General features: G+C 41.7%; 3 protein-coding genes across 5 annotated transcripts; 2 read left to right on the plus strand and 1 right to left on the minus strand.

The window, feature by feature from the left end:
* The first annotated feature begins 20,438 nt into the window (after positions 1-20,438).
* Positions 20,439-28,883, plus strand: SFRP2 (secreted frizzled related protein 2). The gene is made up of 3 exons (XM_004420932.3): positions 20,439-21,186; positions 23,551-23,631; positions 27,711-28,883. Exons 1-3 carry the CDS (start codon positions 20,688-20,690, stop codon positions 28,013-28,015), a joined length of 885 nt encoding a protein of 294 aa, XP_004420989.1. The 5' UTR covers positions 20,439-20,687; the 3' UTR covers positions 28,016-28,883.
* Positions 28,884-49,769: 20,886 nt separating this feature from the next.
* Positions 49,770-97,105, plus strand: RNF175 (ring finger protein 175). The gene is made up of 10 exons (XM_014780225.2): positions 49,770-50,019; positions 52,608-52,738; positions 60,858-60,895; positions 63,986-64,127; positions 79,331-79,485; positions 83,977-84,084; positions 86,666-86,786; positions 91,200-91,333; positions 94,341-94,442; positions 96,742-97,105. The coding sequence occupies exons 1-10, from the start codon at positions 49,770-49,772 to the stop codon at positions 96,860-96,862; spliced, it is 1,302 nt and encodes a 433-aa protein (XP_014635711.2). The 3' UTR covers positions 96,863-97,105.
* A 3,194-nt stretch (positions 97,106-100,299) lies between these two features.
* Positions 100,300-111,170, minus strand: TLR2 (toll like receptor 2). 3 transcript variants are annotated; one of them, XM_004420930.3, is made up of 3 exons: positions 111,037-111,170; positions 104,284-104,375; positions 100,300-103,500 (listed from the first exon to the last, which is right to left on the minus strand). In XM_004420930.3, exon 3 carries the CDS (start codon positions 103,482-103,484, stop codon positions 101,130-101,132), a length of 2,355 nt encoding a protein of 784 aa, XP_004420987.1. In that variant the 5' UTR covers positions 103,485-103,500; positions 104,284-104,375; positions 111,037-111,170; the 3' UTR covers positions 100,300-101,129. The 3 variants fall into 3 exon arrangements, with proteins under 3 accessions (XP_004420987.1, XP_087293632.1, XP_087293633.1); XM_087437506.1 differs by lacking the exon at positions 111,037-111,170 and adding an exon at positions 104,471-107,290; XM_087437507.1 differs by lacking the exon at positions 104,284-104,375.
* Between the last annotated feature and the right edge of the window lie 29,570 nt (positions 111,171-140,740).

The raw sequence follows: 140,740 nt of genomic DNA on the forward strand, positions 1-140,740 counted from the left end.
GTGCCCAAGCTGCCACAATGAATCCCAGATGCTTATAAAAGATCATATGATGAAAACTTGGGACCAAATGTTGGCACATGAGATACATCATAATCAATCCTTAGTCATGTCTTATTTCTTCTACTAGAAATTAAACTCTGATTACACAACGAACATGTGCCATCTTCTCCTTTCCCTCCCTCTGTTCAATCCTCCCTCACTTCACTGACACACATCCATTACTGTAAATGTTTTCAGTGATAACCAATATTGAATGAATCAATGAATGAGGTAACAAAGCTGTATCAGGTAGGCATGTGTTTGGCTATAAATGTATTTTAAAAATAAAAACTTTCACTACAAGGCTTTACACAGATATGGGTTTATTTTGTATCTGGCCACAAGAAGTCTAAGGGTAGAAACACAAGGCTGAGAGTAGCTCAGAATGCCATAAGACTCTATCCTTAGGATTACAAGATGGCCACTGTACTTCCAGAGCCCATGTCAATTTCCAGGAAGCCCGAAGGTGAGAGGGCTAAAGGCCTTAACCCCAGGCAGCTCTGTCTTTTTCCATGGGAAAGAATGTTGTGCTCTTGCCTTACTGGCCAGAGCTGAGCCACACAGCCACCCCAGGTAGACAGTGTCTAAGAAAAGTGAGTGTTTATAATTTCAGCCTCTTTAAAGGGGAAGGCAAGGGAAAAGCCAGCTGGGAATGGGGTTGAGTGAGCCAGGTCCTGGTGCCATCTGCAGATAGTTCTTTTCTCAAGAATAAATGATTTTCACATACCTTGCTCCTCACTGATATTGTTTTGTTCAATTATTCAGTCCAGGTTCTTGGGGTTAGTGTTATTAAGGATCCCCTTCATTTCATTCCAGTATTTCTAGAGTCCAGTGGAAAGCCTTATATTCCAGCCCTTCAACCATACGAAATTGATGTGCACAGCTCATATTTATATCCCAAACTTCTGTCCAATTATATTCATTTCAATACCAACTTTTTCAAATTGATTCATTATGTTAACATTCTTTTCACTCTACTTCGTTTATAAGTGAGAGGGTTTGAATTTAAACTCAATCAGATCTGTATTTATGATCTTTTAGCTGCTTCTGTTTGCCATAGAGAGGACTTCCATAGTTTTTGCTTACTGAAGTCTGTATTAACTTGCCTGGCATGTGATAAATACACCAAAATAAAATATAAAAAGAATTATTTATGGACTTAGAGAGTTGGCTATCCCTTTGGAAAAAAATATTACAATCCCATCTCAGACCATACACAAAAATCAATTCCAGCCCAATTAAAGACTTAAATACGAAACATAAAATTTCTACAAAGAATGTAAGAACACTCTCTTTATGAAATATATTAGGAAAGGATTTCTTAAACAAGTCATAGAAAATATAAACCATAAACAGAAAGAATCATAATTTTGCCTAAATTAAAATGATTTCTGAATGAAATGAGACAATAATAAAAGTTTAAAAAACAAGACCCAGAGGAAGTGAAAATATTTGCAATTCATTTCATTGATTTTTTAAACATGACATCCAGAATACCTAAAGAAGATCTATAAGTCAATAAAGCAAGAGAAAAGACAAAAAATAGAAAATAGGGAAAACAAGCAATTTGCTCAAGAAGAAATCTGAATGGCCCATAAATACACAAAAAATATTTTGAACCTTATTTATAATTGGGAAACCGAAAAAAAATTAATATGATACTCATTCACGCCCATCAAACTGGTAAAAATGTATGTCTGTCAATACTAGGTGTAAGAGTGTGAGAAAATAAGAGCCCTCCAACATTGCTAGTGGAAGTTTCAATCAGCACAGACACTTGAAGAGCAATGCGGACTATCTCAGTTCATACCCCATGACTCAGCAATCCTACTCCCCAGTATGTATCCTGGAAAAAGTCTCTCTAGGGTCCACAAGAAAACATATGCAAAGATGTTCATAGTAGCTTTGTTTGTGACAATAAAAATTTGGAAGCGATCTAATCGTCCATCAGTAGGAGAATGGGTAAATACATATTTATCCAATGGAATACTATAAAAACATTAAAATGAATGAGATAGAGCTCATGTGCCAAGATGAATAAATTTCCAAAACATGGTGGGGTGAAATAGTACCACTCTTAATCAAGCTCTGTGCCCTGCCTTCCTTTTCCAATCCTCCATCTGTTTAACTCACCAACATTCTTTTTTTTAATCTTGGATAATTTGATAGGAAAAACAAAATCTTACTTCAATGCACATTTACGGATTACTCCTGAGGTTGGAATTTTTTCATATGCCAATTATTTATTTGCATTTCTTCCATCTTATTTACAGCGTCCTTGACAGCATTTTGCACATGGTTCCTAGCACATATTGAAAACAGAAAACCAATCTTGAACCGAATTAAAAGCTAGAAATTCGAAGTGAATCAACAAAACACTCAGACCAAAAAAAAATTACTCCAACATAAGTCATGTACTAAAATATGAAAACATATCACTAATACTACAAACTTGCTGGTTAAAGCCCTTTCTTAATTAGGTGAATGGAACACATATCTTATTGCTTACACGATGCTGGGCATAGGAAGCTTCCATCCTCTAAGGCTTAAGTAGCTTCTGCTGGTTTGAGGAAACACCACCATTCAATGCAGACAGAAATAATACAGAAGCCAAGAGAGTATGTGCCAGGAGCCAGTGTTCCCCACAAAGGCTCTAATGTGAGACAGATACCCTTCCCAATAAATCTTGAATTCTGCAAATTTATGACCTAATTCCCTAAGTTTAATGTATGTCTGTCTCTTTGGAAAGGTTCTTATTAACCTCATGACTTCTGAGGTTTACAGCTAATAAGCAGAATTTTAATCGGAATGATTACATAAACACAGAGAGTCACCTTTCCTTCAGAAAATGCAAGCTATTTTTGCCCGGCAGTTCACATGGCATTTAGCAGTCCCTGGGTTTTCTATTATTTCTTTGTAGGATTCTAGAGATCCCAAGGATCATTTCCAGACTGCATAGTTTTTGCTAACAGCTTCCAGTAACTTATTCTGCCATTCAAACTCAGAGGTTCAAGTTGGGAATCAAATGTTCAATATAAAAAAGATCTGTGGCTAAAAGAACAGCTATAGAACTGGAATTACCCAGATCATAGCCAGTGACCATCACTGCAATAGTTTCCTCTCTTTTCATTTGTGAGTAATTTATCACTCTGTCTGGATTTTGACATGTAGCATCAGCCAATCCAGATTTTAAAGGAGCGCTTGGCTCCCAGAGTGCTGACCAGACAGAATCTCTTCCTTTGAGGGTAATCAGGACACGAGGGTAAAGCTCCTTAGAAGATTAACTCCAGAATACTACTTACTCAGAACCCAACTGAACCAGTATCAGGTTTTATGGTTGTCATAGGACACAAGAACAACCAGAAAGGACAAGTCTGTCGTATTTCCATTACTTTATCCCCTTATGGGTATATACTATAAGCAGGTAAAAACATTATTCATTTGAAAAGCAAAACCAAGCAAAATAATGAAGGTAGCATTTCCCAGAAATATTATGCTTCCTCTGAATATTCTACCAGCTTCTAAACTACATTTTCATAGATATAACTTTAAATAGGATTTGATCTATATGTTATAAGGTGTTCAAGAAATGTTTCTGCTTTTTGTTCGTTTGGGTTTTTTTGTTTTTGTTTTTAGTGTCATTCAAAATAAATAAGACTTTATACTAAATCTGTAACTATCATGAGTAAATACATTTCACGAAGTTAAAAAAAAAATCAACCTAAATCAGACTTTGGTTTATATTAAAAAGTTCCTTAGGGAAGTGGGCTTTACATTTGAGCCCTGATTTAGCTAAAAGATTTATAAGGCCACATGTAGAAATACAGGTCCCTACAGGGTGATGAACCAGGGCTGAGACATAATTATGATTCTCTCTGCTCTCCATTCCATTGGAAACTGCTCCCAGGAGCCTAGAGGTGAGTTGGTCGTCAAAGAACATAAATGTTCTACGCAGTATGACCGCCTTGGTCCCCTTCCCAATCTCCAACACCAATCTAAAGAATATTAGAAGATGACACACAAATCTTTTCAAAAATTAAATTAATGGGAATATTTGCTTCCCTTGGAAAACTAATGTCAGTGGTATGTTTTGTAGACCTTGAAGCCAAATTTGGTTGGATCTATTTGTGCATTATCATTCCAGGCTTTTTCTCGGTTCAGCCTGTCATAAGTGCAGTGGCGGCACTCGTAAGCCTAAGCAAAAAATGATGTCACCAAGTAACACGTGTAAAACAGTCCAGGAATGCAAAATTGAAATTTTTCTTGTAAAAATATAAAATTGCTTAGTAACTTGCTGAAATTTCTCAAGAGTGAGGTAGTAACTCACTGGGAGGCCTGATCTTGGTGCCTTATCCCCTTTGAAAATATCGCCAGATCATCACCTATGGGACAGAGTTGGGGAACCTATTCATCAGTCCATTAGGTGGTACCACAAGTATATTACCAGCCTCACGGGGTTGCAGTGTTGTTGCTGTCATTTAACTATCGCAGCAAAGAACCCAGCCACCCAGAAAACTCCTCACAGGAGCCTGGTAATCAACAGCCAGAGTCTCAAGAACACAAGGGTTGAATGTCGGTATTCAGTTAGATAACAAAAGCAAAATTTAACAAGATTATAGGAAAAAAAAGTGTCTATTCTTTCTCTTGATAACACCCTCTCCCTCTCCCACCAGCCCTCACCTCTGCTAACAGCTAAATGCAACAGGATCCCAATCTTGCAAAACTTTGATAACCACCCTTCTCATATGAAAACTATGATGTTGTCAGTTCTCACTAAGAGAAATATACGCATTTTTTACACATATTTTTTACAGTAGGTAAAGGTATAAAAAGTCAGAAAGTACAAATCTAAAAAAATTAGCAAGGTATTATTCAGAGTATTTTCTGAAAGTCTGACAGTCAAGTAAGTTCCATATAGAGAAACAATTTTAAATTATTTTAATCCTATTTAGTTCTGTTGAATAAAACATTGGTCATCCTTAATTGTTTATTCTTGAAAGTAAGATTACTTACATACGTTTCTAATCTTTCTATTGAGGATTTCCTATTCCTTTGACAAAAGGGCTTCATTGTTGTAGATTTACCAGCTTGCAACTATTTTTATTTTTCATAATTATTTTATTTTCACATCCAATGTAAGATTTCTCTTATTTTTTAATCTCATAAAATGTTTAAGAAAATTAATGTCATTTTGATAGCCCCAACATCAAGCTTTCTCTACATTAGAATAAGTTTCATCTGCTAATTTGTGCAAGGATCTGCCCATCAACAAATGGTCTCTTTGCCTGTGGGCCTTTAGCTTTGGAAATGGACAGTGGATTCACAGATGTCCCTTGTGATTCCAGGGATTAGGCAGTCTGATCATGAACCATAAGCCACACAAGATATAATACTGAAACAGTCCTATAACTACTGCATAAATAACAGGTGAAGTTTTCCCGTGACTTCCAGCCTTTCTCTTGATCATTAACGTAACTTCCTATGGCTTAAAGCAATAACGCAGTGTGTGAGTGTATTTATGCCTTATTCTCAGTTCTAGAGGACTACTTCCTTATCCTTGAGTGTGTGATATTCAAAGGCCAAGGAGAGTAATCACCACTATATTTTGCCCAATAAGGACAACGTTTATCCTCCATATTCACCTAAATAGATCTGAAGGAAAAAATATGGTAGTGAACGTGAAAATAATATATGCATTGAAATATTTACTCTATGGAGGTAGAGGTATTTTTAACAATTGACCTTTCAAAATTAACAGCAACATGAAAAAGTAGGAAGGAACATCAGAATAGAAGAAGAGCAAATAGAGAAAATGAAAGTGCCCACCACATAAGGACATCTGTGCCATTAGAAAGAAGTGTACAGGGCCTTCCCCGTGGCTTAGCGGTTAAGTGCACACGCTCCGCTACTGGCGGCCTGGGTTCCTATCCGGGTGCGCACAGATGCATCGCTTCTCCAGCCATGCTGAGGCCCCGTCCCACATACAGCAACTAGAAGGATGTGTAACTATGACATACAACTATCTACTGGGGCTTTGGGGAAAAAAAAAGGAGAAGGATTGGCAATAGATGTTAGCTCAGGGCTGATCTTCCTCACAAAAAAAAAAAAAAAAGAAGAAGAAGTTTACATAGGAGAAACAGGGAAGCCAGATGCAGGTTCCACCAACTGAGCAATCAATGACAGGTGAAACTGAGTGCTGCATCATTAGTCAAAGCAGGATGAATCTTCTGCCGCTAAATGAGAACCTATTACACCTAAGAGTTGTAAATATCATTAAATTATAAGGGCAAAGAAATAATAATAATAATAAAAGAGTATGCTTCATTGAATATAAGTAACCTGGAATATAATAACCTGCCCAAAGATCATAAATAAACAACAGTAACATTTGTCTACTCAGAATAGAAAGAGCAGTTCATTGAACCATGTAGTGCAAACCTGTTGGCTTTATCAAATATCTGCTATTATCTGCCCCTAGTTGTCTGGAAATGAGAAATCATCACAGTCCAGTCAGCACCTGTTTCCAATATGAATGCCCTTCAATTGCAAGGAAAATTCATTGTGTTACTGAGAAGTATGAAATCTCAAAAGACAGTCACACGCTTAAGACCTACCTGATGGGATCAGGTGCTCAACCACATGGAAAATCATCTCAATTTCAAAGTAGCAAAAGTACTAATGTGCCCAGGTGGCATCATGAGGCTGTTCTCTCATGTTTCTCCAAACTTTTTGATCCAATCTTGCTTTGGCTTCCAACAGGAGAGCCCAATGAATAAAGAGATGCATTTCAGTCCATTTCATTGCAGTTCATTTGAGTAATAAGTGCTTACTATGTGCTAAGGTAGCAGGCTAGACTCTGGCAGCCCAAGATGAAGAAGCAGGATTCCTGTCCTTCAGGAGCTCCTAGTCTAATATAGTCTTTAAAGAGGTGGTTAAATAAAATGAAGCCATTAGGGTGGGGCTCTAATCCAATATGACTGGTGTTATAAGAAGAGGAAGAGACACCCTGTGCTTGCACAGAGGGACAACCATGTGAAGAGGCAGTAAAAGAGCAGCCACCTGCAAGCCAAGGAGAGAGGTCTTGAGAAACCAACCCTGCTGCCATCTTGATCTTGGACTTCTAGACTCCAGAACTGTGAGAAAATAAATTTCTGTTGCTTAAGCCACCCAGTCTGTGGCATTTTGTTATGGCAGCCCTAGTAAACTAATACAGCATCCTTCCCTATATCAAGGTTGCTTGATGAATGCAGGAGACAGTGAAGGCAGTTAGATGATCTTGAAAAAGAGCTCATGAGGATGCTCCTCATCCCTGTGTGGGTTCAAGGAGAAATTGGATGAATCCCTGTCAGGGACATCACACTGGATGGAAGAATAGACCAGCTGGTCTCAAACATCTTCTCCAACACTTCGATTCTATCATTTTTCTCTACAAACTTCAGTTTCTCTGTGGAAGAGAATTATCACTTCCATCATCAAATATACTTTGGGGTCTCCTATCTAGAAATTAAAACTAAAAGGACATTTAAATACTTTCACTTGGGGGCTGGCCCGGTGGCACAAGTGGTTAAGTGCGCGTGCTCCACTGTGGCGGCCCACGGATAGCCAGTTCAGATGCTGGCTCAGGGCCAATCTTCCTCACCAAAAAATAAATAAATGAACTACTTTCACTTGACTCTCCCTGGCCCCTCCTTCATTTGGCTCCTTAATTTCTCAAACACATGGTCTTTTACTGCTGCCATCATCTTTTTCCCCCTTTTTGGTGATGAGTATTTGAAATTGAATTTGAAGGACCAATAGGATCTTACCTAATGAAAGGAAAAGGATTGGGAGTTGTCTTTCTAGATGAGAAAAAGGAGGGTGATGTCCCCCTGTCTCTACTGTCAGGGTCACAGAAAGATGAGATGGTCTCTGAACAGCTGCAGTTACCACAAGAAAGCAGAATTCTAGAATCTTCCGCCAGGCTCAAGAGTCAGCAGATCCACATGTACTCTTGCTGATTGTAAAGAGTCAACTCAGCATAGGGAACTGTGATCCACAATAAGTTATTAGCCAGTCTAACCAATTCTGTTGAAAGAAAAGAATAGCAAGAATAATGACTATTGCTAATACAACATTTTCATTTTGGTCAATAAATTCTATTTCCTACACCACCAAATCATTTTACAAAGCTGCTGCTGAGAGAACCCATTAAATCCCTGCTTTTCTGTACCACCCTTTGGTAAAAGTGCTAATGAACCATACACTCCCCAAAATGTGAATAGCACTTTGATTAAGAAGTTAACACATGTACTTAGGCCACTGAACTGCATGCTTAAAAATGGGTAAAATGGTAAATTTTATGTTATATATATTTTACCACAATTTTTAAAAAGCAATACAGAGTTGTAATCACAGAATAAAAATAACACCTCGAACTATGTTAGCCTTCTAACAGAGTAGGTAACCGATTAATAGAACCATGTTGGTCAGCATGGCAGGATGCAGATAGGAATGGAGAGTTGAGAATTATATCATCTGTACCCAAAGAGATTTAAATGTCTTTATGCTGAGAATAATACTCAGTATGAACTTACCTGAAAAACACGGGTCATATTGCCCTAATGGATTTTACAAAGTGACACTCTTTTGCTGTTTGAATCGTTTTTCTATGAGCATTCTCTCTCTACTGGTTTTTGTTTTGTTGTGTTGTGTTTTTTTTTGGTGAGGAAGATTGACCCAGAGCTAACATCTGTTGCCAATCGTCCACTTTTTGCTTGAGGAAGATTGTCCCTGAGCTAGCATCCATGCAATCTCCCTCTATTTTGTATGTGGGATGCTGCCACAGCATGGCTTGACCAGCATCGTGTAGGTCTGCGCCAGGGATCCAAACCCACGAACCCCGGGACGCCAAAGCAGAGTACGCCAACTTAACCACTATGCCACTAGGTCAGCCCCTGTCTACTGGTTTTGAAGGAGAAGATCAAGGCCCAGGGTAGAGGGCCAGACTGCAGATGTTATGGCTCACCCCGTCAGAACCAAATTTACTCTTTCCATTTGGAACGTCTCTCAACCATGGCACGTGATTGGAAAAGAGAATGGCTCCATTCCAGGAAATCCTTCTGTTCTATGTTTGCCTTAAGTGTATGATTCTACGTTCAGCTCTCACTGCAGAGTAGTAACAAACTACATTGATTATACACTTGCTGTATGCAAAACATACCACAGTCTTGGAGCTGTGGCAGTACAAAAAAATACACTCCTGCCATCACCAGGCTTAGAATTTGGATGGGTTGACAAAACATGTTTCTAATTAGTAACGGTTACCCTGAGGAGATTACCCGGGAAGATTAATTACAAGGGTTTTTATTGGAGTGCCAAAACTGTTTCCCTCAGTTAATGTTTCAACTACTTGCCATCTATTTTGTAATACAATTTTGACTTAAGATTCAAATTCCAACAACAGTAACAACATTTTAAAAATAATTAGATCTCTTTCCAATTTAGTGAGCCTGATTTTCTTTTTAATGTGCAAAAGTGTAAGTCAGATTTGTTTTCCCCTTACTGGGATGATGGTGTGGAGTTCATTCCCGGCCCAGTCCTTCACAGCTGAGTGGCACTCCAAGTCTCCTGGGGCTTTATTTGTGACCTGGGCAAGTCTCTTAACACTTCATTACATCCACATGGTAAGTTCCCAGAGGAAGCCTCCGTGGGTGGAGTTGGCTGACATGATGCACTAATGACTACATGGTGGAATAAAATAATAAACAGCACTTACAGGAAGTACTTACTCTGTACTTCTAAGTGCTTTACTCCTTGAACCTTCCCTAGGTGCATTAGCATCCCATTTGACTGATGAAGAAACTGAGGCACAGAGAATTTAGGTAACTGGTCCAGGATCTCACAACTAGAAAGTAGTGAAGTCAGATTTGAACCCAGTCTTGAGTTTTTACCATCAGCCTGCCCCAGATATTAGCCTAGGAGAAGCTGGTCTCTCCCAGGACCAAATATATATCTCAAATTAAACCACAAGATTTGCTTTCTTGGATTGCAACCATGCTGAGAAGAGAATCAAAAAAACATCTGCAATCTTCATTTCCCCCTCGGCGACTGAAAAGATTCTGACTCCCCTCCCCTGGGGAGTCTTGAAGCATGTTTTTCCTCTTTTTGGCATCCCTTCTTCCATGGAAAACAAGAGCATCAAAATAGCTTGGAAGGTTCCTTTATCTTCCTTCCCTCAATCTACTGTCTTTATCTAATTTCCTGGCAATTTACATTTCATTGAACATATTTTCATAACTGGATCACCTTAAAACACCAAAAAAAAAAAAGAAATCGAATCCATGAAGACCAGTAATGCATATTATACAAAATATATCATAAATATGTATTCCCAGCTATAGAACCAACACATTTCAGTTTGCTCAAGGATTTTATTTTATTAAAAGAAATTAATTCAGAAAGTCATTTTCTCTCTCAAAAAAAGTTTTTTCTCTCCTAGGTTACATTCTTGTAAGCACTCTCTTTCTCAGCTACATAATGTAAACACATTTTAAAAGCATATTTCCACTGGTATGTCCTTTCGGTCATGCTCTTATTTCCTATAGGCGTTCCTAAGGGAAACACCCATAGGAGTCCATTAAAATTGCCAATTAGAAATGTAGAAGAACTTTTATAGGACCCGTCAGCTCAAGCCTTTCAGTTCCAAGGAGCAGCTTTATATTTCTCTAGCCCTCGTAACTGTCACCTATTTTTATTTCTTCATGTTAGTTAACAATGCCAGTTACAAATGCAGTGGAACCAGATCATAACCCAGCTTACTGTCCTATAGATTCCACTCTGATATAAATCAAAGCATAACCATAGAAAAAGTTTCATGGAATATTTTCCAGTTGTCAGTTTTTTCACTAACCCCAAATTTCTAGTATATCAATCTACAAACCTTACCAGTATTAACATTTATTGATCCACAATAGATTAAGTAGCTTAAGCACTACACAAAGCATGGAATTAGATAGGAAATGTGTGTATATATATATATATATGTGGTAGGCATTACTACTGTTCCCTAATATCCAGTTCTTCTCCACTTTTAGCAACAGGGCAGGACTGCACATTCCACCCCTCCAAAGTTAGGAGTAGTCTTCTTACTGATTTGGGCCAATGGAATGTAAGTGAAAGTGATGTGTATCACTTCCCAATGGAAGTATTTAACTTCTAGTAATGGATTCACCAGCCCTCTCTGCCTGTTAAGTGATTATGGTAGCACATCTTGATATGGAAGTGCCATAAAATAAAGCAGCTAGAAATGCAGAGCTGGGAAAACAGCTGCCCTGGAAGGTCCCCCGATCTACAGCAAACTTTGCATCAGTGAGAAATAACTTCTGTCATTTGGTGATGATTGTCAAGCAGTATAATTTAGCCCAGCCTAACTGACACAATACTGTATGTGACCCATGATTTGAATCATGCTGAAGCCCAGGACCATATGTGTATTCCTGAGTAAACTAGTCAACTTGCTCTGTGAAGAGGCAAACCTCATTTTAACCCTACAGTCTTGAAAATGAGGACCAATGTGCGGTTACAAGGAGAACTGGGAAAGAATTTTCATAAATCAGTGCACATTCTCTTTGCTTTATAAAAGCAAGTGATGGCACACACCTTAATGATCAATATTCAATAGGACCATCTTTGTACATAAAGGACAGCCACTATATCTTGTAAATCAAAAGCCTATTTTAGCTAAATTAATTCTGGAAGTAGAATATAGATAGACGCAATATATAAAACAATTTCCAGCTGGTTCATGCCAGTGTGAAGATCCTTATTAGAGGTCTTGTGGGTACACACTATGTGAACAAAAGGAGCACCACTCATGTCAGTGTGTCATATCTATTCTGACACCGTCCCCTTTCAAAACTACACACCTGAGAGTGAACACTTTCCTCTCCAAGACAACAGAAACTCATGGAGCGATAATCCTCAACTATGACTCAACCTTCCCCCACCTTCCCTGTCAATCATCCTTGTGGTAGGCAGAATTGAGCCTTCCAAGTATGTTCTCCAAGAACCAGAAAGTTCTGGTTCCAAAAGTACATTCTTCTCTGCACAAAGGGATACTTGAAATACATGAATGGGAAAAATGGCTCAGAAAAATAAGAGCTAACCCGTCTCAAATTCTAACCACGCCATTTTTGAGGTTAAGAGAAAAGCTTAACAGGCTTTTTTTTTTACTGTAAATCTAAAATTCCTCTTTTCAACAAAGTTGATATGGGAAATATCATATTGAGAAATATTAAAAAAACAGTTTCTGAATTGGCCAACCTGTCCAAATGTCAGAAGATATTACGATCAAACTTCTATACTGCGAGAAATCTGGACAATAAGGCGCTTACTCAGACCCATCTTAATCATGATATGTATAATTCAGCCACTACAAAAGCAGTGTCACTTATGAACTGGTAAGAAACTGGAGCAGAAACATCAATACAGGGGAATCCACTCATGGAATTGAATATGGTTCAAACACTATATTCAAAGGTAATTTATTATGACATAGATCTCCATCTGTTGGCATATGGAAAATTGATACAAATAGTAGTATTGTTTGATTGCATTTTTATAAAGTTTTCTGTACACTCCTTTTCTCCTAAATTAGAAGAATATACCTATATTTTACTTTTTTTGTAGATCTGGGCAGTGAAATTAAAGAGATTTCCACTTTCCTCTTTATAATTTTCTGTGTTGCCTGAATTTTTTACATATATTACTTTTATAAACAACAAACAAGCATTTGGGGGGCAAAATCAATTCATGAGTGAAAATGAAAGTTTCATATTAACTTGATTTAATTTTCAATCCATTCTCTTCAGTCTTCTACCCAATTGTCTGCTATTGATTTGGGAAATGCAACTGTGCAGGATACATCATTTATCTAGTAGTTAATGAGAATTTCCCATGTATCTACTACAGTTCAGGGTTTTTAAGACACTGAACAGTCTTCTCTGAAAGTAAAGTTATAAACTGAACAGAATGTAATCTCCCTTTGTTAGTTTAAGCTGGTCTTATGTGAGGGCAAGGAACAGACCTCTCAAGATCTTTTACAGGAGGTTTTTCTGATTGTCTGCTTTCTAATAAGGCTTATGAATGTAAAAGACTATTCTATCACAAGTCAGAAAGCAATCAAAGTTCTCAAACATGACCTGCAAATGGATCATTAGCCTTGGCCTTGTCATTCCTTTCCCCATCAACACATATTTTGCTCTAAGAGGATCTCTGTAGCCCTTTATCCAAGTGTAGTGGGAAAAAGTCTTTTTCCTCAGAAATATATGCCATGTCCACCTTTAAGCTAAATGCAGAGAAGTAGAAATTTTACTTTTATCTACAAATACTAAACAATAAACCCCTTAAAAGCAGAGACTTTTTGATTACCCCCAAAGTACATGGTAGAGGCCCAATAATCTTTTGATTGGATGGATGGAGTTAAACCTCAAGGAACTTGAGGAATCCCTTCTGTAAGGCTGCTAATTATATCATCTATAGTTAAAGAGAAGAGTAGGGCAGAATATTTGTCCTGCCCTGTCACATGGTAACATTCCATGGAAATCATTCCAGTGACTACCTGTCCAAGTCTTTCACATACCTTGAGAATATCCTAGGAAATAATACACCCTTTCACAAAAAGAAGTTCCAAAATGAAAGAATTCTGGTTTGAGGCTGGGTGCAAGCAAGATGGACCCCCCTCATCTCCCTCTCCCACCCCCACCACACCCAACAACTCTGAATGGAAGGAAAACAGCATAACAAGTAAAAAGTTTCAATTTAATAATACCAAACAGAAGGGAATTAAAGACGTGTTTTCAGTATTTATTCCAGGAAAGAACTGATCATAGAAAATCTCAGATAATCTTGCTCATTTTGAAGCTCTAATCCAGACAAACTTGGACATGGAAAATGGTTTCTGAACCAGTACAAATAATAATAAATTAATTGTACTCACAAAAGCACTCTTTTCTTCCTTATTTTTTCCAAGGCAGAACTTGCAGTGAATTTCTTTAATTAATTAAGATTTCAAGGAAACTAAATGAAAACAGCAAAGCTCTGGAAAACACGGCCAAGATGATCACTAGATACTTCACAGACTGGCCATCTACCAGAAACCCAATTTAACATTTGGAAATGTTCTTTCTATGTAATATTTCACTCCCCATTGTATCACTGGAGATTTACAAACTATTAAGAAATATTAGGCTTACTAATGAAACTTTATTAACATTTAGTGCCAATGAATTCGATCAGAGTGCTGAGCCTGTGTATGCTGAATACTACAGTTTGAAATTACAGGTTACACTATTAGCCCTAAATCAACCAAAAACAAACGCTTTGTCTAATTTAAAGAGTTCTTGTTTGCTGTGAATACCTGTGACTTACTGAAGCTGAGTGGGTCATAAAAGGATGAATCACTTTAATGAATCTGACAAAAGTCTTGGTGTGGGCAGCATAAAAATCTACCATTATAGAGAAAGACTCAAACAGACAAACAAACACAGAGTATGGAAAAGTGTCTCCAAGAGTCAGTTCAGTAAGAATGACAAAGGACTTTTTATTCTGGGATTTGTCTCTGGAAAGATAGTACATGTGTGCAGGAACTCAGATTCCATCTGTTGCTTTAGAGCCAACAGGCTTTATTGTTTTGACTTTGTGCTCTTATCTGATGGCAATAAATTTCCACAAGAGTGAAACACCAGCTTAGCCAGTGACCCCTGCTGTTCAAAGCCGACAATGGAGCAGGTCTTTCTTCCCAGAGACACTCTGTGGCTTCTGAACTGCCCTCTATGAATGGTCTTGGGATTTTGCTGTTTCCATTCAGGATTTCCTAATGTGAGCAATTAGGAGACGCTTCATTTCAAGAGTCTCATCAGCAGTTGCAACACATCAGTGAGCCATAAACTACTGGAACCCCAGAAAGGGACAGGGAAATTGGGAAGAAAGGGGCAGGGGAGAGAAAAAAGAAAGTACCCAGCAGAGCTCCTTGCGTATAAGACGTGCTCAATAAATCTTTCTTTAATTAAGAGTGCAAAATGGACTAAGTGTACACAGTTGACACGAATTTCAAATTTTTGAACCCCAAAGACCAAGGAATTACTGCTGGTCCAGCAAATTTGAGACCTTATGCTGTAAACAAATGGCTGCTGGGGAGGATATGTCTACTAATCAGAAACGGAATTCCCTTCCCAGAGTACACCACACTGAACTGCCCCCAGGTGTTTTTGTTTGTTTGGTTGGGTTTTTTTTAATTTTGTTTTGGTTTTTGTTTTTTTGAAGCAGAAGCAGCACAGGGATGCAAGTAGGACATGCCAGGCCCTATCCCAAAACGTCTAGGGCCATTTTCTCATTAAGGGAATAATAGAAGAAAAGGAAATTGCTCTCTCCCAAGGCATCGACACCAAGAGCCTCCACGCTGTGCCTCTAGCTGTTCCTGAGAGACGCTTACTATAAAACAGCTTTCTCGGTCCGTGCTAAGTCAGCTGTTGACTAAAACACTCGTGTGGCTGGAGAAGAGCAAGAAAATGTCCTGTTGCGGTAGTAGATTATCGTTGTAGGTGTAACTGTTTTTTGTGGGGTTTTTTTTAATCATTTTGGAGAGACTATTTTTAGTCATTCTACCGAGCTCCAAAAGTATCCATCCATTGCCTTTAGGCGTTTCTCAAAGAGCCCGTTCGCTGTACTTGGTACAAAGAGGCCTCGGGCACTTGAGGGATTCTCACTGGCTTTGGACCCACAAACCAGAGAGCTCTCACCGACTCGCGCAATTGCAGCCCTCCCCGGGCAGGCTCCTTCTCGGCCAGGTGGCCCGCGGGTAGGGCCCGGGGATGGCTCCCGCTTCGCCCCCGGGGAACCGTCGCCTCGCGCCCTGCGCCAGGGCGCCGGCTGATCGCCGACCGAAGTCTTGGTCTCCGCCGCCCCTCCCCTCTCGCGCCCTTCCTCGGCCAGCTCGCCTCTCCTGGCGAAAAGGGGGCGCAGAGCCCCCCGTCGGCCTCGGCAGGGACGGGGACAGCGGGCACGGCCAGGGCCGGGCCTCCCTCGCGGCCACCGCACCCACCGAGTCAAAGCCTCCCTGGACCCTTCGTTTGCTTTTCGAGCTCGGATCTGGAAAAGCCGGCCCCTTGAAATCTTGGATACGCGCAAGAGCTCGAGTTTGGTAAACTGTTCGCCCTCAGACTTGACTCTTCTTAAAACGCGAGGCAAGGCTCTCCGGTCGCAGGCCCAGACCTCGATATCGGAAATCCGCGTCTGAATCCCTGGGGTCCGAGGGCCCCGAAGGGAGCACACAGTGCGCCGCCTGGGAGGGCTGACACCTGCCCCGCGCGCGTTTGCGCCGGGAAGCTTCCATCCAGCGGCAGTCCGCGTCCTCGCTGCGGCGCGCGGGTGGAGGGGGGGCCAAAGGCGAAAGAATGAGGTAACACACACACACAAAGCCAGCCTCTTGCCCAAGATGTAAAAATATAAAAGATGTCTGAGCCTCAACAGCGTAAAGGAAGCTGACTTGCACCCCTAGAGGGACCATCTGTTTTGGGAAATGGCGTCCCCAGATGGCTACCGCGAATCCCACGGAAGGATGCTCGGGCTGGCGCGCAGCTCCGCCGGGCTAGGCGCACTGAAGGCCGGGATCCACTGATCCAGGAGGAGAAGGTGACGTCACTCACCCGGCCGGCCTGTGCGTGGAAGAAAGCCAAGCGACGACGCTGTTGGAGACACCCAACAGATCAGGACGCGTCCCCGAAGCCAGCCCAGGAACTTCCCCCAGCCCAGGCACGTGTAACACCAGCGGCTGTACCATTCACTGTGCGACTCGGTTCCACTTACTAAACCCCTCTATGCCTTAGTTTCCTCCTGACTACTTATTCGCAAAATGATAATCACACTCACTTGCCGGGTGGCAGTGAGGATTTCAGGAGACAAGGGGGCCCTCGGTCGGTCTGTGAGTGCAGCCTCTTAGAGTCGGCGCGGGTCGTCCTTCCCTGTGCTTCCCCATGGCGCTCGGGCCTGCCCGATGTAACCGCCTTCATCCCCAGCCAGGAGTTGCTGTAGAGGCTTAAAGCCTCCCAAGGAGGCCGTGCTTTTTAATAAGGAGCATCGAAACGCAACCTTTACAATAGAAAGGAAGAGCAGGTCAGTGGTGTGGACATTTGGGGGCTAAGAAGTTGATTTCCAATTCGAGGCTGCCCCTGAGCCGGTGCTGGATTTCGGGCATTAAGAAACCGGCGTATTACTCGTGTCCCTTCTCCCCTTTCTTGCTTGCACTTCCTCTCAGACATAAGAGTCCTTCCGCCTTAACTTGATTATTCGGGAGTGGTGGTGGGAGATTCCATTTCCCCGGGTCTCCAGGAGGCAGCGCAGACGCCGGGGTCCCCGAGCATGGAGACCCTTCTCACGGGACAGAAGCTCTGAGCATGAGAGTGAGGGTCCTGTCCACCCAAAAACTCTGTAGCTCTAGCACAGCTGAATTAATCCGACGAGAGTGACGGGAACTTCCTTTATGTCTCAAGATTCTTCAGTGCTTCAACAACAGGAAACACTCAAGCAGAGAAGCGGGGCCAGATCCAGAGCACGGAGAGTCGAGGCTCTTCTTCAGGCCTGCAGCATTTGGGTGGGATATGGTTCACTGTGTGTGTGGCGGGGGCGGGGTGGGGTGGGGGCGGGGAGGACCAAACCCATCACCCGGACCCACGGGCATCGCCCTTTAAGCAGGTTGCCCGACTCGGTACTTTAGTCCTCAGAAGAGTGGGCACCCACTACAACTTACTCTTGGTTTGGGTGAATAGAGTTTCCGTTCCTAAAACGGGCAAGTACTAAATGGACCCCGGGCGCGGAGGTAAGCATTGACTCTCCGTTGGTAAAAGCAAAAGCCTTTGGCGGTTTTTCATAAGTAGCAAGGATCTGAGCAGACCCGTAGGCCGGAGGGCCAACCAGGAGCGCAGAGGAGTCCGGGTTAAGGAAGGCGCCAACCCGGGGGTGCACCACGTGCGCGCATCTCTCTGCGCCCGCACAGACCCGGCTGGGGAGGCGCGCCGAGACCGCCACCAAGCCTGTCACGCGGGCATGCGCTTGGCCAGGCGCCAACGAGCGGTGGAAGGGAAAAGGAGTGGGGCACGACCGCGGTGGGGAAGGAAGACGCAGCCTGTGCAGGGTGAGATCGAGGCCGGGTGGCGCGGGTGCGAGGAGGGCCCGCGGGGCGAGAAACCAGGACGGCCAGAGTGGGACACTGGCGCGGCGCGATGAAGACTCCAGCGCGGCTCCCGGCGCCCCCTGGCGGCGAGCGGGGCCGCGCGGGCTCCTGAAACAATGCCTCGGGCCGCGCCGGCCCGCGGGGTGACTGGGTCCCGGCCGCTCCCGGGTATGCCGCCGTGCCCCGCCTCAAACAAGCCGGACCAGCTTCGGGCTCCGTGAGCCCCGCGCTAGGGGGTCTGGGAGGCCGAGGCGCCGCCAGGGGAGGGCGTTGGGGTTGGAGGTGTTGGAGGCGGGAGGGCCCTAATCCCACCCCGGGGCCCAAGTCCTAGCATCTCTCAGGGTTCAGACTCCGATTAGCTGTTTGATTCAGTGTGCTTCCGTTTCATTTGGGATTTATTTTCAAAATAGCTTGTGTTGGGGAGCGGGGCTTTAGTTAAAAACGAAAAGGCCCAGGAACAATTCGGCGGAAGAGCGGCCTTTTGCTGCCTCCCCGGCCCTTCCGCGGCAGAGAGCGCGAGTCAAAGGAGAAAAGATGGAAGCTGAACTTTTAGGGACCCAGATTCCTGGAGTCCAGAAGATGCTCTCTCTCCAGATGACGATTTTCCTGGTGTGTTTACGGCCAGGAAAGGGCAGGAGAAAACACTGACTGGGCTTTCGCCACCCACACATTAACCCCCTCCTCTAAGCAATGGGACCACAAACCGAGCGGGGCGACTTGGAGCTGGGGGACCGCAAGGCCATGCATCTTTCCGGAAGGAGGGAAATAGGGAAGCTGCGGACGGAGCCTGTGGATGGCTCTAAGTGGCCGGGAAGTAATAACAATGCGCCCACCTTACATATGAAAGACCCTAGGCGGCCTCGCTCTCCGGGGATTATCTTTTTGGCTCTGCACCGCCACCCCGCTAGGGAGGCTGAGCGGGCGGAGACGACCTGCCCCTAAGAGAGACTTGGGGCGATTAGGGGAAAGGAGCCCCCCACATACACACACACATACACCTTCCCTCTGCTGGCACCCTAGTGCCGGTTTACAGCTGTGAACTTACTGTTTGCAGTCCTCGAGGGCACTAGAGCCCCAGCTCCGGTTCACCTCGGCACACTCGGCGCCCAGCACGGTGCCCGTTGGCATGGGTAGGATGAACGAACCGACTCTGCCAAGGCCACGACTAGCGCTCGTGGATCTCCAGGCAGGGCTCCTTCCTCTGCCTCCCACACCCTCCCAGTCTGCCCACCCCTCTGGCGCGTTTTCTGCCAGTCCCTTGTGCCCGGCACTACCTTTCCAAACCGGGCGCTGGAGGCCGACACTGGTCCTCCTGTGTGCGCCCCGCTGCAGGGGCCTGTGTGTGTTTGGGCCCGAAATGCCTTCGAGCATTGAGTCATCCCATTCATTGAAGGAGGGAGGGCTGGTCTCTTCTCCAAAACCGGGAAATGGTGGACAGTCGTGTGTGATTCTGACCAGACCCTGTAGAGTCGTTTCCACAACGGCAAAATCTAGACTTATCCCAACAAAATCACCCCAACGTTTTATTTACCTTTCCATGTAAAAAGTTTTGCTCATACGCCTCTATTTATAATTCTGGTTTTTAAAGGGCAGGGAGGAGCACACCGTATGGGATGGGCCAGGCTGGGAACTGTGGCTAGAGATTCGAGAGGAAACCAAGCTCGCCGAGGCAGCCTCGGGCGGCCAGGTCCCGGGCGCGAGCGGCGGGCACAAAGAGCCCGAGGGCTGCCGGCTCGGGGCTCCCAGGCAAGCAGTTCCGCCGCGCAGCCCCCGGGCCGGAGCAGAAACTTCAGGCTGGGGTCAAACTAACTCTGGCCCCGACCTCGCGGGGGGCGGAGCGCGTTCCCGCCAGTACCCATCGCGTCCCCCGCGCCCCTGGCTCCCGCAGCCCGCGCCCCGCACGCTCACTGTTGGGGCACAGCTGCCAGGCTTGTCTGTTTGCTTGCTCTTTAAAGTAATCCTAGAGCGCGCGCTCAGCAGCATCTGAAGCGGAGGTGGGGGCGGGGGCAGGCGAGGGGGCTGCAGCCTGAATTCCCCTCCAGGGAGCGCGTGAGGGGCAGTCTCAACGGAAAACCAGACCAAGAGAGTAGTGACCGAGCCTCCTCGGATTACTCCCCATTGGCTCCTCCCTTGCTCCCCCCACCTCTAGATTTGCATAAAAAAGGCCAAGAAAACTGTGGCAGGGCCCCAGCAGAGGTTCAGTCAGCTCCCCCGGGTAGGAGTCCCCGGAGCTGCGCGCGGGCTTGCAGCGCGAAGCAGAGCGGAGAGCGCCTCACCCGCGCAGTCCTCCCCGCGCCCGGCGTCTCGGCGCTCCCGCCGCCCGCTTTCCAAGCCCCCGAGCCACGCCGAGCGTAGCCAGCCGGCCCAGGACGAGTTCCGGCCCCGGCCGCCTCGCGCTTCCTCGGCTCCGCTCCCTCCGCCCCCCGGGGGTCGCGCGCCCACGATGCCGCAGAGCCCTGGCTCGCTGCTGCTGCTCGTCATCGCCTCGCACTGCTGCTTGGGCTCGGCGCGCGGACTCTTCTTCGGCCAGCCCGACTTCTCCTACAAGCGCAGCAACTGCAAGCCCATCCCGGCCAACCTGCAGCTGTGCCACGGCATAGAGTACCAGAACATGCGGCTGCCCAACCTGCTGGGCCACGAGACCATGAAGGAGGTGCTAGAGCAGGCGGGCGCCTGGATCCCGCTGGTCATGAAGCAGTGCCACCCGGACACCAAAAAGTTCCTGTGCTCGCTCTTTGCCCCCGTCTGCCTCGATGACCTGGACGAAACCATCCAGCCGTGCCACTCGCTCTGCGTGCAGGTGAAAGACCGCTGCGCTCCCGTCATGTCCGCCTTCGGCTTCCCCTGGCCCGACATGCTCGAGTGCGACCGTTTCCCCCAGGACAACGACCTCTGCATCCCTCTCGCTAGCAGCGACCACCTCCTGCCGGCCACCGAGGAAGGTAAGCCTTCCCCCTTATCCTCCACCCCGACCCCCCCCCCCCCAGCTCCGCTAAGGCTTTCCGTGCGGGATCCCGCGGCCCTCGCCCCACATCCCGATCTGTCCCCGCCGGGGGTGCCAGGCGCTCTCCTTGCCCTGGTGTGTCATCGTGACAAATTTGAGACAACCCCCCCCACACACACACACACCCAAGTCTCTCATTCGCTTCCCGAGTTATACCAGTTGCTATTTCTTAGGGACAGTTTTTTAAAAAGAAAGGAAAGAAAACGAAGAACTGAAAGGCATCTTTTCCTTATAGATGTACAATTATTTTTTAAAATGCTAGCACGGGAGCCACTATTGTGAGAGCGTTGGAAGAAGTCCTGTGTGGAGGAGCTGGTGGTGAGCACCCTGGCCAGAGGCTCCTCGCTCAGCCCCATGCAGCACGTTCTTCCCACTGGGCAGGATTCTAGACACAGGAACATTCCCGTACAGGCAGGAGAGCCAAAATGCACAAATAGTCTTTTAAGGTACTTTTTGTTCATTGCCAATTCAGGTTTTGGAAATAATAGCAGGACTGGCTCGGATCGTGTTGAAAATTGAGCATTGGCTGTAACTGCTCAGGTGTCTAAGGAAGAGGGCATAAAGGGAATCTCCAGGAATTATTTTTCTATCACTAATCAGCTTTTATCTTTGGAGTGGTTTTAATTAACTGGAGAAAATCATGCAAAAGAGAGTTTCCCAAGTTTTTAGAAAACTGAGGGGGAGTTCCTGTTCAAAAACCATCAAAGCAATGAAAACTTCATGGGCTCTTGATATTCTTCCTGCAAGGAAAACATACAATGTGTCTCAGCTGATTCAGGTCCCCCAGGGATGGAAAGGGGGCATCCTGATTCCTCTCAGGGCTCCAACAGTATCTCCCTTTCAACCTCTAATTGTTTTCCTACAGCCATCATTAGTTAAAGAAAATGCAAAGTTGCTTAGCAATCTTTCCTGGCAGGCACCCTCAGTTTGCAATCATCTTATTGGTTAGATTTCTAATTTATTGCAAATGTTTGGCATATTTCAAACATTTGTCCAACATATACCACAGACCAACCAACACAGGTTAGTAACATTTTATATACATTCCTAGAGCTCCTAATTGGAAATGTTTCATTTTGTTTGAGTGAGGGGAGTTAAGGGCAGTTTTATGTGTGTTCTTTTGTTTTTTTTTTCCCCACTATCAGCTCCAACATCATATACACTGCATTTCTCCAAAAAATCATTTCCCCCTTCAAAATAAAAGTTTATGTTCTTCAAAATCTGCTCTGTTCTTTTCCTAATTTGATAAATAACTCTTCTATCATGAGTCACATAAAGTTTTTTCTGTGAAAATTCAGTTTCATATTAATGAAAATCTAATTTTGCCTAAATTTAAAGATTGCATTAGCACATTTATAAATAGGAGAAAAGGAATATGTTTTCTTTTTTCCTGTTCCCAAGAAATCAGACTCCTTTAGAAGAGCCTTTAGTAGGCTCTCTGATGATTGTGCTAGTGCACATTCCTAGGTCTGATCAGACCCCAGAGACAGTTTGCTCCAACTTTGATTAGCTTCAGGAAAAGCTTTGGGATTTTTTGGTTGGTTGGTTGGATCGTTGGGTTTTTTGTTTGTTTTTGAGAGTTTGAAATGGGCAAAGAGGGACAAGAATCTGCACCAGGGACAGAGATAACAACGAAATAAATGCTGCTTAACTCAAGCACACACTTGGCAGAAAGCACGAGGTGATACAGGACCAATTAGAGCAGGCTGTTGCAGTTAGCGAGGTGTGTTTCCAAGGTGGAAAGAGCCCATATGTGATCCTCACAACGCTAGCCACCTCTCCCTGTCCAGACTTGAAAATAGCTTGAAATGACTCCGATGCTGAAGAGACCAGGCTGCACTGGTGTCCTGCAGCTGAGAAAGACAATCTTTTGGCCATAGTTTGTGGTTACTAGTTTTCTAAAATCCCTCGAGGGTCTTCTGGTGCTTTCTCCTCAGAGAGGCTTGGGGAACAACTTTCTCAGAGACTGAGTTTGTCCCAGGGGTGGGAGGAGGAGCTAAAAAGCCACAACTTGTTCCAGTTAACTGTAGCCACACCTGCACACTCGGCCCACAATGCCCTTTGGGATTCATCATTTATTAAACACAGCATATGGGCATTTTTGCCCATCAAAAAATGGGAGGCACGGGAGAGCTTCTTAGGAATGAGTGATCCTCATAAAGGATCTTCCTCCAAAAAGGAGGCAGAGCTGGGGTCTTACAGGACAATGGCTACTGTTGCCTGGATAAGCCCCTGTGAGTTGTTTACAAAAGCCATCTGCTGTTCCCATTTAAGCAAACTTACTAATTTTTCACGTTTCTAGCTCCAAAGGTATGTGAAGCCTGCAAAAATAAAAACGAGGATGACAACGACATAATGGAAACTCTTTGTAAAAATGATTTTGGTAAGTAATGCACCACCACCAACAAAAGATTTCACATTCAAAAGTTTTGTTTGCCAGTAAAACTTAAAGGTACAAATCATTACGATGTTACTCGATAGAGGTTGGGTAAAATACCATCCCAGCTCATCTTTCCTAAATCATCTAACTTGCTCTATCCTCATTTCCTCCCTATGTAACTATCTTGTATTGACTCCTATCTTTTCAGGTGAGATTCATGGTTCTGTTAAGCAATAATCAAATAATGAGAATTATTCAAGTTATGAATTTTCAATCGCACATTTTTCATTTCACTTTGGCTTTTTCTCACCAACAATCCTGGGCCATGTTCTCTTTCAGTCACTTGACATGTGCACTAGGGATGGAAACATGTAAATATTAGCCCCAGCAAAACAGATTCAAGGCATTACGTTGGCCAAAAATAAAAATTTACTCCAGCACCAAACAGAAATATTTTTACTTTATTCATAACCCATAATGCTTTGTTCCTCTGTGTTCCACCATTAGTGAATATATCCAAGATAGTGGTCAATAATTTGGGAGGGAGAGGTTCCTTAAATTTAAAAAGAAGAAAAAATAAAACTCAGGAATTTACTTTGGCACGATACATGAAAAGTGCCACGATGACGTGGTACCTGAGGACAATAAAGAATGTGTGTGATATGTTACCCAAGTTCCATAGAGTGTAAGTCACTACCCTTAAGAGAGTGTTGTAAGAGGAAGGAGGGTTGAGACTGTCCACACAGAGCCCCATCGGCACCTTATCCGCCATCCTCAGGCCTCCCGAGTGAGGGGAGAAGCCCAGCTAGACACAGGATTCAGAGTTGGGAGTGGCCAAGAACTTCACCCGGACCCCTGAGACATTCTTGTTTTCTTCCCATTCCAAGAGCAGGCACCTTTTGGTGTGTCTGAGAGGTTGATACCCTTTAAAAGTATTTATTCAGGCAGAAGGTTGAACTTACTGGTAAACAGATATGGTCCCTGTTCATACAGTGTTTGAAAATGAAAATCTAATTTCACCCAAATTTTAACAGTTAGGTTAAATAGATCTGTATTAACATTTCTACATCCTCAACAAAGTCCTTGAGACTGAAAGAAATCACTCCAGCTCCCACTGTTGAGGAAGGCCCTCCCGCTCTCTCCTTACCATTTACCATCCCAGAAATCTCAGACCTGGTCAGGTCCCTAAAATTCTGGAAACAATCCAGTCACTGCTCCTTACAATCCAGGTCTCTTCCAGGGAGCATCCTGGGTCTAACCTTAGCTGGTCCTGGAACAACCACAGGTGCCGAGGAAGGGAAAAAGAAAGGAGGCAACTCTAAGTCCTAACCAAGGCTTCTCCTCAGCAAGAGCCGCAGATGGGCTGACAGGGTTTCATATGTCTATATTCAAATATACACAACTCTCAAAGTAGTAGAGGGCCAGGCATGTTGGCAGCAGCAATCCCAAATCTCCAGAGCCAGACCAAAACACAGTTCTTAGCTTCCATGCTACAAGATTTGATTAAGGGCAAAATAGAAAAATATAATCTTAATAAAATTTATATAAAAATGTATATAAAATATCATTTTCTTCTGGCAGCTTATGGCCTTGGCACTAGATTTAATACAGATCTCTCTCCTTACTGCCATGAAAAAGTTGGTTATATCTTGGGGCTACAAAACAGTTGAAATTAGGGCACACACGCACACAGACACACACACACAGACAAACATTACTACTCGCTTTGTGACTTACCTTACAGAAGACCCCCTTCCTGAGGATGCTCTATCATGATCTGGACCAAAACAACGGGTGTGTGTGTGAGTGTGTGTCCTAATGTTCTCTCTCCTTAGAGAAGAAAGCCTTTCAAAACAACGTGGAAGAAATTACATTTAAGGCATCACATACAGATACCTCACAGGCTTTGTTTTCTATTTCCCCACATTCATTTTGTCCCAAAAGGGATAATGAACCTGAATTGTAGGAAGTACAGTATTCCATGTTGCCTCTGTACTTTGGGGAAGTAATGGAAGGGTAGAAGGAACAAGGGTAGAAATCTGATTTTTTTTAACTTGAATGATCCACGAAAGCATCACACTCTTTCCCCACTGCGCTTCTGAAGTACGGGGAAAATGTAGAACACCTCCTATGTCAATGGTGAAAGCATTGGTAAAGAAAGACTGGCCCAGAACTGCCTGCCTGTGTATACAATCTATTGTTGGCTCAGACGGTATCATCACCTCTGCCTCCTACCACATCCTCCATCCCCATTCACATCTTCCAGGGCAGGAAAAGTTATCTGGGGGCTTTGGTTCCCTATATTTGGTCCCAGCTGACAATCCAGGGAGGAAATGCCTGATGTTTTCCCATGGTAAGCGTTTGCAAAGTTGGTTATTTTATAGCTAGAGCAAGATGAGTAATAAATCTTCCCCCTGGTTAAAAGTGATTATTTTTCTGATGTTTTGAGCTCAAGAATGTTTAATTTGACCAGATGAAATCTCACACATGCTCTACCTGTGCTATAGACAAGGCTTCCAGGTAACATATAATCATTTCTCCCACCATTTATCTTCCCCACCCCCACACCTTATGCAGAGGCCACAGGAACATGTGACATTTCCACATGACTTATTCCATGACTTAAGTCTCATAAACCCTGAGAAGTCAGTACTATGGTTCAGATGCATATCAAACAAAATCTTGGTTGGCCAAGTCATAGCATCCTTGACTTACCTGGTTGAGCTTCGGTTATTTCCTGGTTGACTGGAAAAGCCATGCTTAGTCAAATTCTCTTTCTGAGACAGAAGGAAAGAAAGAGAGAATGAGAGAGAGAGAGACAAATCCCCAAAGCAGCTATACACACACAAAAAACTCTTCCTCTATTACTAATTTAAACAATGCATTTAAGTCCATCAAAGTCAAGAAGTCACACTTGCACATCATCCATACGGAACAATTGTCAATGTCACCAAGGGTCTTGGGACACATTACAGTTGGGCATGTTAATGCTCCAACCAGGACAGAAAATTTGACATTGCTGTAAGAGACCACAGTGATGTTACAGGAGGAGGTTTGGGGACCGCAGTTCTGAGAACTAGACTCAGCCAGGACACAGCCTAAATGGGTGACCTCATGTAAGTCACTAAACTTCTCTGGATTTCAGATTCTTCATGTACCAACGAGAGATTTCAACTGGATGATCCCTTCTAACCTTAAAATTCTATCCTTTCCCTGCCTTCATGGAGTCTTGAAATTTAATTCCAGCATGTATGTTTGTAGGGCTTTCTTTCCCAAAGCATACTGTTCATGACTATAAAATGTGTCTTTTATAGTAAACCACTTACTTTTGGTCTTAGCATTCTAATGAGTCTACATATCCATTTTGGAAACAGTACATATATAATCTGTAAACGCCTTGGCCTTAGACAGGCAAATGATAGCATATGAGGATGAGGTCTTCAGGAAAACACTTTTACGGCTAAACATGTTGTACTCTTAAAAAGAGTCTTGGATATTTTTCTCCTAGTTACTTTACAAATCGAATGCAGCTGTAAGATCAATTCTCCCTCCCTGTAGTCTGTTCTGTAGAAAACAATGATTGTGTGATATAATTTCCTTACAGGTTTGTCCAAAAACCTCTCCGACGTAATAAATTGAGTTTAAAGTTTACAACCACAGAAGGATCACGTTTCACCTAAGAGTCAGGCATCTCTTTTCATGCTGAAATTTCCAATAAGGGAAGTCATTTGTTGAGGAGAGCACAAACCACATGCAACCTATGTACAAACACAAGAACGCAAGGGTGAGGAAGAAAAGTTAATTGAGCCCCACAAAGAGAGTTCTGAAAGGATGGCTGATTTGAAACCAAGTGCCTGGCAAATCCTTGGAGGCTTTAGAAATGGAGCTACCTGCTGCCCTCAGCTCCCAACCCCCCACCTGCAGCCCCTGACAGTCTCATTAGCTCTAGGAAACTCTTCTTCTCTCCCCCAGGCCAAGTCACACAAATACACAGTGGAATGGGGTGAGGAAAGCTCCCAATCTATACTCTCTCCCCTCATTATAACTGGTGTGATTCTTTCTGCCCCCTCTTGTCTTCATAGCACTGAAAATAAAAGTGAAGGAGATAACCTATATCAACAGAGACACCAAAATCATCCTGGAGACCAAGAGCAAGACCATTTACAAGCTAAACGGTGTATCGGAAAGGGATCTGAAGAAATCAGTGCTGTGGCTCAAAGACAGCTTGCAGTGCACCTGCGAGGAGATGAACGACATCAACGCCCCCTATCTGGTCATGGGACAGAAAGTGGGTGGGGAGCTGGTGATCACCTCGGTGAAGCGGTGGCAGAAGGGGCAGAGAGAGTTCAAACGCATCTCCCGCAGCATCCGCAAGCTGCAGTGCTAGTTCCGGCGCCCGGGTGGCCCCGACAGGCCAGCTCCACGGCTTGGCTGACCATTTCCGCTCCGGGACCTCAGCGCTCTCTCCCAAGCACAGTCCCCCAGCCTGGAGCAGCTTCCCCTGCCTTTTGCACGTTTGCACCCCCAGCATTTCCTGAGTTATAAGGCCGTAGGAGTCCTCAGGAATGGATAGCTGTTTTCACATAAAAGAAAAACCCACCCAAATCTTGTAGAAATGTTCAAACTAATAAAATCATGACTATTTTTATGAAGTTTTAAAATAGCTCACTTTAAAACTAGTTTTGAATAGGTGCAACTGTGACTTGGGTCTGATTTTTTTTTTTTTTTTCCTGTTTGGTTTGGGTCAACTGGTTTTCACTTTTCGCTGAGGTTGCCACAACGTGCAAATAACTTAACTTCATTTTTCTACGTGGCCCAAACTGTTTTGAGTCACAAACTTGGTTGAGATAAAGCTGGCTGTTATCTCAACATCTCTCAGCTCCAGCCTGAGACTCAGCGCCTAAGTCTTAGAACAATTCTCTTGTCATTTTACACCCTCGTTGGGAACTTACAACTGTAGCATTTATTGCATTTCCAGGTAGAGTACTTCCATTTATTAAAAGCACATTAACCATCATAGCATGATTCTTCGAATAAAGGGCAAAACAGACAAATTTTATAATTGACCTGAGTACTTTAAGCTTTGTTTAAAACATTTTTTACTTAATTTTGCAAATTAAACCATTGTAGCTTACCTGTAATATACATAGTAGTTGACCTTAAAAAGTTGTAAAAATATTGCTTTAACCAACACTGTAAATATTTCAGATAAACATTATATTCTTGTATATAAACTTTACATCCTGTTTTACCTACTCCTTGTCTTCTGTCTTGTCTTCTTAGTGGAAGGAGTTGCGAAGGGAGCTGTACAAGAGTGTCACCTCCTTTCTCCTGAGGCCCAGCCCTACCGCAGTTTGCAATGTCTGTTTCTTAAGTGACTCAGAAAGTGTCTCCCCACTACACCACCTGGCTCCTGCCTTGTACATCACATGTCATATGGATTTTACCACTGTGGACCCTGCAGGGAAGCAGAGATCTGCAGGCCTCTGCAAAGGATCTTTCTGCTTTTGTCCCTTCTCAGGAGTTCCATGGCAGCTATGTGGCAACATGACTCTAAAGCTAAGGTTCATGAGCTTTACAGTTGTGCTTTTCATTTCCAGATATTTTTATAATGAAAAAGAATAACCACTGCAAAAATGTTAGTTCCTCCCATTTAAACTCTAACCCTCAGATAAAGAGAGCCATGATTTGAAGAGTGTCCACTGGAAGGCAGGGGGTAGGGAGGGGATGGTGAAAAAACATCATTAAGGTGAGAAGAAGACAGACAGACAGACATCCATAAAACGTCCATCCAAAGGCTTCATTATTTTACTTGGGAGCCTCCAGATAAATTCTATTAAACACATGAGGAAACGAAGGCTCAGAGGCGTTACGCAGCACGGCTCATAAGAGGCAGAACCAGAGCTGAAACTCAGGCCTTTCAGATGATGAATTCTGTCTTCTGTTCAACCTGGGAGTGGATTATAGAAACATGGTGGCACTCATCTATTCAACAAATATTTATTGGGCATCTGCTACACGCCTGGCCCTGTTCTAGGAGCTTGGGAAACATACATACATTAGTCCTTATTCCTATGGGGCTTACACGAGGAAGTGAAAGAAAATAAATAACCACAATTACAATTATATGTTGATAACTGATAAGTGATATGAAGTATAAGTACAGGTAATATGTGAGAGCAATAGAGTGCTCTCAGTAAATCTGAAATTTTTAGTACTGTTCACATGAAGTCTTTATCTCATGGCATTTTATTGATTTTAGTTTAAAAGTTTCCCGAACATACATCCATGACCTCTCTACAGCACTTCAACTCTGGCACCAAAAGTCAATACTGCCCACAACCTGGGCTGCACGATTTCAGCAGTCTCCTTCATTTCCTCTGGGATGCCACTTCACTCTGCTTCTCATCTGATGCTACAAACTCAGGACACAACCCTCTTCCTACAAGGCACCCATGGACTAGACTAGAAGGGGGACACTCATGGATCAAGGCCAACACTCATTTTAAACATTTGGAACAGGAGACTAGGGACCCTGCAAAAGGCAAAAAAAAAAATGGAGGAAGAGAAGACAAAAGACAAAAGAAAGGAAACAGTAAACCAAGGATTTAGGGATTAGAAGGGGGAAATATGTACAATGCATCAAAAACTAATGGAAAGAAACAATTTGGAAGAAACTGACCTGTCTGAATGCTCTCTCCAATCAACGCAAAAGCTACTAGCTCATATAAATGAGATTACTTCAGCTCTGGATAGTAATTTAATACCAGACACGGTCTCTTTCAGTCATGTTTTGAGGAGATCAGGCAGCTCAGGAATCACCCCCATGTCTGCCTCCTGCCATAAATGCCTCCCTATGGACTTGCCAAACTCATCTTTGATGAGGCCAGGAACCAATGAGACATGTTTGGGCAGAGCAGGTAGGTTTTTATTAAAGTGTTTATTTTGTTTTATTGTTTTGTTTTGCATGATGATTCAAATATGGCTCATTTATTCTTGAAATAATCATGATTATATTCTTAATTACTTTTCAACTATCAGATTTCTCTTGCAGGCAGATGAAAACATCAATGTCCATCCATCATTGGAAGAAGAAAGCAAGTAATCAGAGGACATTGGATTTCTGAGTTTCCTAAGATGATTCATGACCTGTTCATAAACTGCTAAAATGCCCCAAATAGGAGATCCGCCTAAATGGAAAAGTTAAAAGATATGAAAACTACTTATCTACTATGCATGTAATTCCTCTTCCCTTTCCTAAATAACTTGAGAAATGAGTTGCTGTACAAGAACACATTTATAAGAGTTTTGGGGACAGCATTTCCTAAGTGCACAAAGGCTGGGTCTACGCGCACAAATCAGTATACTGAAATTCATAGGGTTAAAAAGGATCCATTTTATCTACTAGCACCCTCCATTCCCATTCCTCGTTCTCTATTGTCTCATCAGATGATAATCTGCCTGGATTTTTTACCTTTTAACTCTTGTTAACTATCAAGTTTTCAATGTGCTTCATGGAGGGAGGGGGTCACCTTGAAAAGCAAATCGAGGTATATGTATCCCTCGTGCAGTCACTGCACCTCGATTATAGAATGATGTGATTTTTGCCTGTGAAACACATTGCACAAATACAAATTAATTCATTAACCCAGCAATGATTTATTGAGCGCCAACTATCACCATTAATTTTTTCATTCAATCGTATGTGTTGAGTGCTGACACACATACCAGGTACTGTTCTAGGCGGTGGATACACAGTGATCCTGCCCTCCTTCAGCTTATATTCTAGAGTTAGAATTGTGTTAGAGATGGATCCTGCACAAAAGGAACTCACAATTCAACAAGAGAGTGAGGCATGCAAATAAATAATTCCAACACTCTGTCTTAAGAGGGAGGTGTGTACACGCCCAGAGATGGCACAGAGGAGAGAGTGGTTAACTCAGGTAGAAAACAGAATGTTTGACTCAGCTTGAACTTAGGATCAGGGTGAAGGTGCTTACAAGGAGAGAACTTCCAATCAATTCTACCAGAATATCTTCTATTAGGACAGGGCCTTAGAAATTAAGTATTCATCATCAATTTTACATATTGACCAATCCACAATGGTACTGTACAATTATCATGCTGAAGGTATTGTTCTAGACACTACAGATAAAACTAACACAAGGCCCCTTGCTTTTATAATCAATAAAATTCCAAAATTCTCAAATTACAAAAAAGTGAATTAACATTTAGCTAAGAAATAACTAGCAATTCAACATAATAAAACAAAATATTTTTAAAGCAGTCATGATTGTCCAGAGAGTGATGCAGATAAGTAGGTGCTAAAAAAAGTTCTATTAATAAAGATAGCAGTTAATACAGATAGTGTTAGAAGAACAAATCAAATAATTTAACTGCTGCGAGATGTCCCAGTACAGAGTAATAATAATCATTAATGTAATAACCCAGATATTCTGTTATGCTATGAAATGAGCAAAGCACTAGAACTTAGTGTCAGTAAATGGGTCCCCAGTAGACATACACCTAAAAACCTATGTATTTACTCATGTGCATGTGCTCTCATGTGCACCCACACACAAATGTAGCTCTGGCAGAAAATCTTCTAAAATTGTATAATCTAAGGGATATCAAAACAAACTACTTAGCAGACTAGAAACTGCAGTACAAGTGGAAAGCACCTGGGTGTGGCTTTTGAAATGCAGAAAGACCTAGGCAAGTCAATAATTTCTGCAAGCCTGAGACTACTCATCTATAAACAATTAAGAATTATTACTCTACAAGTTATGCCTAAGCTCAATACATTCTCATCTCCTGTCCACCCTCTACTTTGAAGTGTAATTCTCAGAGCTTGTTTCTGTGTGAGGAGGCACCCACAGCAGGAAGGAGCACGAGTCGGCAGCCAGGCCTAGTCCTACCCCCACATACCCCTCTGCCCACCAGCTCCCCATGCTCTTCAGGTTCTTGAACATATTCGGTTGCTCTAAGTGGTGTGGCTGATAAGGGCCTGATTGGTAGCAGCTTAGGCAGATAAGAGGAAAAAAATGGAACCATAAATACTATCTACTCCTCCCTTCTTCCAAAGAGATTTTTCCACCCCCAAAAGAGGACTCGGGTACCTCCATGCTGCCCTCTCTTCATCAGGCTTCTCTAACAGCATAAGGCTTCCAGTCTGCAGCAGTCAGAGTGCTGAGAGTCAATTCGATTGTTCAGCAATCTTACATTGAACACCTACTGTGTGCCCAGTGCTATCCTAGGTGCTGAGGTCCCAACAATGACCAACATACAATGGCTACTGTCAAGAAGATCACAGTCTAATGTAACACACATGTGACAGACAATAGTAAATGAGACCCAAATTTCTCCAGACCCTCCTGGACACAGTCTTCCTGGGCCCCATTTGTTCTTATGGGTAAAAATATTTTCACATTAAAACAATACTAAGAATCAAAATCTTCAGGCCCAGAAAGTGTCACTGGAGAATTTTACCAAACATTTAAAGAATAATTGAAACCAGTGTTGCACAATCTCTTCCAGAAAATAGAAGAAGAGAAGATGCTTCCCAACTCATTTTATGAGGCTACTATTGCCCTAATACCAAAACCAATGACAGCACAAAAAAAGAACACTATAGACCAATTCTCTCATGAACTTAGACACAAAAATCCTCAACAAAATATTAGCAAATCAAACTCAGCAATGTGTAAAAAGAATAATACACTACAACCACACTGGTTGTTTCAATATTCAAAATTTAATCAATATAATCCACCATATCAACAGGTTAAAGAAGAAAAGTCATATGCTCATGCCAATTGATGCACAAAAAAAGCATCTGACAAAATTCAACACCTATTCATGACAAAATCTATTGGCAAACTAGGAATGGATGGAAACTACCCTCAAAGAGCAGATACCAAAAAACCTACAGCTTACATCATAATTAATGGTAAATGAATAAGTGCTTCAAGAGCAAGGCAAAGATGTCCATTTTCTCATTCTTACTCAACATAATATTCAAGTTATAGCCAGTGAAATAAGGCAAGAAACAGAAATGAATGGCATACATTGGATAGGAAAAAATAAAACATTGTCTATTTACAGACAACATGATTATCTACATAGAAAATCCCAAGGAATCTACATATACAAATATAAGTTGTTGTTACTATTATAAATATTAATTTGTGACAATTCAGAACGGGCTTTATCAGGAGACATAGAGTCTTATACTCTGGTTGAGGAGAAAGTCTTGGTCATATGTGACTCAAGTGGCTTCTGTCACATGCCTCACATGGTAGGTAGATAAGAAGACCTTGCAGTGCCCCTTAACAACCTTGTAGTCTGTAATTAGAAAATTACATTTGGATCCACATAGTTAACCCAAGAAAGGTATGGACCTAGAAAAGTCATCTCTACAAAAATAGCACTGCCCTTCCATTTTCAGTATTCTGAGACTGAGAAAGTTTAAGTTCAATGACAAAAATTAGAAGAGAGTAAAAGAATATAAAAGCATGGTAAAAATATTTTTTTCATATTTTACATATGTATGTATAAACACACACATATATAAATATTAAGTCTAGAATCTGCTCTAAAGATCTAAAGAGTTATTGCTGTTTTTAAAAATAAGAACAAAAAGGAAATGTGAAAACTTTTCAATTAAATTCCAACATTTTCAAACAAGTGCTGCCTGTGGGTCACACAAACCATCCAAAGCTTCAATTGAATGTATGTTGGCAAGAGCATCTTCATATCTAAAGAGAGAAAGGAAGGAAGAAGGAAAGAAGGAAGGAAGAGAGGAAGGAAAGAAGGAAAGAAAACCCCAAGGAACCTACGAAAAAATATGCTAAGGACTAATAAATGAGTTCAGTAAGGTCACAGGATACAAGACTGACACACAAAATCAATTGTATTTATATATACAAACAACAAACAAGTAGAAATCAAAATAAAAAACACAATACCATTTACAGTTGCTCCAAAGAAAATAAAATACTTAGGTATAAATCTAACAAAGCATGTATAGGTTCTCTATGCTGAAAAGTACAAATGCTGATGAAAGAAAACCTGAATAATTGGAGAGACACATCATGTTCATAGATTGGAAGACTCAGCATGATAAAGATGTCTCTTCTCCTGAAATTGATTTATAGGTTTAACGAAATGCCTTTCAAAATCTCAGCAAGCATTTTTGTAAACATAGACACGTTATTCTAAAATTTATATTGAATGGGAAAGGCCCTAGGAGAGTCAGAATAATTATGAAAAAGAATAAAGCAGGAGAAATAACTCTTCCCAATGTTAAGGCTTACTATGTAGCTACAGTAATCCAGACAGTGTGGTACTGATGGAGGGAGAGACGCTTAGATCAATGGAACAGAATAAAGAACCCAGAAATGAACCCACACAAATATGCCCAATTAATTTTTTACAAAGATGTAAAAGCAATTCAATGGAGTAGGGATAGCCTTTTCAACAGATGGTGCTGGAGCAATTGGATATTCCATAGGAAAACAGAATCTAAACTTCACACTGTATGCAAAAATTAACTCAAAATGGATCATGAACTTAAACGTACAAAGTAAAACTATAAAAGTCTTAGAAAAAACAGAAGATAAATTTATTTTTTCAAGACCTAGAATTTGGCAAAGAGTTCTCGGATTTGACATCAAAAGTGCAATCCATAAAAGCAAAAATTGATAAATTGGACCTCTTCAAAATTTAAAACTTCTGTTATCCAAAAACCCTATTAAATGTATATCAAATAATCACGTTGTGCACTTTCGATATCTTACAATTTTATTTGTTGATTATACCTCAGTAAAGCTGTAGAGGGGTGGTGGTGGGAAGACCCTGTTAAGAGAATGAAAAGACAAATTACAGATTAGAGAAAATACTTGTAAACCACATATTTGACAAAGAACTTGTATCTAGAATACATAAAAAACTCTCAAAACTCAACGGTAAAAAAATCAAACAATGCACTTAGAAAATGGCTAAAAGACATGAACAGACATTTGGTAGAAGAGGAGATACATCTGACCTTGATGGTGTCTGCCATAGGAGGAAGGAGTAGGAGCCTTGCCCACACCCTTGTGGGCACCTTGACACCCAGGTCCCATGGGGCAAAGGAGACTTTCTTGTCGTGCTTAATCCTATGATGGGCAAAACACTGTGTTTAGGGTACCAATAAAGCAGGGGTTCCAAAAACAGGAAAAAAGGAGAAAGACATTCGATTTTTGATTTTTTTAAAAAGCATCAAAATAGTCTTCATAAGGGAAAACCAAATCATTGTATACTTACTTATACTTTTTAAAATAAGTTAGTGGTTTTTTGGTTTTCAGAATGAAAATATGGGGGTGGTGTGGGGAGATCATAATAATCTTTCTAATGTTTTGGACTTCTAATAATCTTAATTAACACTCACTGCTGAAACTGAAAGGGGAGAAGTTCTGAGAGTAGCATGGACCCCTCACGTTTCCTGGCTCAGCTCCAGTGAGCTCCTGTCCTATAGAGGATTAGAATGTACACACCGGCCTGAGATGTGAGGCTAGAAAAGAAAAATTAAACTAAAAACCACCCAAACCAGTAACGTTACCCCCTGCCCAGCAGAGCCAGACCACCAACATGAATCCTGAATTACTTTTTATGGGATGAGAAGGAGTTACCTGGGCAAAGGAGAATGTGGGAGAGATGTGCAGAGAGGGGACAAAGTAGATAGATGATTCAACAATAATAGTTAGAGACTTCAACATCCCACTTTCAATAATGGATTGAACAATTAGGCAGAAGATCAACAAGGAAATAGAAGAATTGAACAACACTATAAGCCAACTAGACCTAACACATCTACAGAGCATTCCACCAAACAGCCGAATACACATTTTTCTCAAATTGTTATATAAATGGGCCAAAGATAGCCCCTGTATATTGGCTCTTACATTGTTTATTTTTTCACAGCAGGTTGGTGCCATTAGCTCAAAGCCAAACTCAAATTCTTACATATCCAATTGTTTTAAATATATCCAAAATAAGCATATTTTTAGCCATTTAGAGCCTGCCTGCTTTGCATATTTTGCAAAACTGCACCCAATATCTGCTAGGCATAGATAAGACAAAGCCTATGGCTATAAAAGACCTCACACTGCTGCTGCCCTTCAGAGCTCTCCGACCCAGAGATTCCCACCTTGCTGCTGAGTGACATCACCTTGACACATAAGCCGCCTCTCCATTCCCCTCTTCCCTTGGGGTTCCCTTACGCTCTTCCCCTTTTAGGTGGTAGCCTCTGTCTCTGGAAGGTCTCCTGCTGTGAGGGACTTCCCCTTTCACACAACTCTGTCCAAATACTGTCCAATTGTGCAATACTGCCATCTCATGTTCCTGTCTTTCTTTGATCAGCCCCAAAAACCTTGAACTCACCACACAAGTGCACATGGAACATTCTCCAGGTCAGACCATATGTTAGGCCATATAACAAGTGTCAATACATTTAAAAGGGCCAAAATCATGCAAAGTATGTTCTCCAGCCACAATGGAATGAAATTAGAAATAAACAACAGAAAAGAATTTGGGAAATTCACAAATATACGAAAATTAAACAACACATTCCTAAATGTGTTTGAAATTTAGGTGAATGAAAACAAAGACTGAATATACCAAAATGTAGAGGATGCAGTTAAAACAGTGCTGAGAGAAATAGCTATAAATGCCTATATTGAAAAAGAAGAAGGATTTCAAATCACTTTCCACCTCACAAAACAAGTAAAGAATCGGGGCTGGCCTGGTGGCGCAGCGGTTAAGTGCGCACGCTCTGCTTCGGCGGCCCGGCGTTCGCAGGTTCGGATCCCAGGCACACACCGACTCACCACTTGTCAAGCCATGCTGTGGTGGCATCCTATATAAAAGTATGAAGATGGGCAAAGATGTTAGCCCAGGGCCAATCTTGCTCAGCAGAAAAACAGGAGGATTGGCATTTGATGTTAGCTCAGGATTGATCTTCCTCACCAAAAAAAAAAAAAAAAACAAGTAAAGAAGAGCAAACTAAGCCCAAAGCAAGCAGAAGAAAGCAATTACACAGATTAGAGCAGAAATAGATAAAATTGAGAATAGAAAAACAATAGGGAAAATAGGTGAAAATAAAAGTTGATTATTTAAAAAGATCAACAAAATTGACAAAACTTTAGCTAGACTGACGGAAATAAAGAGACGGGATCCAAATTATTAAAAGCAGGAATGAAAGAGGGATATTACTACCAATCTTGCAGAAGTAAAAAGGATTGTAAGGGAATACTATGAACAATTTTATGACAACAAATTAGATAACCTAGACAAAACTGACAAATTCTTAGAAAGACACAAAATACCAAAACTGACTCAAGAGCAAATAGAAAATCTAAATAAATCTGTAAAAGTAAAGAGATTGAATTATTAATAAAAAATTTTCTGGGCCAGCCCCGGTGGCCTAGTGGTTAAGTTCAGCATGCCCCTCTTCAGCAGCCTGGGTTTGGTTCATGGGCACGGACCTACAGCACTCATCTGTCAGTGACCATGCCATGGCAGTGGCTCACATACAACAAGAGGAAGATTCGCAGCAGATGTTGGCTCAGGGTGAATCTTCCTCAGCAAAAAAAAAAAAAAATTCCCACAAAGGAAGCTCAGGCCCAGATGGCCTCACTGGTGAATTCTAACACACATCTAAAGAAGAACTAACATCAGTCATTCACAAATTCATCAAAAAATAGAAGAGGAGGGAACACTTCCCAATTCATACTATGATCAAACAAAGAAATCCCAAGGAAAGAAGACTACAGGCCAATATTGCTTATGAATATAAATGCAAAAAGCCTCAGCAATCCAGCAGCATATTAAAAGAATTATACACCATGACCAAGTGGAACTCATCCCAGGAATGCTAGCTTGGTTTAACATATGAAAATCAATCAATGTAATACACCATGTTAATAGAATAAAGGACAAAACCACATGATCATATCAATAGATGCAGAAAAGTCCTTAGAAAATCCAACACTCTTTCTGGAAAAAAAAACACTCAATTAACTAGGAATAGAAAGAAATTTCCTCAACCTGAAAAAGCCATCTACGTAAACTCCACAGTTAACATCATACTTAATAGTGAAAACTGAATGCTTGCCCTTTAAGATCAGGAAAAAACAAAGAATATCTCCTTCTATTCAACATATTACTGGAAGTTCTAGTCACCACAAAAAGGCAAAAAAGAAAAAAAAGGGAAGAAAGAAGAGAGGGAGGGAGGAAAGGAAGAAAGGAAGGAGGGAGGGAGGGAAGAAGGAAGGAAGGAAGGAGAAAAAGAAGAGGAGAGGAGAGCACAAGAATCCAGATCGGAAGGGAGGAAGTAAAACACCTACCTCTGTTTGCAGATGACATGATCTTGTATCTAGAAAATCCTAAGGAATCCACCAAAAAACTGTCAGAATAAATGAGCATGACAAAACTATAGGATACAAGATCAACATACAAAAATCTATTGTATTTCTATACTCTAGCATTGAACAATCCAAAAATGAAACTCAGAAAACAATTCCGTTTACCACAGAATTAAAAAGAATAAAATATTTAGAAATAAATTTAACAAATGAAGTGCAAGATTTGTACAGTGAAAGTTACAAAGCATCATTGAAAAAAATTAAAGAGCTAAATAAATGAAAAGATGGCCTATGTTCATGAATTGGAAGACTTAATATTGCTAAAATGGCAATATTCCCCCAAATTGGTCTAGAGATTCAATAGAATCCCTATCAATATTCCAGCTATCTTTTTTTGCAGAAATTGACAAGCTGATACTAAAATTTTCATGAAAATGTAAGGGACCAGGAATAGCAAAGAAAATCTTGGAAAAAAAGAACAAAGTTGGAGGACTCACACTTCCCAACTTCGAACCTTAATACAAAGCTACAGTAATTAAGATAGTGTGGTACTGGCATAAGGATAGACACATAGATCAAAAGAACAGAATTTAGAGTCCAGAAATAAACTGTTATATTTATGGTCAACACATTTTCGAGAAGTGTGCCAAGACAATAATTCAACGGGGAGAAAATAGTCTTTTCAACAAATGGTGCCAGAACAAGTGGATATCGCATGCAAAATAATGACGTTGGACCTCTACCTCACACTACATACAAAAGTTAACTCAGAATGGATCAAAGACCTAAATATAAGAACTAAAACTACAATACTCTTAGAAGAAAACATAGGAGTAAATCTTCACAACCTAACATTAGGCAATGATTTCTTAGATATGACACCAAAAGCACCTGTAGAAAAGAAAAAATAGATAAATTTAAACTTACATGCCTCAAAAGCATACTACCAAAAAAATTAAAAGACAATCCACAAAATGGAAGAAAATATTTGCAAATCACATATCTGATAAAGGACTCACATCCAGAACATATAAAGAACTCTTAAAACTCAACAATAAAAAGACTAATGACCCAATTTAAAAATGGGTAAAGGATCTAGACATTTCTCCAAAGAAGATATACAAATGGTCAATAATCACATGAAAAGATATTTGACATTACCAGTCATTAGGGAAATACAAATCAAAATCACAATGAGATACCACTTCACGCCCACCAGAATGGATAGAATCAGAGAGTCAGATAACGACAACTGTTGGTAAGGATGTGGAGAAATTGGAACCCTGATACATTGCTAGTGGGATTGGAAAATGGTACAGCTAACTTGGAAAACAGTTTGGCAGTTCCTCAAAATCTTAAACATAGAGTCACCATATGGTCAAGCAATTGTACTATTAGATGTATATACTCAGGAGAATTGAGAACATATAGCCACAAAAACGCTTGTATCCAAATTTTCAGAGCAGCATTATTCATAATAGCCAAAAAGTGGAAACAACCCAAAAATCCATCAATTGATGGGTGGTTAGACAAAACGTGGCACAGACCACGTATATGATGGTGGTCCCATAAGATTAGTACCATGTAGTCTAGTTGTATAGTAGGCTATACCATCTAGGTTTGTGTAAGTACACTCTATGTTGGTCGCATGACAAAATCACCTAACAACACATTTCTCAGAATGTATCCCCTTCGTTAAATGACACATGACTGTATAACTATATAATGGAATATTATTTGGCCATAAAAAGGAATGAAGTACTCATACATGCTACAACATGGATGAACCTTGAAAACATTATGCTAAGTGAAAGAAGCCAGACACAAAGGCCATATATTGTATACTTCCATTTACATAAAACATCCAGAACAGACAAATCTATATAAACACAAAGTAGATTAGTGGTTGCCAGGGGATGGAGGAAGGGAGCAATGGGGAGTGACTGCTAATGAATATGGTTTCTTTCTGGGTTGATGCAAATATTCTGGAATTACATAGTGGTGATGGTTACATTGTTTTGTGAACATGCTAAAAACCACTGCATCACGCACTTTGATTTAGGGTGAATTGTATGGTATGTGAATTATATCTCAAATCTGTTATTGAAAAAAAAGTCAGATGTCCCAAGCTTAAGGTCACACAATGTGTTATAATCGAGACTTGAAGCTAAATTTGTTTGATTTTTAAATCTCATTGTCTTAACTATCAACTATACTCCTGGACCACCTCCTTTTTACAAAAGTCTGGACAATGTTATTCATGCCTATAGAGTTCGCCACTGTCAAACACCAAATCTCTATCTCTATCCCTAACTTTTCTCCTGAGCTTCGATTTGTCTCTAACTGTGGACAACTCTGCCTTCCTGGCCTAGAGATGCCTCAAAATCAACACGCACTAAACCAAATTGAACTTCACTTTCCACAACCTTATCTTCCTTTTATGAATAGCTCTATGGGTAGTTATTCCTCATTGGCTGGTGTCCTTTCCATTTCTCAGGCCATTTAGAAAGCAAAGATTATTAACCTCCTCCAAGTCCAGTAAATGATCAAGTTCTTCACACTCAGGTTACCAGCTCTGCCCATGCTCTTTGGTGATTCTTCACTCAGGTGACATATTATCAAAAGTTTTTCATTCTCATTTCACTATACTAATGCCTTAAATATATACTTAGCGTATGGACACAATAGCAACTAACAGGAAAAAATAAAGAGGCTCTCTCCCAAAATCTCTAGAGAACAGTAGAAGCAGGACCCTGACTCAAGTCTTGCTGTGCACTGAGACCCCACAATGTCCTCTTCCATAGTTGTAACAGGATAAACCTTCCTTCGAGTCTTCCTCAAAACTGTGGCCATTTTGATGGATATCCATAAGATCTTCAGGAAAATCTTAAACTAGTAAAGTCTATTATTCCCGAAGTTATCCACTAACTATCGTATCCAGGACAACCTCTAAAATTTCCCTTCTTTTGGGACCCAGAAAAATGTATTTACCATAAAAATTAAATACGCATAAGTAATTTTATGCCAAGACACTAAATTTTAAAAATAGTTATAATTAGACAACACGCCCAGCACAAAATTTTTGTTTATAACCATTTAGTAACTTGGACTAATTGAAATCCTTCCCAAAGAAAGGGTGAAACCAACAACAAACAACCAAAAATGTTGATATTCCATTTCTCTGATATTCCAAAATAATGTAAATTTGTGTTTCATTTCCATGTGTACACTATTCCAACTATTATATGATGTGCTAGGATTACTGCCTTTATAGAATAAATTAGAAAAGCAGCTATATCTCCAACACTCATGTGTGCCACATGTTTTCAGCAGTTATGTGGCTAAACACCAAAATTTATGTTCATTTGATACAAGGATAAGATAACAGGGAGAATGGAACAGACCCAAGATTACCCTTCACCTGCTCTTCTTCTCCCAACCACATCTCAGCATCTCTAAGTGATGGCCAAAATATGTCCCCATCCTGACGAACAATGCTGTAAAATAAGAAGTAGTATATGCACATTCTGAACTGCTTGGAATTATTTAAGGGCACAATTTAGTCCTCTTATTTTAAGTCCGTATGGATGTGCAGAGTTCTCAACGGTCCTGTAATGGGTAGATGGTGAAAGGCTGTGGCCATAGTGACAACAGCCCCCTCTTCTTCCTGGAGGAAATTTTGCAGGCGACAGGCTAAGGGAAACCACCTGTCCTGGAAATGTGACCACATCACCAATTCAATGTGGCTCCAGGCCACACATTGTGCTAGATGCAGTGGTGGAATAAAGATGATTAGAATAGGGTCTCCACTCTCCAGAGGTTTGCAATTGGTGGCCGACAGAGACACAGGTACCAGCACCTTGAATACAAAGCAGTTTGGAATAGAGGCCAATGCAAAAAGCTGTGGGAGCAAAGAGTTGAGAGAAACGTATTCCCACTGGGGTTCTGGGAGAGCCCGGTGAAAGAACAGAGTTGGTCAGGCCCTTGGATGAGGGGTGGGACTTCCGCAGATTAAAACGAGAAAACGAAAGGACGTTATAAGCAGAGGGGATGGCCCAGAGGTCCTTATTTGTAAAATGAGGATAATAATAGTACACCTATCTGAAGGATGGTTTTGAGGATTAAATATACATCAAGGACCTGGCATTAGTAGGCACTATAAAAAGCTTTATTTATCATGGGTAGGGAGTATAATAAGTAAGGCAGAGGCGCACACTGGAAGGATTTGTACTCCAGGGGAAAATAACTGTGTCCTCTTGTCATTGTTTCCATAACTGAATATTAGGAATACTAGTATTTGTCTTCCATGAGAATGTGACTTTTGCAGAACAAAGGTGCAATGTGATCTTGGCAATTAACCCGAGGTGAAAGAATTATGATGGCAAGTCCTTGGTTTTAACTAGAAATGACAAATACAACTTCCACCCCAGGACGGGGTTTCCTGGGAAACCCCCAGTGAAGCAGTGGGCCTCCCACAGAACCCAGGGATTAGGGAGTTAGAAGAGCAGCAGTTGCTGCTATACATTCTCAGATAAAGCAATTAACCTTTTCTAACTTAAATGTCTTCATCTGTAAAATGTGGATGGCGATACCTGTCTCTGGGGGTCATTTTAAGGATTAAATGATATCAGACAAATAATGTGTTTCACCCAGTGCCTGACACACAAACACAGGTGTATGATAGATATGAACTCTTTTTATAGTTAGGACAGTGGAGACTGGCTTGCCTGGGACAGGCTGTCTGGCTTCTAACTTAGGAAAGACGAGACTTAGAGGAGGCACAGGGAAAGAAAACAAGGAGAGGGGAGGGGAAGGAGCCCCATCAAGGATTTAAATGTGGTTTTCTCCTCTGCTGAGAGGGCCCCTGCACTCAATAAACTGGAATGACCCGAACTTCCAGGCTTGAAAGTATTGTTGGTTTCTAAAAGGTGTTCTTTTTCAAGACCAATTCTTCAACGGAACTGAAAAGCTTGCCCTAGGAAGAGGCTCAGTCCTAAAACCTGCAGAGTAAACCATGAAAAGCAGGAATGTGCCTTCTCCCCATAGAGAGCGAGAAGCCACATACATGCCGTTGTCTGATGGCTGTGACTCTGCTGCCTCCCTATTCCAAATTAACCAGAAACCCGAACCTGAAAGCTGAGCTCCAGCTAACGTTATGTAAATGAACTGGCTGTTACATGAACCTTAAACCACATGTCATTTCGTTGTGGGGCTGCCCTGGGCCAAGAGACATTAATACAGAGGGTTCCTAGCTCACAAACGGATTGCGTTCCAAACGTGCATTTGGAGGCTGCGGTTTGAAAGGCAGAACACACTTTCCCAAAGAAGCCATGTTATAAATGGTGATTAGGGCCACACACCAGCTCACAAAACTCCATGTCACCATATAAGAGCTAAACACTGCACATTTTAGCCAAAAAAGAGTAGTAGCCAATAATGTTACAACACTCATAATTACAGAATGAGATGAACAATAAAGTTGAGTATCTCTCACTTGTCTTGAGTACTAGTGCTTAAGCAAAAGCAGATTTAATTAAAGGAGGATGAAAAGGTCTATCCAGTGAGGCTGAGGGGCATGGAAAACTGGGCCTGTAGTCAGGACCCCTGGCAGTTGGGAATCAGACCAGCATGCACGATTTCTGCCAATTCTAAGAGGCTAGTGTCTGCACCTGAAGGCCAACCCGGCACCCAGAGGGGGATGGGAGGGTGTGGAGTGGAGGGCTGGGTGATGACTGAAAGGGAGGTAGCCTAATTATCTCTGTGCAACCATTTCCTCACCCAAGGTGGGACCTGGCTTCAGTGTCCCTCTACTTTTAGGAATGATTAGCCCCGTTAATGATCCAGTCTACCCCGACCCCAAGAAACACTGAAGTGCAAAACTTTTGGTGTCTCTTTCATACTGATTTCTTTTTTCTTTTTTTAATTTTAAAGCTTATTTATTTTTTTATTGGGGTAACATGGGTTTATAACTTATATAAATTTCAGCCGTATATCATATTTTGATTTCTGTGTAGACTACATCATATTCACCACCCAAAGTCTAATTACCATCCATCACCATACACACGTGCCCTTTCACTCCTTTCACCCTCCCCCTTACCTCTACTCCTCTGGTAACCACCAATCTATTCTCTGTATCTATATGTTTGTTTGCTGTTGTTGTTGTTTTTATCTTCCACATATGAATGAAATCTTACAGTATTTGGCTTTCTCCATCTGACTTATTTCACTCAGCATAATACCCTCAAGGTCCATCCACGTTGTCACAAATGGTAAGATTTCATCTTTTTTATGGCTGAGTAGTATTCCATTGTATATACATATACCACACCTTCTTTATCCATTCATCCAGTGGTGGGCACTTAGGTTGCTTCCAAGTCTTGGTTATTGTGAATAATGCCCCAATGAACATAAGAGTGCGAATATCTTTTTGAATTAGGGTTTTCATGTTCTTTGGATAAATATCCAGAAGTGGAATAGCTGGATCATATGGTATTTCTATTCTTAATTTTTTGAGGACTCTCCATACTGGTTTCCATAGCGTCTGCACCAGTTTGCATTCCCACCAGCAGTGTATGAGGGTTCCCTTTTCTCCACATCCTCTCCAACACTTGTTATCATACTGATTTCTGAGATCAGACAAGCTCTTGGATACTCACGTGGCCTGGATGGTTTTGAATTTGAACCTCCCACCCCCATGCAGGCTGAACCTGCTATTGCCATCCCTTTCACAGAGGACAGGCCCCACCAGTTGTCTAGACTCTCCCTCCACCACCCTACTCCACGTGCCCAGCACTGCACCTGGTTGGAGACATTCTGAATCACCCATTTTAGTTGTAATGCTAAGGATCAAATACAGATTTTATCTACAAAGATGAAAGAGACATGAGAAAAGAGGAAAGCAAATTGAAAAAGAAAGTTACTTGAAAAAAGATCATTTGTAAAGCCATATAGTGGACTTCTGCAAGATCTAATCATTAGGTGGCACCATCCACCTGAGGCAGTTTGGTTGTCCTCAGAAGGACAGTAGAGAAAGGGGAAAAATTACTGAGTGGTCAGAGAGTGGGTAGGAAGGCGAAGGGAGCCACTTTGCGATAAGTAATTTAACATCTACAAGGCATTCCTGTGAAGCATGCACTCTAGGTTAACACACATATACATAAATGCAATAATTAATTCCCTTAGAATTACCAAAAAAAGTCTCAAAATTTTATTTCTTCAAATTGGTTTACATCCCTTGCCCATTTTCTATTGATTTACACTCTTTTAAAATTAATTTCTAACAGTTCTGTCTTTTCTGAGCACTAATCCTTGACAGCTGGATAAATGCAAATATATTCTCTTGGTCTATGGCTTGCTTCTTTTTAATGGCAACTTTCTGTTGCACAGAAATTTTAAATTTTAACATACACTAATTTATTAATCTTTTCCCTTATGATTTGTTCTTTTTGAGTCTTGTTTAATATATTTTTTTACTATCTTGAAATGGTAAAGATTCTTTTAAATCATCTTCTTAAAGTTTTGCTTTTTAAACCAGCTGGTATTTTTGTCCCAGTATGGCATAATTTTTTTTCAGATGGATAAGCTAATTACTAAATAGTCCATCCTTTCTCTGCTGATTTGCCATTCTTCTCATAAAACTAGTTTCCTGTAAATGCATGTGTCCATTTGGGGGCTATTTTGTTCTATGGATCTATTTCTCTATTCCTGCACCAAATACCATACTTAACTGTCTAGCTATTCTTTTTTTTTTTTTTTCCTCAATAATTGCTGTGATTTCAAGCCTACGGCCTTAGCACAGAGCCTCTTCTGACCACCAGACTGTGCTAGTGATTCTTTTTTTTTTTTTGAGGAAGATTGGCCCTGAGCTAACATCTGTTGCCAATCTTCCTCTTTTTCTTTTTTTCTCCCCAAAGCCCCACTACATAGTTGTATATCCTAGTTGTAGGTCCTTCTAGTTCTTCTATGTGGGATGCTGCCTCAGCATGGCTTGATGAGCGGTGAGTATGTCCGCACCCAGGATCAGAACCAGCGAACCCCAGGCCGCTGAAGCGGAGTGCACAAACTTAACTGCTACGCCACCGGCCGTATTCTTGACTCCATTTTTTTCTTCAAACACCTTTAGGACATTAGCTCATTTCTTTTTTTTTTTTTTTTTTTTTTAATTTTTTGTTTATTGCAGTAACATTGGTTTATAACATTGTAAATTTCTTCCATTACATCATTACAATCACCTCAGGGCTCTAGACAGGAGGATGCATCGACTACGGCTAATATGCTGAAGAGATTAGAGCTAAGCAACAGGAATACATTTCATCTATTACAGGATTAATGACAGACTCAGCTGTCAATCATTTCATTTGGGAAACAAAGTTGCAAATTAATTAACTTTGGTTGGGTGAACTACTCCAGAAAGCAATGGTTAACTTATTGAGAAGCAAGATATTGGTTCCAGCCACCTGGAATTAGGTTACAAAAGGAATCGGGTATGAGAGGAGACTAGATGAGAACAACTCCATCACTTGGGGTGAGGGAGAAATGGACTTTAAGAGTTTTATTCTGATATGATTGTTGAGCTGAAGCCAGAAGGAAGAGGACTACCTTTGTGTTTACTTGTGTCTCCAGTGAAATACGTGGACGTTTCTGGAGTCAATCAACCAGGGAAGAGGTTGTCACATCTGGGAGCCAGAACTTATATAATGATAATGGGCCAGAATTTTATAGGACAGGGAAATGCTACTTCCATTTAGATCTTTCTTTTTTGGGGAGATGGTGCTGACTTGGAAAAATCCAGATGAATTTGAGGACATCCTGAACTGGAGAGAAAAAGTGGCCACATGAAGACAGGCCAGAAGCTAGGTAGGGAGGCAACATGTCCAAATGAACTCATTATCTTTATTTCTCCAAAATCTGCTGCTCTTTCAATATTCCCATTCTCAGGGATGGCAGCACCGTCTGCCCAAATGCCAAGCTGCTCAAGCCACAGGTCTGAGCACCATCCTAGAGGATCAGTTAAGTCTTACGGATTCTATCACCTAAATTGCTCCGCTCCATCCACACCTCTCCACCACCCCTCCACCCCATTCCTGCACATACTCACATACACCACCAAGGCCACTGCCGTTTGTAGCTGGAACTACAGCAATAGGTTTCCAACTGGTCTTTGTCTTGAGTGATAGTCAAGCTCTCCTCCCCACTCTTGAAGCCAAAAGGCAAGTCTAGTAATGTCACTTTCTTGCTTACCACTCTGTAATGACTCCCATCCTCCCTAGGCTACAATCAAACTGTTTAATATGATTTACACAGACCTTCTTGATCCGGCCCCCACTGACCTTTGCAGCCACTTTCTTGAGTGGTTAAGAGGCCAGATCACCAAGTCAGTCTTCTCTGGGTTCAAAGTCTCACTGCACCACCTACTAGCTTTGAAACTTGGACAAAATTCTGCACCTCTCTGTGCTTCAGTGTTCTCGTGTGTAAAGTGGCAATAACACCACCACCTACCTCATGGAATTGTTGTGAGGACTGAATGAGTTAATGCAGTAAAGTGCTGGGAACAGGGTCCAGCACGTAGTAAGCATTCTAGCAGTGCCAGCTGTTACTTTCATTTCAGTTTCTCCAATTCACTGTGTTCTCCAACCGTTAGGCCCTTGCATCCCCTGTTGCCTCCATCTGGAACACTCTCTCCAACATCCTGCTACAAGGCAGTCTGTGGATGCAGGAGGCAGCATCACCTGGAAACTTGTCAAAAAGGTAAGTTCTCAGGCTCCAGCCCAGACCTATTCCATCAGAAACTGGGGGTCTGGCCCAGCAATCTGAGTTTCAACAATCCCTCCATGGGATTCTGAAGTGCCCTATGGCTGGGAAACCAAAGCTTGCACTTACCACCATGACAAAGTGTACCGGATGTGTATTTGTCTCTAACCTCTGCTAGGTTTTAAGTTCCACAATGGCAAGGACACGTCCATCCTGTTGGTCAGTCTCCAGTGGTAGCTCCTTGTAGGTGTTGAAAAAGATGAGCTGTCACAAACTGGAATGGAGTAAGCCATATTTGTAAGTCAAACCATCTACTTGTGTGTTTCCTCTTTGTCTATTACCCTAAGTTCACACGCAAGTATTCCTACAGGCTTGCATAAACGTTCCAGCTTGTTCCCAGCCATGAGTCCAGACTTGAGACTAAGGCTAAGGGGAAGGAGAGTGCCCCTTGAAGGTGCAGGGGACAAAGGCAAGTTGTGGGTGATTTCCCCGGGGGGGGGGGGGGGGGGGGGGGGGGGAACCCGTGACCCCGAACAGCACAGGGGCCAAGAGGGCCTGGGTTCTCTCCCACAGTGGAGTTTCTCTCCTTTGTCATCAGTGGAGGAACCAAGTGTGACTCTACCAGGGAACTGTCCCACATTATTAAAACTGCAGATAACTGAGGGAAGAAGGGTCAGTGGGCCCAGGGAAAGAAACATGACTGGGGATGCAACAGAGGTTCAATCTCTGTTCCTCTCTCTCCCTCGCTCCCTCTCTCATCTCTATTGCTCCCTCTCTCATCTCTATTTCTCACTCTCCGTACTCCCCATATCTATGCCCACATACCTCTGAGCCATCCTCCAGCCCCGTCCCCTGGCAACAAAACCACTGGTTCCTGCTCTGCGCACAGGGCAGGGCGCAGGATGTTTTATTAGCGATGGTGGCTGACAACTGCTTCACTACAGAGGGCCCGAGACCCTAAGGCTCTCATCAGTGGTGACGGTGATGGTGATCAGGAGCTCCCCTCCTCCGCAGGAGGCCAGAGCGCCGGCGAGGGGCGGAGGGGCGGGCGCGCCGGGAGGCTCCCTGAGCCCGCTACCGCACAGCCCGGGGCGGGGCCGCCGCAGGCTCACCTCCCACCGCGGCGCGTGGTCGGAGCGGCGCCCCCTGTGCGGACGCCCGGAGACCTCCCCAGCCGGCTCTGCGCCGCGGAGGCATGGCGCTGGGGGCGGCGGCGCCCCCTCAGCAGGAGCAGGTACCGGGCGCGGGCGCAGGCCGGGGGACGCCGGGCCGGGGTCTCGAGGCTCACGCTGGGGCTGGGCGGGCCGCACAGATAGGTCTCCAAGACCCTCGCCCCTACCGGGTGTGAACCCGCTGGGGACGGAGGGGCGGGTAACCTTCTGGAAGATGCTCCTAGCTTCTCACCCTGTCCCACTGCAGGGGAGCCGAACTCCTGTCCATTTCTTTCTCCCTTATTCATCTCCCTCTTCTGCTCCTCCTCTTACCCTCTCCCTCCTCCTTTCTCCTCCCTCCTTTCCTTTCTCGCTCCCCACCCACTATGTCTCTTTCTGGATGCGGCTTATCCGACTCATCCCCGTCCATTCCTTGCCCCCCATACTGGCTGCCCCTCTCCGCCTCGCTGGAGGGCCCGGGTGAAGGCCTGGGCATTGGAGGAGGACCGCTGAGGAACATGGATATACATCAGGCTTGACCCTCTGGTTCTCAAACTGGAGTGTGCTTCAGAATCATTCGGAAGGGGTGGCTTAGCGGTTAAGTGCGCTGCTCCGCTGCTGGTGGCCCGGGTTCGGATCCCGGGCGCGCACCGACCCACCGCTTCTCCAGCGGTGCTGAGGCCGCGTCCCACATACAGCAACTAGAAGGATGTGCAGCTATGACATACAACTATCTACTGGGGCTTTGGGGGAAAAAATAAATGAATAAATAAAATTATTTAAAAAAATCATTTGGAGGGCTAGTTAAAACGCAGATGGATGGGCTCTGCCTGCAGGGTTTCTAATTCCTCACCTCTGGGATGGGGCCTGATCGTTTGCAAGTCTAACTAGATCCCAGGAGATGCTGATGCTCCAGCTTTGAGAAGCACTGGGCTAACACTTTCTTCCTCCTGCTGGTGGTGATTTCGAATCCTGTCGTTACTTTATTTTTCATTCATAGGACAATTCTTGGGCCCTGACCAGGTACCAGGAGCTGTGCTACACATTGGGGCGGGAGGGGGCCGTTTGCAACTAGAGGTGGACCTTTCCTCTAGGAGCTCACATCCTGGAAGGAAAGGACAAAAATAACTCATAGAGGATAATAAGAGATTACTGTTGCAAAAATAGATTCAGGTGAAGTTTTGTAGGATTTCTAAGAAGCTAGGGATTGCTCCTGGCAGGGGGGATGGGCAAGGCTGATGGCAAGTGTGGCATTTGAGCTGGGCCTTGGAGGACAAATGAAGAGATCTGGCCATGTGGTGATGAGGGGCAAGGAGAATTCTATATGGAGGGAACAACAATACCAAATTGCTTGAAGGTGAACAAAATTGTTGGGTGTAGGAGGGGTGACCATGGGGAAGGCAGAGAGAAGAGCATATTCACTAGGACTCTGGCAGAAATCTGCGGTTCATGAAGGCTTGAAATGAAAGATAAGGACGAGCTAGGCTGTGGATGGCCTTGGGTACCAGACTGTGCATTTGGGATTTATTCTCTAAAATGGGGGAAGCTGTAAGGAAACTCCATGGCTTCCTTGCTGAGTTCAAACCCAGATCATCCAAAAGGGCTATGGATGGAGAGCTCTGCATGCTGGGAGGGGCAGAAGTGTCACTTGTGCTGCTGATGTTTGCTCTCCCTTAAGGCTGATGTCACTGCCTTGCCCACTGCCCTCAGGAGGCATGGCCCCTCTGTTAGCTCTGCCCTGGGAGAGACTCATAGCTTTTCCCTTAAACCCTCTAACAAGGCTATGTGGCGCAGGGACCAGCAGCCAAGGTGTCACCTGGGACCCCGTTAGAAATGCAAAGTCTCAGGCCCCACCCTAGACTTACTGAGTTAAAATCTGCATTTTAACCAGATCCCTGAGTGATTGTCTGCACATCAAAGTTTGACAAGTGCTGGTTTAACCCAGACTTTACAAGAGATGGGGATAATAAAAGAAAAATAGATATGGTTACTGACCACCTCATAAAAAGTGACTGACCCCCCTATATATTATAGCACCCCCTCACTGTAAACTTCACCCTATTTTATTTTCCTTCATCACCCTTATTGCCACCTGAAGCATATCTATTTGTCTATTTGTGTATCGCCTTGGATGGAGCTCCACGAGAGCAGGCATTTGACCTGCCTTGCAGCTACTATATTTCCAGCACCTAGAACAGAGTCTGGCAAATGTCAGGCCCTTAGTAAATGTTTATTGAATGAATAGATGAGTGAATGAATGAGCGTACAACCTCATGATCTGGGACACGAGTCTGCCCAGCTCCCTGTGTACCTCTTTGTAGCAGATCCCATCTCCCTATTCCCCATGCTCCCCTCTCCCCAGCTGCACACCCTGGGGTCTACTGAGCCGGCTAGCCCTGTGTACCTGAGACTCCTCCAAGTTGGGGTACAAGAGAGCAGAGAGCATGGATTCACCAGTTCCCTCTTCTGCTTGTCTGAAGCCTGCTTTGCAGGCTCTGATTTCCCCCGAGAGGACCCACCTCTGCCCAAAAACTGCTCTCTGCCTTGGGGTAGGCCATACACAGCCCCTCTCCACCCCTCCATCCATGGGAGATTTGTCCTCGCCCTGTGACATGAATTCTGTATCACTGAACACAGAACTCCCAACCTTGCATCCTTACCTCCTGCTCAGGTATGTCGCAGCGACAGCAGTGGTTTACAGTTCTGGTTTTGCTGCTCGTTTTAGCAATATTTTTCCAGCAGCTGGATTTTTGTGAGGGAAGAGTTGAAAGTCGGGAAATCAGTTTGGAGTCAGCAGTGCAGGTGAGAAATGATGAGGGCCGGAACTAGGATGCTGGCCTTTTTCAAATATGTTGATTGAGTGTGTGATGTACCAGATAGGGGGGATTCAGTGGTGGGGTAAGGCCCAGCCCTGCCCTCGTACAGATTCAGACAAGTAAATAAACCATCAGTGACCGCGCAGTGTGGTAACAGTGTTCAGGGGACAGTGGGCCTACCAGAGGGCCCTAACCCAAAGGGCTTCCTGGAGGAAGAGGAGTTGAAGGCAACCCCAGAGGGGGGCTGCAGTTGGAGGAAAAGCATTCAGGGGACAGGAAAGTTCTGCTTGGCTTCAAAGGGGCAGTGGAGAGAAACGAGGCTGAAAAGGGATACAGGGCCTTAAGAGCCATGTCAACGACAAGGGCAGCCACTTGGATTTCAAGCAGGGGGATGATAATATGATCAATTTGCTTTTAGTAAGATAACCTTCACTGTTCGAAGGGAGAAAAAGAGTGAAGGCAACAGCCCCAGGGAGGAGTGGAACACTCTGAGGTCCTGGCTCCGTCTCTCCTCAGGCTTGGAGAGGCCTTCCCTTGACACCCCATCTAAAGAGTCAGCCCCTCCCCTGCCAGTTATTCTTTATCACACGTTCTGTTTAGTGTCGTCATAGAATTTACCACATTAGGTAATTGTTTTCTTTACTTTTTTATTGTCCATACTTTCTCAAGAGCACAAGGCTCAACTCATGAGAATAGGAACCTTGTCTGTCTTACTCAACTTTATGGTATGCGAGCTCCTACTCCAGTGCCTGGCACCCAGGAGGCAGTCCATAAACATTTGTTGAATGAATAAAAAAATGGATGGCATAGAGGTCATCGAGGTAGAAAGAAGTGGTTTGCGAGGAGGGTAAAGGATTGGAGGTGGAGGGTTAGGGCCAAGAATGGTACCCCAGATTTCTACTTTGAGCATTGGATGGATGGGATGTGGGGCTCTTGAGTAAGATGAGGGACATCAAAAGGGGAACACCTTGAGGGAAAATTAATATGTTCAGTTTGAGGCAGGTTGAGTTCATGTGTCTGAGAGACATCCAAGTTGAGGTACCTAGGAGGCACCTAGATAGAAGAATCGAGCTCAAAAGTGAGACTTGGCCAGCTAAAAGGAGAGGAGAGGTAAATAGGAATGTTGATGCAGAGATAGGAAAAAAAGGACTTAGCAACTGAGAGACAAGGAGAAGGAGAAAGGAGAGGGCAGAGTAAAAATGACTTCTTAATTTCTCCTAAGTGACATATGTTCATGTACAATATATTCAATATAGACAAGTATAAAAAAGAAGTAAATATCCTAAGATACATCACACCCATGGATCATTCATGTTAACATTTGGTAACCATTTGGATATCTGTCTCTTTGGATGTTTCTTTGTTCTTTATTCTGTATAATTATACATTTACATTAATAGGCTCATATTATACACAACTGTTTTTGGAGCATGCTTTTTCTATTAACAATATGTCATGGAAATATTTCTACATCAATAAATACGGATCTGCATGATCATTTTAAAGAGCCACATAGGCTTAGCGGTTAAGTGCTCGCACTCTGCTACTGGCGGCCCGGGTTCGGACCCCGGGCGCGCACCGATGCACCGCTTGTCCAGCCATGCTGAGGCCGCGTCCCATGTACAGCAACTAAAAGGATGTGCAACTATGACATACAACTATCTACTGGGGCTTTGGGGGGAAAAAAAAAGGAGGAGGATTGGCAACAGATGTTAGCTCAGAGCTGGTCTTCCTCAGCAAAAAGAGGAGGATTAGCATGGATGTTAGCTCAGGGCTGATCTTCCTCACCCAAAAAAAAAATAAAATAAAGAGCCACATAGATTTTATTTGTGTAGATATATCATAACTTATTAACCAATTGCCCACGGGTTGACAGGTAAATTGTTGACAATTTCTCAATATTATAAGTAGAACTATGTGAATACTTGTGTCATCCTTCCTTGTGTATCTGTCTCTTCATTTCCTGAGAGAATATTCCTAGAATATTCTACACTAGAATAGACAAACACTTAAAATTTTGACATGCCTTGCCATTTTCTCTCCAGAGAAACTGTCTTAATGTACACCCGCACCTAAAGGGCACAAGAAGGGCATTTTTCCTCATCAGCACTGGCTACTAAACATTTTTCCCCTTATCATCCTTTTAGGTGAAAATTATACCTCATTGTTATGGAAATTTTTTTTAATGTTAATTTTTATTAAAATTATGTACATCCAAAATTTAAAGAGTCAAGTAGTTCTATAAGATGTAAAACAGAAAAACAGCAGCCCCACTCCCACTCCACTCTTGCCCATTCCTGACTTCCATTCTCCAGAGGCAATGCCTTTCAACTCCTTGAGCCGTGTTTTCTAGTATATGCTCCATATTTCAAATAATACAATTGTGCAATATTTCTTGATTTTTTAGTCGGTGATATTACGTATTGATTCTCTACTATGGAAGATGAGAACTAAACTCTCTCACACCACTCTGTCCACTCCATCCTAGTCCCACTGCTGCCCTTTCTTCCGTCCTCTCAATTTAGTTATATCACAAGTTGTGGCTAAGCCTTTATTCACTGCTTACATTATTGTATCTATGTGAGTATTTTAGTTTCCTTAGTTTTCCATGTGCCACTCATCTGTTCATCCCCACACCCTCTGCCGGAATTGTACATATCTTCTCGGTACGTTGGAACACATTGACCGATCTCTTAGCTTCATCTTTTTCTCTGAGATGCACTTGGTGAAACCGCCTGTGCCGCTGGTCCAGCCAGGCTGGCTGCATCTACAGTCTGCTGCACAGACATCCATCCTGGATGCCCCTCCACCATCCTCCTGGGGAATCCTTTCACCTGGAAGGGGCTGTCCTGGTTGCGCTCCTCTTTCCTGGATCTCCTGTTTCTCTCTTTCTCAATTTACTCTGTTGTTTTAGTGGAGCTCATCCTCTGGGAGCCTCCTGGAACAGGACACGTAGGAGGTAAATGTTTTTGAAATTTTGCATGTCTATAAATATCTTTATTCTGCCTCCAACCTTGATTGGTAGTTCGTCTATACAAATAATTTTCCCTCAGAAATTTGAACGCTTTGTTCTGCTGTCTTGTAACGTGTGGAGCTGGTGTTCTGAAGTCCAGTGCTGTGCTGAGTCTAGATCCATTGCATACGACCTGTGTTGTCTCTCTGGAAAGGCTTTTCCTTTTGAACCTACAATTTTCAAACTTCATGTTGATGTGCCTTGATGTGGGTCGTTTTTCGTCCTTTGTGCTGGGTACCTGGTAAGTCCTTTCATTTGAAAACAGGTGTCTTTGGGAATTTTCTTGTATAATTTCTTATAAATTTCCTGCCATCAGCTATCTCTAGTCTCCTTTTCTGGAACTCTTATTTTTTGGATATGAGATTTCCTGGTCAGATTCTCTAATTTTCTTATATTTCTTTCCTATTTTCCATATCTTTTGGTTTTTTTTTTTTTTATTCTGTCTGAGGGAGTTTCTCAATTTGTCTTCAACCTTTCCATTAGATTTCTTATTTCTGTTCTCATATTTTTCATTTCTAAGAGCTTTTGTTGATTCCTCTATATTTTTTAAAGCATTACGTCCTTGTCATCATGGATGCAGAACCGTCTCCTGTCTCAAACATCTAGTGATATTTAGCCATCTGCTTGTATTTAAGGGAAGACTCTAAAACACTGTTCGGAAGCTCTTGTGAGTGGGGAGAGCTTGTTGACAGGCTGTCTGCACTAGAGGGTGGCCTAGCTGGGCCTTTTCGTAGGGAGAACACCTACGGTCCACGTCTGTAGGTTTTTTCTCTTGGCCCAGATGGTTTCCCCAGAGAGAAATCCTCTGGTCTTCTGTGTACAAGGGGTGTGTCTGACTGCCAGCATTCCAAGCCAGCTAGGCAGGCTGGCCTCTACTAGGCCCAGGGTTAGAATACAAATAAAGGCCCACATGGCACAGGTCTAAAGATCATAAACCAAGCTGCTCTGACAGCCTTGTCTGCAGCCTGCTCGACCCAGAGGCTGTAAGACGCCGTGCTCTTCCTACCTGCACTGCTGCCCGCACACCTGAGTGTAGCAGGGATCTACTGGGCCTGGAAAGGTGTAGCTTGGATGTGCATGTGTTAGTTTCCCAGGTGTGCCGTAACAAGAGAAATTTATTCTTTCACAGTTCCAGAGGCCAGAAGTCCAAAATCTGGGTGTTGGCAGGGCCACGCTCCCTCCAAAGACTCTAGGGGAGAGTCCTTCTTCTTCCAGCTTTGGGTGACTCCAGGTGTTCCTGAGCTTGTGGCTGCATATCTCCAATCTCTGCCTCTGTCTTCACATGACCTTCACATGACTCTGTGTTTCTCCTCTGTGTCTCTGTGTCTCTGGGTGTCAAATCGCCCTCTGACTTTCTCTGATAAGAACACCAGTTATTGGATTTAGGGCCCGCCGTAAATCCAGGATGATCCCATCCCAAGATCCTTAACTTGGTTATATCTGCAAAGACCCTATTTCCAAATGAAGTCACAGTCTCAGGTACCAGGGGTTAGGACTTGGACATATCTTTTGGGGGGACACAATTCAACCCGCTACAGGGCTAAACCAGGGATGACAACTGATCCCATCAGACTCCCTAAGGTCCCTGGTAGATAGGTCCCCTGCTGCACACTTCACTTTTCAAGATCAGGATTTCCAGGCAGTTCCTAGCTGTTCCCAGACTACCTCACTGCAGTGCAGTGACGAGGGGGTCTGCCCTCACCTGCTTTGGATGGTTTAGCGTGGCCAAATTTAACAACTCGGTCTGTGATTTCCCAGAGCACAGGCTGTGCTTTTTCTCTTCCCTTTCTCCCATAATCTACCTCAGGTGTCAGCCCCACATCACCCCTGTCCAGTCAATTTCTACTGTTACCAAACTTTCAAAATATTTTCTTAAGAGATAAAAAATAAAAAGTTTTTGTGTTTCCAGTTTGAGATGCACACGGCCTTCTAAAGCAAGACAGAGCCCCTGGGGCCTGATGTAGGGGGCTGATCTGCCACTAGGGGACTTAGCTGGGGCTCTCTCCATTCAGATGAGGACTTTCAATGCAGTCTCCGCACCCCACCCCCCCTCCGCCAACACACACACACACACACACTGTGCATGCCTGGTGCCGCTGAGCCCCGCTGGAATTCCACCAGGGTCGAGAATGCTAAGTCTTAAACCGACTTTCAATGGAACCTTCTGTTTTCAACCCCAGTTGCACCCCCGTTTCCAGAGTGCTAACACCCCTCGATCCCTCAGTCCTCCTGAAGGTCTTAGCACAATCACCCTGTTTTCACAAAGGCTTTTACACAATTATTACTAGTGAGTTGGAACATCTTTCCATAAATGTATTAGTCACGTGTATTTCCTCTTTTGTGAATTTCTTGTTCACATGATTTGCCCTTTGGAAGTGTTCGTCTCTTTTATTTAAATTGTAAAAGTTCTTTTTCTACTTAGGTTATTAACTTCTTGCCTCTCACATATGTAATATTTTCCCCAGTTTAATTTGTCTTTCAAAAATAGGTGATTATAATGCATTTGATTTTTATGTCCTCAAAATCTGTCGATCTTTTTACTTTATAATTTTTGGGCTCTACATCATATTTAGAAATGCCTTCTCCACCACGTGATAATTAAAGTATTTAACCATATTTTCTTCTAGCACTTTCAAGATTTTCTTTTTTACATTTAAATATTTGATCCATCTGGAATTTATTTTGAAGCAAGGAATTACATATGGATCCAGCTTTATATTTTTTCTAAATGCCTAGCTAATTGTCTCAGCACCATTTATTGAACAATCCATTTTCTCCTCATTGATTTGAAGCGACTCATTTATCATATGTACTTGGGTCTATTCATAGACTCTCTGTTCTGTTCTTTAATCTGTCTTCCTATCCCTGGGCCAGTACTGCTTTCAGTTAATTTCTGTGGCTTTATTGTGGATTTCAGTGTCTGGAAGGCCAAGTCGGCAGTCTATTCTTTTTCTTCTGAATTTCCTATCTTTATATGCTTATCCTTCCAGATGAATATTTTAATGTCGTTTTAATTTCCAAAATACATCTTCTTGAGATCTTGAATGGGCTTACATAATAATATATCAGGAAAAACTGTCAAAAAGTAGACTCCACCCCAGAAGAAAATATTGTACTATAAGGAACTAGTACTAGAAAAGAGATGTCTCTAAGAGTGTCACCATCCTCCTCCTCATCATCGTAGTTCATTTTTTCCTTAGGAAATAAGAGAATCGTTTCAATATCACTTGATCTAAGGAAGTTCTTACTTGTATTTAGCAGAAATCTTTTCAGCTACAATTTCCACTACCTAAGCCTTCTTGGTCTTCAGTAGCATAATTTTTATCATACTTCATTAAAAATGACTTGGAATCTGGTGGATAGTTACTCATTTATGCCCAAGGCTATTGCTAGTAAAAGGCAAAGGGAATGTTTCTTCTCAACTTAACTAAAAACCCAGTTCCCTGTTTTAAGTTGATCTTAACAAGCAGCACTATGAACCTGAGGATTGTGAACAGCAAAAAGAGAAGGACCCGGTAGTCCTATAGATTATAACTTTTATTGAGATAATCGGCCCTCGGATAAAGCACTTTCCTACAAAACTCTCATATAGTGTCTTATTTATACTCAGAATATTCCAGTGAAGTAGACAAGAGCAGCTGTTATATCAATCCCCAGTTTCTAATGAGATGGAGACAAACATAGGTTAGAGATGTGCCCAAAGTCCAAAGAACCAGTCAGCTCAGTGTTTGGTGCTGGTGGTGCTGGGTGGCTACATGGCTCAGGGCTCCAAACCCGTGCAATGTTTTCTCCCCCAAAGCAGAAGTTAGTAGAGAGGGACTTATCAGACAAAGGAGGGCACTCGGGTACAGCTGTTCCCTGAGGGTTGCCACTAAGGCTTTGCTCCTGGAAGGCAGCACTTGAGCCCAGCTGCTATGACCTCCATTGGAGTATCAGGGACCACCTGGTGGGATCAGCAGGGGCAGGGAGCCTTGGAGAAGTTGTCAGCATCGCCTGTTGCTTCACCCACTTCCTCTTTCCTGGCGTCATCCAGCAAGCCCCAGCATTGTGCAAATGTTGCCTAAGCCCCTACTTCGCTGTGTCATCTGGAGCCTTGTTCTCTCTTGTAAGGGAACCCCTCAAGCCTCTGACAGAAGCACAGATTTTATCATGGAATCTGTTTACCTCAAGTCAGAGAAATCTTGGATCAAACAATGGATGGCATTATTTCTTTCCATCTGTCAGAATTGGTTATGCCATTTGAAGAAAAAATCTGGTTAATATCAGATTTGTGTAACAAATATTTTATTTGCCTTCCCTTCTTTGCCATCATTGGGGAGTTTAGCTTTTAACACTACTGGACTAAAGATTAAGCTGTCTGTGCTCTCCATGGAAGTTATAAGATTATGTCTTTCCAATGATTGGCCTTAAAGGTTTCAAATGACCAAATGTAGTGGATTAGCAGTGATCAAGGGTTAGCATGTGGGTACACTCAGTAGGTCGTCCAAGAGCACTTCCTGGGGATGGTCTCTGTGCTGTCCAGCTCAGTCTACAAGGGCAAGGCCAGATTACCCCCTTCCCTGGGGCCAGGCTTCAAATTAAATTAAATTAACAGGAGGACACAAAAATGCTCCAAATAAGTAGAGCCTCTGGTCAGCTCTGTCTCTAAAACCTTGAATTTGAAAATGATATTAACTCATGGGCATCACTGAAGACACTAGCAAAATAGATGTTTTTTCAGGGGTTTGCAGATTCACACATATCCCAGAAGCCAGGGTGACACTGCCTATTGGGAATCCACACTGTACAACCTTGACTGAATTGCCAAACAGAACCACAGGAATGGAGCCTCATCTGGTTCTCCAACCTAAGAGCAGAATCAAATATTTATTAATAGTGACTTGTTTACTGTTTTGTTTGGGGGGGGGGTGTGCATGTGTGTGTGTGTGTTTTAATTCCTTAAGCAAACATATTATTAGGGCTTTCATCCTAAATTATTCCAGTCCTAGCAAACATCGCTGTTTTTCATGGTTTGGGTTCCCCATGTAATGCTGTAAAATAGAAGCTAAGAAAACAAGGAAATTTTGAGAACGGCTCTTTTTATGTTTTTCAGATCTCTCACACAAAGCTTTCTGCCGATGATGAGTGGAGGTAAGTGATTAGTATTTTTTTTTACAGCTGTTATACTAGAAATTAGATTTCCATCTTAACAGTCTGAGAAATTAAATGAAGCCATCATTTTATTTGTAAATTTCCCAGGCTAAAGAAGGTGGGTTAGCATAGCCATGTGTGCACAAAGATAGTGTAGACCAAAACTACGGTGTGTTCTATACAGTCCCACAAAGCTGCATTATATGTCCTTCAAAATAGGGCAGTGTCAAATTAGTATTTATTTTAGGCACAAGATACATCTGGTTTTCTTTGTATGCTGTTTCCCCTGTATTATGGTGCCTACTGTGGAGGCAGGCATTGGGCCCCTCTGGGCACCAAATGAAATGAAATAAAAGTGAAAAGTTCCTCCTTTTTTGCGTTGTGGTAATCAATTATGAATATATTCCTAATCAAAATAGGAAATACTTATTACATTTGTATAATGTAATAGTATTTCCAAATACTATTATCCTTTCCAAAGTACTTCCACGTAGGTTAACCATTTGAGATGCATTTTCATTATATATGCAAAACAGATTAATGTCATAAAGCATATTTTGTCATATATCTATGCAAGTCCTATTTTAGACTGATAATAAATTCACTCTTCTGCCTACACGGCCTAGATTGAAAGTCTATTCATTACACAGAATATTGAATAGTTGTTTTGGATTTGGGGCTGTAAAAACTATAACTAAATTCTTGTACCCTTTTGTTTTTCTTCACTTCCCATTGCTTCAGAGGGACCAGTGTATTTTTTAAAGAGGTTCTAGAAATGGTACTCATCTCCTAAGCTCAGCTTCCAACACAGAGACTAACAGCCATGTAATGTTATTTAGGTTGTTTACCTGATATGGACTTCAGCCCCTTCATTTGATAAATGAAGGGGTTTCAGGACATCTATGGTACCTTCCAGCACTAACATTCTAAGATTCCATCTCAAAGAAGCTGAACTCCAGTAGGAATATTGACTAGGCTCTGTGGGCTCATTTCTATACATTCTCCAGCAGGGGGCACCCCTGGGATTCAGATGGGGCCCTTTTCTGAAACGTTGGATACTTCTCTGCTCTTCAGAGTCGTTGTGGAAATGCTGGTAAAGGCGGAGAACCCAACCTGTATACCCAACAACTGCCTTTAAAGAGTCACAATCTTGTGCCACAGAATATTACTCTGCAGTGTTTTCTGATTGATGCACTAGCTAAATGCATACTGTAACCAATCATAAGTGGACATTTTAAGGGATTTTATGACTGACGGTGCCCCATTGGGAGTGAAAGATAATACTAACCAATATTTATGAAGTAGTTGATTGGCAGCGTTTATAATTCTTCCCCCCCTTCCCTAATCTTGACCCTGGACCTCTCTCTCTCCCTCTAGGCCACTGGTTCTCCATCTTGGCTGCACCTTAAAATCACATGAGGACCTTTAAAAATTACTGATGCCTAGGGACCGGCCTGGTGGCTTAGTGGTTTAGTGGCTCCACGTTGGTGGCCCAGGGTTCACAGGTTCGGATCCCAGGAGCAGACATATGCACCACTTATCAAGCCATGCTGTGGCAGCGTCCCATATAAAGTAGAGGAAGATGGGCACGGATGATAGCCCAGGGCCAATCTTCCTCAACAAAAAAGAAGAGGATTGGCAACAGATGTTAGCCCAGGGCTAATCTTGCTCACACACACATACAAAAAAATTACTGATGCCTAGATCCCAGCCTGGAAATCTGTATTCAAACCCATTTGCTAGGGCTGCCACAACAAAATACCACAGACTGTGTGGCGTAAACAACAGAAATGTATCTTCTCAAAATTCTGAAGGCTAGAAGTCCCAGATCAAGGTGTCAGCAGGTTTTGGTTTCTTCTGAGGCCTTTTTACTTGGCTTGCGGATGGCCACCTTCTCACTGTATCTTCACATGGTCTTCCCTCTGTGTGGGTCTGTGTTCTAATCCCCTCTTCTTATAAGGACACCAGTCAAACTGGTGGCCCACCCGTGTGACCTCATTTTACCTTAATTACCTCTTTAAAGTCCCTCTCTCCCAATATAGTCACATTCAGAGGGACTGGGGGTTAGGACTTCAACATGTGAATTTGGGAGGGGACACAAGTCAGCTCATAACAGCAGCAATGGTCATTTAATTGATCTGGGGTACAGCTTGGGCACTGGGATTTTTAAAAGCTCCCTAGTGATTTCCAATTTACAGCCAAGGTCAAGAACCATAGCCCTAGGCTTTCTTCAAGGCCACTTCTGCCATGGGAAGTTAAACCAGATGATATACTATTTTAGTGGTTTTCACTACCGTTGTGCAAAACTGAGTCCAACTAAAAACCAAAACATTCAGCCATCATTTGAAAGTTTGTGCCTGTCGAAAACTAGGCCTCTTCTTTCTCCTTATAATGAAAAAAACTTATACAACTCACTCAGGAGTTTTCCATAGCCTCATGGATAATATTCTCTCCATAAGCACCATCTGCAGGATATCCTTTTACTTGAGAATATTAGAAATTACTTGACATTACTGATATTTTACTATTTTTGACTTTCAAAAATGGCAATTTCATATGATTCAACCTAATAATTATTAATATTTCTGATATAGGTACAAACAAAATAACATATGTGCTTTACAGCTTTAGAACAATCCAGTGAGGTATGGAGGGATCATTATTTTAAATTTGCAAATGAGGAAACTGAGGCTCAGAGAGGATGAGTGACTTTCCCAAAGTTACATGGCAATGAAGTGGCAGACCAGAGACGTGAACCCAGGTCTTCCTAGGGCCCATCAGTGATTTTTCCACCCTATCACGTAACTTGAAAGGACAAGGCTGAGGCCAAAACCTCACAGGAAAGCAAAGGACTGAGAGGAATTGGTTTTGCTGATAAACTTAGGCTTCTCCTCTCAGCTGCCCCTTCCCCAAGCCCTGGGGAAAAGGAGGAACCAAGAAAACCTTAGGAAAACTTTGTAACCAAAGCTTAAAAACCCCTGCATTTGAAATCCCCAATTGCTTCCTATGAGTCCAGTCTTTTTTTTTTTTTTTTGGCTAAATGTGCAAGAGTTGAGAGCTTTTTCAGATCATCTCATTTGCCCGTTCCAGCCTGCAGCAGGAGAGGATGTATAAGATGCACCGGGGCCACGAGTCCATGCACATGGAGATGATCTTGATCTTCCTCTGCGCCCTGGTCATCGCCCAGATAGTGCTGGTGCAGTGGAGACAGAGGCATGGCCGGTCCTACAACGTGAGTCGCCCCAAGGGTCGCTGGAAGCCTGCTCCTCTTGCTGCCACCTCCCTCCTTTGTTTTGTTACCACTCTGAAGAAAATGGTTTGGTTTAAGTCAGTGGTTCTCAACCTGGTGCAATTTTTCCCCCAGGAGATACTTGGCAATGTCTGGAAATATCTGTGATTGTCACACCTTAGTGGGAGGGAAAGGGGATGGGAGTTGCTACTGACTTGTCCTGGATAGAGGCTGGGGATTCTGCTAAACACGTACAGGACAGCTCCTCATGACAAAAACATCAACAGTGCCAAGGCTGAGAAACCCTGGTTTAAGCAACGCAATTTTCCTTTTGTGCATGAACAACTTCTGCCAACAGCCCAGGAAAAGGAGGATTAGGAATAGCAGAAACAAAAGGTTGAGACTGTCTAACTTTGTTTCATTAGCAATAAACTGTCTTGGCATTGATGGTTTTCACATCCATGGAAGTGTGTTAATGCAAACGCTGCACTGACCTCAGCAACACAGAGCGCCATCCCCCCTACCTCCTCCCCACCCCCACCCCCGGCATGTCCACTGGAACTTTGCCGTCTCAGGGCCTCAGAGTCACACCCTGGGCCTTGTTGGACCTAAGACCCTGCCATTGCAATGTTTAGAGCAGTGGTGCTCAAATCTTAGGGTGTGTCAGAATCCCCTGGAGGGCTTGTTAAATGAGATTCCCAGGTCTGATTCAATAAGGGCCGAAGAATTTGCGTGTCTAAGAAGTTCCCAGGCAGTGCTGATGCTGCTGATCCTGGGGCCACGTTTTGAGAACCAATGGTTTAGACTTGAGTATGGCCTAAATAGAGAAACGTTGCAAAGGAAGCAGGTCTTCAGTTAACACTCTGCATGATTCTGGGTCTTGCACTGGTCATTGCATAAGAAGACTTGCCTGTGACATATAAAGTGCTGGCTTAGACCAATATTTTGTTTTATTTTTACACATCATAAAAATTACTTCCTGCGTAGTGCAGGATCTAAAGGAATTCTTTTCAGTTTCATGTAATGTTTAAGTTTAGAAAATTTGAACATTTTTGTTTAGAAAGGGGACTCTTGTCTTTTTGTTTTTCAAGGAAACGCATTGATTTGCTGCCATGTCACCATTGTCTTGTCAATTAAAATAAACACCCTCTAGGGGCTGGCCCAGTTGGCGTAGTGGTTAAGTTTCACGCACTCTGCTTCAGCAGCCCTGGGTTTGCAGGTTCGGATCCCCGTCGTGGACCTATGCACCACTTATCAAGCCATGCTGTGGCAGGTGTCCCACTTATAAAGTAGAGGAAGATGGGCACAGTTGTTAGCCCAGGCCTAGCAAAAAGAGGAGGATTGGCAATAGATGTTAGCTCAGGGCTAATCTTCCTCACAGAAAAATAAAAATAAAAAAATAATAATAAATACCCTCTATATTACACTTGGACAATTATTTTTTAAGTGAAGGAGATTAGAATCAAACTTCCTTAGTTCTTCACTCTCATATCAAAGAAAAGCTCCTTAAATATATCTTAACCATAGTTTCCTTATCTGCAAAATGGAAATACCTAATATAGAATTTCTCGAGTCCTTAAGTAAGAAGAAACGTGGGCTCTTAAGGAAGCCATTTATAGCCCTGTTTTATCCTTCCTTTATAACTGATTATTATCTCTGGATTTGGTATTCTAAAAAATGTTCAGTTTCCATGGCAACACAGCCATGGATTTTTGCACAGAAAGCCCCTGCCCTTGAAAGGAAATGACCTGCACTGTGTCCCACCACTCTTCCTCCATTTTTATTTGATGATTTTTGAGGTGGCTTATACCAAAAAGAATCTGTCCTTGTCTTGTATTTGAAGAAGTTGTTCCTGTGTTAACTCTTTGAAGATGTGTGTCACTGCACAGTCAGTGTGGAGCTCACACACTGGCTCGCCTGGCTGCAGATAGACTGCCCATGAGTCAGAGGCCCCCCTTAAACCATGGTTTCAGAGGAAACCATGGTTTCCTTATCGGCAAGATGGAAATACTGAAGATAGGGACCTATCTCCCAGAGTCCTTGCGATTCAGAAACATTTCCCTGTGAGAATGTCTAGCTTGGTGACCGAGACATAGTGAGTGTTCAGTGCTGTTAGTTGACTCTGAATGCATTCAAGAGGATTCTTTGCTTATAACATTTGTGCAAATTTAATCACACACTATTAAAGCAGCCTACTAATAAAAGAATCTCTTTCTGAACCCTTTTGTAAAGCTAAAGTGAATACTCAGCTACTAATCCACATTCTCCATTAGGAGATTTGATGTATTGTTCTTTCAAAGCAGTGCACCTGTTTGTCCTGCCTTGCCACACCCTTCTGCTCTGCCATGTGCTTTGTCTGTGGAGCGTTCCCCAGACTACTCTTGTGAGATGTATTAATAGGAACCAGAGGCAGGATGGTGCAGGTAGGCGTACTGGCTTAGGAGTTAGAAGACTTGAGCTACTCATTTAACCACAGTGAGCCTCAGTTTCCTGATCTTTAAAATGATGAAATTTTTAAAAATAAGAAGGATTTTTGGTTTCACCTCTGACATGTAAAAAGCTTCAAAGGCATCTCTCCCATCTTACAACAAAAAAAAGTTGGACAAACTGAATGTCAATGACTTTTCTTGGACCTCTCAGAGAACTGAGGTCACAGATAAACCACCACCCCGAAATCTGGAAAGGCAAGTGAATGCAGGGAATCACGACCGAGATCTGCACACTGGAAGCAGAAGCTGCCAGAGCCATAAACTCGTAGAAACACTTAATGGGTAACTGAAGAATTTCTGGAAGTGGAGTTTAGACTAGTGTGAGAGTGAGAAACTCCTGGGGACCACAGTCTTAGGGACCTCCCACAATTTTTTAGCTTTTACCTCCAGGAACCCCACCAGGTTCTCATGGTGAAAAGCCAAGAAAAAACCCTTGTGCTTCTGAAAGGGAGAGGGGAAGACTAATCATTTTGAACTAGACCCAAAATGTTCTCCATAACAAAGACCTACACAGAAAGGGGAAAAATTTTATCAGAGCCTGATCCAGTGTGGGGGAAGGGAAATTACCCAACTTCAGCCCCTCTAGTCTTCCTGTCTCACCTAAGGGGAAAACAAAAAGTTGAGAAACACTCATGAAGGTCACAGCTTGGGGATAGGGGGCCACTAAAAGACTAAGACTTAATCATAGAATAACAGAATACTTCCAGTGCCCCCACATCGTACCACCACATCAACAGATGTCCAGTGTTAACAGTGTATTATAACTGAAAGAGCCACAAGACTCAGGTGCTATATAAGAAGGAGTTTTTAGGGAAATCCAAAGACAAAAAGGGAGACACAGACAAGTATACTAGTACAAATTGAAGCCTCTGACACCTACAGCAAGCATTAAACACAGTCCAACTCCTAGCCAAATTAACACAAAACCTCACACTAAAGGCCTATTTATCTCAGTTCTTATTACCCAAGACATTATGTCTGCCTTTCAACCAAAAATTAGAATTTGTGCTAAAAGGAGAAAAAAACACAACCTGAAGAGATAAAGCAAGCATCAGACCAGACTCAGAGATCACAGATATTTTGGAATTATCAGACGGGGAATTTAAAGTAACTATGGTTACTATGCTGAGAGCTCTAATAGAAAAAGTAGATGACATGCAAGAACAGATGGAAGGAAAGAGGCAGAAATTCTAAGAAAGAAACTAAAAGAAATGCTAGAAATTTTCAAAAACTGTAACAGAAATGAAGAATGCCTGTGATGGGCTCATGGATAAACTGAACATGGCTGAGGAAAGAATCAGTGACCTTTAAGGTAATATCAGTAGAAATTTCCCAAACTGAGATGCAATGAGAAAAAAAAAGAATGGAAAAAACAAAAAGGAACAGAATAGCCAAGAACGGTGGAAAAATTCCAAAAAGTGTAACATACACATATTGGAATACCAAAAGGAGAAAAAGGAAATAATAGAGCTAAAGAAATATTTGAAGTAATAATGGCCAAAAATTATCTTTAATTAATGACAGAAACTAAACCACAGACCTAAGAAACTCAAAGAAGAAATAGGACAAATACCAAGAAATCTATACCCAAGCATATAAAATTCACAGTGCAGAAAGACAAAGAGAATATCTTAAAAGCATCCAGAGGAATAAAAACAACTTACCTATTGAGAAACAAGGATAAGAATTATATCAGACTTTTCTTCACAAACCATATATGCAAGAAGAGAGTAGAGTGAAATATTTAAAGTGTTGAAAGAAAAAATCCACCAACCTAGATATCTATATCCAGAGAAATTCTCTCAAAAGTGAAAGAGAAATAAAGACTTTCTCAGACAAAAAATGAGAGAATTCATCACCAGTAGACCTGACCTGCAAGAAATGTTAAAAGAAATTCTTCAGAAAGAAGGAAAATCATATAGGTCAGAAACTCAGATCTACATAAAGAAAAGAAGAGTATCAGAGAAGGAATAAATGAAAGTAAAATAAAATCTTTTATTTCTTATTCTTAATTGCTCTACTAGATAACTATTTGTTCAAAAGTAATAATAATAACAATGTATGAGGTGACTATAGTGTATGGATAAGTGACATGAATGACAGCAATGTTTAAGAAATGAAAGGGAGGAGTTGAGATTACTCTGTTATAAGGTGCCTGCACTACCAGTGAAGCAGTATAGTGTAATTTGAGAAAGGACTTGGATTAGGGTAAACGAATGGACTTGGATTAGTGGTTACCCTGTAAACTCTAGGGTAACCACTAAAACACTTTTTTAAAGAAGTATAATTGATATACTAAGTGAGGAGAGAAAATGGAATCATAAAATGCTCACTTAAAACCAGAGAAGGCAGGGGGCCGGCCCAGTGGCGCAAGCGGTTAAGTGCACGCACTCCGCTGCGGAGGCCTGGGGTTTGCCAGTTCGGATCCCGGGCACGCACCAACGCACTGCTTGGCAAGCCATGCTGTGGTGGCATCCCATATAAAGTGGAGGAAGATGGGCACGGATGTTAGCCCAGGGCCAGTCTTCCTCAGCAAAAAAAGAGGAGGATTGGCATATGTTAGCATAGGGCTGATCTCCTCACCAAAAAAAAAAAAAAAAAAAAACAGAGAAGGCAGAGAGAGAAAGGAGGAAAAAAAAAGGAAAAAAGTGCAACAAACAGAAAACAGTTACAAATATGGTAGATATTAATCCAACCATATCAATAATCACTTTAAATACAAATGGTCTAAATACACCAATTAAAAGACAGAGATTGCAGGCCAGCCCAGTGGCATAGTGGTTAAGTGTGCACACTCCACTGTGGTGGCCCAGGTTTCAGGTCCCGGGCGTGTACCAATGCACCGCTTGTCAAGTCATGCTGTGGCGGCATCCCATATAAAGTGGAGGAAGATGGGCATGGATGTTAGCCCAGGGCCAGTCTTCCTCAGCAAAAAGAGGAGGATTGGTGACAGATGTTGGCTCAGGGCTGATCTTCCTCACAAAAAAAAAAAAAAAGGAAAAAAAGACAGAGATTGCCACAGTGGATTAAGAAAAAAACAAGACCCAATTATATGTTGTCTACAAGAAACTCACTTATAAAAATACAGCTATATTAAAAGTAAAGGTTTGGAAGAAGATGTCATGCTAACACTAACCAAAAGAAAGCTAGACTAGCTATGTTAATTTCAGATAAAGCAGACCTCAGAACAAGAAAAATTATCAGAGATTAAAAGGGGCATTACATAATGATAAAGGGGTGAGTTACTGAAAAAGACATAACAATTCTGAATCTGTATGTGCCTAACAACAGAGCATCAAAATATGGGGGCAAAAACTGATAGAACTGCAAGGAGAAATTGACAAATCTACCGTATAGTTGGAGATTTCAACACTCTCTTTCAGTAGTTGATAGATCAAGCAGGCAGAAGATTAGTAAGGATATAGTTGACCTGAATAGCACCATCCATCAACTTGCTCTAATTGACATCTGTTGAATACTTCATCCAACAACAGCAGAGTACGTATTCTTCTCAAGCTCACATGGAATATTCACCAAGGTAGACCACATTCTGGGCATAAAACACACCAAAACAAATTTAAAAGAATTGAAATCATACAAAGTATGCTCTGAGATCACAAAAATTAAATTAGAAATCAATAACAGAAAGATGGCTGGAAAAATCCCAAAATATTTGGAGATTAAAAACATAATAGTAAACAACACATGCATCAAAGAAAATGACTCAAGAGACATTAAAAATAACTTGAACTAGGGCCAGCCACAGTGGCCTAGTGGTTAAGTTCTGCATGCTCCACTTTGGCAGTCCAGGTTCAGTTCCCGGGCGCGGACCTACATCGCTGGTCAGTGACCATGCTGTGGCAGCAGCCCACGTACAAAATAGAGGAAGATTTGCAACAGATGTTAGCTCAGAGCGAATCTTCCTCAAGCTAAAAGAGGAGGATTGGTGATGAATGTTAGCTCAGGGAGAATCTTCCTCAGCAAATATAAAAATAAAAGTAAAAAATAAAAATAATTTGAACTAAATGAAAATACAGCATATCAAAATGTGTTAGATACAGCAAAAGCAGTGCTTAGAGGGAAATTTATAGTATTGAATGCATATATTAGAAAAGAAGAAAGATCTAAAATCAGTAAATTAAGTATCTACTTTAAGAAACTAGAGAAAGAAGAGTAATTTAAGCCTACAGCAAGCAGAGGAAAAGAAATAATACAAATTAGGGCAGAAATCAATGAAATTAAAAATGAGAAATCAAGAGAGAAACTCAGTGAAACCAAAAGCCGGTTCTTTATAAACCTCTTGCCAGCTAACCAAGAAAAATAAGAGAGAGAACACAAATTACTAATATCAGAAAAGAAAGAGGAGTCATCATTACTGATCCTACAGACATAAAAAGAAAATAAGGGAATATTATGAACTACTCTATGCCCACAAATTTGAATAACTTAGATGAAATAGACTAATTCCTTGAAAGATACAAACTATACCAAAACTCACACAAGGAGAAATAGATAATCTGAATAGGCCTATATCTATTTTTATTATATCATTGACATATAACATTGTATTAGTTTTAGGTGTACAACATAATGATTTATGTATATACTGAAAAACGATTACCACAATAAGTTTAGTTAGCATCTACCACCATATATAGTCACAATTTTTTTTTCGTGTGATGAGAACTTTTAAGATTTACTCTCTTAGCAACTTTCAGATACACAACACAGTATTGTCAACTATAATCACTATGATGTGCATTACATCCCCAGGACTTATTTATTTTATAACTGGAAGTTTGTACCCTTTGACCACTTTAACCTATTTCAGAGACCTCCTGTCTCTGGCCTATATCTATTTTTTAAAATTTAATCAATAAGTAATAACCTTTCAAAAAGGAAAGCACCAAGTCCAGATGGTTTTACTGGTGAATCCTACCAAACATTTAAGAAACAAATGATACCAATTCTCTATAATCTCTTCTAGAAAGTAAAAGCAGAGGGAACATGTCAAACTCATTCTTTGAGGCCAGCATTACCCTAATACCAAAACCAGATGAAGACATTACAAGAGAGAGAAACTAGAGACCAATATCTCTCATGAACATAAATGTAAAAATCCTCAACAAAATATTAGCAAATTGAATTAAACAATGTATAAAAAGGATTATGCACCACAACCAAGTGGAATTTATTCCAGATATGTAAGGTTTGTTCAACAATTAAAAGTCAATTTATGAAACCAATCACATAAAGAGGCTAAAGAAGAAAAATCATATAATCATATTAATAGATGTAGAAAAAGCATTTGACAAGGTCCAACACCCATTCATATAAAAGCTCAGCAAACTAGGAATAGAGCTTCCTCAAATTGATAAAGGATATCTACAAAAAACCTAGGGCTAGTATTATTCTTAATGGTGAGAAACTGGATGCTTTTTCCCTAAGATAAAGAAGAAGGCAAGAATGTACCCTCTCACCACTCCTACTGGACATTGTACTGGAAGTCTTAGCTAGTGCAATGAGACAAAAATAGAAAATAAAGCCTATGCCGATTGGGAAGGAAGAAATAAAGCCATCTTTGTTTGCAAATGACATGACTGTCTATATGGAAAACTCCAAAGAGTCAATGAAAACTCCTGGAACTAATAAGTGATTATAGCAAGGTTGCAGGATACAAGGGCAATATACAAAAGTCAGTTGCTTTCTTGTATACTAGTAATGAGCAATTAGAATTTGAAATTAAAACACAATGCCATGTACAATAGCACCCAAAAAAGTAGATACTTAGGTACAAATCTAACAAAATATGTACAAAATCTATATGCAAAAAACTGGGAAGACCTGAAATAAATGGAAAGATAATCTGTGTTCATGGATTGGAAGATTCAATATTGTCAAGGTGTAGATTCTTCCCAACTTGATCTATAGGTTCAATACAATCCCAGTCAAAAACCCAGCAAGCTATTTTGTGAATATCAATGACCCGATTCTACAGTTTATATAGAAAGGCAAAAGACTCAAAATAGACATGACACTGAAGAAAAACAATGTTGGAGGATTGATACTACCTAACTTCAAGACTTAATAGTATAGTAATCAATACAATGTGAGGGGCCGGCCCCCTGGCTTAGCGGTTAAGTGTGCACAGTCCGCTACTGGCGGCCCGAGGTTCGGATCCCAGGCGCGCACCGACGCACCGCTTCTCCGGCCATGCTGAGGCGGCATCCCACATACAGCAACTAGAAGGATGTGCAACTATGACATACAACTATCTACTGGGGCTTTGGGAAAAAAAATAAAAATGGAGGAGGATTGACCGGTCTTCCTCAGCAAAAAAGAGGAGGATTGGCATGGATGTTAGCTCAGGGCTGATCTTCCTCACACACACACAAAAAAAATACAATGTGATATTGGTGAAAGAATAGATTCAGCATCAATGGAATAGAATAGAGAGCCCATAAACAGACCCACACAAATAGAGTCAACTCATCTATGACAAAGGAGCTAAGGCAATTCAGTGGAGAAAGGATAATCTTTACAACAAATGGTGCTGGAATAATTGGACATCCATGAGAATAAAAAGAATCTAGACATAGAGCCTACATGTTTCACTAAAATTCACTCAAAATGGATCATGGACCTAAATGTAAAATGCAAAACTATAAAACTTCTAGAAGATAACATAGGAAAAAAATCTAGGTGAAGTTGAGCTTGGTGATGAATTTATGACCCATGAAAGAAAATATTGATAAGTCAGATTTTATTGAAATTAAAAACTGCTCTGTGAAAGATACTGTTAAGAAAATGAAAAGACAAGCCACAGACCAGGAAAAAATAATTGCAAAACACATATCTAATACAGGACTGTTATCTAAAATATACTTAAAACTCAATCATAAGGAAACAACTCAATTAAATGGCAAAAGATCCAAAAAGATGGCTCATCAGGGAAGATATACAGATGGCAAATAAGCATATGAAAAGAAGCTCATCATCATATGTCATTAGGGAGCTGCACATTAAAACAATAATGAGATACTAATACATACCAATTAGAATTGCAAAAATCCAAAAAACTGACAATACCAAATGCTGATGAGGATGTGGAATGGCAGGAACTCTTGTTGCTGTGAATGCAAAATGGTAAAGCCACTTTTGAAGGCAGTTTGGCAGTCTCCCACACAGCTAAACATAGGCTTACCGTATGATCCAGCAATCACACTACTAGATGTTTACCCAATTGAACTGAAAACTTATAATCACACAAAAACCTGCATGTAAATATTTATAGCACCTTTATCTATCATCACCCCAAACTGGAAGCAACTAAGATGTCCTTTAAAATAAAGAAAAAATAAGCAAACCGTGGTACATCCATACAATGGAATATTAGTTGGCAATAAAAAGATACAGGCTATCAAGCCATGAAAAGACATGGAGGAACCTTGGTGATACAAGCCGATATGAAAAGGCTACATGCTATATGAATCCAAATATATGACATTCTGAAAAATGCAAACCATAGACAGTAAAATGATTGGTGGTTGCCAGTGGTTCAGGGAGGGACAGAGGTGGGATAAACAAGTGAAACAGGGATTTGGGGGCAGTAAAATCGATCTGTATGATACTGTAATTGCGGATACAAGACATTATGCATTTGTCAATCCCATTGAACTGTATAGCACAAAGAGTGGACCTTAAGGTATGCAAGTTAAAAAACAATAATTTAGGAGGTTGGAGAATCCCAGGGAGAAATACAGACAGTGACAAGAGAATCTAACTGTGTTACAAATATATGAAACAACCTCACCGAAGGGAACTAGAAGGGAAAAGTGCTGCTCTACCTTTGGAAAAGAGAGGAATCTGTAAGATTAAGGCAACAGGAACTGCACATGAGCACTGTACCCTAGTTGATAAAATTGTTTCTCATGGGAATACGGGTTAGCAATTCTGATATTGGTATACAGCTGGCCTTCGGTATCTGCGGGTTCTCGCATCTGCGGATTCAATCACCCATGGGTTGGTTGAATCCGCGGATGTGGAACCTCCAGATATGGAGGGCAACTAAGGAACTTGAGCATCCCTGGATTTTGGTATCTGTGAGAGTCCTGGAACCAGTCCCCCACCATACCGAGGGATGACTGTATATGCATACTGGAATGGAACAATTAAGTAAATAGATGGCAGATGGTGGGAGCCAGGTTACCCATTGTTGGGGTAGGAGTTTACAGATAGGCAAGGGGAAGAAGCTAGAAAAAAGTAGGAAGCGCACACACAATAATACATACACAACTTTGTACACTGAAGGTATTATTATTTATACATATTACTTATGCCCTGCAAGTATTGTTTTTTATACATAAAGTACTATAATTTTCACATTATTTCATGCATAATTCAGACCATGTACTTCAGAGGTGAGGAACAAATCCATAAAGCTCAGAACATTTTCAGATCTAGCTTTTAACCCATCTGTCTGTCTTCTGAAGTGATCGTTTAATTTGTCTGGACAGATTCTGTTCTGTGGTCTGTAGGAGCTGTGTACATCAGAGCAGCTTGTTAAAAATACCTAAAGCAAAGGAAATAGGTTATTTAGAAGATAAAGTTTAAAAATATAACATTTACTGCTCCTAGGTAATGCCAAAAACTGCAGAGAGAAAGTAGATAGAAAGTGGAAAATTCTTCTTTTGTTTGGGATACTACTAAATACCTGGATGTTTCCAAATAATCACATTTTTAGTACAATATAGACCAAGCATCTGGATATTTGAAGTTTTCTCTTTCCAGCTGATAGTGTTGATATGGTATAGACATGGCAGAGCCTCAAAATTAAATTATTTCCAAATGCTTTTAACAGCATTTAATTAAAAATAAAATTTCATTCAACACCACCCTCTCCACCTTCTTTTACGTAGCCTACTTTTCATATCTGCAGGAAATAGGGGAGAGGGTGCCAAAAAAGAATCTTTCTACTTCCCTTCAAATCCACAGAAGGCCTGATGACTACATACACAGAATTTGGGTTTCAGACACACTGTTAACTTGCCTCTGTACACAGGCAAATAATTTGCCACAGATTGAAACATTGCTCTGTTTAAATCAAACTTCCTATCTATTAATAGCTGTGAAACACTAGAAATATTACTATACCAAGAAAGCATTACGTCTGTTCAAATCTTTTTAAAATGAAGCAAGGCACAAATACTCACATACATAGTTACATATGTACATATATAACATTGCAGAATTTCCTTTAAGAATTTAAATAGCAAAATGAACAGTTTGAATTGATTTGAAGATAGAAATATGGACCAAATGAATTTCTAAGAGTCCTTCATATGCCAAGATTCCGTCATTTTACTTGTTCGATTTATGTCCACACTTTCCTTTATTGCCTTTTTACTGACAGAAGCAATATTTCCTGGAGTCATTTATCTACATGATAATTTTCTGCTTACCTCTAGCATCCCTCTGCTCTCTCTCCACCCCCACCCATACGAATACATGCACAAACGGTTGCAAATAGTTTGGGATTTGCAGGGCAAAGGAAATGAACATCAGATAGCATTTTTCTTTCTTTCTTCTTTCTTTCTCTCTGTCTTCTTCCTCTCTTTCTTTTTTCATATTGCATGATCCATTCATCATTCTGTACAATTAGACAAATGAAAAGATATCTTTCTTTGACTTGATTTGCAATTCTTTTCGGATTCATTATGTGCACGGCTACAAGAAAAAACATGGTACCTTTGGGCAGCATCTGATTCGTCAGGAAATTCCTCCTGCCATGATGCGGGGGTGGGGAGAATGTGGGTGATGTGATCCAGATGCATGCACTGCCCTCCACTAGTAATGCAGATGTGTTTTATATACGCATGCCCAGATGGTGACCCCTCTGGCATTATTAATGTGTCCCAGCTGCCAGGCTTCCTCCTTTGCAATGCATGCACCTCAATTTCACATATTTCATGTGTTTATTTATGAGGCACAGCATTCCTACATTTCATATGTGGCAGTTACTATTAAAAATGAGACGTTTTAACTGCCCTGGAAATTGATAAAGAATCTTTTAAATTGCTATGAAATGTGGCCTCCATTTTAAAATGACTTCTCATACAATTATTGAATTCATAATGCAAGTTTCTGACCTTTCCTCTTGTATGTTGAGAAAATATGTCACTAGGTATACCCTTTAAAGATCATTAAGAAATTAAATATTTGCATACATAATACATTATAATGATTTTTTGCTTTCCATTTATTTCTAATCTCCAAGGTCTAGTTTTAAAAAGTAGCGTGTCTATACATTTGAACATTGTTATTCACCGTTAATTAAATCCAGGCATCTAGTAAGAGAAATTTGGGATCTTCTAGAAATGGGTTGTACTTATAAATCCACAGGGAGAGAATTAGTTTTATAAAAGTATGGTCCAATCATCGCTTCAAACTATCGTAGATTGTAACTCCAAGGATTTGAGGAAGTGGATTAGTCTTCTAAATTTTGGCTTATAATCTAAAGTAAAAAATAGAGGAGCACAGTACTGTCACTGAATTAAAATGAACTGACAACTTTTTATTTTACAAAACTTCAGCATTTTTATGGGGAAAATGTAAAGATAATCAAATTCTTAAAACAGAAAGATGAAAAATGCAAATGACAGATGATTGGATTTTGAAAGATAGGGTTCATGTCTATTTCCTTCTTTAATGTCAGAAGTAATGAACTAAAAAAAGTCAAAATCTATAATTTACCTTAGATAACTATCTGCATATTCAGCTATAGAAAATAAATGACCAAACTACTGATGAGATTTTTTAAGGGGCTTCACACATTTATTAGCAACAGTTGCTGATGCTGAGTGCTAAGGTAAGCGTATCTTGAGTCTTGGTTACCTGGTTTCTGGCCCTCATGAAAACTATTCTACTTCCTTAAGTAGAGCCTGTTTTTCCTGTTTGGATAGATATGTTTATCTTGATTTCATAAATAAAGGTGCAAACTCATCATTAGCTTTGACCATACCCACAAAGTAGCATGGAAAATTCAAGCAATTATCTGACTAACTCAGGCAAGAGTAAAGAATATTTACTCTTCCCTGAAAATACTGCCTGGAATTTAAAAACAAAAAACAAAGTAAGTTATAGATATTTTTTCCTGAACCCCCCAGATAGGTACCTCAAACTTGCTGCATGTGTGTTTGTGTTTGAATGCGTATGTATAATAACAACACTAGTGTTCTCTGAAAGAAGATTGACAGCAGCTCTAAGAAGACTTCAGATCCAGGTCATTATGGGGATGAACCAATAAAAAGAGAATGAAAATCCTCTAAATGTCTTCTTATTTGACGTGGAAAGAAGAATGGCTGTGGCCTTGCCTTTTTCATTTGCAACTTGAAGTCCTCAAATAATTTTGGTTATTGACCTTAAGAATACTAGAGCCAAGACCTTATTAAAGGATCCAAAACTATAACCATAGTCTCGTTTTTCTAAGCCACCTCCTTTTATCACAAAGATGAAGAAAGTAAAGTCTTTTTTATACTCAGATGACAAATACGTGGCATGTGTGCTCTCACAACTCTTTCCACATTGATGGCAGACATAATTAAGTGATCATGATACTCTTTACCACTAAACCAGGACCCAGGCTCAGAATCCTGCTCAGCAGAGCATTGCCAGGTGCCACTACCAATTAAAGTCCACACCTGAGACAAAACCTCTTTGCCATCCCCCTCTTATATTGGTGCTGAGCGAATAATAGGTGGTTAGTCTGAATGTGATTAAAACATAAAAGACCAAAGGTTACTGCTATTGTTTTAACCTATTTGCTTTTCACAAGAAAGGTGAAGAGCTGGTATTAGGCCTGATCCAAAGAGTAGGAGAGTCACTACAGTAACCATATCAAGTCATTGACCCACAGCCCATCAGTGCAGTCTATCCTGCTTCCTGCCATGTGAGAATGAGGCCAGCCAACTTGAAGAACTCTGTGAAGGATTCAGGTCAGTGGTACAGGCCACAAAGGGGTTACACACAGAGGAACAGGAAAGAGTCTGATCTACATCTTGGGCTGCCAAGATGTAGGCACCAGTAACTAAAGAGGAAAGACAAGACGCAAAATGATGGGTTGCAAGTCCAATCAGCAGAGGCAAGGTAACCCCACAGTTGGGATTTGAGAGTTAATCTGCAGAGTGCACTGGGACAGCAGGCAGAAGAGGTCCCAGAAGCTGCCCGGACACCACTTCCTCCTTTAGCATCACTGTGCATTTGCACACGTGCATGTGGCAGTAACAAGAGCCCCTTGGCTCTGTACAGTGCTGTGTCCAGAGCATGTTCCTGTCTGTGATATCGTTGATCCCCACCTCAGTACAGGGAAGCAGGCATTGTTATCCTCAATTTTACAACTAAAGTGAGGCTCACGTGTCCAAAATCACATAGCTGTTGAAGCCTAAAGTTGCTTTCATCTGAAACACCCAGAGGAAAGGAGGTGACAGAAGGTGGATATTCTGGATTATATCCCATTCGAATTTTCAGACAACTGTGCCAGTCTGCTCCATAACTTTGCATGTACAGAACAGCTTACAGTGGGATGGTGAACCAATTACACGTTACAGACATGATGGTGAGGGTGGTTTCCCCAGAGTAGCTTCTGAACCGTTTAATAGTGGACATGCCATTCTGGACCCTCAGTCATTGAAAGAGACTCTCTGTTCATTTCTCTAACAGCTGGTGACCCTGTTGCAGATGTGGGTTGTCCCTTTGTATTTCACGATAAAACTTTACTGGTGGCGGTTTCTGTCTATGTGGGGAATGTTCTCGGTTATTACCAGTTACATCCTCTTCAGAGCTACCCGCAAACCCCTGTCAGGGAGAACACCACGGTATGTATTCCATTCATTCCTTTTGCACCATCCCTTTTATTGCAAACAGTAAAAAGTATATTTAATTTCCATTTTCCTGGATGCGGGAGGGGGGTGCTACACTTCTTTTGCTTTTAGTAGCAAAACTATTTGGAGATCAGCTATGCTACTGTCAGTTCACGTTCATTATTTAATGGTGATTTAGACATGCCTGCAAAATTTATTATTTCAGATATTAGCTGGTGAAGGCCAGGAGAAAGGGAAGTGAAACTAGTGTTTACATTTTCTAGAGGACTATTTGCAGGTTTATTTTCAGCTCAGGCATTTTGTTTTATTCCACTGTAAGTTGTGTCACACACACTTTAAAATAGACCAAGAGTTGGAAGTTTGTATTTCTAACAACTATGTATGTATTTTATGTCTAATAAATCATAAGTAATGGACGGCTCATTACTCTCATAATGAATGAGGATTTCACATTCCAATGATCTTTTTAATTACCATTGCCAATCTCTTGATATTTACATAATTCCATCATATCATTCACAAATCTTTCCAGTGGCTTATAATCACATAATGTACCCATAGATTTGCTCTCACTCTCCTGTGTTCTTTAGACAAGTTGTTTTTTTTCTTTGTGAGGAGGACCAGCCCTGTGCTAACATCCAATGACAATCCTCTTCTTTTTTCCTGAGAAAGACTAGCCCCGGGCTAACATCCATGCCTATCTTCCTCTACTTTATATAGGATGCCACCACAGCATGGCTTAACAAGCTGTGCGTTGGTGCGCACCCGGGATCCGAACCGGTGAACCCCGGGCCACCACAGCAGAGTGCACGCACTTAACCGCTTGCACCACCAGGCCGGCCCCTAGACAAGTTCTAAATTCAAATCCCGATAAAACTGATGAGATAAAGAGAAACTGTGTAAGGTATTAAATGGTAATAAGACAATGTCAAGTTTTGATCTTCACTGGAGAATAAACCATAACTCCTGTGAAATATTTTTATGATTATTTAGCCATTCAGATATTTATTTTTAATCCTCTAAAAAGTGGGAGAGACAAATATCAACTTTTCCTTCTACTTTGGAGAAGGGAAATATGCAGTGAGAGAAATCAGATAAATGAAAGTAATGATAAAGATTGAAATTCAAATAAATGAATTCAGGTTTATGAGTAATCCCTGTCTTAATCCCACTTTGTGAAGAGCTTTGGGGTGGTATTAGGAGACCTTCTAACCTGGCCAGTCTGGACTTTTAGACAGCTGTCGTATGGCCTGGTTTCCCCATCAGTAAATGGACCTATGGCACCTTTTCTCCTTCTTACAAAATGTTGTAAGTTATTTAAGATTTGTGAATTTCTAAGTTTTGGATGAATGGAAATGTACTTGTTTTCGTCCCCTGGGTATCATCTATGTTGTATTTCAGTGAGAATGGTTCACTTTTCCACTGTATAACGAATTACCCTAGCTAAACGCAGTGTTTCTGTGCACATCAGCTCATTCAATGCAGAGGAACTTCATTACAAGAAATACTCAAATGCTGCCGTGTTTCGCTCCATGGCTCATGTATCTCAGATGGCCAGGGTCCTGTGCCCTCTGCCTCTCATGCCCACCGTGCATCCACTTCAGCTTCGTCTTGCCTGCACAGCTCCAAGCCCGGACGTAGTCTGAGAGCCAAGATGTTCCACTAACATTTTAAGCAGACCTAGCTGCCATTTGAAAAGATGACAATGGGAGAAGCTAATTAGGGCCCCATCTCTTCTAGAAAAGCAGCCTGGAAAAAGAAGCTCCTCTTTATGAGAGGTAGTAGGCCCTAGAGATCTTTACGTATCTTTGCTTAATCATCATATTATAGGTAAGTCACTCTTAGCTATTTTCCTTTTGGAAAGGGAGGATTTCATTACAAGCTAGGAAAGCTGGTCAGAGCAAATGGGCACAGTGCAAAAAGCAAACCCAAGAGGAGTCGTCTCCGGCACCAATGCAGCTTCAAAACCAGCTGTTCCTCCCCCAAAGTATACCAAGCTCTCGCTGTGGGACAGAGTAGCAGAGAAGGGGAAGTGGGTTTCCTCTCTACTACAGTTGGGTTATCTGTCAAGGAATGTTCAGGCTCAAAAACAAGCCACACACTGGCCACAAAGAGCTGGGCTTGATCACATCACTACCAACCAAAGCCAAGCTGTCCTCTGTGGAGGCTGCTCTGAAGCTCGAACACAATTTCTAATCTGGTAATCTGAGTAGCAAAGGAGTTCTGGACTCTAGTGTTCTAGAAACTTGTACCACCAATAAGTAGGAAGATTCCGGGCTGGGGGGATTTGGGAAATCTAACACATCCATAACAATGATATGACATACTGAGCATTTAATGTGCCAAGTCTTTTAAACATGAATCTTACATCATCTTCAGAACTACTGTCGGAGCTAGTGTGATCTTGGCGTCATAAAGGAGGCGATCATAGGAAGAAAAGCTCAGTGGGGTGGCCAAGGTCCCACAGGCAGTAAGCGGGGGAACCCAGAATCAAACCAAAGACCACTAGAGTGCAAAACCTTGCTCCCAACAGCAGGCTGTGGCTTCATTACATCAACAAACTGCCGCACAGAGAAACTCTGCACTTTAAAAAGTTGTAAATCAGAACGTCTCTAATACTGGCACAACTTTGAGGGGGGCCCCTCAAGACAGAGAGAGTACGTTGAGTATGTGTGGAGCTCAAGGAACCCCACGCTGGTACTGGCCGGTGTGGCGGGGGTGGCAGTGGGGGGATCCTCTCAGAGTTGGCTGCTTTTCCCATCGTCACCCTTTTAGCAACACAAACTTCCACCTGATCTGGCTGTACTGAGCATTGATCCAAACTGCTCAGCACTGGCAAATCAAAGGGACTGACGGCCCAAGGAGTCACTATGGCAGAAAGAACCCCAAAAGCCCTTTCTGGCCCCCTTTAGAGTTGACGTAGCCTCACGGGTATTTGAGCCACCTGTGCAGTCCATGTGAGTTTCCCACTCCATGTAACTCTGCATTGCCGACCCCTCCCAAGGGCAGGACTACACCTGGAGGAGGAGATGCCACCCAGATAGCCCTGTATGTCAGTTGCTTGAAGTGGGGAGAGCATTTCACCATAGAAATGATGTAAATGACAACTCATTTCTCAGACCAGTCCACAAACCCCCATTTAAACGATAATCAGTAGCGTATAATCAGATAATGATTAATATATATATTATAGTGTATAAATGATAATCAGATAATGTTTCAGAAGGTCCCTTCTGACTGGGATTCAATGAAGAACATCTTTTAAAATAACACTGAAACATTACATCAGTAATATCATAGAACTTATGCATTTGGTGCAATGGCGCCAACTGGAAGGAAGCCAGGGAAGCTGAGACAGTTGGGGACAGGGCTCCTGGGGTTGGAGGTGAGAGGGTGAGGCCAAGTCTCTGGAGCGAGATTGAATGGAGTTTGGGGTGAATGCAGGAGAGGGGCTTCAGGAGGATGTGGAGAGAAAGGGCTGAGGGGCTAACAGGGCCTCCTGCCATTGTTCACCCTTGTGAACAACATTCCAGACACCCCCTTATCTTCCCTGGGCACCAAGGATATCCCCCCCTGCTGCTCCTTCTCTTTGCACCACCTCTTCTTGTTCCAGTGGGCAGAGCCCTTGTACTGTGGTGCACCAGGAATGGAACTGGGCTGCCAGCCTCTTCCCACATTCTCCCAGGCATGAAGCAGCCAAGTGGCTCTTTCTGTAATTTTTCTGAGGGCTTTTACTGCCAGGGATCAGGGAAACAAACAGGGTACAGGGCTCCTTTCTAGATTATCTCCACTCTCGCCCTCCATCCCCATCCTCTCACTTCTCCACTTAGACCCTGTGGGAAGAAGGAAGGGCCTTAGGAGTGGTCAGGGTGAGTGCTGGGGCACACAAAGGACCCGTCCACACAGCAGGAAAAAACAAGGCTGAAGCGCTCTTGTAATTTCATCCCAGGGCTAGGGGAGGGGCTTTTTGAGTGGAGAGGAGATGGGATGAGGGCTGGGCCTGCTACTGATATCTGCACTGGGGCTGAGGACAGCAGGAGCAGGAGGGAAGAGAAATCTCAAGGGAGGAGGTGTTCCCTCTTGACTTCTCTTCCCATCTTCTCCTTGCCTCCAAGGTACTCCTACCAAAACCACTCTAAGCTAACCCCAGGGCCAAATGAGAAAAGGAAGGGAGGGGGAGGCAGGGTCCCAGCTAGAATAACCATTCCTGAAGGCCATTTTACATGAGGAACATGGATAAATTATAAAGAACTTATACCTGCATATAGATAGAAAAACATGTGCAAGACAGTACTATTTATATATTGCTTGTTGATAGTATATTAAAATTCTAGATTGTTATTGAGTTTAGCTGATATACTTATGCTCTGTATATTACATAATTAATAGAATTTTAGAAACTAAAAACTGACTTACAACAATGTTTGAAAAAGATAAAATACTTCATATTATGTTATGTGTTTCTCCCCATTTTTCACTCCACAGATTGGTCTACAAATGGTTTCTTCTAATCTACAAACTCAGCTATGCATTTGGTGTTGTGGGTTATTTGGCTATCATGTTTACAATGAGCGGATTCAATTTATTTTTCAAGTAAGTATCTCTAGTTAGGACATTAATATTTCCAAACATTTGCTTGTAACATTCCCCTGGTCAAGTTCTCTGTATCTGGAAGTCGCATCTGGCCCTGTAATTTTCCATGCACACATTGTTTATAGTAGATATCATTGGTATAGTAGATGTCCCCTGTCCCTCTAGAAAAGGAAGAGAAAACCTACAGATTAAAAAGTTTTCAAAAAATTATAAGCATTAAAGAGAATCTATACTTGTTCTGCAAATTTAAAAGATCCCTGTTAAAAGTAGGTCTATACTTGTGGCCTAAACTACTAATTACTAAACTACTAATTTCCCTTCCACAAAATTCTGAAGTGTCATTTCCTTCGATATATCTTTTTCCTTAAAACCTCTAGAACTATGCTATCTAATACAGTAGCCACTAGCTCATGTGACTATTAAGCAGTTAAAATATGAAATAAGATGCGATGTAAGTGTAAAATACATGCTGGATTTTAAGATAGTATGAAGAATAACTTTTATATAGACTACATGTTGAAATGATAGTATTTTGGATGTATTGGTGAAATTATTTCATCTGTTTCTTTTTACCTTTTTAATGCAGCTACTAGAAAATTTAAATTTTTCTATTTATGCCCAGTCTATATTTCCACTGGACAGCACTGCTCTAGAATTTTGTGTTTGGTACCCATGAAATCCCTTTTGCTGGGGACAGAAAAGGAGGAAGCTGAGTGCTTAGAAATTGAAAGAGAGATAAAGAGAGCAAGAAAGTCTTGGGAAAAATAAAGGAAATCTGGATAATAATATCTATGATTCAGAACTGCGCTCCCATTAGGAAGATGGTTGCTGAGATGTGCTGTGGATGAAGGCAGAACTGAGGCTGTGTAATCAGCCAGTGTTTTAGAAAGGAAATTTAAGGCATATCACAGAGCTATGGAAAGCAGCTCAAATAAAAATTCCCCACAATATCTCTTACCTCAAAGTTACACTAAATCTCTGGGACCTTAAGTGAAATTGAAAGGCAGAGATAGGCAACCCTTAACTCATAAAATAAGGAAGGGAATTGGATGGTGAGCCAGTCCTGGGGGAAAGGGTTTTTCGTCTGGTAACAGAGAAATCTGATTTTATAAGCATTTCATGAAACTTTCAGAGAGGGAGCTCTTACCATTTTCTAGCAGGAAAGAGAGAGAAAATAATTGTACAGATCTATTATTGCTAGTTTAAGATACAGAAAGACACTGATTTCTTTTTTCAGCATACTGTCTATATTACTTTATTACAGCATATGTAAAAACATTCGAAAGAACTTTTATGAAATCATTTGGGATTATAGTTGTCCCAAGACACTATCCATAAGATTTTAAGATCCTTAACCATGAATTCTCCTACAATGAGGCATGCCAAGAACTTAACCCTTCAGACTGGAAAGAAACTATTTTTTCACTACTAATTGTTGTTGATCATCACTGTATTAAGATTCTTTTCTGTGGAACCACAAGTTACTATACTTTTTATCAAAAAGATTATAAATACATGGTCACCTGGACACGGAGGGAAGGTAATCTTCATTCTTCCCCATGACCCCAATTCTCAAATATACCTAGGCAATCTTGGAAGGATGAAGCCACCACCTGTGTTGGAATTCCCAATTCACATCACCAAAAGATCTGTACCTTGTAAATCTATGAAGCTCCCTGCCTTTACCATTTCCCCCTCAAATTACCAGAGCACAAAAACAACTAGAAGAGGTTTCCAGAGACAGACTACCCAAATTCTCTCCACTCTCCACTCCCTTCCCGACTCAATCAGATCCACCCAAGTCCACTGCTAGTATCTGAGAGTGTTTACAGATATAGCAAACCAAATGTGCAAAGATTAACATCCAGAAATTAAATTAGGAGCTAATTATTCACTTTTTAAAGAAATCTTTAAAATCTAAGCTCTATAGCAGGGATTCTCAACCCTGGCTGTATTGTAGAGTCACCTGAGCAGCTCATTTAAATAACACTGCAGTCCAGACCTCAGCCCAAGCCACTTAAATTAGAGCCCCTGAAAGCTGGTTTATGTATCAGTGTATGTTTAAATCTCCCCAGGTGATTCTCATCTATATTAGGGCTGAGAACCATTGATCTATTAAGAGGTTCTTAATGTTAGCTGCCCATTGGAATCACCTGGGGTCTGGAGCGCTTGCAAAAATATTGCTGCACAGGCCCCACCCCCAGAGAGTCTGATGTAATTGGCCAAGGGTGCAGCCAGGGGTTGGAGATTTTTACAAGCTCCCCAGGTCTTTCTACGTGCAGCCAAGCTTGAGAACTGCTGGTTAGAGTCAGCTTATCTAAGCACTGCAGTCTTAAGAGAGTCGTTTCAAGACTCTGTAAGAATTACTTTGTCCACTTAGCACTGACTCGTAAAATTTGAATGAAATTGACAGAATTTTAAATTCTTTCATTTAAAATAAGAAAAACTAAGCAAAGCAATGAAAAAAAAATACCCCCAAGATTCTGTTAGATACTGTGGCAGTAAATACTTTCCAAGCTAGAGCTCTCCCCAGCCCCCCAAATGCTGCGTTCCTATTTCCTTACACTGTTGATTTCAATAGAATCACAGCTAGAGATTCCATGGATTTTGGCATTGTGTCCTTGTTCTATGGCCTCTACTATGGCGTAATGGGGAGAGACTTCGCAGAGATCTGCTCGGATTACATGGCTTCTACTATAGGGGTAAGTGTTGCTTTCCTTCTTTGAAACCATCTATGGTACATGGAGAAATGGTTTCATCTCACACGTTTGCATCCATTTTCAGGAATAGATAAGTCTTTTTTGGTTCTCCCAGCACAACTGCTCCCTGGATTCACCTTGCATCAAAAATTGTCTTTGCTAATTAATTAGAAAATACATTTCTTATTTGTATAAACTGGTTGGGAAATAAGGCATCTTTTTAAATAAAATATGCAATTATTTGGAAGTTACCATGTCTAGCATTCTCCAATTGCCAACATTTAAAGGATTAGTAAAAATTCAACAGTAACAAAAACACTTTATCTCTACCTAATGCAAATAAAGTCATATTTCGTGTACGTAAAACACTTTAGAATCAACCTGTGGCTCAGAGTAATACTCATGGTAAAGATCAGTCATCATTATATAGCATTTGAAGAAGTAGAAGATATAAAAAGTGTGCTAAATGTATTCTGACTGTGGATTGTTCCCTGGAATTTAAAAAAAAAAATCTCTAATGGTTTTTTTTTTTTAACTCTCTTAAAATTAAAACTCAGAATGGACATACTTTCTGGTTAGATGCATTCCAGACTCAGATATTAGGAGCATTCATCTGTGTCTGACACATGCACATCTCTTAAAAACTTACAAACTAAGGGCTCCAAGGATGACCCAGTGATTTCAGGAATTCTGCATCTCCATCCTCTACTAGTCTCTTGGTACACAGCCAGATATAAAGTAGAAAAACTAGTGTGAGTGGCAAGGGAAGAGTGAACTTCAGGATTGTTCTCTCTCTTCATTTACGGGGCAGGACTAAATGCACATGACTTTGACTTCATCTCCACCCATCTGCCCTTCCCCACCTCCATAGGCTCCACCTTACTCTTTTCCTAGAGCCTAGAATGCAACTGTGGTGCAATGCTGGAACAACATACCTTTTGGAATTCCTCTGCCGTGTATCATCTTTGGGACAACTGCCTTTTTTATAAGGTTTAAGGTGAGCACAGGAGGGAGCATTTTCACTCCCAGTTCCTCCAACAAAAACCAGAAGCCAAACCCCTTAGAAAATTCCCAAAGCTTCTTGTGCTTGTTTGAGGACAGGAGAGGAAGAGAAGAGTTGTATGTCCTCCATTCTCCAGTGGACCAGGAAGAAGAGATTTAACCTGGCAAGACAACCAAGTCTTTAAGCACCAACTTTCTGGAGACTTCTCATCTGATCCCACCCCACTAGTCTTCATCTTCTTGTCATCCTCTGTTATCATCACGCCAGCTATGAAATATATAAAACCCACTGCCACAAGCCCATTGGCACAGCCTCTGGTGACTTGAATTGATGGTGTGTGTGTATGTGTGTGTGCGTGCACTTAGGCACATGCTTGTGACGGAGGTAAGGAGGAAGCAAAGGAGGAGCAATCTCCTTCCTCACACCAGTGTCTAAGCTCCGCACCACTAATTAAGTCAGAATCTCTGGGAATAGAGCCAATGCATCTGCTTTCTTTTAAAAGCTCCCTAGGAAAAGGAATGAGCCATGCAAAAACATGGATGACTCGTAAATACATATTGCTAAGTGAAAGAAGCCAGTCTGAAAAAGCTAAACACTGTATGATTCCATTTATGTTACATTTTGCTATCAACATGACTTATCCCTGTTGATATTAACTTTGATCACCTGGCTTGAGGTAGCGTTTGTCAGGATTCTCCACTGTAAAGCTCCTCTTTCTTTTGCTCCTTTCTATGCTGTACTCTTTGGAAGGAAATCACCATGACTAGCCTATGCTTAAGGAGTGCTCCACCTCTGTATCAGTCAGGGTTCTCCAGAGAAATGGAACCCATAGGATAGTACACACACACACACATATACATATATTTATATGTATATATAGAGAGAGAGATTCATTTTAAGGAATTGAGACTGGCAAGTCTAAAACCTGTAGGGCAGCCAGCAGGCTGTAAACTCTGGCATGAGTTGATGTTTCAGTGTGAGGCAGAATTCCTTCTTCTCAGGGAAACTTCAGTTTTTGCCTCTAAGGCCTTCAAATGATTGGATGAGACCCACCCATATTATCAAGGGTATTCTTCTTCACTTAAGGTCAGATTCACTTCAGGTTCATCACATATACAAAATACCTTCACAGCAACATCTGGACTAGTGTTTGATCATGCAGCTGGACACCACAGCCTAGCCAAGTTGACACATCAAGTTTAACCATCACGTCTTTCTTAAGAGTGGCATATCTACACAAATTATGTGGAATTTTTCTGCATAGGAGATTTTTCTGTCTATTTATTTAATTATTTATCTATATCAATATAGACTCATGGATATTTATCTAATACTTGGGGTTATGACCCAGTATTACTATTACTACTAGTACTATTTTGTTGCTCAAATTGTTCCAGCTTTGGCCATTGGGAGCTCTTTCAGTTGGCTCTTATGTCTCTTTGACATACTCACATCATTGTGGGGGTTTCTTTGGTGTGTGTTTTTTGGGCACTTCCTTACTTTCTGACACTACAAGATGCTCCAGGCTCGTGTTGTATATTTCCTGCAAAGACCTAGAATCAGCCATTTCTCCAAGGAGCCCTGGTTCCTCTTATTGTAGAATGGTATTAGAAACCAAGATCTGGGCACTAGGTGTGCTCTCTAGAGCTTCTTAGCTGACAGAGCAAGGAAATATATCTGTATATAGTAACCCATGTATATGGACATATCTATAAATATTTCTATATGTATTCATCTATATTAAGATACATATAATATATACTAAGCTAAACACAAGTTCAGACTGATGTCTTCAACTCTTATTCATGGCTACATGGGTCATTCTAGCCTTCTCTCCTGGCTTGTCTATAACCTTCTGAGAGTGAGATACATAGCTCCCACTATCGGTCATCCATTTCCTTAGTTGTTCAATTCCAGAATACATGTATAGTGGTATCAGCATTGTTAACCCATAGCCCTGAGAGAAACAACTTTATGAACTAGAGTACCGTGCTTATGGACAGTTCCTTTTGCTTTTAATCTTGTATCTCCACTATGCTCTGGTGTGATAAGAATGGCACTTACCTCTGTTGTCTTCCTCCCTAAAACCCATAGCGCCAGTGTAATCAAGAGAAAAATATCAAATAAATCCCAACTGAGGAACATTCTACAAAATACTCCCCAAAACTGTCAAAGTCATAGGAAAAGTGCAAAGTCTGAGGGGTCGGCCCGGTGGCGTAGTGGTTAAGTTCGCCCACTACGCTGCAGCGGCCCTGGGTTCACAGGTTCAGATCTCAGGTGCAGACCGACACGCCACTTGGCAAGCCATGCTGTGGCGGGTCCCATATAAAGTGGAGGAAGATGGGCATGGATGTTATCCCAGCGCCAATCTTCCTCAGCAAAAAGAGGAAGATTGGCATCAGATGTTAGCTCAGGGCCGATCTTCCTCACCAAAAAGAGGAAGATTGGCATCAGATGTTAGCTCAGGGCCGATCTTCCTCACCAAAAAGAGGAAGATTGGCATCAGATGTTAGCTCAGGGCCGATCTTCCTCACCAAAAAAAAAGTGCATAGTCTGAGAAACTACCATAGCCAAGAGGAGCCTAAGGAGACATGACAACTAAATGGTATCTTGGATAGGATTCGGGATCAGAATAAAGACATTAGGTAAAAACTAAGGAAATCTGAATAAAGTATGGACTTTACTTCGTAATAATTTGTCAATGTTGGTTCATTAGTTGTGACAAATGTACCATACTAATGTAAGATGTTAATAGTAGGGGAAACTGGGTGTGTGGTATATGGGGTCTCTGTACTATCTTCATATCCTTCCCTTAAATCTAAAACAATTATAAAATAAATATTTGATTTTTTTTAAAAAGCTTCTTAGGGATTCTAATGTGCTGCCAGTGTTGAGAACGACTCCTCAGCCACAGCACTGGGAAGATTGCAGGTATCCCAAGTTAGAATCTGAAATGCATTGCCAAAGGGATTAGTCTGTGTGCTCCCTATCATCACATGGGAATTAAAAAATATGTAGATGCCTGGGCATACTCCAGGTCTATGAATCAGAATCTCCAGGAGAATAAAGGGAAATAAAGCAGACCATGGGTAAGCTTAACAAGCTTCCTGTGTGATTCTGAACTACAGCCCTGGATAAAAACTATTCCTCTTGAAGGATTCCTCAGTGGGTAGGTTAGATTGGAGGTTATAATTAGCAATGTGCTTTGGGTCCACTTGGGGCTCAGTGGGTTTTTGCCTGGAAACCGTAACCCCACCGTGGCATCATTCCTATGGGAAAAAGTGTTTCAAGTTCTAAACCAACAAAGCAGCAATAAAGCTTCTATGTCCCAAAGCCTGGCAGTGGCTTCTGTGTGTTCAGAGAGGGGCTTGTGCTCTCCTTTCCAATGGTGCACTGTGCATTTCCTCCAACAGTTCTACAGCATCAGTGGGATGCCCACAAGGAGCTTGTCAGATAATATCTGCGCCGTCTGTGGGCAGAAGATCATTGTGGAGCTTGATGAAGAAGGGCTCATTGAAAACACCTACCAGCTTTCGTGCAATCATGTGTATCCTTTTCACGGGAAGCCCATCTGGGCTTCATCAAGCCAATGTTGGGAGGCAATTTTCAAATAATCTTTGTTGGGTATAGGAGACAGCAAGTCACGGAAGACTGCTCATCACCTTCCTCCTCCTTCCTCTCCCCCTGTCCCCATCTCCTCTGCCTTGCTTAGCTCCCATCCCCGAACCCCAGGCCTTTATCCTCCTGCCCATCTTTCTTCTTGAGAGTTTCTGATAATCCCTGCTGAATAATGAACTGCTCATTAAGGTGAACCTCCTCCTCCAGTAATTTCCTTTTTAAAAAGAAATCTTAATGCCACACAGAGAGGAAGGCTGCCGCATCTGCTCAGGATGCTGGCTGGGAAAGTTAGCGAAGCCATAAGTGAACAGACAGCCAAGAAGGACCAGGGAGTGAAGGGGTTTGGGGGTGAGAAATAGAGTGAAGTTTCTGATGCAGAGAGGAACTCAGGACTGTCCAGGTGGAGCCCTGTGTCTGAATCTCACGGGACCAAGAACAACAAAGTGTGCTTTGCCTGGAAATAATCCTAGGAACCTGTTGTGTCAATAGTGGTAACAGGGGCAGCTAAGTATCAGCTTTGGTCTTGAAAAGAGGATGATGCCACAGGCAGTAGGACATCTGAGATTAAAAAAGGAGGGACCAAAACTTGAGCACCCAGTTCTTGGACTATTTGGCTGCTCTGCCTGTGGGTTCTGCCCCAAATAGCCATCTATTAGCTGAGGGATCTTTAGGTGTTAGAGACCAGACAAGCCTGGGCCTGGAAGCCAGCATTCTCTGGGAACTCCAGTAACCATTGAGGAAGACCTCAATATGTGGAAAGATGCTGGGATCAAGAGCTCTGAGCAAAGCAGCCTGTGCTGCCTGAGCATGTAACTCTGGATACCAAAGTTGTGTTTGCATTGGCCAACAATCAGTATTTTAATTCTTTTCTAAATACAGGAAAAAAAGGCATTATTTAACTTTATTTTATAGTACAATATCAATTTTATAATATTGCTATACATTCAGTCACTTCAAAGCTCTGGCATTATGAGGTGGTCCAACTATCTGTCTTTTGCCTCTGAAGCCCACCTAACTCAGTAATACCCTAGATGTGCAGCACCGATGTTCAATTCTGTTTAGTCTGGACAGATTCCATTATTCAATCCTGAGAATAAAAAACTGGACCAAATGCATCTGAAATGTAATAGGAGCCCTTACTCCAACATTTAAGCCTTAACAACGATATCCCATATGGAATTCTATGGTGGTTTTTCAGTGTGATACTTTCCCAAAAAACTATCATTCTTAGTAGAAATTTTCCAAGTCTGGCCCTCGTTTTAAGTATGATTTACTTTTCAAATGTTGGAACAGAGCCCCTTCTGCCATTTGCAAGTGGAAATATTTTCTCTCTCCACCTTTAAAAGCCCTGAGGGATTGTTGTACATGTGTGCATATGTAATCTAAAATGTAGTCACCTTTAAATTTGCTTTGCAGGGAGTATTATTAATGGCCCATTTTAGCATGAGTCATATTAGCAAGGAGTGGGCAAGCATGAGTCATATTAACAAGGGGCAGGGGATTCTGAGCGTTGCTCTGCAGCAATTCTGCCAGCATAGAGGCTTTTTAGCATCAAGATTTTGAAGATGAAAGACAACATTAAAGAGGAGGTGGACATTTCAGTGCTGGCTCTATGACCTCTGAACTCTATACCTATCTGGATGATGGGGCCATACATCAGCCCTTTTGAATGAAGGGCTATATGGGTTTGGGTTCAAAATATTTGTTATAATATACCACTTGATGTCAACCCAAACATATCGCCAAAGTGACCCCAATTCCAAGAACATAAAATAGTGGAAACTCTTACTTGCAGACAGATCTAATATTGAGGAATTATATACATGGCCTTGACTTGTCTACACCTCCATGATCCTCTATTTGTTAGGGTGGGGACTTGTACATCATTGCTGTTCACGTGGGTGTATAGCAGGCCAGTCAGAAGATCATGTGATCTTGATCCAGAAAACCACATTGGGATCAATGACTGTAGAAATAAATCAATCAATAGGTTGGATCTCATTATAGTTAGTCATTTTTCCCATATCTACAATCTCGTAGAACCTGGGAGAATATATTTGCAAAGTAATGTTTTGAGTGCTTCATTCAAATATTTGTTCAATGAGTAGGTACTTAGGCGCTGCTTAAGGTGCTGAGCACAGAGATGAAGGAGATGTAGTCCCACAGGTGGCATATGGTCCAGGAGAGACACGTAAGTAGACAGAAAGGCAAGATACAGTGCGATATGTGCTCTAAAGGAGTAAGTCCCTGGTGTGTGGGAAAACATAGGGTTCACTCTCAACTTTGGGGGCAAAGGGTAAAACTTTCTGAACAAGGGGATGTATACAAATGAATTTGTAAATGCCTAGAGTTTCAGAAGTTTATTAGGTTTATATACTATTAAAAATAACTGGCTCCTTATCAGCAATAAAAAAAGTTAAGAAAAAATTTATGAAGCTAATAGAAATATTTGTAAGTTTATGACCACAAATAATTTAAACTTGTCTAAATGCCTAAGACAAGTCTGGTCACATAGTAGGTAATAAGTAATGCACGAAAAGTAGAATGGGGAAATGCTATGGAAAATGCACACTAAGTGAGGCAGGGAAATACAGTAATACATTTACATAAGATATTACTGTAAAAAAGCCCTTTCCCATTCTTTATCTAATTTTATTCTTACGAGAAGCAAGTGAGGCAAGAACAAGGCCAAGAAGCTAAGTAAACTCCTCAGGATCAGAGAGCTATTGCAGCCCTGGCTCCAAGCTCACAATCCTTGGGGGTTCCATTGTCCTACAGAATCTCCTTAAAAAAGTGATGTGCGCAATCAAGTCGTGACTGACAGCCATTCTCACCCTCCACTACTCCACCCTACAGATGGGATCACTTCCATTATGTCTTCATGAGGCAGACCTTGCCCTTTAATATCTAGAAGCTTCCCTAACAAGATGCCTAAGCTTTCATGAATTCTGCATCCGAGGTTGGTGTATTGTTGGTAAAAAGCAGACTTGCCCTTACTGCAAAGAGAAGGTTGATTTGAAGAGGATGATCAGTAACCCGTATCCTTTTTTTAACAAGTTTCAAAATATTATCTTAAATGGTGATGCTTTCTTCAATATAAAATTTCATTATCTTTGTTATAGTTATAACAGAAAACTTTCTGTTTTCCCTAACCACTTATTTCAAAGTGACTTACTGGTCTTTTTTCTCCCCTGTGTTACTATTCTGGTTAGGAACTTAAATGTCAAAAAAGATACTTTCTACTCTTTATATTCCATATGTTCCACTGTAAGAGCTTTAGTGGAGAGGGGACATTGCAGAAGACAGGTAAATATATGGAAGGATAAGATAGATGATAGATGGATAGATTAGATAGATAGATTAGATAGATAGACAGACAGACAGACAGATGAAGATAGGTAATTTGTAGATGACATGGGTGGGTAGATAGATAGATAGATTGGAATTGAAATTTTAAAAGCCCCAAATGTGAACAAGAGTACAGGAAAGTATTCTTAAGGTGTACCAAAATTTATTATTTCCAGAAATGAGTAGGGTTTTTTCCCCCTGGATTTTGGCTTTTTAAATTCTTTGCCATGCCTCATCTTTTCTTAGACTAAACCTTAGTGATAATAATATTGAAAGGAAGTGAAGACCTACAGACTTGGTCAGCTTATGGCAGCAACTAGGATTTTTATAGACACGAGGGATTCCCAACTGAATAAACCCAAGTCTCATTAAGACCACAGGAAGGTAATGTCCCCATCCAGGGCTGACTACAAAGACTTAGTCCTCAACCCCACTGGCCCAAGACCATAATGTATCTCTTCCAGGGGGGTAAATGGGATTAAAACATATCTCCCCTTAAGCAGAAGAGCATTGAGAGGTTGGCATTTGCCTGCCAAGTACTCTCTCTGCTCATTAGAGACAGCCTTTCAATACTTTCTGTGTCCCAGTCACCTAAATTTCACAGTGCCAAAGGAGTCACCTTGCTTGCTCTCTGCTCCCCCTACTCTTCACCAACCCTAAATGTACAGGTTTTTTTGTTTTTTTATTTTTGTTGTTTTTTTGGGGGTTTTTTTGGTGAGGAAGATTAGCTCTGAGCTAACATCTATTGCCAATACTCCTCTTTTTGCTGAGGAAGATTGGCCCTGGGCTAACATCCATGTTCATCTTTCTCTACTTTATATGTGGGACGCCTGCCATAGCATGGCTTGATAAGCGGTGTGTAGGTCCGCACCAGGGATCCGAACCTGTGAACCCTGGGCCACCGAAGCGGAGTGCGCGAACTTAACTACTATGCCACTGGGCCGGCCCGCCTAAATATACAGTTTTAATAATGGCTGTTGGCAGCAATGCCCCATCTCTGAGGACTGCAAATCAAGGGAAGACTTTAAGTAAGGCAGCAGAGGAGGCAGCATTGATGGGTCTTTGGGTCTCTGAGCCTTGCCATAGCAACAGAGAACACACTCCGAAGCCACCAGCGCCATCCACACACCTGGCCTTTCTTGGTGAGTCAGTGCAACTCAAGCACCACCGAGGCTAAAGGTGTGGGATGCTCCTTCCTCCTTCCCTCTCATCCACTCTCTGAGTTTCCCTTCAGAGGAGGGAGACTGAGGAGACTGAGTCCAGAACCGCTTTTGATTAATACTTTATAAAACTACAGTACATACATCTTTGTTATAACATTGGTGATAATATGATCATAAATGTCACCTTAAATGATCATTTAAATAACAAAAGAGAAATGATTTCTTTATATAGTCTTGAGAGAATAAACTTTTGAATATTACATGTACTCTTTTTACTGAGACTCAGAAGAAAAACACCACATGTGAAAAACCAGCCTTTATGTGTGTAACATGGCTACCAGAAATGCTATGTTTTAAGTCCCTTTAGCACAGTTTATCAAAGATACCAGGAAAAGGTACATCTTATCTGTGAACTCATGTTTTTCTTCTTAATAAATAATGAGTTTCCTCTGATGAGCTGACTACAGGAAAGCCCAGAGCTGTTTTTGCTCTCTTATAGCAGCTTCCATTATCCTCGGTTTTCCTACGTAGTCATTTCCCTCTTCCTCTTTCTTTTAGTATATGACCTCTGCTTTTTATTCTTGTTTTATAGTTTGAGATTTTATTGTAAATTGTTTCGATTTATTTTTGGAAATTAGGTGTAGTGTAAATAACAATGATAATCAAACACTATAAATATCACGCAAGGGGCTTTTAAATGAGCACACAGAATTAACAAGAAAGGAAATACCCACTCATGACATTGCATATTATATTTGCAAATGACATTTATGAATATTTCTGCTACTCGGCTGTGTATGGCACAACCTCCTTAACTGAGATTTAGCTGGGAGCGCACACACTTTTTGTATGGACAGATCCTGGATTGGCTTCGTTATTTGGTGGCCTGGCAACCCGTGGTGATAGGAATAGTTCAAGGCATTAACTATTCTCTAGGGCTGGAATAGTACAGCTGCCCTACCCCAGAAGCAACGTACTGCATGTTGAAATACTTTTAAATCCTTGATCCTACATTTAATATTGATATTCCTTTTTTAATTTTAGAGATGATCCCAAGAGTTTAGAGAACTGAATAAAATGTGGTTTCCTACATAAGCCAATTGGTCTATGTATAAAGAATTTAACGGGAAGCTGAACAACAGAATAAACAAAGCGTGCTTGCATGTTTCCCATTATGATTGTTTTCTAATCAATGCTTGCGACACATTTGTTACAGCCCACCATGGACGTCCCACCTCTAGGTTGGCTGACAATGATCTCATCTGTGAAGTGTTTCAGAGGTTTGCAAAGAACTTCTCACATACAACATGTAGTTGTAACTAATACGTTCTGATCAGTTCAACATCTTCAAAGTAGACAGAGTTGTTAAGTAATCGGTGGTTTAAGGATGGGTCCTTTCTACTCTTTGTGCTTGTCACCACGTGGCAGCTTTGGCACCACAAAGCCCTTCTGTATAGAGAGGATTACTCCCCAAACCTCTAGCATGAGATGCCACAGCCCACTCAATGGGCCAGAGCTACAGTGGGGTTCCTGGGCCTGCCAAATGCACTCAACCCATCCAAGGACTGCACTAAAGTGGAAAGAAGCACCCTCTTCTTTTGTGCTACTCTGTTCACACACGCACACACACATGCACATGCACTTATTGCCGTGCTCTGCTTTTACTCTCTTCAGAGCACTTATCAATACCTGAAATCATAGCATGGATTTGTTTGTTTATTGTTTGTCTTCCCCTCCGTGAAGGCAGAGAATATATCTGTTTTGTTCCCTACTGTATCTCCAGCACTTGGAGCAATGCCTGGTGCATAACAGTCATTCAATGAATATTTGCTGAAAGAATGAATTAATCCAGCAGGCGGGAACAAAATGAACAAAATAAGGAAGCACAGTCAGAAAGAATTAACCCAATAATGATATGTTGGACTCCCAAAATTAGTTCTGGGATTATTTTAAATTACTGGTCATTTGTTAAACAGCCAACACCATATACATAATGCCAGACTCTGCAATACTTGAAGACATTACATTTGTATGAAGTAGAAAGGAAACACCCTATTGTCAAAAATATTGGCAATGTGCTTAACTTAGTATTACTAAAGTTCCATCATAGTTGTAACAAAGAAAATTCACACTAAGATTTCTACCTGTTGGTAATTTTCCTTCTTGAAACTGCCCAATGCTTCCGTATTATGATTGGTTCATCATTCAGATTACTAGAAGATCTGACTCTGGTTTATTTCTCTACTCGGCAAACATTTCAAGAGTTCAATTCTTATTACATTACCAGGCAGGTGCGAGGGTTAAGGATATAAAACAAGACTCGACTTTATAGTCTATTGACAAATAAAAGACCTCATAGTTGGACAGAGTGCTAACTAAAAAGTTAGAGTTTATCTTATGTAAAAGAAGGAGTCCTTAAATTGACCTCTGATGTATTTGCCACTTACCTTTTATGAACAGCTGCATGAGGGTGGCTTTTAGAACGCTTTAGAACTCTGGGCAAGTAAACCAGTATGTATCTGCATGGAATTCTGAATGACCCTCAGAGTTCAGAAATGTTAGATAATAATAATCAAACAATCTAAGAAAAAAATAAAGATGCTATTTTCTTTATACAGTTTAAGTATTTAAAATCTAACCCCAATTTTGTGAATATATATATATATATATATATGTATGTATTGCAGAGCTATATAGTACATAGTTGCCAGTGGTTATCCCAAGGTGAAGGGTTAAGAGCTGATTCCTATTTTCCTTTATATGTTTTCATCTCTTCCAAAATTTCTAGTGAACATGTTTAACATTTGCAATGAGAAAAATAAAGTCTATTTTTAAAGATTTTATTTATTTATTTATTTCCCCCAAAGCCCCAGTAGATAGTTGTATGTCATAGCTGCACATCTTCTAGTTGCTGTATGTGGGACACGGCCTCAGCATGGCCGGAGAAGCGGCGCCTCGGTGCACGCCCGGGATCCGAACCCGGGCCCCCAGCAGCGGAGCACACGCACTCAACCGCCAAGCCACGGGGCCGGCCCTAAAGTCTATTTTTAAAATATTACTTTAAATCTATCAATTAACTATGAAGTTCTTTCTATTGCTGTCTAAATTTTTTAATTTGGAAGTTTTGTTTTTTTTATTACGGTCCCATTGGTTTATGACATTATATAAATTTCAGGTGTACATCATTATATTTCAACTTCTGTACAGACCACATCGTGTTCACCACCAGAAGTCTAGTCGCCATCCATCGCTGTACACATGTGCCCCTTTCCTCCTTTCCCCCTCCCTCTGCTCCCTTCCCCTCTAGCTGTTTAAATTATCGAAATTAAATCTACAGATCAAGTCCATATTAAATTTATCTGGTTCTCATGATAATTAACATTTGCTTAATGTAGGAAATAGAGAAGTAAAGCAAAAAAGTCCATTATCGTGTTTGGTTTCTGTGGCATCTCCTCAAGTTTCCTTCTCCTGAACTTGCCTGTTTTTTTCTTAGGCTGGCTACTGTTTCCTCCATAACACTCTCCCAGGAGTTTGTATGAGAGAGAAGAAACACTATGTGAGTTTCCCAAGGACTAAAGCCTGTGATGCACTTAATGAACTTACTGCTTTGGGATATTCTTCTGCAAACAACAGGGTCCCTTATATCCTTGCTAGTACCCATAATAGAAAAATACCCATCTACAAGCCATAATATATAAGGAGACACATCACTTCTTGGAAAATAATAATAGCAGCTAACAACTACTACAGGCATCTCTGTCACCCCGTGCAAGCGCCCCACAGTCTCCATTCTCATAGGCGTGCGCCTCTTGCCCTCCTCACCCCTCCAGGGGGAATGGTAACCAAGGGGTGTGCACTCAGTGGTTTACTTACATTACTGTACATAATATCTACATCATACCCTATGATGTAGATATTATTATACCTATCTTAAGGACAGGAAAATAGCTGGGATCAGGTTAAGTGACTTGCCCAAAGATACACATCTACTAACCCAGGTCTTTCTGACTCCAGAGCCCAATTAACCAACAAACGCAGTTCTGGCTGAGAATTGACCAGGGTCAGAGGAGGTTCATTTCCTTTCACTTGTGGTTCTCGGTTTAAGAAGAAAGTTGCACCAATCAGTAAATAGCTCTTAGCTTTTAAATGTAATGCATTCATTGCATTAAATTTAATGTATTATTAAATCTAGATTATAAAAGTTAACATATGGAAGTAGTAGCTATCTTTTGAATTATTGTGTATCAAATATTTTTTGAGTCATTATGAGGAACCCATAGGTATATACTTGTTTAAAAATCTGTTTAGCTTACATGTATTTTTATAAATTTTCAGAAGAAAAAGAAAAGGAAGACTTTTTTAGAATCAGAAAAAAGACTTTTCAAGGAAGAAAAAAGCAACATGATGCAAGGGTAACAGACAGGAAGACAGGAACCAAGAGCCAAAATAACCAGATGCTAATTAGAACTTCCCATGTAGTTAAAGGATGAAGGAGGCTCAGACTCAGGGATATGGGACGCTTCTTTCAATTTCTTCTAAATTGAGTATTTTATTAACATCCCTGGTTTCATTTTCATGGATAGACATAATTAACTGTATCTTGTGTTATGTACCCTCTCTCAAGTAACTATGGCCAGAGAAACCTATCAAGTACTCAGAAAGACCCAGTCCACCCTCTAGGTCTTCTGTATCTTGTAAAGTTTAATGGGGACACACAACACTTTTTTCTAGGAATAACAACAAGTTTGGCTGAGTGACCCAAACATTTTGCCTTGCTGCTCTTGAGAGCAGCAGTCACACACAGCTAGGTGGGATGGAGAATGCCATCTATAGACACGGATGCATCTCCTTGCAGAAAGCTGACGGACACATTCATCTGAAATCTTCTGATCATTTGTGCTATTTCCTAATGAACTAAGGCAATTGCTACAGATAACTAAGATATCAATCATGGACTTAGATCTTGATTATCTCATAGGATAAAGAAAAATCAAAAACCATTTTTTTTCCAATCTGGTAGCAGTTTTTATAAAACAGCACTCTAGACCAAATTTGAACAGTTTCAGTAGTTTTAGTAAGCAAAGCCTCAAATGGCAGTACATTCATGTGGTTTACATATAATTGTGTCAGAATGGGCTTAGTTACAACTAGTGATATGAAGACCACCACCAGACCAAGACTGGCCTTTACAAGACTGGCCTTTACTGAAGGAACCTAGGACTTGATGGCAGCTCTCAAATTTAACCAAAACCCTTCCTGCTGAGCTTCATCAGTGGGCCACTCCAGGTAGGTCTTGGTGTTCATTATCTTCCGCAGCTTACAGAAACGCTGGGGAATGGCCTTTTTCTCAATGGGCTCCAGAAGAACGAGAATGGCAGCATCATTGTTCTCATCAAAGAGACGAAAATGGGAGAAGTCCAGTTCGTACTTACACCACTCACTCTTCACAAAGTTTTCAGAAAGCACAAAGATCGTTTTGTGGCTCTTTTCGATGGAGTCAATGATATTGTCAATAATCCATTTGCCAGGAATAAAGTCCCGCTTGTGAAGACACAACTTAAAGGGAGGGTTGAAGTGCTCCAGCTCCTGGACCAGGAGGTTCTCCACCCAGTAGGAATCCCGTTCACTATAAGACACAAAAGCGTCATAACAGATTTCCCTTTGGGGAGCTTTCCTGGGCTTCCTCTTGGCCTGGAGCCAGGCCCACATCATTTTCATGTACCACAGGCCATGGAAATGGTGGCACAGAACCCCAGTGAGCAGGATCAACAGGAAAAGGGCACAGCACACGGCAGACACCAGAGCTGTCCTGTGGCATTCAGAGACCGAGAGACGAGTGTCCCGAACCCGCTGGCCCCGCACGTGGGATGGAGAGTCACACAGGTAGTTTTCTGGCCAGTCGATCAGGATCTGGTCCAGTGCTTGCTCCTTCTGAGTGAAAGACAGGAATTCACAGGAGCAAATGAAATTGTTGCCGCCAGCTTCCAAAGTCTTCAGTTTCTGAAAAGAATCAAGTTGCTCCTTAGAGAAAGTATTTATTGTATTTCTGCTGATTCTCATGACTAGTAACATGGGTAAGGAGGAGGCATCTGGTAGAGTCTTCAGCTTATTTCTGGAAATATAAAGTTCTTTGAGTTGTGGCAAAAACAAAGAAAATGAATTGAGATTGTTATTGCTAATATCTAAAACTTCCAGTGTCTGGGGAACGCATTGGGTTAAACGATTTAGTCTTGTGCTGGATAAGTTCAAATATTTCATCTTTTCCGGCCACTGACAAGTTTCAGGCATAGGATGAAAACTATTCTTGCTGATGTCAAGCTTAGTCAGGTTTTTCAGAGTAAGCAAAGTTTCTCCAGTTTTTCCTAACGATGTCAAATGATTTTGCCTTAAAATTAAGGTTTGTAGGGAGGGCCAAGCATGCTCACAGGCTGAGTTTTTCAAGTATTCCTCAACCATTAAATTGTCACTGAGATCCAAATATTCTAATGATTTTAAATGTTGTGAAAGTGAACAAGGAACCAGGAAAACCTTACTGTTTTCTATTATGATTCTTTTAACTCTTCCTGTAAGTGAATAAATAGTACTCAGATCATAAAATAAGTAAAACTTTGGAATACGCAATTTCCGTATTGTTAGTGTCTCTAACCTACCTAGATTTTTAATTTTGTCCCTATCGGGTATCCTAAAATTACCAAGTCCGTTAAGGGTACAGTCATCAAACTCTAATTCGAACTCTCCAGAAACGTAATTCAACAGTTTCACAACTTCATTAAAACTTTCATCAGTGATTTCCACATTTCTAAATGTGAACTTTTTAATCAATGTATTGGTTTCATCGTCAGGTACTTCTGCAAAACGGAAAGTGTTTAAATGAGTATCTCTCAGTTCCAAATATTCCGAGGAACTTAAAAGATCTAGAAAAATCTCTGGTAGTAAAACAGGCTGCTTCATACGAAGGATCAGATGACTGATGTTCTGAATTGTCTTCAAACTCTTGGGCTCATACCGCTGGAGATTTGAAGCATCAATTTCAAGTTCCTCAAGAAAAGTTAGCCCAGCAAAATCCTTTTCCTGAATCTCAGTGAAGTCAGGATGTCCTACTTTCAGGATTCGCAAATTCGTGAGGTGAGAAAAAAGAGATGTTTCCCCAAGTATTCTGTAGGCATTTCCCAGTAAGTTTAAGAATTTCAAAGAAGAAAGGGACCTGAACCAGGAGGAGGATAAATTAGATAAGCGATTATAGGATAAGTCCAAATGTTCGAGACTCCCCAGGGAGAAAAAAGAGTCATCCTCTATTGTGTTAATTTCATTGGCCCCCAGCCTCAGGGCCTTGAGGTTCACACACCTCCGCAGGTCACTGTTCCCAACATGGGCGATCCTGTTGTTGGACAGGTCAAGACTTTTCACAGCTGCCGTGAGCCCTGAGGGGATGGAGTTTAAAGATCTGGAGCGGCCATCGCAGATACCAGTGGGGTCACAAGACAGAGAATGAGGCTGACCAGCGGCCCCTTCCTTGAAGAAGCTGATTACGGCCCCCAAAACCCACACTGTCCACAAAGCATGCAGCATTGTCCAGTGATTCAACCTACAAATAAAAGAGGGTCAAATGAGTGATTGTGTTTGACAACATATCGTAATTCCAGTTCTTGAGAAATGTGTTGTAAGGCGTAACACAAACACACACACACACACACAGAGCTACCAGGAAATAACAGAGAGGCACATGAAATGTATGAATGGGGATAAAAAATGAATTCCCTGACGCATCCAACAACACTAACACAGATAGACTGTACTGTACAATGACTTAAAAGCACAATACCATCTGAGAGTACAGAGTGGGACTCAATAAACATGGGTTGAAAGAATGAGTGAATGAATGAATGGAGGAATGAACAAGCAAGCATTTTAAGAAATGGGCTAGGCTTAACCATACGGATTTACAATCACCTATATCTGCACTTCACACCGTTTTATATTTAAGCATGCCTCTTCCCTGCCTCAGTGCCTCCCAGGAGTAGGAGATCTCACAAAGCCAAACCACAGCTCTCATTGGATAACTATTCACTGAATGCAGCTCCAGGAGTAGCATGCTTTTTGACCAAAAGAAAAAGGTCCCATTTTCCTCAACCCTGTCTGGCACCTACTACTAGCAGGCAGGCCCATGCAGAGCAAGGTGGTTTGCTGGGCTGAGGAACAATCAGGCCATCAGAACCTTCTCTTCTTGCAGAGGTGTGCGTGCAGAAAGCAGTGCTTTAGTCTGGATGGGGCTGTTCCGATACACGTGGGGGAAATAAAGCTGTCTGCACACTCTCCACAACTGCCAGTTTCCTTTCAACCATGAATCCAACACTTGCTCTCTGCCCACCTTCTGGGCCCTTTATCCTTCTTTGGCTCTATTCAGCGCTCTCGTTCTTTGCATCTGTCCTCCTTTGTCTGTATTTGTTCACTGCATTAACTCTACAAAAAAAAAAAAAAATTGTATTAATTTAATCCAAGAATGCCACTGCTTTGCATCCCCTCCTGTCGAATTTTTTAGATAAATGTGGTCATACCATGCATATTTCTTCTGGATTTTCATTTCTCATCTAAAACTATAGCCTGACATCTTTCTTATGTCAAGTATATAGAGACATTTCTGGTTTTTTCTCCAACAGATCACAGCGTTTCATAGTAGGGATACACCATAATTTGCGTTCCCATCAGCACTGCAGGAGAGTTCCAGTTCCTCTACAACTTGCCATCATTTTGCGCTGCCAGTCTTTTTAATTTCAGCTGTTCTGGTAGGTAGGTCCTGGTATCTCACTGTAGTCTGGATTCCATTTCCTAGACTAATAATGGGTCTGAACACCTCTGCATATGATCCTTTGGAAATCCTCATTTATAAGGTGCCTGTTTCAGCCTCTGGCCCATTGTTTTCTATTGGGTTGTCCTTATTATAATTATTAAATTATAGGGGCTCTTTATATACTCTGTAAATGGAAGATATATGTGTTACAAATATCTTCTTCCACTCTGTGGTTTGCCTTTTCACTTTCTTAGTGGAATCTTTTGATGAACAGATGTCATTAAATTTTCTATTTTGTTTTGTCATAGTGATTTTTGTGGCCTGTTTAAAAAATCTTTCCTACATTATCATGAAGATATTCTCTTTATTATTTTCCAAAATCTTTATTGCTTTGCCTTTCACTTTTAGGCGTATAATCTGCCTGGGATTAATATTTGAGGTAGCACACAGGATTCATTTTTTTTTTTCAATATGGATATTCAATTGACTCAGCACCATTTTTAAAAAGATCATTTCAAGGAAACAATCCACAATATTACCTTTGCCAACAGTCACATGTCCTCATAGGGGTGGGTCTGTTTAAGTGCTCTCTATTCTGATCCAATGTCTATTTCTCTATCCTTGTATTGGTAGTATGCTATATTAAATATACAACATATCTTAATATCCAGGAGAGCAAGTCCTTCCTTCTTGTTTTTCTTCTTCAAGTGAGTCTTGGTTAATCTTGGCCCTTTGCATATTCTTATAAACTGCAGAACCAATTTATCAGTTTCAAAAACAAAACCTGTTTATTTTAATTGGCAATGTCATGAATCTGTAGATCAATTTGGGAATTACTGACATCATTACAATGTTGAATCTTCCAATCCATGAGCATGCTCTATCTTTCCACTTATTTAGGTCTTCTTTAATTTATCACAATAATATCCACGGTTTTCTGCATAGAAGTCTTGAGCATACTTTGTGTGATTTATTCCTAGGCATCTGATACTTGCGAAGCTTTGAAAATAGTATTACCTACTTATATGTGGCATATACATATATATGTAGAAATTCAATTAAATTTTATATATTTACCATGCACTGAGCAACCCTGCAAATTTAGTAATTCCACAGTTTGTAGATTCTTTTTTATTTTCTATGTAGACGGTCAGATCACCCAGATATAATAATGGTTTTATTTCTTTTTTCCAATCTTTATACCTTTATTTCATTTTCTTGATTACTGAATGTGAACTTCATCAAATTCTTTTTTTCTTCCTATATCTACTGAGATAATAAATGAATTTCCTCCTTTTCTTTTTTAATAAATACTGGTGATTACATTAATCAATTTTAGTGTTAAGACAATCTTGCCTTGTTAGAATAAACTCAAGTTAGTCTGGAAGTATTATCCTTTTTATATATTGCTGGATTTTATTTACTAATATTTTGTTTAGAATTTTTGCATCTATATTCAGAAGTAAAATTGCCCTATAAATTTCCTTTCCTTTCCTTTCCTTTGGTACAGAATTCACCAATGCTGTCTTCTGAGTCTGCCATTTTTGTTGTTGTTATTTGTTCGTTTATTTTGTTTTTGTCAAATACATTAAATTTATTTAACAGCTATGGAACTATTCAGATTTTCTTATTCTTCTTCTTTTGGTAAGTTGTGTTTTTCAAGAAATTTATCATTTACTTTTAAATTTTCAAATTTTTTGACACACTTATAATATCCTCTTATTATGTTAATGTCTGCAGGATCTATAGTGAGGTCCCCTATTTTATTCCTTAGATGAGTTGTTCGTGCCCGCTTTTTTTCTTGATTGTCTTGCCAAAGGTTTATCATTTTTATTAGCGTTTTCAAAAACTCTTCTCACTTTATAGAATTTTTTATTTCATTAATTTCTATTCTTATATTACTATTTCCTTCCTTTTGCTTTCTCTAGATTTATTTTACTGTTCTTATTCTAATTTCTTGAGGTAGATGTTTGCTCATTAATTTTCTGCCATTCGTCATTTCTAATATATCCATTTAAGGTCATAAATTTTCATCTAAGCATTAGTTTTGCTATATCTTCCATGTCTCTTTCTCTTCTGTTCTTTTCGTACTTTTTTCTCTTCACATTTCAGTCTAGATATTTTCTTCTGATCTATTTTCCAGTTTATTATTCTTTCTTCAGCTGTGTTTAGTCTAGCTGTGTTAAATCCATCCACTGCTTTTACATTTTTTTGGTTATTGTCACTTTCATCTGTATAATTTATAGTTGGTTCTTTTTCACAACTGCTCTGTCATTTTTTATAACTTCCAATTCTCTGCCAAAATTTTCCATCTTGTCTTTTCTCACCTTGAACACAGTAAGCATGTTCTGATAGGCTGCACAGCACTTTTGACACCCTTGAAGGACAGGGAGATAAAAGTTAAGGTCTGGGGCAGTGATGGATGGGACAGGTAAGGCTGAACTAGAAGAAAACAAGTCTTCACACAGCTTTGATTTATCTGGATGGCTCAGACAGTCCCAGTCTCTGTAAATGGATTAAGATGATTTCTGGAATGCTGGTACTCATGGGTACCTGCAGAAGGAAAGGAAAATTTTCTCTAGAAGAAGATAGCATAATCCTAGGCCTCAAATTTCCTTCTACAAACAGTTTTTCAAATACAATGTCCAGTACAAAATAAAAAAAACAATCAGGTACTAAACGAAGCAAGATAATAAGTATGAGGAGCAGAAACAGCTGACACTAGAAACTAACCCATAGAGGCTAGAGCTCTAATATTGTACCTACCTCTAAAATCGACAGGGTTAAGACGAGATGCTTATTACTATCCAGTACTATAGCTATCCCATTGTCTTTCTGCTTAATCAGTTATTGAAAAAAAACCCTCTTAGTATAATTGCACTGGGCAAACAAAATTCATTTGATTTTTTCCATTCTGTAATAAATAGCACAAATCTTAAGAAATCTATATCAGTTTTTAGCTAAGCTTTAGATTAAATACCTTTTTTTCTAATTTGTCCTAGTCTTTTCTCTTTAAAACGTAAAATTTATGAGAGCAGAGATCTTGAGCTATTTCATACAAATATTATATGGTACCTATTGCAATGTGGGTTTTCAACAAATAATAATTATTGATGATGCTAAAACTATGGTTAACAACTTGACACTTAAGATCAGAATTACTTCTCTCTCCACCCATTTCCCCACCACATTGCAGCACAGGGCCAAGAACCTCTCATTGTAAGACACTGAGAAATGGAAGGGCAATGGCTAAAGTTAGACTGAATAGAGTCAAATCTAATGAGGGTTGTGGGGTGGGACAAAGTATAAAAATTGTCTACTTAAAGAATTCAGAAAGTTGACAGAGTGGTAAGGAATTATTGGTCCAAGACCCCAGAAAGGATGGAAGTCTGAGAAATAAGCCTGGTATTACAGGCAACTTATGCTGTGGACATCTGCTGATCCAGGATACACAGGAAGTTGAAGCTACAGTGAAACCATGACCAGATACCCACTTTAGGGCTAGGGCTGTAATGCCTGGGTGAAGCATGAAAGGAGAAGGGACTCATGGTCCAGTGCATGGCAGAGAACTGAAAGTGGACTCTCCATAAAGCCATCTGCAGGGAAAAGGTTACACCTTATGTGAATAGGAACCTAAAAAATCTCTGCCCTCTGGCCCAGGGTCTCAACCTGCCTGGAAGGAAGCCTATGAGAAATCTCCTATAAGAAATTAGAACCCCAGGCCTGCCACATATGCTGGTGTGGATCCAAATATTAAAAGGTATAATAAACTAAGATTTTTTCAGAATTGAAGAAAAACATAAGTCCCCAAATTATAAATGCACATTGAATCCCAAACAAAAAAAGATTAAAAATTCCTCACCCAGCCAAAAAACAATGAAATAATATCCTCAAAGGGCTGAGAAAACATATCTGTCAATCTAAATGTCTATACCCATTTAAATTATCATTCAGGAGTAAAGGTGAGATAGACATTTGCAGACATTCAAAAACTAAAAAGAATTTTTATCCATAGACTCTCATTGAAAGAAGTACCCAAAAACATATGTTCTTTGGCAATCTGGAAAATGAACCTGGTAAGAGGAGGCAGCAAGCAGCAACAATTGAATTGTTTAAATGTAATAACAGATAAGAAAGAAGACAGCACTCAAAAACTCAGATGTGGCTTTTCAATATGAGGGAATAGTACTGTAAACTCTAAATTATATCGTGGGGAAAAAAACCATAATTTTGACAAGCAAGCCTACTATTTGGAAGGAGTAAATACAACTTATATTTATTAAAAGATATGAGGAGGTCACATCCAGGATGTCATACACAATAAATCATGTCCAATCACTAAAATCAAAACAAGATATTTAACCAACAAAGCCAAATTCTTTTTTTTTTTTTTTGCCTTGGGCAGATCACTTCTCATCTCTGAATCTGACTTCCCTCAGTTGCAACATGATTTCTTCATTTCTGAGGCCCTTCCTCATTTAAGGAGTTTATATCTAAAGGGTCTAACTTTGGAGATAGTTCTAGCAGCTGACCCATAATTCTGACCCATTATTACTCTTTGTGTTGCTTTTAACTTTCATCCTTCCCAAAAACAAATTAAATTACCTGCTTCGGAGTATTAAAAGCACTCAGCTATTGGATGGCTACCCCAGAAAAAAATCTTCTCTGCCTCACTCTGCAGAAAGTACAGATAGTGGATTCTTGTATATGCCTTTCCAGAGGGGTGTGTTTCCTGGGTGTTCACTGCTGAAGGGATATTTCTATGGAGGACCCTATAGGGTTGCGAAAGAAAGATGGGTGGCAGAGGGAAGCTGGTGGGAGAAATCAGTATTCCCTTAAATGAAGAGCTCTTGCTGTCTCTAGGACCACTACCGGTTCATGTGCAATTCTGAGCTATCTTATTTTATTTTTTAATTTTTATTAAATTTAAACTAAAAAAAAAAAAAGAGTTCACCCATTTCTCCCACCCTTTAGCCACCGCCTCTTGCAACTTCTTGCAAGATATTTAACCAACCAAGCCAAATTCTTAAATAAAATAACGCAAAAAATTAACTGATAGCTTAGAAACTTCCAAAACATGCTGTCAACTTCTGGCAATTTTGATAAAATGGGTACATTATAAAAAGTTGAAAGATGCAAATGTCCTCTGCTTACAACAGGAAGAAACAAAATACTGGTGAATAAGTCACTTTCAAAAAGGGTGTTTGCCATTTCCTTTTTCTGATCTCTACTTTCAAATCAGGCCGCCCTATCGACCAGTTGCTTTTCGATTAAGATCTGAGTTAGTAACAGTGAAGACAAGACCTTCTGTAAAATTAAAATCATCTCAGTTTACAATCGGAACAATGCACCCCCACCCCCCGCCTTTTTCAAACAGAAAAACGCTATCTTGGCTTGTATTTAAGTTCTAAACACAAGTTCTCATTTATAGAAGTTGAAGCTATAAGGTGAACTTGAGAGCATTCTTATTTAAAGAACTCGTCTCTGCTTAAATGCTTGAAGTTATTTTCCAACCAGAGACATAACTCAGAGATATTCTAAGGATGAAGGAACGTGGAGCGCGCCCCGGTGCAGAGGCCAGCGCCGGGTGAGGGAGCTCGAGTCCTGGGCAGCTCCCGAGTCCTGAACCTTTCCCACTTCTGAGCCAGGGTGACCGAAACCCCACCTTTCGAAGCTGGGTCCTAGCGGTAACCGGCAAGCGCAGACGCACCCCCAGCAGGACGCACGTGTTCAACCTTGAACACCTTTACCTGATCCCTGTCACCTGCGCTCGGAGTGAAGGGGGCCCAGGCGGCGGGGAGGACGCTCAGAGCCGCCGGCGGGAGGGTGGCCCTTCGGAGAACCCTGGTGGCCCGAGGACAGGGCCGGGGTCACCACCCACCTCGGTCTCCCCGGGGACATGGCCCGCTGCAGCGTGGAGCCCAGCGGAAACTCCACGCAGCGACCCCCAGGGCCCTCCGAGGCTGGAAGGGCGCTCGGCCGCGCCGCGGACCATGGGCACCGGGACGCTCAGGGGCTGGGCGTCTCTCTGCCGTGTTCGGGTCCCTTTCCGGGTGGCCCCCGCTCCTCCCGTGGGCTGACCTCAGCGCGGCCTCCGCGTGTCCACATTCCCGCGCAGGGCGGCGCAGACCGGGCGGCGGGAGCGTGGACGTCCCCGAGGGCCGGGTGCTCTCCCCGCCCGCGCCCGCGCCCGCGCCGCCTCCGCCGGGACCCGAGCCGCACCGCAGCGGGATCCGCGGCGCGCCTGCTGGCCCCACCCGGGGAAGGGCTGGGTGCGAGGACCCCCGCGGAGCGCGCTCTCGGGCCCGGCGCCGGCGGGAAAGGCCGACGTACCTGGGAGCCGGCGGAGCCGCCGCCAGACCTTCTTGCCGCCTCCAGACTGGACGCGCCCAGCCGAGGGAGAGTCACGGGGAGAGCGCGCGCGCCGGGGCGCCCCGGGCTCCCGGGCTACGGGGCCCGCCCATCGCGCAGCGCAGGCGATGCCCGAGCGCGGTCTCCACGCCCGGCGGCTGTGGCCCGGGGCCGCCAAGGCCGCCCTTCCCCGCAGGCTCCGTCAGGTGACTGTGACTGAGGTCGCAGCTGGTGGGAGGCGGGCCCGCGTCAGCGCTCTTGGGTCCTGGCCCGACCGCCGCCTCGTGCCGGCCCGGGTGGGAGGAGGGCGCTGGGGGCTGGGTAGGAGTCGCAGGAAAAGAGAAGGAGAACCGAGATGCTAGTGGCCTCCGCTTGGGATTCCCCGAAGCACAGAGGAAGATTTCGCAACCAAAGAGAAGGCTAATTACCCAACCAGTATTTTCTTGAAGCTTCGGTCTTCCGAAGCCTCACGTTACCGCGAAACATACTGTCTTTAAACGCTACTTCTTCTCCAGTCTTTTCCATCCTTGGGAGCCCGAATTCAGGCTCGTGACCCATGCTTCTCATCTTTCCCTCCTTTTCAACACATTCACCGGTCAGTGTTCTCCAGGGTCCACTTCCACCCTCAAGTCTATGCTCTCCTGCATTAAAATGGCTCACCAGTCACTATCCAGACCAACACACCAAGATTTTGCTTGAGGAGCAGCTAAGGAAGCCTCAGATTGTTTTTCCCCCCAATTCTGGGGCAGTCCATGGTGGTGCTCTGACTGTGTCTAGCACCTGCATACATCCATTCCTGCTCTTACCATGAAAAGATGTGGGGCCTGCACTTAGATTGTGAACCTAAGTCCTTCCCTTGTTCCATTCTATCCCTGCTTCTCAAAGCAAGTAATTCTAAAAACAGTCTTAGATTGGCTTTCTGCATTGCCACAGAAACTACTGAGGAATGTTTATAAGGGAAACAGGCTCCCTTTTAAAAATTAAACTGCCTTAATATTCATAAACTACATTTATGTTTATAATCACATTGATCTTCACAAATCGAGGTCAGAGGCTGAGGAAGCATTCTTGCTCCTCTTTTACAGAGGAAGAAATGTTACAAATTATGGCAGAACTGAGATTTGAAAGCAGAATTTTACCCCAAATCCAGAGTTCGTTTTCTTACCCTATTCCAAATCCCTAATCTTCATTAAAGGTTGGAACATCAGGCCAACTTAATCAACATGCGTGAATGTGAGCTGAGAGTGCAGTCTGATTTTCCATAGGGTTAACCATGTGATATTTCTCTCTATCCCTGACAAGCCAGCTGCCTGAAAAGACTGTCTCCTTAGTACTTCAGATCTCCACCTCTCTTCCTCGTGATTTCTCAAGTGTGTACCTGAGAAAACTTCTGTCCAATTTCTTTCCCCTAAAACTAAAAACCTCTGTTTCTCTATATGTCTTCTCTAGTTGAACTGCCTAGATTGACTGCTGTTATTGCTTTGTAATCTTACAGCCAATTAGAATATTCTGGCAAAGTCAGGTAGAAATCATGTATTTACCCATAAGTCATTATCAGTGTCATCTATATAAATGAAGATTATTTTACACTCTCAGCAAATCTACTAGCACATTCTACTCAGGCACGGTCCTTATATTTGTTCAGTTCTTAATGTTTTCAAAGGACTTTCACATATATCTTTTCATCTGACTCTCACAATGACACATGAAATAAATAGTTCTGATATTATTATAGTTCAAGTCTTTGAATCACGTGGTTCACAGCTAAGTGGCTAACCCCATGTTAGACTCCAAGCCTCCTTAGTCCATCTTCTTTTCAATTTGATATAAGACCTCCTACAACTCCCTACAAAACTTATCTTTTTAAAAAAAAAAGGAGGTTAGAAAATGAATACAGAATATGAAAAGGTGTTTGGAAAAGGGTAACTGTCATGGTATATATTTATATTTTTGAGCATCTAACTGTAATTCTAAAATGAAGTTATCAAAAAACACAGTCTGTGTCTTTTTCACATGAAGTAGTTTGTAATAGTTAAAGAAAATAATAAGAAATACATCTATAAAAATCAGTTAATGAAAATCTGCTATAATTCTTGCACTGTTTTACAGATCTTTGTACACGAACACCCATACTTCAAAATATTTCTGCTCTGAACAGATTTCAATAACATCTATAATTTTTGAAGAACAGTACTTAATACTGCCCATGAAAAATAATAATAGTAAAATTCTAATTAACATAGGACTGTTTTGAAAACTGAGAATATTTCATTTTATAGATATTTTCCTTTTTAAAACTAGAATTATTCTTCAACTCAAACCCTTCCTGCTGGAGAATGGCCTTTGTCTCAATGGGCTCCAGCGGAATGAGAAGGGCAGCATCATTGTCCTCATCAAAGAGACAAAAATGGGAGAAGTCTAGTTCGTACTTACACCACTCACTCTTCACAAAGTTTTCAGAAAGCACAAAGATCATTTCTCAGCTCTTTTCGATGAAGTCAATGATATTGTCAATAATCCGTTTGCGAGGAATAAAGTCCCGCTTGTGAAGACACAACTTAAAGGGAGGGTTGAAGTGCTCCAGCTCCTGGACCAGGAGGTTCTCCACCCAGTAGGAATCCCGTTCACTGTAAGACACAAAGGCATCATAACAGATGTCCCTTTGGGGAGCTTTCTTGGGCTTCCTCTTGGCCTGGAGCCAGGCCCACATCATTTTCATGCACCACAGTCCATGGAAATGGTGGCACAGAACCCCAGTGAGCAGGATCAACAGGAAAAGGGCACGGCACACGGCAGACACCAGAGCTGTCCTGTGGCATTCAGAGACCGAGAGACGAGTATCCTGAACCCACTGGCCCCCGCACGTGGGATGGAGAGTCACACAGGTAGTTTTCTGGCCAGTCGATCAGGATCTGGTCCAGTGCTTGCTGCCCCTGAGTGAAAGACGAGAATTCACAGGAGCAAATGAAATTGTTGCCACCAGCTTCCAAAGTCTTCGGTTTTTGAAAAGGATCAAGTTGCTCCTTAGAGAAAGTTTTATTTTCTTTCTTACTCTCAAAGAAGATGGAGGCATCTGCTAGGATCTCCAACACATACCTGAAAATGCAAAATAAAAGAATAAATTGCTAACATCTAATATGCCTAGTGTCTGGGAAACACTGCGGGTTAAATTGTGTATTTTTATGTTGGATAAATTCAAGCATGCTACATTTCCTGGCCACTGATAAGTGTTAGGGAAAGAACCAAGTGTACACTGACCAAGATTAAGGTTAGTCAGGGTTTTCTAGAGTACGTAACATTTTCCAGAGTCTATAGATCATTTTGTCTTAAATTCAAGGTATGTAAGGAGCACCAGGCATCCTTATGAACGGAATGTTTCAATAATTCTTCAACCATCAAATTTTCACTGAGATCTGTGTATCCTGGGGATTTTAAATATTGTAACAGAAGATATGGTATTAAGCAGACTTTGGCACTTACAACTGTGAATATCTTTGGTTAATATAAAAGCACATCTTTAAAGTTCTGTCATTGTGGAAAATTCTCATAGCGAAGCTCTGTTGTTATTGTAGTTTCTATTGGGCCTGGTCTGATAATAGAATCTCAGCCATCCCAGTTTCCATTTTCCTGAAGTACAGTTTTCCAGTTCTCTCTAATAACTGAAATTCAAATCTTATCATTTTATTACTTCAACTAGTTTTAATATTAGCTTTTTTTGATATGGCCCTGACTGTAAGTTTCTCTTCTGTTACCTCTGTCATCTCATGTGAAGAGCAGTATTTCTCACTTCTAAATATTTTGGAAACTTGAAAGATCAACCAAAACCTCTCAGAGTAAAATGACTGTTTCATATGTGGTCAAAAGGTACAAACTTCCAGTTACAAGATAAATATGTTTTGGGGATATAATGTAGAACATGGTGACTGTAATTAACAACAGTGTATTGTACATTTGAAAGTTGCTAAGAGAGAGGATCTTAAAAGTTCTCATCACAAGAAAAAAATTTGTAACTATGTGAGGTGATGGATGTTAACTTATTGTGGTAATCATGTTGCAATATATAAGTATATCAAATCATTATCTTGTACACCTTAAACTAATACAATGTTATATGTCAATTATATCTTAATAAAACTTGGGGGACCATATTGAGATACCCCAACATGCTCACTAGAATGGCTAAAATTAAAGATTGGCAATACCAATTAACAAGACAAAAAGTAGTGAATGTTGGAGAGGATGTGGAGAAAATGGAACTCTGATACACTGCTGGTGGGAATGCAAACTGGTGCAGCCACTATGGAAAACAGTGTGGAGATCTCACCCCAAATTAAAAATAGATATATCATATGATCCAGCTATCTCACTACTGGGTATTTATCCATAGAACATGAAATCAACAATTCGAAGAGATGCATCCCTATGTTCATCACAGCATTATTCACAATAGGCAGGATGTAGAAGTAACCCAAGGGCTCCCTCAACGGATGAATGGATAAAGAAGATGTGGTATGTATGTATATATATATATATATATATATATATTCCAGACACACACAATGGAATACTACTCAGCCATAAAAAAAGACAAAATAGTGCCATTTGTGACAATACTGATGGACTTTGAGGGTATTATACTAAGCAAAATAAGCCAGGCAGAGAAAGACAAAAACCATATGATTTCACTCATATGTGGAAGATAAACTAACACATGGATGAGGAGAACAGATCAGTGGTTACCAGAGGGGAAGGGGGTGGGGGGAGGGCAAACGGAGTAAAGGGGCACATGTGTATGGTGATGGGTAAAAATTAGACTATTGGTGGTGAACAGGATGCAGTCTATACATAAACTGAGATATAATAATGTACACCTGAAATTACACAATGTTATATGCCAATATGACCTCAATAAAATAATTAAATTAAAAAAAAAGACAATACTAAGTGATAGTAAAGATATAGAAAAACTTAAACTCACATACATTGCTGGTGAGAATGAAAATGATACACCCACTTTGTGAAAGTTTCTTATAAAATTAAACATGTGCATATACTCTATGCCCCAGCAATCCTACTCTTAGGTATTTGCCCACGAGATATGAAAACATAAGTCCACACAAAGGGATGTACTTTATTTAGAGCTAGAAACAACCCAAATATCTATCAACTGGTGAATAGATGAACAAATTGTTGTATATTTACACAATAGAATACTACTCAGCAATAAAAAGGAAGAACTACTGCTATATGCAAGAACATGGATGGACCTCAAAAGCATTATGCTAACTGAAAGAAGTCAACACAAACAAATATGTGCTATAGAATCCATTTATATGAAATTCTAAAGCAAAACTATAACGGAAAACAGAGATACCAGGGAGGCGGATGAGGGGAGGCGACTGACTGCAAAGGGGCATACGGGGACTTTGGGGGGTGATGGAAATGTTCTGTATCATGATTGTGACAGTGGTTACATGACTGTATGTCTTTGTCAAAGCCCATCGAATTGTACTTTTTAGACTGATGAATTTTATTGTATGTAAATTATCTCAATAAAACTGACTTTTAAAAATCTTCTTCTCTCCTAGAGCAAAGGACGGATATATGAGGCCTCCAAAATAGAGGAGCTAGCCTTTTGCTGTCCCTTTGAGGGAAGGAAGGAGAAAATGCCTCATTTCTCTAGCAGTCCTCCTACTTCACTTATAAAACATCCCCCTTTACCTTAATCAGTTTACATTGATTTCTCACTTGCAACCAAAAATGCTCTGACTGGCTATTTCTTGATGGAAAGAAAATCAAGTTTCTTAAGTAACTCAGGAAGTTCAGACCACCTAGAAACGTAATATCATAAAATATTCTAATATTGTATTCAGAAGGCTTTATCCCTTCTGGAAGGCTCATTTTCAGCTTGCTGTCTTCCCAATATCACCCCACACATATTCAGAGCAATTCACCACCCAACTTCCACAGGGTCTATTTGAGGGCTAAACTCATCATACTATAATGATTCTGAAAATTAAGATGTTCCTGGCAGAATGCTCTCAATGTTCATTCTAAAAAAAAAAAAGAAAAGAAAGAAAGATAGATAGATGGACCAAAATCTCTCAGCGTAAAATTGACTGCTTCATATGTCAGCCCAAGTGACTGATCTTCTACATTGATTTCAGGCTTCTTGGTACATATTCTGGGGATTAGAAGCATCAATCTTTAGTTAATTCAGAACAGAAAGTCCATAAAAGTCCTATTTTTTTTTAATTTAGAGAATTTATAAATGTTTCAGGAATCTAAAATTTGGGAAAATTATAAAAGAAAGAAAGAGACTTTTCTTCAAGTTCTTTGATGGACTATCCCAGAAGCCAAGGGCCGAGTAGTGAGGATGATATATGAGGTAAGTTGTTACAGGATAGGTCCAAATACACACAACTCTCAAGGACAAGGCAAATAATTTTCACCTGTTGCAAGATTCAACTAGACAACTGAAAAGGAGCTTCCAAATTAACACACATCTGCTGAATGTGGCTGGATGTAAATTTCATGAGGGCAAGGACTTCGTTCTCCTTTTTGCAGTGACGTATCCCCAGCACCTAGAACATGGCGGGCACTAATCAACTAATACTTGTTAGGTTAGGCCTGGAGGAGTGGTGTACAGTTGTCCCCCCATCCATACATTCCAAGACCCCCAGTGGATGCCTGAAACCGTGGATAATACCAAACCCTATATATACTATGTTTTTTCCTATGTATACATACTTATGATAAAGTTTAAATTTATAAATTAGGCACATTTAAGAGAGCTTAAAGTTCACCACATTTATAAGTGTATTGGTTACATAAGAGTTACTTAAGAACTCAGGAAAGTGTTATTAAGTCAAACAACTAAGACACTTAAAGAGGATATCAAATATATTACATTTATAAATGCAGCTTAAACTGTTTTAAAGTTGAATTAGCTAAGTTTGCAAATAGGACAAACATAAGCCAAAGTCCCTTTTAAAGTGATGTTTAAATTTTGATAGATTTATAAAAAGCTAGTCGAACTTAAAATCTTAAGGAAGGACAAAGTTTTAACTTTGTAAATTTAGTAATTTAGATATTAAACCCTAGAGCCAAAGCAAACTTTTGATTTATCTCTTCTGCAGACAAAAATTTTCGAAGACATTAAAAAAAAACCAACGTCCTTCCTTCCTTCCCCTGTTAACTGCTGCTGTTCCTCTTCTGATGCCTGTCTTGTCGTCACTGCTTCCTCTAGCCTGAGTCAGTCATGACCAAGTCTTCCAGTCTGCTTCTGTGAGTCCTGCCGGTGTCCCTCCGCCCTTCCTTCAGCTGTGGCTTCTTTGAGCTTTCAATCACTGATACAGATCCAACTGTGTATACATTATTTACCATGTAACAGTTCCAGCCCACTTAGAATACTAACAGATGATTTGTGCTAAATCTCAGTTTATATGATGGGATTAAATCTATTGTTCCATGGTGTTTCATGGAAGGACATCATCAGATCCAGGAACCCCAATCCGTGATCAAGTGTTGGAATCACTGACGGTTACTTCCCCAATCTTTTGTAAGAAAACCAGTTCCTCAGAGGCTCTGGGCTCACATCACACCATTTGACCTCTGCCCTCCTATGTCTGTCACTATCTGCTGACCTCCCAGTCCCGTCCTCTCACTTGTTGAAGATTTTGGCACCTGCACATAGACTTCTTTTTCCCAAGATTTTCCAGGAGCCCAGGTGGCTTCACTGTTCACAAAGATGACTGCCCATCACCCTGGCTTCTCGATTCCTTTACCTCCTCCTCACTGGAGATCATCTCAGCACTACCTCACTCACTCCCTGGGCTGGGTCGTTACCTACAGTTGTCCAACCTCAAAATGACTAACTCAAACCTCCTGCATCTTGCTCAGAGCCCACTGATCTCTCTTCTTTCCCCAATCCATTTGTCATCTCCTTCCATTTCTTCCTTCTTTAGTGTCGATTGAGGCAAACATTTGGCGCAAGCTGGAGCTCATAGGTGGGAGGGTCAGCAAACCCTGGGTCACCCATTCTCTCAGCATTGTTTGGAGAATCATGCTTGGCCCAAAAATATCTGGGTCACCAGAAGAGAAATCCTTCCTCCTTTTTTATGGGTAAAAAAACCAGTCTGGGTGTGGCCACCAGATAGTCTGAACATGCATGCCAGCTGCTCCGGGGGGGCTGGGGGCTCCAGCAAGAGGCATCGGAAAGTTCGGATAGTACACAGTCCTTCTTGCTTCAGAATCTTCATAACACCCTTGCCAACACCACCGACTCTCTTGCCAGTGGTGTGCCAAACACAGGGTTGAATGAGAGGGCTTTACCTCCTCCCCGATATCTGTAAGTCTTCCCTGTTATTCAGTATGAATGACTGGTGTTTTCTCACTGTAATATAATGTAAAATATTATCCAAAAAACTTCAAGCTTTCCTGCCCCTGAATCAGATCGCCACTTCTAAAGCTCTACCAAAGAGAAATTCTAGGGCCACCACTGTCTCTTTTCCTTATGTTTATGTTTCTCCTATGTGACAGAAGCCCAAGCCTAAAAGCACCCTACCGCCTGCTTCCTTAGAGGAGACCAGGTGTGTTTATTCCATGTCTCTAGCCAACTCACCTGCACTCTCCACAATAATATTTGAAGCTTTTTCCACGCTCCTCCAGCCACTGGCAGTCTCTGCCCCCTGACATCCTCTCGGGGATGACTTTACCTCTTACTTCACAGAGAAAATTAAAGCCATCCAAAGAAATCCCCTAAACTTCCCACTTCCAAACTTCCATCCACACCCATATTTTCTACCACTCTGTCTCAACCAGATCATTCCTACCAATATTTACACAAGCTCAAGTCTCTTCCATGTTTATTTAAAACCACCACCACCACAACAACAACAAAACTTCTCATCTCCCTCAAGCTTCTTTCCTCCTCTCTCTCTCTTTCCTGTCGTAGTCCAACTTCTAAAAAGAGCTCTTTGTATTTACTCTCTATTTCCTCACCTCTTGCCCAGTCTTCGTTCTACTCCAATCTGGCTTCCATCCTTATCACTCCAAACAGCATTTGCAAAGATCATCAATGGCCACTGTGTTGCTAACTCTCAGATATGTTTTATTCTTCATGTTGCCTAGCCTGTCTGAGCAGATACCATTGCTGACCATTCCTTCCTTCTTAAAACATGCTCTCCCTTTGCTTCCATGACCCCACATACTTTTAGTTTTCCTTTTCAAACTTATCCTTCCCAGCCCTGTTTCCCAAGTCTACGTCCTAGGCGACCTCTCACTGGCTACTTTCTTCTTAAGGAATCTCATTTATGCCCATCTATATGCCAACACCTTTCAAATTTAAGTCTCCTGCCCAGAAATCTCATCCATGCTCCAGACCTAAATAGGCAACTGCCTACCTGAGACACTTGTCCAGTTGGGTGTCTCAGAGCATGTCCACTCAGCATGTCCAAATCTGACCTCATGATATTTCTTGCCAAGGCTGGTTCCCTTCTAGTTCTTTATTTCAACCTGAGGCAGCACCATCCATGCAGATGCGTCTGCTTTGTACCTCAAATCCATCCAATTCCCACTACCATGGAACTAGGAAGTTCAAGCTGCTTCACCTCTTGCCTGGACCACAAAAACAACCTCCTAATTGGTCTCATCTGCTTCTTCTCTATAGCCCCTTCTTCACACTGCATCTAGAGCAGCCCCATCTAATGAAAATATAGTGAGAGCCACAAATGCAAGCTACTAATGTAATTTTAAATTTCCTAGTAGCTACGTTTAAAAAGGTTAGCAAGAAACAGGTGAAATTGATTTTAATTACATTTTATTTAACCCAAAATATTATCAACTCAATACGTAATCAATATTTAAAAATTAATGAGATATTTTACATTGTTTTTTTCATACTAAGCCTTTGAAATCCAGTGTGTATTTTACATTTATAGCACATCCCAACTAAGACCAGCAACATTTCAAGTGTTCAATAGCCACGTGTAGCTAATAACTACCATTATGGGACAGTAGAGATCTAGAATGATCTTTTCACAATGCAAATCTGATCATTTCAACCCAACCCAAGTTTAAAATTCTTCTGTGACTTCCAAATTGTTCTTAGGATTAGGATCCAAACACTTAACATAGCCTACAAGGCCCTCTAGGGTCTATGGTGTGTCTTCTGGTCTCCACCCCTTCTCCTCTTCACCATCTGTGTACCAGCCACATTAGTCTTTCAGATTTCCAGACACACAGAGTTTCCACCCATCACAGATCCTCTGCATATGCTGTTATCTTTGTTGTGAATGCCATCTTCCACCACCATCTCCTCCACCATCACCAGCACCTTTACCACCATCATCTACCATCATCACCACCACTCCCTTCCCCCATCACCATCAACTCTACCATCACCACCACCTCCATCATTACTCTGTCGCCACAACCATTACCATCATCTCCATCAACACCATCACCTCCTGCCATAGACACTCTTACTTCTCCTTCAAGTCTCTACTCACCTTCACTTCCCTTACTCTTTAGCCTAAGTATGTATTCCTTTCCTTCATAGCATTTAGCTCCGTCTGTAACTATCCTCCCACTTGTGTGATTAATGCCTGTCTCTCTCACTAAGCCATAAACAGGAATTCTGTTCGGTTTAGCTCACCACTGCATCCTCAATACTTACCAGGTAGCTTATACATAGTATGTGTTCAATAAAAACTTTTGAATAAATAAATAAATAAATAAAGATAATCAGGAAATAAAGAACTATAAAATGGGGCACAGAATAGAGCTTGAAGAAAGGAGGAGAAATCAATGAACACTGTAAAGTTTGGCGGGTAGAATCCAAATTAGGGGTGGAGGAGTGAGAGGTAATTACTTCTGTTGAGACCCTATTTTGTGCTAAAATCTCTGCTCGTTATTTCATGTGTATTTATTTAATCCTATAACAAGTCTATGAGGCACGTATTTTTTGCATTTTAAATTCAAGGAGTCTCAGAAGCATTCAGGAACTTGGCAAGTAACATAGTAGGGATTGGAACCTCAATTTGTCTGATTTCAAAGCCCATGTGCCGTGCGTTTCACTAGATTTCCATAGACAACTTCCAATGCTTCATAATCTTGCGAGACTTGTTATTCAGTGGGAACATGACCAAACACTGGAATTATAGAAAAGCTGAATTTTTTATATTACACGTATATTGTACGTATGTATGTGTACCCATTTTGTTGCGAGGTTTCTTTATACAAACATTTCCCAAACGCATTGCACAATTCAAGTATGATTGCCTCATATGAGGATCTTAAACAAAAACAAACTTGCCTGAAATAATGTCATTTGCTGTTTTAAGTCCAAGAAGGAAGCTAAATGATGATTGAATATTGATTCGAGTATGGGACACTCTCAAATACTAGTTGATTTTCCTTCTTGGTTAAGTGAGGTTATGGTTATAATGTGCCTAACAGAATGCCTGGCATTTAGAAAGAGCTCAATAATATTATTATTATTATCATTATTATCTTTATCATTCCTGGCTCATTGCAGCTTTTCACTTATTTCTTGCATACATGCTAAAATATAGGTTCTTAAAAATATGCGTTGCTGGCTCTAAAGGACTCACTATGAATCACTCTCATAAATCAGCTTCTGGATTGACCCAGGGCCAGCCATCAACTGAGGCCCATGTACCACAAATCCAAAGCTGAGCCAGTTGATTTCCAGGGCTCAGCACAACCCTCCAAGCATTATGGGAGCAGTGGAGTACGGCTCTGAAGGGCAAGTGCTTTGCAGTCAGACAGACTTGGGTTCAAATCTTGCCTCTTCCACACACTAGCTTTATGTGTGAGCAGATCACAAGACTCAGTTTTCACATCTGTTAAGTGGGGATGATCATTCTTATCCAGAGTGCAGCGCCCAGAACCCGGTAAATGCTCAGTGTTAGCTATTATTTTCAGGAAGGGCCCTGGGATTGAAACTATGGGAACTTAGTTCCTTCTTTAGTTTGCTGTAGGATCAGCCAGTCTAATCAAACTGTTGATGGATCAGGATGAAAATAATGAGAGCATTTGTCCCGGGGTAAAGAAATGTCACACAGTCACTTGCTCTGCTCACAGTCACCCTTCTATTTCCTGATTCAAGTGGTCACTACTCCCAAACCCCCAGAATCTTTTAAAATTAGTCATGGCATCACCAGGTAACTAGGGAACAGCAGAAATATTACCTCGCCAACTGTGAGCATTCTGTGGGTACAACGGGGTCTAGTCCTACCTTAATTGTTCATTTGTCAAAAGGTCCGGCTTGCTTTTAGAAAGCTAGGATGCTATAACTCTTTGTTATGAGAAATAATATTTCAAAGTGATTTAAAAACATTTCTGACAACATGAAGCTCAAACAGGGAGGCAGTGTAGAGCAGTGGTTATGAATGGAGACTCTCAGCCCTCTTGCTAACTGTATGATCATGACCAAGTTACCATCTCTGTGAAATGAACTTAATAGGGTTGTTGTGAAAATCAGGCAAGGTTCCACGTGCAAAGGACAAACATTTGTACCTGACATCTTTAAGTGTTAGATATGAGTTGGCTTATAAGTAGATACAAATGAATAAATGTATTTATTTTATGGAAAATCAACTGGAGAAACAAAGCTGCCTGTCTGTATATGTGCAAAAACATTAGGCATGTAAATAATAATCATAGGTTGACAAAAGTACATAATGATGGGGTGAATGAGAAGAGAAAGGGGAATTGTAGGTCATTTGACAGAGAAACTTTTAGGCATATGAAATTGCGGTTTCAAAGCTATATTGGCAAAGAATAAACACTCAGGGAGAAAATTGAACAATGTCAATGGGTGTGGACATCTGGGTAGATTTTTCCCCCACTTTTTCCTAAAAAGCGTTTGTTTCTAATCTTAAGCCAATTGACAGGAAAATTGCCAGATAATGATTGCAGCTAAAATAATCAGATCCCAATCTTGTCTAGTCTCTGGTCCACTGAGGGCATAATACCCAGTGGGTAAGGAGAGGCCTTACCCAATGTAGAACAAATATAAAATCTCTGACCCTCGCCATCATTTTACTCTCAGAGAAACAGACATTAGCAAAAAAGAATTATTCCTTGAGGGACCTGGAAAGGACTAACTGGCCAAAAATTCTCTGTGGAAATTGTGCCACAGAAAGTGTTCACCTGGATTAACAAGCCCCTTTGATAAAAGGCAAGTATGCTAAGGAATGTAAATATTATTGGGCTTTTGACTTTAATATAAATATTATTTCCTTCTTACCAACTAGATGAGCTTAGTTTCTCTCAGAAAATCAGAGTATTGATGGCAGAGGTAGAGGTGCAATTTTGGAGGTTCTGTCGGGTCGTGAAGGAAAATATCTGGGAAGAAGGGGAATCCCCTCAGAAGTAGAGAAGAGACTCCAGCAAAGAGGGGGGCACAGAGGAAGGAAGTGGGAGGAACCCACTTAATGAAAACTTCGCCTGTGGAAATGTTTTGCCTCTTTGTCAAGGGAGGTCTCCAGGCCTTGTCTGCGGGCCCCACAATGACTTATCATTACCCTCTCGGAGGAAACATGGAACTTGGCTTTGGGAAGGAAAGGGATATTAATCTATTTTCCAAGAATGAGGGATACTCTGCTGAGAAAGTTTTTCCTGGCACTCACAGAAACACAGCAAGCATTGTTCTGCTTGAAACCGCAGAATCTTATGCAAGTGGGCCAACACCAGCTCTGGCAGGAACTGGACAGGGACAACTCTGTCCTGCCCCAGGCTGTCCAAGGAGTGACTACATTAAAATTCTCCTCTTGCATAATTCGTTTCACAGAAATTTCAATTCTAGGAAACGAAAGTGAATGCCGTGGAGGACCTGAGCTTCCTATAGTGTTGAAACTGCCCCACGCCTGGCACACAGCTATCTGTCCAGGAAGTCAATTCAGAAAGGTAGGGGTTGCAAAGACAGGATGGGAAGAGAGCATTAACTCTCAAGCACGTACTAGGTGCCAGACGTATGTTTTCAGTCAACACATGTTTACTCAGCATGTGCTTTTGACAGGCGTAGTGTTAGTTGCTTGGGTGAATGGCACAAAAGTCATGGTCCCTGTCCTCCCGATGGCCCCTGGGTAAGAGATATATTGAGCAAGGAATCCCAAGAGGGACAACATGAACAACATTGCACATGAGGCAGAAGTCTCTTAGCATCTCCATGAGAGAATTATGAACCCCATTTTGCAGATGGGCAACCTGAAGCTCAGAGAGATTAGAGAAGCTAATGAGAAGCATCGTCAGGATTTGAACTCCAGATCTAATTCCATAGCCCATGGTCTTTCTGTCTACTGAATTTCGTATCTACCATTTGCATGTCACCAAGGTGAGAGCTTGAACAATAATTTACTCTTTTCAAAGAGTTCCATATCTTCAAAGAGTGAAGAGCTGCACAAATAGATATGTTTACCAAGAATAGTAGCATGGGAAGCCTCAGGAAATTGTGGTCCCACCCTTACTGAGTGAGCAGTCTTCAGTGTGTCTTTCAGTCTTTTTGGGCCTCAGTTTCTCAGGAATGTTATCTTTTAAGAGATTGTTTAGTTCTGTTTTCTTTGTTTTGTGTGTGTGTGTGTGTGTGTATGAGAGGAGGACTAGCCCTGAGCTAACATCCGATGCCAATCCTCCCCTTTTTTCTTGAGGAAGAGTGGCCCTGAGCTAACATCCGTGCCCATCTTTCTCTACTTTATATGGGACGCCGCCACAGCATGGCTTACCAAGCGGTGCGTCGGTGCACGCCCGGGATCTGAACCTGCGAACCCTGGGCTGCCCAAGCGGAGCGCGCGCACTTAAGCACTTGCACCACCGGACCAGCCCCAAGAGATTGTTTAAAGATTAAATTGGATGTTAGAGGTGAAAAGTAGTCTGTAACCTAAAACCATGATTCTGGGGCCCCTTGGCTTAGCGGTTAAATGCGCGAGGTCCACTACTGGCTACCAGGGTTTGGATCCCGGCGCGCACCAGCACACTGCTTGTCTGGCCATGCTGAGGCGGCGTCCCACATACAGCAACTAGAGGGATGTGCAACTATGACATACAACTATCTACTGGGGCTTTGGGGAGAAAAAGGGGAAAAAAAAAAAGGAGGAGGATTGGCAATAGGTGTTAGCTCAGGGCTGGTCTTCCTCACAAAAAAATAAAAAATAAAAAAAATAAAACCATGATTCTCATGCTTATTATTATTATTACTTTTCAGCTTTGGAAGATATAGTATCTCCCTTGGCAGCAAAGTGCTTACTGCCCAATTTGAAAGATTTGAGTTCCTCAAGCTCAAGGTTCCCCTCCTGTCACACAACCCACTGTGTGTGCAGGTGTCACCTGGCCCTCTTCACATTGCCTGTGGGAATCTAGGATCAGTGAACCATGCAAAATGTTGATACTCTAGCTGCTGCCCTTGCTGTAAGAAATTGTCATTTGTCTCTGACCCAGTCAGCTCAGTGTTCTGCCAGCATCCCTGGAATTGTGACAGGCCAACTGATTAGCTTGCAATTAGGGTAAAATCTCAGATACTTCACTGTTGTTGACAGTGCTGTATTAGTTTCCTATTGCTGCTTTAACAAATTACCACAAACTTAGTGGCTTATAACAACACGTATTTTTTTATCTTATAGTTCTGGAGATCAGACACCCAAAATGGCTCTCACTGGGCTAAAATCAAGGTGTCGGCAGGGTTGCAATTCTCTCTGGAGGCTCTAGGGAAAACTCCGTTTCCTTCTCTTTCCCACCTTCTAGACTCCACCTGTACTCCTTAGCTTGTACCTCCTCCCTCCATCTTCAAAGCCAGCAGCATAACACCTTCAACTCTCTCTCTCTGACTCTGAGTCTCTGGCTTCCTTCTTTCACTTATAGGGACACTTATGATTATATTGGGCCTACCCAGATAATCCAGAATAATCTCCCCATCTCAAAACCAGCTGACTAGCATCCTTAATTCCACCTGCACCCTTAATTCCTCCTTGCCATGTAATATAACATAGTCATAGGTTCCAGAGATTAAGGTGTGGACATCTTTGGGAGAAAATTATTCTGCCTACCACAAGTGGTGTGAAAGGAGTCCAGAAGTAGGATAGTTGACAGAGGAAAGCCACTTTACAATATAACATTTGCCACAAAACATCCACATATTTGAACCTGGCTGCCTCTTAATCTCTTGCATTGTTCAGCAAAATCATAACCATCATTAAAAAATAAATCCTTATAGCATGTTTATGAAATTGCCCATGTAAGAAATGGCTCTACTGCAAATTGAGGCCTGTCCTCGTGACTTTCATTTTGAGGCTCATATTTGAAACCACCAGATTCTACTAAGTGACTTCATGTACATTATGTAGCCTATATTGTAAGCCAGACTATTCCAGACATACTCTCCAAGTTTGGTGAAAATACTAATAGCCAGTTTCTCATGACACAGTTAAGACCAATGGAAATTTTATTTTATTTATATGGATTAAGAAACACTCATTTTGTATTACCCTATTTTTTTGCCTTAGCATAAATTAATTCTACCGTGTGTCAAATCACATCATCTTTGTGCATGAGACTTGGAACTCAGTACTAATGTTATGGCAGAGTTTTAATTGCCATAGACTTTTCAATACATATTATATCTAGACATATTACATTTAATGTGTGTACATGTTATATTTAATGAATTTATTATGGGAAATTATCTCTCAAGTTAAGCAAAACAAAGTTCTTTCCCATTTATTCATTCATCCAATAAATATGTATTGAGCGCCCACTCCGTGCCAAGCAACGCTGGGGAAATAAAGTGAGCAACACAAACTCTCTGCCCTCAGGGAGCTTAATTCTTGTCAGGGAGGTGAGGAGACCAACATGGCAGACATGGCTTCACTGGGTCCTCTGCTCAGGGTCTCATCAGAATGAAATCCAGCTATTGACTGGGCCTCTCACCACAGGCTAAACTGAGACAAGCTTCACTTCCTTGATCCCTCAGGTTTTTGGCCAAATTCATTTCCTGAAGCTGTAGGTTGAGGGTTTCAGTTTCTTGCTTGAGGTCCCTGTTGGCCTCTAGAGGCCACTGCAGTTTCTTGCCACTTGGGCTTCCCCAACATGAGTGCTTACTTTCTGACAGCTTGCTTCTTCAAAGCCAGCAACAGAAGGAGAGAGAGTTTGCTGGCAGGATGGGGTCTTATACCATGTAACATAATTACGGAAGTGACATCGCATCACCTTCACCATATTCTATTGGTCCCACCCACACTCAACAGGAGAATATTATACAAGAGCATAAACACCAGGATTTAGGGATCATGAGGGCCACCCTAGGGTCTGTTTGTCACATTCTGGGACCCAGGATGTGTCCAAAGGCGCCAGATGTTGTGCACAAGGAAACTCTAGAACATGGACCCACCTAACCACAATCCTACAACATGTCCAGAAGGCAGAGAGATGGAAATATTTGGTGAGCAGCATTAATGACCTCCACAAACAAACAAATATACAATATGTCAAGTGGTAATAAACACTATGGAGAAAATAGTGTAGGGGGAAAAAGGTTAATAGCATGTGGGAATGTGTGTCAGTCAGGAGAACTTAGGTTATGCTGCTGTAACAAACATACGGAAGTCCACTGTGGGTTCAGGCAAGTCTCCAGGGAAACTTTGCTCTAGGTAGTGACTTGAGAATTCAGGCTAATGTAGGCTGCACCAACCTGCGATCAAACCATCTGGAACATGTGGTCTGCTCTCTTGATGCAGTAGAGGGCAAATGTCAGGATTATTCATTGACTTTTAAATGCTTCAACCCAGGATTGACACATGATTTTTGCTTAAATTCATTGTCCAAAGCAACAATGGGTAAGGAAATACAATCTCCGTGTGGGCATGGTCAGGAAAGATCTCTCTGATAAGGTGATATTTGGAGAGAAACCTAAAGGGAGTGAAGGAGTGTCACGTGGTTATCCAGGGAGTACGTGTGTCAGGTGGAGGGAACAGCAAGTGCAAAAGCTCGGAGGAGGCACATTCTGGGTGTATTTGAGAGAGAGCAAGGAGGCCAGTGTGGCTGGAGTAAAGTGAAAGAGAAGGACAGGAGATGGGGTGGTGGGGAGTCAGATCATGTAGGGTCTTGGGTGCTATGGCATCAAGTGTCATGGAAAGCCACGAGTGGGTATTGAGTGAAAGCGTGACATGATCTGACATATTGAAAGGACCATTTGTTATTCTGTTAAGAATAGACGATCTCAATAGTTGTCTTTTAAACTAAAAGCCCCCATACTCTGTAATCCAACCTTGGCTAGGTGGGGCAGGCAGAGCTCTCTCGAAGCTTGGCTCTCTCAGAGGTAACATTTAATTGGTCTCTAAGTGTTGGATCTTTGCATTATTTTATTTATTCTTTCAGAATGTATCAATTCTACATTTCACTTTTAGTAATTATTGGGCAGAAGCTGCCTTGACAGTCCTTCTTAGAGATCTGATTCCATTTGCAAATAGATACCTCTCAGTGCTATGCTTTTTATGATACCATCAGCTTTGGATGTTCTGTAGAAAACAGAGAGCCAGGTATTTGACCATCTCCTTCTGAATCCCAGGCTGAAGGAGAGCATGCCATTCTGTGGCAGAAGGAAAGAATAAAAGATAAAGGACCATGCAGGGCCTATTAAAGCTTCTCTCAGAAATTGGCGCATTGTCACTTATACCCACGTTCCATGGCCAAAGCAAGACATCAGGCCAAGCCTGATAATGGGACATGGAAATCTATTCCACCCACAGAGAGGCACTTTTCATCATGCGGGAGATATGATTCTATCACAGGTGGATATGATCTACCATGGTCTCTGAATTAAGTCCACCTGCTCTGAGATCTCTCAGGAGTGCATCAGCATAGAGCTGAAGCTTACAGCTGAGCGTGGAGTTCCCTAGGGAGGGAGAGAAGAGGGCCCGGAGCCCAGTCATGGCGTCATTCACTCTCAGTGGAATAGGAAGGCCAGGAAAAGTGTTAGAAGAGGAGGGGTTACGAGGAGCAGAGGAGACCCTCGGGGTCACAGAATTTATAGCAGAAGTTCAAAAAGGAGGGCTGGTCTGCAGAATCAGATCTCATGGTGGAGTGAAGGATCAGTCACCTTGGGGAGAGATACCACATCCCACTGGGGGTATCTTAGAGTCACTGCCTTCCTATCTCTAGTCACTGGGGTGTGGTAAAGTGAACCAAGCAAAGAAATATCTACAGCTCGGCTTCCATCTTTTACTGGTGTGGCCTTTTTCAGTCACATCACACTTTGCTGCTCATAGGTCTTTGTTCTAGTCATTCATTCATTGAACTTTTATGAAGTACCTTCCATGGGCCAGGCATTGCACTAAGCGTTGTGGTGTGGGGGAGGGAGGTATAATTCAGGAAGGGACATGAGGTACCTGTATCAATAACTATGCCAAAAGCAGAATGCCCAACGGCAACAATGTCTCAGGGAGCCAGGAGCCCTGCCCTGTGCCCAGGTCCTACTCAGTGGCTGAGGACTGGCAGGGCCCAGCCTGGGGCTCTCCCAGCCCTAAGATTCCACAGCTGCACCTATGTGTTAGGCCAGCTTTTCCTGAGGAAATGACCAGAGAAAAACAAAAGGAATCAAACAGAAGTATTTAAACATCTTGTTTTAGCAACAAGGTAGGGTTATGCCACAGTTGATTCTTCTGGCAACAAAAGACACAGCTGAATCTTCGCCTGGCTGACTCATGGCTGCTGGCTCAGCCTGGGTTTAATATCACCTCAAAGAGCCCGGTGGTCATGCTTTCACTTTAGAGTAACGAGCTATCCCGGTTTTAGCCCTGCAAGTCTCACGTCCCAGGCAGCTCCTCAGTCCTGGGCCACTGAGACGGCTGATCACCCAATATCACCCCCTTCTAGTGGCTTCTGCGATGAACTACAAAGTACTGCTGTGGCAAAAACGTGACCTTTAGCTTCAGATAGACCCAAGTTCAAATATTTGTATGTGCTATGTCACTTCTAAGCTGTGTGATCTTAAAGAAGTTACTCATTATTGCAAAACATAGACAATATTTACCTCGTATGATTTGTTATAAGGTTTGTTACAAATTTCTCACCTCAACAGGCACCCGCTTCCCTCTTGCTCACTTTGCTCCACGTCGCGGGCCCCATTCTCTTCCTCTAACATGCAAAGCTCACTCTCCCTCTTCGCCCTTCCTGTTCCCTCTGTCTGGGAGCCCTGGATCTTCCCAGGCGGCCTCTTTCTTGTCTTTTGAGTCTGCTTACCTGTTACCTGAGGGCTTCCCTGAGCACTCACTCAGGAGTATCTCCCCCAGCCCTCCAAGGCGCTCTGTCTTATCCCCAGTTGATTTCCTTCCTAGCGCTGAACATGATCTGGAATTGTCTTGTTCATTTATGACTGGGGCAGGCAGCCTTCTAAAATGGCTCCCAAAGATCCCCACTTCCTGATATTCACGTCCTTGTGTAACCCCCTCCCCTTGAGTGTGGGCAGGACCTAGGGACTCGCTTATAATAAATAGAATATGGCAAAGTGATGGGACGTCCCTTCTGAGATTATGTCCTAAAAAACTGTGACTTCTGTCTTGTGCTCTCTCTCTCTGGGTCTTCTCACTTGTTTGCTCTGATGAAGCAAGCCGCCATACTGTGAGCTGCCCTAGTGGAGAGGTGCATGTGGCCAGGAACTGAGGGCAGCCTGAAGCCAACAACCAGCAAGAAGCTGAATCCCGCCAACAACCACATGAATGAGCTTGGAAGCAAATTCTCCCCAAGTGGAGCCTTGAGATAACCGCAGCCCCAGCAACACCTCGACTACAGTCGTGTCAGAAACCCTGAGGCAGAAGACCCAAGCTAAGCCGCGCCCTGATTCCTGACCCACAGAAAATGTGAGGTAATAAATGTTGCCATTTTAAGTCACTAAGTTCTGGCGTAATTTTTTCTGCAGCAGTCAAGAACTAATACACTGATGTATTATCTTTTTCCTCCTCTATAATGTTAGCACCGTGGCAGAAGGGACCACGCCTGTCTTGTTCACTTTGGTATGCCCAGAGGAAAAACAAAGACTGGCACATAAGAGATGCTCAATTTTACTGAATGAGCAAATCACAACGGCACAGGCTACCTACAGGGAATGTAAGGACAGAGGAAATAAGTATTGTTGAATGAATGATTGATTTAGCGACCAATTAAATGTGAGGAGGGTTAGGAGAGGAGAGGGTGCCTGGGCTGACTTATCTTTAACTGACAAATGCCTACGCCCCTACTGTGGGCTCCGAAGATGTTGAATGAATAAGTTAGTAAAGGAACATACTCAGGCATAGGTTTGCCTTAGGGCTAGATTAGAAGTGATAAGCCTGGTGTTGACACATTGAGTGTGAATGCCAGTAAAATGTCTAATAGGCATTCAGAAATAAGTCTAGCTCTTCACGGAATATTAAGTGAGAAAAGCAATTCACAGAATAGTGTGTATATCCCATTTTTGTAAAAACGCGCACAATACACAAGTCTAGAAGGAAACATACCAAAATGTTAAGTGCTTCTTGATAGGTGATAGGATTACAATGATTTTTATTTTTTTTCCTTTTGGTTATTCATATTTTTTTTAACAGACAGAACAATAAAGGCATTTCCACTTATTCTTAAAAAGCAGAGAAAGAGCCCACAGTGGATTTAAAAGTCGGTATCATATAAGAGGTCATTCATTATGGGGGAGGAGGTAATCCAAGGAGAGAGAGAAGAAAGAGGACAATGGTTCCTGTGGGGAAAACCCCAGTGTCATTTCTTTTTTTTTTTTTTCATAATTTTATTTATTTATTTTTTCCCCCAAAGCCCCAGTAGATAGTTGTATGTTATAGCTGCACATCTTTCTAGTTGCTGTACGTGGGACCCGGCCTCAGCATGGCCAGAGAAGTGGTGCGTCAGTGCGCGCCCGGGATCCGAACCCGGGCCGCCAGTAGCAGAGCCCACGCACTTAACCGCTAAGCCACAGGGCCGGCCCCCAGTGTCATTTCTAAAGCACAATTTCTGGTTGGATTGGAGAAAAAGCATTTGGAGTTGACCTTCATGGCATGGCCACCTCCCACACTGCCAACCTCACTCTGCCTCACCCTGACAACCCCCTATCTCTGAGACATTTCTCAAGTGTGCCTTTCAAATCCATTTCCTGCCACCGTGCTGGCCCAGCCTTTATTTTTCTCACATTTGCATATCTACTGCCTCCTGCTAGTATCCAGCTTTCCCAGCCCCTGGAGGCTGTCTCACACTCAAGAGCTAGAATAATAGCCCACAGCTGTTTTGAACATCCTTCTTATCTTAGCCAGTGCATGACATCATGGGCTTCAAGATGTTTCGGCCTTTATCTCATCGCCCAACAGAACTTGATAAGACTTTCACTTCCCATTAGAAAGCCAACATTTTATCTCTAGTATAACCACTACTTTTTTTTTAAAGTTCTGCTTCAGAATTAATCCAGCTATGACCCCTTTCGTGGCTACCTAGGTTTCAGTCGTGCTAACACCGAGCAAGGGCTTGATCCACTCGCCACAAGATCAAAGGCAAAGCAGGTGGTTGTAGAGAAAGAATTTTAATAAGCAATAAGCTAGCAAATCAGAAGCTGGTGGACTATCGTTCTAAAAAGACCCATCTAAAGGGAACTGATTTGGAAATGACTTATATAAGGCAAATGGGTTTGGGGAGGGGGCTCAGAAATGTCAGGCGATGGATGACTATAGAACGTTGGGTGCCTCTCCATAGCAGATCTGCTGAATGTAACATTCCTGAGGAATCTAAGAAAACCTCAGTTCCTTCCTTATCTGGGACAGAAGGAATGGTTTGGGCAGAGGACATATATTTTCTGCTAACAAGTTATTCTTTCTACCGGTTACAGATTAGCTTACCTACGTGCAGTTGTAAGCGTTTTTCCAAAGCACATTGTGAGAATAAGACAGGGATGGGAGCATGTGGCCTTGGGGGCTGACGTTCTAAGAGTCCTCTGTGCAGGGGCGACTTTCATATTTCTTCAGGAGTCACATGTGCAAATTCGGGGGGGTTCTATGTGTTGCATGCGGGGAATCTTTTAGTCTGTGATGTGTGAAGCTTACAATCGGTCATGTTAGCTTCTCAGTGCTCCTGCGTGATGCTTAGGCAGAGGGCTGTCAGCAAGCTACTCTCTTATCAGCGGTCCTCCTGTTGTGCTGGAACCCAAGCTCAGAAACTTTTGTTACTTGGTTTCTCATGTTAACCTTGTGGGTCCAGGCATAGTTTCGTCCCCATTCAGGGAAAGTTTAACTCCTTCGCCCTTGGTTTCAATACCAGTTACTCTGGCAAACTGTTTTTGCATAGCTGTTCAGTAGTTGACATGTATTTGTGTCTATGATAATAAATTTTATTTTTCTGAAAATAAAGGCAACGGAGGGAGCACACACTGTGTTTGCAGAGCCAGGTTAGGCTCCTGGTGGGGACATAAACCAGTAGCTGTGGTGCGCATCTCGTTCCCCTAGTATGTGAAAGCCTGGAGGCACAGGTGCTGGGAGTCAGCACTCACTGTGAGGAACTCCCGAGGCACATCCAAAACAGCAGGGCTTCAAGTCAGACTTGTGCTGGCACTCTAGGGCTTTTTCCCCAGGAGGCTCAGGCCCTGTTGACTGCCCTGGGGTTTAGACGCCATAAATCTCTCCCACTAGAGAAAAAATAAAGGAACCTCCTCCAAGACGGTGTAAGTGTGGTCAAACATTAGTAGTGCTCAGCAATACCTGGCTGTCCTCTTTTTTTGACACGTGGAAGCCTCTATTTCCCCTTGAGTGGGACCACATGACTAGTTCCCACTGGCGGGCTGTGAGTACAAGTGATGTACTGTACGTCACTGCTGGGGTGAAGCGCAGGAGAGCAGGCTGAGTCCTCCAAGCACCTGCTTCTGTAGTGGAAGACAGAGAGACCCCGTGTGCAGATGGCAAAGTCACGAGAGCAAAGTGGATTGCTGAGGCACACCAGAGGACCGTCGCCCTGGAGTGTCATCTGGGCCTGTTTGGGGATCAATTTGTTACTGCAGCATAACCTAGCCTATCCTGACTAATACAAAATCGATTCCGGATTTTGACACATTATTTTGATTTAACGATTTTTTTTAAATTAAAGAAGGAAGGCAAACAAGTGGTTGATTTCTCCTCGTAGCACTGCGGATCAAGAATACATGATGGGGGCTGGCCCCGTGGCTTAGTGGTTAAGTGCACGCGCTCCACTGCTGGTGGCCCTGGTTCGGATTCCAGGCACGCACCGACGCACCGCTTCTCTGGCCAGGCTGAGGCCGTGTCCCACATACAGCAACGAGAAGGATGTGCAACTATGACATACAACTATCTACTGGGGCTTTGGGGAAAAATAAATAAATAAAATTAAAAAAAAAAAAAAGAATACATGATGGGTCTGGGAACCTGGCCTAACCAGTACTGCATGCTCAGTTTGTCACAGGAAGTGTTTTTAATATTGAATTATAGACTGAGAGGTCATTTTTCACTCCAGTGTTGTAGCCTATGCAATCCTGAGGTCACAGCGCTTGGTCTGTTCCTTCCTTTTTTTTTTTTTTTTTTTGGTGAGGAAGATTGGCCCTGAGCTAACATCTGTTGCCAATCTTCCTCTTTTTGCTTGAGGAAGATTGGCCCTGAGCTAACATCTGTGTCAGTCTTCCTCTACTTTGTGTATGGGCCACCGCCACAGCATACCTTGATGAGTGGTGTGAAGGTCCACTCCCAGGATCTGAACCCACAAACCCTGGGCCACCAAAGTGGAACACGCGAACTTAACCACTACACCACCAGGCCAGCCCCTGTTGCTTCCATTTTTTAAAGATTTTAAAGAAGTTCTACATCTACAGTGAATGAATAAACATCCCGTTGGCCAGAGGAAATGACACTGGGTAAAGTTTTTGTTTGTTTTTAGTTTCAAAAGTAAGAGTTTTTCTCTATTAATACTACATACATTCTACATACATAAATAATAAATACATCCTTTTTTACTGACATCTTCTCTGTATTCCAGCAGGAGTATTAAATTGTTCAAATGTCTGGGTCACACAGAAGTAACTATTTTGAAATGTTAATTTGAGTTTGCATAAATATTATGGTATATGTATTTTAACAGAGTTGTATTTTACAGGTGAATTTTATAATACTTGTCCAGTATTTTGAGTAATTGTAATTAGACTGCCTTGCATTTTGTATGTTGGCTGTACGAGTATTTAAAGACATTCTTATGTGTGTTTAATCCAGTCCCAAGTAATTACTACATACCTCATTTTATAGGATTTTTATGAGGGAATGCTTAGTGAAAGTTTCACTTTGCCTTTGCCTTTAAATTATGTCCTTCTATAGCACAAAGTAAATTTTATTAGGATTTTAGCATTGTTTTTAACATACTTACTTTTCCCCATTGTTAAATAAAATTTACTTTCCCTTAAGATTTAATTAAAAGTTTTGGGAGGAGGTGGGGTGATAGTAATACATGCTTACAATAGACAATATTTAAAAAAACGATACAGAAAAGAAAATGAAAACCACTCACAATCCCACCCACCAGATGGCGCACCATTCCCCTTCCATATTCATATGGGATCATACTGTATATAAACTTTGTATCTATTTTTTTCATTGCCTATGTCATTCTCTGACAATGATTTTTCGAGGCTTCCTAGTATTTCAACATCTGTATGTACTGTAATTTAAACATATTCCTATTGTAAAACATTTATTTCCAACTCTTCACTGTTCTAAACGTTGTAATGAATATGTTCGGACATCACTTGTGGTAAGCAGAATAAAGATCCTGCCCCAAAGATGTCCACATCCTAAACCCTGGAACCTGTGAATATGGGAGTGCATAGCAAAAAGGACTTTGAAGATGTGATTAAGAACCTTGAGATGGGGAGATTATCTGTGTGGACCCAATCTAATCACATGGATTCTTAAAATAGGAGAACCTTTCCCTGCTGTGGTCAGAGAGAAAGATGTGACAATGGAATCAGGGTCAGAGATATGTCACATTGCTGGCTTTGAAGATGAAGGAACAGGGCCATGAGCCAAGGAATGTGGGAGGCTTCTAGAAGCTGGAGAAGTCAAGGACAGAAACAGACTCACCCCTAGAGCCTCCACAAAGGAATACAGCCTTGCCGACACCTTGATTCTAGCCCAATGAGGCTTGCTTTGGATCTCCAACCTACAACACTGTAAGATAATAGATATGTGTTGTTTTAAGCCACTAAGTTTGTGGGAATGTTTTATGGCAGCAATAGAAAACTAATACCTGATTTTTGTGCACATCTTTTACTGTTTTCTTTAGGAGTCAATTCCTAGAAGAGTTTTCAAGGAACCTAATATATATTACCAACCAATTTACAATCTCATCAGCAATGTACCAAAGTGCCTGCCTCACTTGCCCCCACCAACCCTGAGACTTAGTTTCATATGTATTCTGTTGTTTCATGTTCTTTCATTTAAACTGACGATAATAGTTATACCGAATACTATTACTATTTAAACACTCAATCCTCACAACAACTCTATGAGGTATGTTGCCATTATTATCCCCATTTTACAGAAGAGGCAACTGACACATGGAGCAGTTAAGAATGTGGTGATGCTGGAGTTAGACCCCAGGAAGTCTGGCCCCAAAGAATATGCTCTCTAATGAGTCTTCCATTAAAATCAAAGCTCCTGGAAGGCAGGGAGGGGGTTTTCTCCTCTAACTCCTTGATGACTCAAGTGATTCCCAAGTTCGCCCCGTGTTAGCATAATCCAGTGTAATAATAGTCGTCGTGAACAGCTCTCTGTGTGGGGAATGGCATGCAAAAAGTTCACTCAGTGTGTAAAGAATTGTGGCAATGTTTTCTCCTGCCTTCACTGTGGTACTTTGCTTGTCTCTCAACCACAGAATAATTGAAGTATTCTCTAATAATTACAACTCACTTCTTTAACTGCCAGGTAACTGTACACCCTTCCATTAGGGGCACAACCCAGAGTTGACATCTCACGTCTGCTCACATGCAATGCAGTCACACCAGGTGCAGAGGAGGTGGAAAAATGTAATCTAGCTGTGCAGCGTGTACCCAACTAAAATTGGGAGTTCTGTTACTTCTGTCATAAATATACCTACTTGCACTTCTGCTCAAGTCTCTGCCATCCCTCCCAGGATGGAGGATGAAGTGTTCCTGCCCCATCCAGGCTCTGGCCTCGGCTCCCTGCTGGCAGAAAGAGTGTCCTCAGGTACTTGGCATGGCAGGTAATGTCTCTCCCACCCACCGCCTTCTCCCTCTCTGCTCTCTCCCTCCCCTCAGCGCACAAGCAGGCCTGGCAACCTCCCACCCTTAGCTCCACATCCCCCTCCAGCTCTGCTCCCCTGCACGCTGACTTCCTCCACTGCCACCTGATCTCCTAGCCTGTCCGCTCACTCCAGCTGGAACGGCTCGAGGACACCAGTGACGGTTCTTCACCAAACCCAGCGTTCACACCTTCCTTGTCTGACCTGGTCCCACAGCATTTGACACGATCATGACCACTCATTCCCCTTTGTGGCTTCCTCTGGCCTCATTCTTTCTCCGTCTACCCTGCCGCTGCCTCCTCTTCTGCTCCTTCTCAACTTCCGCTTCTAAACACAGGGGCCGCAGGCTCAGTCCTCAAGATTCTTCTCCTCCCCAAGATGCTTCCCTCACTCCCATTGATTGAAATACCGTCAACAGGCTGAAGATCTCCAACTGATGTCTCCAGCCCTCAACTTGGCTGAGCTTCAGATTTGTAGGTGCAACTGCCTAGGGGATGTTTCCACCTGGATCTAAGAGGTTTCTCACACTGAAGGTGTCAACAGAGAACTCTGGACCCCCACCTCCAACCAGACCCTCCCCAGTGCCCCTCCCCTCAGTCAATGGCACCACCACAACCCAGCTCGCAAAGCCCGATCAGCGGTGTTCGCCTCCCTACGCCCCCCACCATCCAGCAGGTTTCGCATATAACAAACCCATCCTCTCTGTCATCTCCACTGCTGGAATGGACTTCCAAAGGGCGTTACTGTTACTCCTGCACAACCAGTGCACTCAGCTGTCAGTGATTTCTTTGAAACTTAAGATAATGTTCCTTCTCTCTTAAAATGCTCCGATGGCTTCCCACTGCACTTCAAGTAAAACCCGTCCTCTTTTTGGTGGCCTACAAGGCCTTATGGAGGTGGCCTCTGCCTACTTCTCTGGGCTTACCTCTTTCCGCTGTGGCCCTTGCTCTCGGGGCCCCAGCCACCCTGGCCTCCTGCCTGAGAGCCTTTGCTTTTTCCTCTGCTGGAAAGCTTTGCCTGCTGATCTTGGCACAGCTGACTCTTCCTTGTCATTCAAGTTTCACCTCAGATATACCTCCTCAGAGATTTTCCCTGACCACCCCGATGTACCTGTTGCCACCTCCCCGAAGTTTATCACATCACCACTTAATTGCCTTCACAGTACACATCAGCATCCGAAATACTCTTTCAATCTTTTGCTTGTTTCTTCCCTGTCCCTTCTTCTGGAATGTGCCAGGGCAGCAGGACCTGGTCTGTCCTGTTCTCTGCTGTTCCCACAGCCCCGGGGACAGGTCCTAGCTTCTGGGAGGCAGTCAGTAAACTTATTTATTTTTTTTGGTGAGGAAGATTGGCCTTGAGCTAACATCTATTGCCAATCTTCCTCTTTTTGCTGAGGAAGATTGGCTCTGAGCTAATATCTGTGTCCATCTTCCTCTATTTTGTATATGGGACGCCACCACAGGATGGCTGGATGAACGGTGTGTCATTCTGCATCTGGGATTAGAACCTGAGAACCCTGGGCCACCAAAGTGGAGCATGCAAACTTAACCGCTATGCCACCAGGCCAGCCCCCCCAGTAAATGTTTTGAAATAAATAAAAACTTCCAGTTTCCCTACCACTGATTTTACTCCTAGGGCTAAAGATAATATTCCCAAAAAAAATTTTTTTAAAGAAAGATAATATTCTGAAAGTGAAGATTTTTACTTTCTTTTGTATAAAGTGGAAAACTTCTTTTGGTTTCTCATGTTTTCCTGATGGGAATTGAGGGATCAATGAAAGTAGAAAAATAAATGAGATCAATAATAGTACTGAGCAGAATATACATCTAATGTCTCATACTTTGTCTAGTGGGCAAGTTTTGAATTTGAGGCTTTTTTCATCCACTTATGTTTTTATTGGAGTAAAATATACATAACACAAAATTTGCCATTTTAACCATTTTTAAGTGCACAATTCAGTAGCATACCGTATATTCACGTTGTTGTGCAACCATCACCACTATCTCTCTCTAGAACGTTTTCATCTTCTCAAACTGAAACTCAGTACACATAAAACAATTCCACATTGCCCCTCCCCTCAGCCCCTGGTAACCACCCTTCTACGTTCTGTCTCTATGAATTTGACTACTGTAGGGACCTCACGTCAAAGGTTCTGGGAAAAAAAAACAGAAGTAAAACCAACAAACCACTGAAGCATTAATTAGTAAAAGTTTATTGTGCACACACCAAAAAGACAGTTTGCAAACCAGGAGCACTCAAACCAAACCATGGAATAAGGCTCAGAGGTATATTGTTATAAAGCAGCTTACATAGTGTGGAGTCAGTGGTTGTTTATTCTTCACAGTAATTGGTTACAATAGCAGAATTTTCTCAAATAAAAGAGAATTGGTTA

This window comes from Ceratotherium simum, chromosome 12, assembly GCF_057802395.1.
Source record: "Ceratotherium simum simum isolate JZ-2026a chromosome 12, ASM5780239v1, whole genome shotgun sequence".
In the NCBI taxonomy this organism is placed as follows: Eukaryota; Metazoa; Chordata; class Mammalia; order Perissodactyla; family Rhinocerotidae; genus Ceratotherium; species Ceratotherium simum.

Bases quoted from the DNA above. Each gene is read 5' to 3' on its own strand.
- RNF175 (XM_014780225.2), top strand. From the start codon at position 49,770: ATGGTGATCAGGAGCTCCCCTCCTCCGCAGGAGGCCAGAGCGCCGGCG. The intron at 79,486-83,976 runs GTATGTATTCCA...TTCACTCCACAG, and splicing joins CTGTCAGGGAGAACACCACG to ATTGGTCTACAAATGGTTTC. The intron at 94,443-96,741 runs GTATCCTTTTTT...ACTGAGATTTAG, and splicing joins AAGAGGATGATCAGTAACCC to CTGGGAGCGCACACACTTTT.
- SFRP2 (XM_004420932.3), top strand. From the start codon at position 20,688: ATGCCGCAGAGCCCTGGCTCGCTGCTGCTGCTCGTCATCGCCTCGCAC. The intron at 21,187-23,550 runs GTAAGCCTTCCC...TCACGTTTCTAG, and splicing joins CCTGCCGGCCACCGAGGAAG to CTCCAAAGGTATGTGAAGCC. The intron at 23,632-27,710 runs GTAAGTAATGCA...TTGTCTTCATAG, and splicing joins TCTTTGTAAAAATGATTTTG to CACTGAAAATAAAAGTGAAG.
- TLR2 (XM_087437507.1), bottom strand. From the start codon at position 103,484: ATGCTGCATGCTTTGTGGACAGTGTGGGTTTTGGGGGCCGTAATCAGC.